The sequence below is a fragment of the Salmo salar genome, chromosome 29 (genome assembly GCF_965601325.2).
Source record: "Salmo salar chromosome 29, fSalSal1, whole genome shotgun sequence".
NCBI lineage: Eukaryota > Metazoa > Chordata > Actinopteri > Salmoniformes > Salmonidae > Salmo > Salmo salar.
Window position 1 is genome coordinate 16173430 of NC_138319.1, and position 144179 is coordinate 16317608.

At 42.2% G+C, this 144179-nt stretch overlaps 4 protein-coding genes and 1 long non-coding RNA gene across 8 annotated transcripts; 3 read left to right on the forward strand and 2 right to left on the reverse strand.

The window, feature by feature from the left end:
• Positions 1–1695: 1695 nt before the first annotated feature.
• LOC106590201 (F-box/LRR-repeat protein 7) lies at positions 1696–48280 on the reverse strand. The gene is made up of 4 exons (XM_014180957.3): positions 47836–48280; positions 43667–43756; positions 6484–7092; positions 1696–3066 (listed from the first exon to the last, which is right to left on the reverse strand). Exons 1-4 carry the CDS (start codon positions 47870–47872, stop codon positions 2330–2332), a joined length of 1473 nt encoding a protein of 490 aa, XP_014036432.2. The 5' UTR covers positions 47873–48280; the 3' UTR covers positions 1696–2329.
• A 4476-nt stretch (positions 48281–52756) lies between these two features.
• med1l (mediator complex subunit 1-like) lies at positions 52757–62173 on the reverse strand. 2 transcript variants are annotated; one of them, XM_014180958.3, is made up of 17 exons: positions 61987–62173; positions 61073–61164; positions 56568–56643; positions 56309–56363; positions 55911–56043; positions 55773–55801; positions 55561–55632; positions 55411–55485; positions 55181–55257; positions 54998–55060; positions 54801–54912; positions 54524–54648; positions 54212–54327; positions 53827–54025; positions 53615–53710; positions 53398–53500; positions 52757–53234 (listed from the first exon to the last, which is right to left on the reverse strand). In XM_014180958.3, the coding sequence occupies exons 1-17, from the start codon at positions 61991–61993 to the stop codon at positions 52844–52846; spliced, it is 1821 nt and encodes a 606-aa protein (XP_014036433.3). In that variant the 5' UTR covers positions 61994–62173; the 3' UTR covers positions 52757–52843. The 2 variants fall into 2 exon arrangements, with proteins under 2 accessions (XP_014036433.3, XP_014036434.3); XM_014180959.3 differs by lacking the exon at positions 61987–62173 and adding an exon at positions 61509–61648.
• Positions 62174–67697: 5524 nt separating this feature from the next.
• Positions 67698–89603, forward strand: ralaa (RAS like proto-oncogene Aa). 3 transcript variants are annotated; one of them, XR_001325017.3, is made up of 6 exons: positions 67698–67844; positions 69956–70212; positions 77450–77658; positions 77755–77929; positions 78081–78354; positions 86911–89603. XR_001325017.3 is itself a non-coding variant. In XM_014180964.3 (5 exons), the coding sequence occupies exons 2-5, from the start codon at positions 70099–70101 to the stop codon at positions 78201–78203; spliced, it is 621 nt and encodes a 206-aa protein (XP_014036439.1). In that variant the 5' UTR covers positions 67698–67844; positions 69956–70098; the 3' UTR covers positions 78204–89603. The 3 variants fall into 3 exon arrangements, 1 of the variants encoding a protein (XP_014036439.1); XR_006762728.2 differs by having other exon boundaries at positions 87520–89603; XM_014180964.3 differs by having other exon boundaries at positions 78081–89603.
• A 745-nt stretch (positions 89604–90348) lies between these two features.
• Positions 90349–100273, forward strand: cdk13 (cyclin dependent kinase 13). The gene is made up of 14 exons (XM_014180963.3): positions 90349–92310; positions 93303–93845; positions 93968–94135; positions 94273–94412; positions 94600–94770; positions 95621–95810; positions 96024–96080; positions 96257–96358; positions 96481–96558; positions 96714–96830; positions 96940–97071; positions 97206–97405; positions 97585–98055; positions 98295–100273. The coding sequence occupies exons 1-14, from the start codon at positions 91172–91174 to the stop codon at positions 98972–98974; spliced, it is 4188 nt and encodes a 1395-aa protein (XP_014036438.3). The 5' UTR covers positions 90349–91171; the 3' UTR covers positions 98975–100273.
• A 4371-nt stretch (positions 100274–104644) lies between these two features.
• LOC106590205 (uncharacterized) lies at positions 104645–108144 on the forward strand. The gene is made up of 3 exons (XR_001325019.3): positions 104645–104859; positions 105604–105731; positions 105854–108144. It is a non-coding gene; the product is annotated as an uncharacterized LOC106590205 (long non-coding RNA).
• The last annotated feature ends 36035 nt before the right edge of the window (positions 108145–144179 follow it).

Below are 144179 nucleotides of genomic sequence, written 5' to 3' on the forward strand. Positions count from 1 at the left end.
AGGGGTTCAAATACTTATTTCCCTCATTAAAATGCAAATCAATTTATAACATTTTTGACATGAGTTTTTCTGGATTTTTTTGTTGTTATTCTGTCTCTCACTCTTCAAATATAATTAATATTATTATTTAAAAATATTAAAACTTCCCTTGTGTCCTCCTCCCAGAGTGCTAAGAACCTTGGCGTGATCCTGGACAACACCCTGTCGTTCTCCACTAACATCAAGGCGGTGACCCGATCCTGTAGGTTCATGCTCTACAACATTCGCAGAGTACGACCCTGCCTCACACAGGAAGCGGCGCAGGTCCTAATCCAGGCACTTGTCATCTCCCGTCTGGATTACTGCAACTCGCTGTTGGCTGGGCTCCCTGCCTGTGCCATTAAACCCCTACAACTCATCCAGCACGCCGCAGCCCGTCTGGTGTTCAACCTTCCCAAGTTCTCTCACGTCACCCCGCTCCTCCGCTCTCTCCACTGGCTTCCAGTTGAAGCTCGCATCCACTACAAGACCATGGTGATTGCCTACGGAGCTGTGAAGGGAACGGCACCTCCATACCTTCAGGCTCTGATCAGGCCCTACACCCAAACAAGGGCACTGCGTTCATCCACCTCTGGCCTGCTGGCCCCCCTACCTCTGAGGAAGCACAGTTCCCGCTCAGCCTCAGTCAAAACTGTTCGCTGCTCTGGCACCCCAATGGTGGAACAAGCTCCCTCACGACGCCAGGACAGCGGAGTCAATCACCACCTTCCGGAGACACCTGAAACCCCACCTCTTTAAGGAATACCTAGGATAGGATAAAGTAATCCTTCTAACCCCCCCCCCCCCCTTAAAAGATTTAGATGCACTATTGTAAAGTGGTTGTTCCACTGGATATCATAAGGTGAATGCACCAATTTGTAAGTCGCTCTGGATAAGAGCGTCTGCTAAATGACTTAAATGTAAATGTAAATGTAAATAAACCTACCATTAAAATTATAGACTGATCATCTCTTTGTCAGTGGGCAAACAGACAAAATCAGCAGGGGATCAAACACTTTTTTCCCTCACTGTAACAGGAACACAACCCTAGAGGATGGTGGCCAAAGTTGCGGTGACACACAGTCCTTACCATATGAGGTAACATGGTACAGCAATGGAATGAATAAACAGGAAGCGTGTTGTGAAGTGCTGTGTCACACATGCGCAGACACACACAGAACAATGACCTTTGGTTAACAACTCAACGGATTATCTCTCGCACTCTCTCTGCGGCTCCCTCTGTCAGTTAAGTTACCGTATATAGTGTATGATGCCGTATATGGTAGCAAGCCACTTATGGTAGCACCCGTATTAATTAGATACTATGCTTTTTCAAGCACCTGAATGGCACAAAACTGCGAGTGCTACTACAAATGAACTTCATGCATACTCATGTCCACATGAGCTTTACGTCTCGTGGCTATTTTCACTTCATTCTGTGTGAAAAATATGTCCTGATGGTTGAAGAGTTGTTTATTACAAAGCTGTTTATTAGAATAATTGTAGCAGCAACATGTTCCTGGTCAAAAGAACACCAATCCTTTTGTTTTCTATTTGGTAGTAAAACGTAGTTGTACACTGAGTCTATACACAGAGTCTATACATTGAGTCTATACACTAATTCTATACACTGTACTTTGCAAGATAAAATAGTCAAGACGCATGACACCATTGAGCTCAATTGAAGTGATTGTCTGTTAGATTTGATAAAGTACATATGCACACAACATACAAAAAAAGAAACATTATAAGCACTTAAGACTGACAAAGATACACCTTTCTTCCTATTGGATTTGAACACAGGGTTAAGAAGTCACCAGATATGCTGGTTATTGGGTTAGCTGACTAGTGATACATTCATAGTGGTTTGGTGTGGAACAACTTCCTGCGCAAAAAGGAATGTGTACAATGTAATGGTGAATATCTGTCTCCTTAAAGTTGATGAAATGAAGCACAAAAGAGAGACAACGGTAAAGAGAAGGCATTCGAAATGAATCTGTACCCAGTGCTCAATGTTATTGCATAGCAAACGTTACATCCGAAATGTGACATGTGAGAGGAATACCAAACAAGGTCTAATACATTGAAACATTTGCCTCATCTTAATACAGATAAATATGTTAAATACATTCCATGTGAGTGTACGCAAAGAACAGCATTATTAACCATGCAAATAACCTTAAAAAAATACACGTGGATATTGCACACCATTTCCAACTAGTCCTGACAACTCAGCCCTCTTCTTGGTCAACCCCAGAGCAGGAATTTAAACATATCCATTTGTCAGAAGGTGAATCCAGTGATCCCTCTCTCAGAAGAACCCGGGGTTCGTGTGCTCTATGACGCAGCGTCTGCAGTGGCGCCTAACGAATCGCAGTGCCTCCGACGACACCTCGCAGTCCTGTACGTTGAGCAGCTGCAAGTCGCAGCAGTTTGCGGCTATGGCCCGTAGACCTCGACCCGTCACGCTCTCGCACGCCCTCAGGCTCAGCCTCCTCAGGCCCTGGCAATACAGTGCCAGCTGCTCCAACCCGCTGTCTGACACTAACGGGCACTTGCCTACATCCAGGGACTTGAGCTTGGGGCAGCTCCTGGCCAAGTGTCCCAGGCCGTGGTCCGTGAGGCCCTCGCAGCCCCGCGCGTTCAGGTAGCGGAGCCGCGGGCAGTAGCGAGCCACGTAGCGCACCCCCACGTCTGTGATGCGGCTGCAGTGGGCCACACTCAGGTAGCGCAGGCAGCCCTCCAGGCGGGCCACCTCGCGCAGGCCGAAGTCCCCCACCAGGCGGCAGTCGCTGAGGCTGAGCTCCCTGACGGAGGGGCAGTGCAGAGCCAGGTGGCGCAGGGCTTCGTCAGTGAGACGCGTACAGCGCCGCAGGTAGAGGTGTGTGAGGCGGGGGCAGTGGGAGGCAATGGTGCGGAGGCCCTGGTCCTCCAGGGAAAAACAGTCAGACATGTCCAGGTAGTGGATGGAGATCTGCTGGCCATGCAGCGGAGAGAGCTGGACTGAAGCCTCCTGGGTGAGGCTGATGCAGGTCACCTTGGAACAACCTGGAGGAAAATAAGGGTTATGGCTTATTACATAGACAGCAATGATTACCTCATGAATGACTACAAAAGCCATGTAATCATAACTAGTCTTGGTCTATAACTTCAAGCAATTTACATATTTTGTTGTCTGACCATTCTGTCTTAGTATACTAATACGCAATTTCCTTATAATTTGTACTAATGTTGCAGCTATGTGAGAAAAGACCACTTGAGGGTGCCAAAGTAGAACCTGCTATATTGCCTAACCATACTTCTTGAAAGACATGACCAAATTCAGAATACAAATAACACGTCAGGGAATCTTCATTTCATTATTCCTACAACCACGACCATTCAAGTCTATTTTCACAACAAAGGACTTTACTTCCTCATAGCACTGACTTTGCTTTGTCACCAAAGCCTAGTCAAGGTAAATGTTTTTTTTTTGTGCCACTTCCTTAATGAAAACACCAGACTAGCCCTCTTACTACTGTTAGGTAAAGGAGTCCTGCTTTCAAAGCTTAGTAGGTCTTTCCTCTCCCACTAGGGACCCAATGGCTGGAAGAGCTTCCATGCTCCTTTAATGTTTTTCCCAGCTTTGGGAGAAAACCAGGACTGAAATGAATTTCTCTTTAAGGAAAGTTCACAGATGTGTGTGATGCAGGGCCGGCCCGCACATTAGGCAAGATTAGGCAGCCGCCTAGGGCTGCAGATTGACAAGGGAGGCATTTTCCGAGCTAAACTGACCAAGATGCACCTCCAACAACACATAATACATCACACAATTCTGCTAAAAAAACAGTGATAATTTATCTCACCCAGTGGCGTATGGGCTATTTAGGTGAGCGTTGATGCAGCCCCATGATAAGCAGTGCCCACTTTGTAAAAAAAAAAAAAAAAAGGTCTAACATAAAGCTTGTATAACTACGGTACAAAGAGTATGTGGCATTTTCTGTAGCCTACAGTCTGGAAATTACATTTATGAAAATCTCATGAGACAGACACTTTTTACATCATGCACATTTCTCAGATCAAATAGCCAAGTGGTCACCAACCTTTTCTGAGACAAGATCCCTTTCGCAGTCAAAAAGCAAGCCGAGATCTACCGCTCCATACAAAAAAAAACATGACTTAAAAAAACGCAACATTAACCTAATAAAAACAGTTATGTAGGAATAAGGTTTGTGCAGTAGGCCTAATACATTATCACAGCATATTTGCTATATGCCTGGCCTGCCAATATTGTTCTTCTCAGACCATATTATATTTCAAACTCAAGCTTTGATAACAAAATAGATCAGTTGGTGTAGCACTTGCGAGGCACAGCTAAGCATTAATTGAAATAATAAATAAAAAAATGTTTTACTGGACTAATGCTACCTGCATCTGATGGTCATGGTGCTTTAAAGACAACTGGAAACTGAAAAAAAAATCTGAGGTCAAATCATGACATCAGTGATCTTCAGGTCGAAACGTTAGAGCTGTAGAAAGATGCCAGAGTTTCCAACTTGGAATTCTGAGTTGGATGACCGTTAACAATATTTTTCAGTGTCAGATCTAGTTTTTTTCAGAGTTCCCAGTTGTCTTGAATGCACTGAATTAGTCTCAGAGGAGGGAAGGAGAGAGCAGCAAAGGGTCCAACCTCTCATGGTCTCTGCTCTCTCCTTCCTTTCCTTTGGTAAGACTGACCAGAGAGAGGGTACACCGTCTTCCACCTGATGGCAAAACTTGGGTTGCACCGCATCAGCCTCGTGCAAAAATTAATGTTGTTCCTATGACCAGAGACAGTGAAATATTCCTCGATATTAAAATAGAGACAACGAAATGCTAATAATAATAAAAACACAGGGCTATCGATAGCCTACACTATCGATAGCTAGTCATTCATTGCAGCTGCAGCGCTGGCATGAACTCACTCAATACAGCAGCTCTTTACTGTATTCTTTGACAGTCTCTCTCTGGTCATTGTTTAAAAAGTTATTAAATCTTATATAGGCTAGTATCAAACTTTGCTGTGGCCGGGGTCATGGAAGCTCTAGGCACGGTGATGTGAGCTATTCGAATTGCCAGAGCAGTAAGCACATTCAATTTAGCCACAGATCTCCTGGTCCGTCCAGTAGGTGGAGTTTGTATTTTCAGACAAATTAAATGGTTCAAAATGGGAACACTGCCTACCCAGTGTGATCGCAATCGACCGGTTGGTGACCACTAAAACAGCTTAACCTGGTGCCCAATCAAATGAAAAATGTGCTTTGATTTGAATATGACATGTTAACAAACAATATATCCTAAAACAGGACAGTTCAAAGTAAAATGGACAATATGCAATGGAAAATTAAGCTACTCAGAACTGCTGCCCGGGAGTTTCACCCCGTGGGCTAAATTGTCATGATAACCAGTGGTATTTGTACATTTTTGACGAGCTGCGTCATAGCGAAAAACAAAATACTTCTGCATTTCTGCTGTGTAAACACATGGATTCTCATTGCAAATAGGCTTAGGATGACTCCTGATGAAGTTTGGTACCTGATGTAAAGCTTAATAAGCCAAATTGAACAGTCACAGGAATCAGGACTAATAAAGCAAAAAGCCTGTTTTATGGATGGGCATTCCTAAAATTCCATTGTGGGCCGACAATGACTTTACATTTTTTTAAATTGCATTATGATAACATTGTGACACCAGTAGGAGTAGTACATTTGGGGCAGCAGGTAGCCTAGTGGTTAGGTAACCTAGGGCAGATAACCTAAAGGTTGCTGGATCAAATCCCCGAGCTGTCAAGGAATCCCCGAGCTGACAAGGTAAAAATCTGTTGTTCTACCCCTGAACAAGGCAGTTAACCCACTATTCCCTGATAGGCTGTCACTGTAAATAAGAATTTGTTCTTAACTGACTTGCCTAGTTAAATAAAGACAAAAGAAGAAACACTAATGAGACATTTTAGATAAAATAGGATTTTCTGAAACGCAGGCCACATGTGTTCAAAACTAAGAAAATGAATTACAAAAGTGATATGGTTAATAATTTTGCTCACAATGTTATTTCCCTTCATTTAAATTGAGTAACACCAAGTGACATTGTGGAGCAATTTGCTTAACCTTAGTACTTTAAACAATGCATAAACAAAGTTTTTCAGTATAAAAGACTTGCATTATGTTTTATCATTCATAAACAGTTCAATTAAACAAAAACATGTATGATGTGTAACTATTTGTCATGTTAAAGTGTTTTTATGGTTGCAACGGCAAGGGACACAAATGCCAATGCAAATCAATAACGACCCGTATAATAACCGCAGGAAACTGGGCATTCCTCTGATATACGATGTGAAAAACAATAGGAATATGTGTGAAGCATTTGCATAAAAGTTGATTCTTCACTCATTCAGAGTCTCCAACCACTTCTGAACTGAACTGGTCCACAACCTCCCATGGTTACCTGAGACGTTGAGGTGCTCCAGGTTGGGGCAACAGGAAACCACCTCGAACACGGCCTCGTTGGAGATGTTGTAGCAGCCGGTCACCTCTAGGCGGCGCAGCTCCGGGCAACACTGAGCCACTGCATGCAGCCCCCGGTCAGTGAGCCTCCGGCAGCCGCTGGCCACTACTGTCTCCAGGGTCAGACACACGTTGGGGGTGTCCTGACACAGCCGGTGGGTCAGCACCCTCAGGGCACGGTCGGCATGGAGCAGCTCGCCTGTCAGACGCACGGTGCTCCACAGGCGCGGGTCCCACGCCAGGTTGTACCAGTGTCGGCACACCCGTGCACAGCAGCACAGCTGATTGGTGGGAAGGTGAGAGAAGATCTGCAGGAGGGCATGATCAGGGAGGAGGTCGATGGGGGTGTAGTGTTGGCCTTTAGATTGGCGGGAGCGGGTCTGGGTGCCTGGCTGGGGGTGCACCATGGCGACGGTCTCTGCAGAGCCAGAGGGGGAGGTGGACTCATGGCCATTGATGGATAGGGCTGGGGAGGAGAGGGAAGTGGACTTTGTGGGCAGGATGAGGCCAGGGCTGGGGGTGCTCAATGTCCGTGTGCTGCGGTCTGAGTCTGAGAGCAAGAGAGAGAGAGAGAGAGAGAGAGAGAGAAAGAGAGAGAGAGAGAGAGAGAGAGAGAGAGAGAGAGAGAGAGAGAGAAAGAGAGAGAGAAATAGAGAGAAAACAATCAGAAGCATAGTTCACGCTACCATAGAGATGTCACATCAGAGACATTTTGCAGCCTGAGAAATATAAAAAATATCCCACACGCAAGTCATTAGCCATTTTTCCTCTCTTCGCCATAATCTCATTGTCAAGAAACATATGTTCGTTGTTGTAGAACACTTTGTATTACCATATTTACACTTTGAAAATGGTGCAGTCCATTTGATATTGTTCAAAGCTCCAGCCATGAGAGAAAGGCATCAAATGTGGTACCTATCAACTGGCTTTTATTAAAGCTTTCGGCACAGATGGTGCCATGCAGTCTTCAATCATCAATGAATAACACAAACTATAGGGTTACCATGGATCTCATTATCTTGTTTTGGGATGTTTGTGTGAGAATGAAGTGTCAAGTTTATCTTGCATGCACTTGTACAATGGTCACAGGGCCTTTTCATCAGATAAACTTGCTCTGTTCAAAGGCAGCGGTTAGGGAGTTTGGTGCTGTGGTCGGCGTTGTATGGTTGGCCATATGTAAACACTGAGGCCCCTCCAGACTGCAGATGTGCGCTGAGTGCCGCCGTGTCGAGGGAAGGAGGGAGTCGTAAGAAGCTGCAAGCTGGATCCCATCATCGTGGCGTGAGAGAGGAGGATTCCCCCATCTCTTTTTTTGGCCCTGGAATTGGATCTGATTCCTGAGAGCGACCCATCACACTGGGACACGGAGTGCTCTCCTCCGATGCTATCACCATCTCCTCATAACCCCTCAAAGCGGCCCGTCCCTACTCAAAGGGTTTGTACAGAGTGATTGTAATCATTGAAAGAAGTCGCTAAGCATGATGTCACCTCGCCGTCCCGGTGTGGGAGAGTGGAATCATTATCAGCTAAAAACAGAAAGAATCTAAATTGCATACTTCTTGCATCCTCTCTCCTCACCTCCTCAAAAATCCAATGGAGGAGAAGGTCAGAGGGGAGGGACCTCTGGCTTTCTCATCCAGTGGGTTTTGAGAGGGAGACAAGTAGAGAGGAAAGATGAAGCGAGGAGTATGCAATTGAGATATTCCCTTAATATGAATCCTCTGACTGGGACACAGACACAATTGCGTGATAAGTGTGAGGAGGGGGAAATATGACAGTGTATAAATCTCATCTCCTACACAAATATAAAAACACCGGAGAGTGTGGGAAACATTTTCACCATTTGATACCCCATGATTATAAATGGTTTCCCGAAAGTCCAACAAATGATGAGTTTTGGATGATCCACCTATATGGGGCATATTGGGGTTATGGCTAGACTTTGGTTCTTTATGAGGGGGAACAACCCTGATAAAAAGCTGCAGCTCGTTGCACGATGTAGTGGGATGTCTAAAATCAAGCTTCCAGCCTACTGCATTCAAGAAAAGTCTCTACAGTGTAATATATCATGCAGGTATACAAATAGATTAAAGCATTGGGTATGTCCAAATGTGGAGGGGATTTAGAGAGAAAATGGGAACAGACAGATAGACTGATAATGTCTGTCAGTTATGTAGATTTATTTATGTAGATTTATAGATTTTCAGAGACAGAGCACACTGTTTCTACATAATGTATGTCTGTTGCTGCATGACAAACGAACATTGACCCCGCTAATGCCTGTTAGTTAGATTTATTTATGTAGATTTATAGATTTTCAGAGACAGAGCACACTGTTTCTACATAATGTATGTCTGTTGCTGCATGACAAACGAACATTGACCCCGCAAATGCCTGTTAGTTAGATTTGTGTGCGAGCAGAGCACAGACGGGCGGACAGACTGACAGACAGCGACCCTCCTAAAGTTTGTCACGTAGATTTGTATTCCAGACCTGACCTGAGATCAGACTCCTCCTGACCAGGTTGTGATGACATACCCAGACTCAGGCCCTCTGGGGAACATGATACAAGACTACAACACAAAGTGAAAAAATATGTTGACTCAACACTCACAGAGGCTTCAGAAAACAACTAAAAAACCATCATCTCTGCCATATAGAATGGCTTAGAGAAAATGTAAAAATGTGTATAGAAAATAACACTGCCTGGAGGACTAGGGAGAAGAACCCTAGTTGTGGAAATGATTATGAAAATCCTTAGTCTTATTCCTTTATTTCTTTTAGATTAGTATGAACACATCATGCATGCGGTCAAATTATGCAAAACACATCTCATTCAGTGTTGGAGCTTTCGGGTTGCGGGTCGGGGGTTCTCAAGAACTAGTGCTGGCCTTGGTCTGCATTTAAATGCTTTGCCCATTCTCATACTGGGTGGTCCATTCATAGTGGGTTCCACTTGATGCACTACATGACCAAAAGTATGTGGGCATTAATATCTTGGGTGTTAATATGGAGTTGGTCCCCTATTTGCTGCTATAACAGCCTCCCCTCTGCTGGGAAGGCTTTCCACAAGATATTGGAACATTGCAGCAGGGACTTGCTTCTATTCAACAACAAGAACATTAGTGAGGTCAGGCACTGATGTTGGGCGATTAGGCCTGGCTCGCAGTCGGCATTCCAATTCATCCCAAAGGTGTTCGATGGGGTTGAGGTCAGAGCTCTGTGCAGGCCAGTCAAGTTATTCCACACCGATCTCGACAAACCATTTTTGTATAGACCTCGCTTTCGGCACAGGGGCATTGTCATGCTGAAACAGCAAACCAAATCAAACTTTATTGGTCACATACACATGGTTAGCAGATTTTAATGTGAGTGTAGCGAAATGCTTGTGATTCTAGATCCAACAGTGCAGTAATATCTAACAAGTAATCTAACAATTCCCAAACAACTACCGAATACACACAAATCTAACAATTGCCCAACAACTACCTAATACACACAAATATAAAGGGGTGAATGAGAATATGTACATATAAGTACAGTTGAAGTCAGAAGTTTATATACACATTAGCCAAATACATTGAAACTCAGTTTTTCACAATTCCTGACATTTAATCCTAGTAAAATTTCCCTGTCTTAGGTCAGTTAAGATCACCACTTTATTTTAAGAATGTGAAATGTCAGAATAATAGTAGAGAGAATGATTTATTTCAGCTTTTATTTCTTTCATCACATTCCCAGTGGGTCAGAAGTTTACATACACTCAATTAGTACTACGTAGCATTGCCTTTAAATTGTTTAACTTGGGTCAAACGTTTCAGGTAGCCTTCCACAAGCTTCCCACAATAAGTTGGGTGAATTTTGGCCCATTACTCCTGACAGGGCTGTTTCATCCGACCAGTGGACATTTCTCCAAAAAGTACGATCTTTGTCCCGATGTGCAGTTGCAAACCGTAGTCTGGCTTTTTATGGCGGTTTTGGAGCAGTGGCTTCTTCCTTGCTGAGCGGCCTTTCAGGTTATGTCGATATAGGACTTGTTTTACTATGGATATAGACACTTTTGTACCCGTTTCCTCCAGCATCTTCGCAAGGTCCTTTGCTGTTGTTCTGGGATTGATTTGCACTTTTCGCACCAAAGTACGTTCATCTCTAGGAGACAGAAGGTGTCTCCTTCCTGAGTGGTATGACGGCTGCGTGGTCCCATGGTGTTTATACTTGCGTACTATTGTTTGTACAGATGAATGTGGTAGCTTCAGGCATTTGGAAATTGCTCCCAAGGATGAACCAGACTTGTGGAGGTCTACAATTTGTAGTCAAGCAAAGAGGCACTGAGTTTGAAGGTAGGCCTTGAAATACATCCACAGGTACACCTCCAATTGACTCAAATGATGTCAATTAGCCTATCAGAAGCTTCTAAAGCCATGACATAATTTTCTGGAATTTTCCAAGCTGTTTAAAGGCACAGTCAACTTAGTGTATGTAAACTTCTGACCCACTGGAATTGTGATACAGTGAATTATAAGTGAAATAATGTCTGTAAACAATTGTTAGAAAAATGACTTGTGTCATGCATCCTAACCGACTTGCCAAAACTATAGTTTGTGATCAAGAAATGTGTGGAGTGTTTGAAAAATGAATTTTAATGACTCCAACCTAAGTGTCTGTAAACATTCGACTTCAACTGTACATATGCCATTCATTTTGATGGATGAACAAGCCTTAGTTTCATCATCCAAATCCTAACTGATACTATGGATTTTGCATGCAGGAGACATGGCCAGCTGCCACTGGACAAGGAGCAACATCCAAATTCCGTAATTACATGTCACTCACTGATCATAAGAGCATTCCAAACCCAGAGAATCACAGTGCTCCTAATTAGGCTACATTTTCCCCATAGCTCCTATCCACACTTTCACGCAGCTGGTGGGAAAAGTTAAATGAAGACAGCTTTTCTTTTCTTTTGATTCACTCTATTTTGAGTCTGAGCACCTGGGTTTCTTTTGGAGGATACACAGCTAAGTCTCTTTGCTCTCTGTAAGAGACAAAAGGTATCAACTTAGGCTCATGCCAACTAGTTGATTGAGCCAACTGCAAGTACAGCGGTAGTTCAAATCTTTTCAAAACCGAACGGTTTTGAAACCCTCTCTACTTTTACTGTTTGCTGAAGAAACAAAAACTTCAGCCGTCTTGATCATTTTGTAACTTTAATTGAAAACAAGAGTTTTACGAGAAACTGTTGAGTCCAACCTCAGCATCAGTCAAGCCTCGGTAGCCAGAGCATGACTCATAAAAGTTTAACTTTCATCGGCGGTTCTATGCATCGGAAGGAATAGATCCTTGAAGTGTCTTCAAAGCCCTTCACTTCCATCCCAATGGTGAGACAAACACGTACTGCCATTAAAAAACATGCAGACACTGCTTTTGCCAGTCCAAGTTCAGTATTATTCTAATGGAAACCAGCATGCTGGGCTAATAAACCAAGTTAGATTTCAGACATACACAAATATGCAGACAAACATAACACATAAATCCAGTCAAAACAAATGACCTGAAATATAAAACACCCAAGTTCATCGGGTAAAAAAATGTAAAAGAAATAAACACAAACTTGAAAAGTATTGATTACTCTTTTGTGTGATGTGTGTGAAATGCTATTGGCTAAAGAACTATCCTTTGTCCCCTTTTGAATGAACTCCTTCCTACCATATGTTTTTATCAATCATGGTAGTTCAACACGACAGTGTAATCACATTTGATGTTTCTGTATTACTTGCAAACCTGTAATTAAAAGGACATATCTCACCCAGCTGATTACTCTAGACATGAATTTACAAGGGGTACAGATGGTGCAAGATTCCTTTAGTTTGAGACATCAGAGAGAAAGTAGTCAAACATCTGGTATTTAACATGCACAAACTATTTTAGGGGGAAAAATGAAAGAGAAACTGATGTATTTTAAGTGTGCAACCACAGCAAGGCATGTTGGGCTAAAATAATTCCCCACTGATACCCAAACCAATGATGATCCATATAAAATGACCCATATAGTCCTCAGCCATAATAATAAAGATGATCAGATAGTCGTTTTGTGCATCATAAACTCAACAGAAGTTGAAAAAAGGTAGAGTGAAGAATGAGAGGGAGAGGAGAGAAGACAACTATGAGGACAACAACAAGGAGAAGCAGGTGGCCATTTATTGGGATGACTCATGTACTGGAGGCAGCTCTGCAGGGTAGTCACTAGCTGGGACAGCCACAAAGTAATACAATCTGATTTTAAATCTAACCATAACCTTAACCCCACTGCTGTTCTTATGCCTAACCCTAATCTTAAATTAAGACCAAAAAGCACATTTTTGTTTTCTTGCATTTATATGATATATAGACAATTTTGACTTTGCAGCTGGCCCATCTAGTGGAAATCCCTCAGCTCTGTCTCCAGGTCAAGATTCATCCTAATAAACTAGATACAGGAATAAAAAAGAGAGAGGGCGAAAGATAAATTGGCAAAAGATGCCACAGACTTAACCGAAGCCTGAGAGAAGTGTTCAGGCTGGGTCAATCCAGACCTCAACGCAGTCCAGCAGTACACCAAAGAGCTCTTTTCAAGAACACTGCAAGAGCTTCCATGACTCTAGCTCTTGCCAGTGGGCTAATGCTACAGTGTCTGGCAAGACAGTCCAATTCATTACCTCAGTGCCATTACTCCTGTGACAAGTTCTTTCCCATCGGTCTTTTCCACTGTGGTTGTTTTGCCAAGAAAAGGGGGTGGGTTATGTGAGAAAGTCAATGACACTCATTTCTAAATCCTAACTGACAGTGAATAGGACATCGTCTAGTCCCTTTTCCAAATCAACCTAGGAAAAACTGTATCACAAAGAAACCAGCACATACAGTGCCTTCAGAAAGTATTCACACCCTTTGACCTTTTCCACATTTTGTTGTGTTACAGCCTGAATAAAAAATGTATTGAATTGAGATGTTGTGTCACTGGCCTACATACAATACACCATAATGACAAAGTGGAATTATGTTTTTAGACATTTTTATGAAAAACTGAAATGTCTTGAGCCAATAAGTATTCAACCCCTTTGTTATGGCAGGCCTAAATAAGTTCAGGAGTAAAATTGTGCTTAACAAGTCACATAATAAGTTGCATAGACTCACTCTGTGTGCAATAATAGTGTTTAACATGATTTTTGAATGACTACCTCATCTCTGTACCCCACACATACAACTATCTGTAAAGTCCCTCGGTCGTGCAGTGAATTTCAAACACAGATTCAAACAGAAAGAGCAGGAAATTTTTCCCTATTGATACATGGGTAAAAACTAAAAAGCAGACATGGAATATCCCTTTGAGCATGGTAAGGTTATTAATTATACTTTGGATGGTGTATCGATACACCTACTGTAGTCACTACAAAGATACAGGTGTCCTTTCTAACTCAGTTGTCGGAGAGGAAGGAAACCGCTCAGGGATTTCACCATGAGGCCAATGGTGATTTTAAAACCGTTACAGAGTTTAATGGCTTTGATAAGCGAAAACTGAGGATGGATCAACAACATTGTAGTGACTTCATAATACCAAACTAAATGACAGAGTGAAAAGAAGGAAACCTGTACAGAATAAAACATATTACAAAACATGCATCCTGTTTGCAATTTGGCACTAAATTAAAACTGCAAAAAATGTGGCAAAGAAATGTACGTTATATCCTGAATATAATGTGTTATGTTTGGGGCAAATCCAACACAATACATCAATGAGTACCACCTTTCATATTTTCAAGCATGGCTGCATCATCCTAACAACAGTCAGAGGTCACTAAGCGCAACATAGCTTCAGCGTGTAAATCAGCTAGAAAGATGTGTCGGCATCGAGTAATTGTCTCTGGCCCCCTCCCAGTTAGGGGGAGTGATGAGCTCTACAGCAGAATCTCACAACTCAATCGCTGGTTGAAAACTGTTTTCTGCCCCTCCCAAAAGATAGAATTTGTAGATAATTGGCCCTCTTTCTGGGACTCACCCACAAACAGGACCAAGCCTGGCTTGTTGAGGAGTGATGGACTCCATCCTAGCTGGAGGGGTGCTCTCATCTTATCTACGAACATAGACAGGGCTCTAACTCCCCTAACTCCACAATGAAATAGGGTGCAGGCCAGGCAGCAGGCTGTTAGCCAGCCTGCCAGCTTAGTGGAGTCTGCCACTAGCACAGTCAGTGTAGTCAGCTCAGCTATCCCCATTGAGACCGTGTCTGTGCCTTGACCTTGGTTGGGCAAAACTAAACATGGCGGTGTTCGCCCTAGCAATCTCACTAGAATAAAGACCTCCTCCATTCCTGACATTATTGAAAGAGATTGTGATACCTCACATCTCAAAATAGGGCTACTTAATGTTAGATCCCTCACTTCAAAGGCAGTTATAGTCAATGAACTAATCACTGATAATAATCTTGATGTGATTGGCCTAACTGAAACATGGCTTAGGCCTGATGAATTTACTGTGTTAAATGAGGCCTCACCTCCTGGTTACACTAGTGACCATATCCCCCGTGCATCCCGCAAAGGCGGAGGTGTTGCTAACATTTACGATAGCAAATTTCAATTTACTTTTGAGCTTCTAGTCATGAAATCTATGCAGCCTACTCAATCACTTTTTATAGCTACTGTTTACAGGCCTCCTGGGCAATATACAGCGTTCCTCACTGAGTTCCCTGAACTCCTATCAGACATTGTAGTCATACCAGATAATATTCTACGTTTTGGTGACTTTAATATTCACATGGAAAAGTCCACAGACCCACTCCAAAAGGCTTTCGGAGCCATCATCGTGTCACAGCTGTCGTGGAAGAGAGAATGGGACCAAAACGCAGCGGGTTGCATGCTCAACATATTTATTATAAAAAATGCGAACACCACAGAAAAACAATAAACAAACTAACGACAGGAACAGAGCAGCAGGCTCAACAAAAGCAGTGCTCTCAAACAACTACCCACAAGTGACAAACCAAAACACACACCTATTTATAGGACTCTCAAGAGGCAACTAGAAACACCTGCCTCCAATTGAGAGTCCAGCACCCAACCTTAACATAGAAAAACTACCCTACAATATACACATAGAAATACAAACATAGACCAGTGACCAAAAAACCCGTAATACATAAATAAACTACCCTCTGCCACGTCCTGACCAAACTACAATAACAAAATATTCTCTATACTGGTCAGGACGTGACACATCGACTCAGTGGATTTTGTCCAGCATGTCTCTGGACCTACTCACTGCCACAGTCATACACTGGACCTAGTTTTGTCCCATGGAATAAATGTTGTGGATCTTCATGTTTTTCCTCATAATCCTGGACTATCGGACCACCATTTTATTACATTTGCAATCGCAACAAATAATCTGCTCAGACCCCAACCAAGGAGCATCAAAAGTCATGCTATAAATTCTCAGATAACCCAAAGATTCCTTGATGCCCTTCCGGACTCCCTCTGCCTACCCAAGGACGTCAGAGGACAAAAATCAGTTAACCTCCCTGGGCAAGGTGGGACGTTTGGTTTTCGGCGAAAGCACATTTTGCAATATTCTGAGTACATAGCCATCACGGCTAGCTAATTTGACACCCACCAAGTTTGGCCCTCACCAAACTCAGATTTACTATAAGAAAAATTGGATTACCTTTGCTGTTCTTCGTCAGAATGCACTCCCAGGACTTCTAGTTCAACAACAAATGTTGTTTTGGTTCCAAATAATCCATAGTTATATTCAAATACCTCCGTTTTGTTCGTGCGTTCAGGTCAGTATCCGAAGGGTGAAGCGCGAGCGCATTTCGTGACAAAAAATGTCAAAATATTCCATTACCGTACTTCGAAGCATGTCAAACGCTGCTTAAAATAAATTTTTATGCTATTGTTCTCGTAAAATAGCAATAATATTCCAACCGGGCGACATTGTATTCATTCAAAGGCTGAAAGAAAAAAATGGAGAATTCACATGAACGCACATCTCCAGTGTCACTGTTCTCAGCCTGACCACTCACAAAATCTCCTGCTGTTTTTCGCCCAGAGACAGGAGAGACGTCATTCCACTTTCTGGCGCCTTCTGGGAGCCAATGGAAGCCTTAGAAAATGTCACGTTACAGCACAGATGCTGTATTTTCGATAGAGATGCCACAGAAGGAGAACAAATTGTCAGACAGGGCACTTCCTGTATGGAATCTTCTCAGGTTTTGGCCTGCCATATGAGTTCTGTTATACTCACAGACACCATTCAAACAGTTTTAGAAACTTTAGAGTGTTTTCTATCCAAATCTACCAATTATATGCATATTCTCGTTTCTGGGCAAGGGTAGTAACCAGTTTAAATCGGGTATGTTTTTTATCCGGCCATGCAAATACTGCCCCCTAGCCCCAACAGGTTAACCACCTAACTGAGGAACTCAATTTAACCTTGCGCAATACCCTAGATGTAGTTGCAGCCCTAAAAACTAAAAACATTTGTCATAAGAAACTAGCTCCCTGGTATACAGAAAATATACGAGCTCTGAAGCAGGCTTCCAGAAAATTGGAACGGAAATGGCGCCACACCAAACTGAAAGTCTTCCAACTTGCTTGGAAAGACAGTACCGTGCAGTATCGAAGAGCCCTCACTGCTGCTCGATCATCCTATTTTTCCAACTTAATTGAGGAAAATAAGAACAATCCGAAATTTATTTTTGATACTGTCGCAAAGCTAACTAAAAAGCAGCATTCCCCAAGAGAGGATGGCTTTCACTTCAGCAGTAATAAATTCATGAACTTCTTTGAGGAAAAGATCATGATCATTAGAAAGCAAATTACGGACTCCTCTTTAACCTGTTAGGGCTAGGGGGCAGTATTTACACGGCCGGATAAAAAACGTACCCGATTTAAATCTGCGTATTCCTCCAAAGCTCAGTTGTCCTGAGTCTGCACAACTCTGCCAGGACCTAGGATCAAGGGAGACACTCAAGTGTTTTAGTACTATATCTCTTGACACAATGATGAAAATAATCATGGCCTCTAAACCTTCAAGCTGCATACTGGACCCTATTCCAACTAAACTACTGAAAGAGCTGCTTCCTGTGCTTGGCCCTCCTATGTTGAACATAATAGACGGCTCTCTATCCACCGGATGTGTACCAAACTCACTAAAAGTGGCAGTAATAAAGCCTCTCTTGAAAAAGCCAAACCTTGACCCAGAAAATATAAAAAACTATCGGCCTATATCGAATCTTCCATTCCTCGCAACATTTTTAGAAAAAGCTGTTGCGCAGCAACTCACTGCCTTCCTCAAGACAAACAATATATACGAAATGCTTCAGTCTGGTTTTAGATGCCATCATAGCACTGAGACTGCACTTGTGAAGGTGGTAAATGACCTTTTAATGGCGTCAGACCAAGGATCTGCATCTGTCCTCGTGCTCCTAGACCTTACTGCTGCTTTTGATACCATCGATCACCACATTCTTTTGGAGAGATTGGAAACCCAAATGTCTACACGGACAAGTTCTGGCCTGGTTTAGATCTTATCTGTCGGAAAGATATCAGTTTGTCTCTGTGAATGGTTTGTCCTCTGACAAATCAACTGTAAATTTCGGTGTTCCTCAAGGTTCCGTTTTAGGACCACTATTGTTTTCACTATATATTTTACCTCTTGGGGATGTCATTCGAAAACATAATGTTAACTTTCACTGCTATGCGGATGACACACAGCTGTACATTTCAATGAAACATGGTGAAGCCCCAAAATTGCCCTCGCTAGAAGCCTGTGTTTCAGACATAAGGAAGTAGTTGGCTGCAAACGTTCTACTTTTAAACTCGGACAAAACAGAGATGCATGTTCTAGGTCCCAAGAAACAAAGAGATCTTCTGTTGAATCTGACAATTAATCTTGATGGTTGTACAGTCGTCTCAAATAAAACTGTGAAGGACCTCGGCGTTACTCTGGACCCTGATCTCTCTTTTGACGACCATATCAAGACTGTTTCAAGAACAGCTTTTTTCCATCTACGTAACATTGCAAAAATCAGAAACTTTCTGTCCAAAAATGATGCAGAAAAATGTATCCATGCTTTTGTTACTTCTAAGTTAGACTACTGCAATGCTCTACTTTACGGCTACCCGGATAAAGCACTAAATAAACTTCAGTTAGTGCTAAATACGGCTGCTAGAATCCTGACTAGAACCAAAAAATGTGATCATATAACTCCAGTGCTAGCCTCCCTACACTGGCTTCCTGTTAAGGCAAGGGCTGATTTCAAGGTTTTACTGCTAACCTACAAAGCATTACATGGGCTTGCTCCTACCTATCTTTCCGATATGGCCCTGCCGTACATACCTACACTTACGCTACGGTCACAAGACGCAGGCGTCCTAATTGTCCCTAGAATTTCTAAGCAAACAGCTGGAGGCATGGCTTTCTCCTATAGAGCTCAATTTTTATGGAATGGTCTGCCTACCCATGTGAGAGACGCAGACTCGGTCTCAACCTTTAAGTCTTTACTGAAGACTCATCTCTTCAGTAGGTCCTATGATTGAGTGTAGTCTGCCCCAGGAGTGTGAAGGTGAACGGAAAGGCTCTGGAGCAACGAACCACCCTTGCTGTCTCTGCCTGGCCGGATCCCCTCTCTCCACTGGGATTCTCTTTCTCTAACCCTATTACAGGGGCTGAGTCACTGGCTTACTGGTGCTCTTCCATGCCGTCCCTAGGAGCGGTGTGTCACTTGAGTGAGTTGAGTCACTGACGTGGTCTTCCTGTCTGGGTTGGCTCCCCCCTTGGGTTGTGCCGTGGCGGAGATCTTTGTGGGCTATACTCGTAAGTTGGTGGTTGAAGATATCCCTCTAGTGGTGTGGGGGCTGTGCTTTGGCAAAGTGGGTGGGGTTATATCCTGCCTGTTTGGCCCTGTCCGGGGTTATCATCGGATGGGGCCACAGTGTCTCCTGACCCCTCCTGTCTCAGCCTCCAGTATTTATGCTGCAGTAGTTTATGTGTCGAGGGGCTAGGGTCAGTCTGTTATATCTGGAGTATTTCTCCTGTCTTATCCGGTGTCCTGTGTGAATTTAAGTATGCTCTCTCTAATTCTCTCTTTATTTCTTTCTCTCTCTCGGGGAACCTGAGCCCTAGGACCATGCCTCAGGACTACCTGGCATGATGACTCCTTGCTGTCCTCAGTCCACCTGGCCGTGCTGCTGCTCCAGTTTCAACTGTTTTGCCTGCGGCTATGGAACCCTGACCTGTTCAACGGACGTGCTACCTGTCCCAGACCTGCTGTTTTCAACTCTCTAGAGACAGCAGGAGCGGCAGAGATACTCTCAATGATCAGCTATGAAAAGCCAACTGACATTTACTCTTGAGGTGCTGACTTGTTGCACCCCCGACAACTACTGTGATTATTATTATTTGACCATGCTGGTCATTTATGAACATTTGAACATCTTGGCCATGTTCTGTTATAATCTCCACCCGGCACAGCCAGAAGAGGACTGGCCACCCCTCATAGCCTGGTTCCTCTCTAGGTTTCTTCCTAGGTTTTGGCCTTCTACGGAGTTTTCCCTAGCCACCGTGCTTCTACACCTGCATTGCTTGCTGTTTGGGGTTTTAGGCTGTGTTTTTGTACAGCATTTTGAGATATCAGCTGATGTAATAAGGGCTATATAAATACATTTGATTTGATTTGATTTATGGGTATGGTTGTCATCTGCAAGTACAAGGGAGTTTTTTTTAGGATAAAAAGAAAAAGAATAGAGCTAAGCACTAAGCACTGGAAGATAATTTCACCTTTCAGAAGGACAATAACCTAAAACACAAGGCCAAATATACACGGGAGTTGATTAGCAAGTAATGCTGAGCAGTGGCATGTATCCATGGATGCCAAGGGAAGCCAGGCTTCCCCAAATATTTGACCAATAAAAAAATGAATGTATCTTTCATCTCTCTTTGTGTTTTCAAAATTTCCCATCAATTTGCAAGTGGCTGAATCTCACCAGAGAAATCATCAGAATAAGGGAAACAGTGTCCCCTCTGTCTCAGTATGTGTAGCCCATGTATCTGATGCTGTCTGGACCAAAAGAGAGTTTATTAGCCCATCCACCACTTCCTGTCATGCCCTCAACTGAGAGAGCCGTTTTCCTCTGTTTAGTTAGGTCAGGGTGTGATATGGGGTAGGCATGCTATGTATTGTATTTCTTTGGCCGAGTATGGTTCCTAATCAGAGGCAGTTGTATATTGTTGTCTCTGATTGGGAATCATACTTAGGCAGCCTTTTCCCACCTGTGTTTATGGGTAGTTGTTTTCCGTTTAGTTGTCTGTTGCCTGACGAAACTGTTTTGCTTTCGTTTTGTTTCTTGGTTTAAGTGTTTCGTTATATGAATAAATATGAGCACTTACCACGCTGCGTTTTGGTCCCCTCTTCTCATTACGACGAAAGCCATTACAGAACTACCCACCAAAAACGGACCAAGCAGCATGCCCAGGAGGAGCAGGGATCCTGGGCTCGGGAGAAGAGAGAATGGAGGACGTCCTGGACCTGGGAGGAGGTAATGGCAGGGGATAAGACCCTGCCATGGAAGCAGGTGGAGACGGCGCAAGCAGAATGGCGACATTACAAGGAGCTAGCCCAACGACGGAAGCCCGAGAGGCATCCCCCCCAAAAATGGGGGGGGGGGGCACAGGGGGTTTGGCAGAGTCAGGGTGGAGACCTGAGCCAACTCCCCGTGCTTACCATGGGGAGCAGGTGAACAGTCAGTCACCATGTTATGCTGTGCCTGCGCCCCACATTTGCCGGGCTAAACTGAGCGTTCAGCCAGGAAGGATTGTGCCGGCTCAGCGTTCCTGGTCTCCGGTGCATCTCTTCGGTCCAGGATATCCTGCACCAGCTCTACGCACTGTGTTGCCAGTGCGCCTGCACAGCCCAGTTCATCCTGTGCCCGCGCCCCGCACTTTCCGGGCTAAAGTAAGGATCCTGCCAGGACGGGTTGTGCCAGCCCTAGGCTCCAGACCTCCAGTGTGCCTCCACGGCCCAGTATACCCTGTCCCTGCTCTGCGCACCCAGTCTCCTGTGCGTCTCCCCAGTCCGGTGAGACCGGTTCCAGCTCCACGTAAGAAGCCTCCAGTGATGATCTATGGTCCGAAGCCTCCAGTGATGATCCATGGCACGAAGCCTCCAGTGATGATCCATGGCCCGGAGCCTGTAGGGATGATCCATGGCCCGAAGCTTCCAGTGAGGATCCATGGCCCGGAGCCTGTATGGATGATCCATGGCACGAAGCCTCCAGTGATAATCCATGGCCCGGAGCCTCCAGTGATAATCCATGGCACGAAGCCTCCAGTGATGATCCATGGCCCGGAGCCTCCAGTGATGATCCATGGCAAGAAGCCTCCAGTGACGATCCATGGCGCGGAGTCTTCAGCGACGGTCTGCAGTCCGGAGTCTTCAGCGACGGTCTGCAGTCCGGAGTCTTCAGCGACGGTCTGCAGCCCGGAGTCTTCAGCGACGGTCTGCAGCCCGGAGTCTTCAGCGACGGTCTGCAGCCCGGAGTCTTCAGCGACGGTCTTCAGCCCGGAGTCTTCAGCGACGGTCTGCAGCCCGGAGTATTCAGCGACGGTCTGCAGTCCGGAGTCTTCAGCGGCAGTCCGGAGTCTCCAGCGGCGGTCTGCAGTCCAGAATCTCCAGCGGCGGTCTGCAGTCCAGAGTCTCCAGCGGCGGTCTGCAGTCCAGAGTCTCCAGCGGCGGTCTGCAGTCCAGCGCCTCCGGCGCTGATCCACGGTCCGGTTCCTCCGACGACGATCCACGGTCCGGCAATACAAAAGCGGAGGGATCAGCGGGCGGAGTGGGGGCTACGTCCCGAACCGGAGCTGCCACCAAGGGTAGATGCCCACCCGGACCCTCCCCTATAGGTTCAGGTTTGCGGCCGGGAGTCATCACCTTTGGGGGGGGGGGGGGGGGGTACTGAGCCATAGAGCCGTTTTCCTCTGTTTAGTTAGGTCAGGGTGTGATATGGGGTGGGCATTCTATGTATTGTATTTCTTTGTTTTGGCCGAGTATGGTTCCTAATCAGAGGCAGCTGTCTATCGTTGTCTCTGATTGGGAATCATACTTAGGCAGCCTTTTCCCACCTGTGTTTGTGGGTAGTTGTTTTCCGTTTAGTTGTCTGTTGCCTGACGAAACTGTTTTGCTTTCGTTTTGTTTCTTTGTTTAAGTGTTTCGTTATTTGAATAAATATGAGCACTTACCACACTGCGTTTTGGTCCCCTTCTCATTACGACAAAAGCCATTACACTTCCCCCTCTTCCGAGGACACATATCCTTTTAGTTTTTTACAGTTTTTCTACTACATATACTTTTTACACATACATTTTACATAAACATTTAGCATACACATTTTACATACATGGTACTTTTATATAAAGCAGTCACATAACAATAATACATTACCAAACATAAGCTCTTTAATCCCAACCCCCAGCCACTCTCAGCCCATCCCACCTATCACCATAGACCACCCTCGTTTGGTTTCCATGTGCCATATATTTTTCAATTGTGTTGTGATGTTTTACATACATTTTGAACCTTTCTAATCGTATAGTATCCACAGGTTGTGAGCTTAAGATGAAAACCTTTCCTACTAGTATTATTATATTTTTTATTGTATAACCTGTTGCCGCTGTAGCATTTGACTGATTGATGCCAGCAAGCACTTTGCCTCCCTTCATAAAACAATTAAAAAATCATTAGCCAATCAGTGTTGAGCTGAGCTCAACTGTGAGTTGTCCTGGTGCAGCAAAACAAACCCCTCAAGGGAAGCCAGTTTGGATTTGGCTTCAGACCAATCAAATCACTTCCTAAGCAACATGTAACTTTCAGGAAAAACGTGTCTGTTTCTGGTCTGCTTGTGTTGATGTCCTTCAGTAGCTAGCTTGCTAAATCGGCCATTTCCAATGAATGGAGATGGGGATTTGGACTCTGTACAGGCCAATGATTATGGTCAAACCATAAATAAATATGTTGTGCCACTGGCCTGAGACCAATATATAGCCTAGTAGGCTCACGTTAACTAGCTAGCTAACTTAGTTGGTTCTGTTGTTCATTGTTGCCCATGCGAGGAAGTTTGGCTAGCAAGCATTTTAGCTAGGTAGCTTATGACAACAACTAAAAGTGTACTGTATGACAGAGCCATAGAACGTCTTGCCAACATGAAAGAGAGAGCGGACTGCCGCTGAAGACTCCGGACTGCAGACCGTCGCTGAATACTCCGGGCTGCAGACCGTCGCTGAAGACTCCGGTATTGGCATTCAACTAGTCTACAAGTAGGGTGAGTAAAAAAAAAAATGTTTTTTTACACATGCACGTACACACACAAACACAGACAGACAGAAATCAGTACCATGGTAAGCCACATGATATTTACAAACATTGATTGGGCTAAATTATTTTGGGAATCTTTAAGTTTGTTTTCAGTGTGTTAAAATAAGCATATATAGCCTTGTTGATTTGATTATGTTTAAATGTTTAAGTTGAAATGGTGCTGGAATAGCGGAGGAAGTACTCCTGTTGTCTTTGTGCTGACTTGCTGTAACTCTGTGGGACTAAATCGGTTGCAGTTTTCTAAACTGTTGAAAACATGAACTTACTTGACCACGTTGCAGGTGATATAACATGTTACATGCATGTTACATGCAATATTTTCTTTGTGGACTTCACCAGACAGATGTTGCTCTACAGTTTTGTGATGAAATAAACGTATGTGTAGTTTAATTTATTCCGCCACTATGTGACTATTGTCTTTTTGGTGTTACGGCCTTATTGTATATCACAGTGGTGTATGAACAAATGGGTTATAGAACAAACAAAGCAATTATCACAACATACGTTGTAATATGGCTTTTTTTACTGGCTTGGCTTGGCTTCCTCAGTGATTTTACCCATGCACCTCTATTGGTGCTAAACGATTAGTGCTCTTTGAGGTCGGTTCGGTTTCTGTCCGATGGTTAAAAAAAAAAATATTGATTTCGATTTTGATTCTTTTCTTAGACATTAAATGCACTATGCATTATGTGGGTTGAATGCTGTAACAACACAGAATAAAACAATTAATACAAGTAAAAAATATATATATATATTATCACTTATTAACCATCATTTATTCACATTACTATACTTTAAGAAAATATTGGTTTTATTTGATACCTTTATTATTTCATTCCAAGTCATCATCTCATCTCTATAGAGCTGCTGCCTATTCTGTCATTATTTTAGTAGTTCTTCAAAGTAAATAAGGCAAACTTTTATGATTGCTGAATACCAACTATCAATCACTTAGATCATGTATTTTCAGGTAGAGATACCTCGCAAAGCATCTGTTTTCGATCCCTCTCGATCGCTCATTCTCTCTTCTCTGTCTCCATTCCAAACCATTCTTATTATAGCTCAATGCTCCACACATACTGGACAAGCAGGCCGGCGCAATGGATTATGGGAATTAAAGTTAATTACTGTACTACGTTTTCTGTGCTAAACTATGTAGAATATTGGCCTGTTGGAAACTACAACATTGCACAGTTCAGGCTGGATCTGATTTACCTCTACAGAAACTGCGCATTGAGCTCACAGAAAATAAATGGAATGAAATGGAATTAAAATCAGTCAATTAGTTGTTTAAAAAACAAAATAATAACCAGACTTTCGCTTAACCGCTCAGCACTATTACCAAGACGACATTGAATGTTCCTGAGTGGACTAGTTGTAGTTTTGAATTAAATCGTCTTGAAAATCTATGGAATCAAGCACCAACTTGACAGAGCTTGAAGAATTCAAAAAATAATAATGTGCAAATATTGTACAATCCAAGTGTGCAAAGCGCTTAGACTCACAGCTGTAATTGCTATCAAAGGTGATTCAAACATGTATTGACTCAGGGGTGTGAATACTAACATAAATTTGATATTTCTGTATTTCATTTTCAATAAATTTGCAAACATTTCTAAAAACATGTTTTCACTTTGTCATTACTGGGTATTGCGTATAAATGGGTGAATTCAAGCTGTAACAAAACAACATGTGGAATAAGACAAGGGTATATGAGTACTTTCTGAAGGCACTGTAATAAGAAATGCTCTATGATTTCAGATGTCGAAACCAGCGGCCAGGCTTTTGTGTACTGTGTGTAGGGGCTCTAACGTAATTGATAAGGACAGCAAAACGACCCAAAATAGAGAGACAGAACCTGCTGTCAGCATCTAGGCCAGTATTGGGTTACAATGGCTCTATAAAACCATATGGCCTTTATATCTCATTTTTGGAAGACTGAGTCCTAATAAGGGCAGAGAAAGTTTAATGGGATTTGTGGGAGAATACTAAGTCTCTCCCATCTTGAGTTGAATAAGTGGACGCTGAGATTGCAGTGCAGTGCATCAGCTTGCCTGTCACCAAGGCCTTCACTACAGGAAGCAGCTACGTCACCATACAAGCCCGAGTACAATGGAACCTGGTGCTTCGCTTACAATGTGCATACTAGGGCAGGAAACTGTGGGAGTTTTAGAACGACTAGCATGACTTTTCTCTCCCAAACAGCCTGCTCCTCACTGAGCATGAGCAGCACCACGTGTCCTCTGGCCCTTCTGACACATACCCCCAAAACAACACTAATATCCTCAGGGCCTCGAGAAAAAAAAAGGCCTCCGTGTCTGCTCCAAGGACACACAATCCCTCCCCCTCGCCTCTCCTCACTTCGTAAATCTTCGCTGAGGAGGACTGCAGACCCTCAGACATCCAACAGCCAAACCCAGGCCTGATCTGCTCCAACTCTCTCAGCTCAGAGAGAGGCCATTGTGTGTCTATGTATCACAGCACTAATTTCTCTGAACGGAGATGACATTCTGAGGCTCCAAAAGCAATTTGGCGTCAGGGCAGAACTGATCCAGCCTCTTGCAAAGCGCTGACTGTAGAAACATTAGAAGCTGATGCAACATTTACAGGTTGCTAAAGCAGGATATCAAGAGGGAAAAGCAGGAAGTGCTTAATGTCTTCTAACCAACTGCTGCTCCTGGACATAGAGCGTGCTTGAGGTAGTGTACTATACATGTAGATTTAGCAATCTTTAGTTTAGTGACAGTGTGGACAGCAGGTGTGGAATGCTGGCCATGATACATAGATAGAGAGGACACGTTAGGGACAGATCTACATGTACTGGGGGGCGGTGGGCTGGTCCAACTGAAAGTGTCATAAAAAAAAATGACAGCCCTACCCAACATAAAAAATATTTTCACATGACCCTTCCCTTGTACTGTTAAATAAACGGAACACCCTCCCCGCTCATAGAATTAACTCAAAATAATGTTAACGACCATGTGTTTAAAATTGTGGAAATCGTCTTTGTCACTTCAGCATGCTTTGTGGCAGAGTCGATGCCACGCAGGGCTCCTGGCCAGATGATTGAGAGTGCGCTGACCACTCTCCCTGCCTATACAATGTTTTGCACCAGACAACATGACAGGAAAGATTTGAATTTAACCGACTTAAAAATAAAAAAATATTACGGACACCAACATGCATTCAGATGCAACCTGGTGCGATAAACGAGGGATGCTGGCCAAATGAGCCACATTTACAGTTGAAGTCGGAAGTTTACATACACTTAGGTTGGAGTCATTAAAACTCGTTTTTCAACCACTCCACAAATTTCTTGTTCACAAACTATAGTTTTGGCAAGTCGATTAGGACATCTACTTTCTGCATGACACAAGTCATTTTTCCAACAATTGTTCACAGACAGATTATTTCACTTATAATTCACTGTATCACAATTCCTATGGGTCAGAAGTTTACATACCCTAAGTTGACTGTGCCTTTAAACAACTTGAAAAATTCCAGAAAATGATGTCATGGCTTTAGAAGCCTCTGATAGGCTAATTGACATCATTTGAGTCAATTGGAGGTGTACCTGTGGATGTATTTCAAGGCCTACCTTCAAACTCAGTGCCTCTTTGCTTGAAATCATGGGAAAATCAAAAGAAATCAGCCAAGACCTCAGAAAGAAAAATTGTAGACCTCCACAAGTCTGGTTCATCCTTGGGAGCAATTTCCAAACGCCTGAAGGTACCACGTTCATCTGTACAAACAATAGTACGCAAGTATGAACACCATGGGACCACGCAGCCGTCATACCGCTCAGGAAGGAGACGCGTTCTGTCTCCTAGAGATGAATGTACTTTGGTGAGAAAAGTGCAAATCAATCCCAGAACAACAGCAAAGGACCGTGTGAAGATGCTAGAGGAAACAGGTACAAAAGTATCTATATCCACAGTAAAACGAGTCCTATATCGACATAACCTGAAAGGCCACTCAGCAAGGAAGAAGCCACTGCTCCAAAACCGTCATAAAAAGCCAGACTACGGTTTGCAACTGCACATGGGGACAAAGATCATACTTTTTGAAGAAATGTCCTCTGGTCTGATGAAACAAAAATATAACTGTTTGGCCATAATGACCATCGTTATGTTTGGAAGAAAATGGGGGAGGCTTGCAAGCCGAAGAACACCATCCCAACCATGAAGCACAGGGGTGGCAGCATCATGTTGTTGGGTGCTTTGCTGCAAGAAGGACTGGTGCACTTCACCAAATGAATGGCATCATGAGGGAGGACAATTATGTGGATATATTGAAGAAACATCTCAAGACATCAGTCAGGAAGTTAAAGCTTGGTCGCAAATGGGTCTTTCAAATGGACACAAGCATACTTCCAAAGTTGTGGCAAAATGGCTTAAGGACAACAAAGTTGTCATGCCCTGACCATAGAGAGCCTTTTATTCTCTATATTGGTTAGGTCGGGGTGTGACTAGGGTGGGTAATCTAGGTTATTCTATTCTATGTTGGCCTGGTATGGTTCCCAATCAGAGGCAGCTGTTTATCGTTGTCTCTGATTGGGGATCATATTTAGCTTCTCTAGGGTCGGTGGGACGAAATCGTCCCACCTACATAACAGCCAGTGGAATCCTGTGGCGCGTTATTCAAATACCTTAGAAATGCTATTACTTCAATTTCTCAAACATATGACTATTTTACACCATTTTAAAGACAAGACTCTCGTTAATCTAACCACACTGTCCGATTTCAAAAAGGCTTTACAACGAAAGCAAAACATTAGATTATGTCAGCAGAGTACCCAGCCAGAAATAATCAGACACCTATTTTTCAAGCTAGCATATAATGTCACATAAACCCAAACCACAGCTAAATGCAGCACTAACCTTTGATGATCTTCATCAGATGACACACCTAGGACATTATGTTATACAATACATGCATGTTTTGTTCAATCAAGTTCATATTTATATCAAAAACCAGCTTTTTACATTAGCATGTGACGTTCAGAACTAGCATACCCCCCGCAAACTTCCGGTGAATTTACTAAATTACTCACGATAAACGTTCACAAAAAACATAACAATTATTTTAAGAATTATAGATACAGAACTCCTCTATGCACTCGCTATGTCCGATTTTAAAATAGCTTTTCGGTGAAAGCACATTTTGCAATATTCTAAGTAGATAGCCCGGCATCACAGGGCTAGCTATTTAGACACCCACCAAGTTTAGCCCTCACCAAAGTCAGATTTACTATAAGAAAAATGTTATTACCTTTGCTGTTCTTCGTCAGAATGCACTCCCATGACTTCTATTTCAATAACAAATGTTGGTTTGGTTCAAAATAATCCATAGTTATGTTCAAATATCCTCTGTTTTGTTCGTGCGTTCAAGACACTATCCGAAGTGTAAAGAAGGGTGACGCGCACGACGCATTTCGTGACAAAAAAAATTCTAAATATTCCATTACCGTACTTCGAAGCATGTCAACCGCTGTTTAAAATCAATTTTTATGCCATTTTTCTCGTAAAAAAGCGATAATATTCCGAACGGGAATCTGTGTTTTAGTACAAAGAGAGAGAAAATAAAAACATGGGGTCGCCTCGTGCAAGCGCCTCAGTCTCATAGTACTCTGACCGACCACTATCCAAACGCGCTAATGTTTTTCAGCCAGGGGCTGCCTCGACATCATTCAGCTTTTTCCCGGGTTCTGAGAGCCTATGGGAGCCGTAGGAAGTGTCACGTTACAGCAAAGATCCTAAGTTTTCAATAAAAAGAGTCAAGAAGCTCAAGGAATGGTCAGAGAGGGCACTTCCTGTACATAATCTTCTCAGGTTTTTGCCTGCCATATGAGTTCTGTTATACTCACAGACACCATTCAAACAGTTTTAGAAACTTTAGGGTGTTTTCTATCCAAAGCCAATAATTATATGCATATTCTAGTTTCTGGGCAGTAGTAATAACCAGATTAAATCGGGTACGTTTTTTATCCGGCCGTGTAAATACTGCCCCCTAGCCCTAACAGGTTAGGCAGCCATTTCCCCACTCTGTTTTGTGGGATCTTGTTTTGTTTATGTGTAGTTGCCTGTGAGCACTCCATAGCTTCACGTGTTCGTTTATTCTTTATTGTTTTTTGAGAGTTTCATTTAACCTGTTGGGGCTAGGGGGCAGTATTTTCACGGCTGGATAAAAAAAACGTACCCGATTTAATCTGGTTACTAATCCTACCCAGTAACTAGAATATGCATATACTTATTATATATGGATAGAAAACACCCTAAAGTTTCTAAAACTGTTTGAATGGTGTCTGTGCGTATAACAGAACTCATTTGGCAGGCAAAACCCTGAGACATTTTCTGACAGGAAGTGGATACATGATGTGTTGAATTACCTTTAAGCCTATGCCATTGAAACACACAGGGGCTGATTAATGTTTTGGCACTTCCTATTGCTTCCACTAGATGTCACCAGCCTTTACAAAGTGTTTTGAATCTTCTACTATGAGATCTGACCGAACAAGAGCCTTGGAACGGTGATGGCCGATTAGACTCTGGCTCGCGAGGTCATGTTGGGTACCCTCGTTCCAATTCGTTTTAAAAGAGAATGCATTCGTCCACCTTGAATATTATTCATGTTCTGGTTAAAAAAGGCACTAATGATTTATGCTATACAACGTTTGACATGTTTGAACGAACGTAAATATATTTTTTCCCCTCGTTCATGAAGTGAAGTCCGGCGGGCTTAGATCCTGTGCTAACAACACGGAGCTTTTTGGACATAAATGATGAGCTTTTTTGAACAAAACTACATTCGTTATGGACCTGGGATTCCTGGAAGTGACATCTGATGAAGAGAATCAAAGGTAATGGATTATTTACATAGTATTTTCGATTTTAGATCTCTCCAACATGGCCGTTTGTCTGTATCGCAAAGCGTATTTTTCTGGGCGCAGTGCTCAGATTATTGCAAAGTGTGATTTCCCAGTAAGGTTATTTTTAAATCTGGCAAGTCGATTGCGTTCAAGAGATGTAAATCTATAATTCTTTAAATGACAATATAATATTTTACCAATGTTTTCTAATTTTAATTATTTAATTTGTGGTGCTGACTTGACTGCCGGTTATTGAAGGGAAACGATTTCCTGAACATCAACGCCATAGTAAAACGCTGTTTTTGGATATAAATATGAACTTGATAGAACTAAAAATGCATGCATTGTCTAACATAATGTCCTAGGAGTGTCATCTGATGGAGATTGTCAAAGGTTAGTGCATCATTTTAGCTGGTTTTATGGTTTTGGTGACGCCTGTCTTTGAATTGACAAAACATTACACACAGCTATTGTCAATGTACTCTCCTAACATAATCTAACTTTATGCTTTCGCCGTAAAACCTTTTTGAAATCGGACAACGTGGTTAGATTAAGGAGATGTTTATCTTTCAAAGGGTGTAAGATAGTTGTATGTTTGAAAAATTTGAATTTTGACATTTATTTGGTTTCAAATTTGCCGCTCTTGAAATGCACCTGCTGTTGATAGGGTGCACCACGGGTTGCACGCTAGCGTCCCACATAGCCCCAAGAGGTTAATATACATGTGGAACCCAGATCACGCTGCGCTTTGGTCCAAGTATGCTTCCAACGACGTTCGTGACAAAAGTCAAGGTATTGGAGTGGTGATCACAAAGCCCTTACCTCAATCCCATAGAAAATTTGTGGGCAGAACTGAGAAAGCGTGTGCGAGCAAGGAGGCCTACAAACCTGACTCAGTTACTCCAGCTCTGTCAGGAGGAATGGGCCAACATTCACCCAATTTATTGTGGGAAGCTTGTGGAAGGCTATCCGAAACGTTTGGCCCAAGTTAAACAATTTAAAGGCAATGCTACCAAATACTAATTGAGTGTATGTAAACTTCTGACCCACTTGGAATGTGATGAAAGAAATAAAAGCTGAAATAAATCATTCTCTATTATTCTGACATTTCACATTCTTAAAATAAAGTGGTGATCCTAACTGACCTAAGACAGGGAATTTTTACTAGGATTAAATGTCAGGAATTGTGAAAAATTAAGTTTAAATGTATTTGGCTAAGGTGTATGTAAACTTCCGACTTCAACTGTATATATTAGTCTGCATAATGGAAGAGAAGCTTAGGCCAAACCCCATAGATATATGCATTTCTTTATGTCAGATGGCTACTGCGTCTGCTGTACAGATATAGCCATACAGGAGGAGGGTAATTCATACATATATACAAATATTTTGTATAAAGATAAGCATGATATTGTTAGATTATAGGAGTAACTGAAACAGTCTTCCTCAAGTTAAACTGTCGGAGTCAGTTGGAGCGCCGGGGCGCACTGCCTTCATTTCATAGACCTCCAGTAGCTAAAGCTTAATAATAGCCACACCAAACCTTCACAAACATTTGTAAACTGTATTAAGGTAATATCAAAAGTAAGTCAAGATATTGTTTATAGGGAAAATACGATTAGAATAGAGAATGTAAACCAGGGAAAAAACACACAACCTTCCCCTGTGCTGGATTAAAAAAAACAGAACCCTCCCCAAAGCAAAAAAAATCAGTTTGACAACCCTCCCCTATTTTGGGCCATCCCTCCCCCCAGTAAATGTTGATCTGTTCCTTAGCCATTTGCAACAGATGCACAGTAGATCGCAGCCAATGAGGAAAGAATTCCCAAACCTATGTATTTCATTGTGTTATGATTGGGGGAAATGTAGAGAACATCCCAGATGCTTTGCTACATGTTTTCTGCTCTGGCTTTAAAACCCCTGGATATAGGGCTGTAATTTTCATCCATATCGCATGGTTGCTTCCACCACAGCTGTCACTTGCTCTACTGAGTAGTGACACAACCCACAGAGCGAAAGGAAGAGATAAACCAGAGCAAGGTAAAGCCCTATATCCACATCTGATGTCATATTGGCACACAGACTCACACAGATCCAGGTGTTGTACAGCCAAAACCTGACTAGCGGGACCACATGGCGTCTTTCCCAACTCCTGTCGAACATGCTCCAGTTATAATACTGAAAAGTGGGATTCAGAGTGAAAGAAACCAACACTGCAACTGCATTCAAACAAGTGGGACTATGTCCTGCCTTCCAGAGATAGATAATGAAAAGACTAAGCGGTAATCAGAGAATAATTATAAGATGAAAGACTGAGGCAAACTGTGCTCCCTTCCCCTCCTCCTTGAGGAAATTACTTTTACTTGTTGTTTTTCTTTTTCTCTTGCAATCTCAACAGTCCTTTTCTGTGCCTTACGCTCACATTTCCTCACTCTGGAAGCGAGGGAGAGAATGGGGGAGGGGCTGAGATAGTAGACAGAAAGGAGGTGCAATTACAACAAATATATCTCAGACTTACATACAAACCATCTCAAGACAACTATTTTTTTACGTTTTTTTGTGAAACATGAGCTTGATTTGCGGTAAATAGCATGTTGGAGGGACTAAAGTATCTAAATCAAACTAAAATAGGGCAACTATAGTTTATTAATCCATCTACCCTCCATATTACGATGATTTAACATTGGAACACTGTTTGGCCTACATTGACAGATCCTTGCTATTTCTTTACTGCAATGTGGGGTATTACGTATGTTATCCCTTGTAGAGGAGTTGTCATAACGTAGACCTACATGTAACTTCTTTCAAGCAGACCTCAAACACAGCTCTGCTTGGTCTGCCACTAGAAGTCAAACATGGGGTCAGGGTCTACAACGCTGGCAGTCTAGCACCTGCAAGACATTTCCATATAGAAACAGCTTCCTCCTCTAAACAAACCGCCATGCCTGTTTGAGCACCTTTCAACACAGCTGTCAGGCTGGAGGACAAATGCGGGGTAGACCGCCTCTCTCGGTGTGGCAAAAACATTCTGCTAATGCTCAGAAAACACAGCGCTGCCGCAAAAGTGTGAAGTTTGACAGGAGTCTGTGTTATTGTTTGGTTAGGGAACAACCCGCTCAATCACTAATAAATTAACTGTGTTATTTATGATCAGTGCACTGAAAACACAGAAGGTTTTGATGATAGCTGTTTATAAAAATAAAAATACTGTCTTGAGGAATCTTACTAGTACCCCCTGGTAAGGTTTTGTAGCTTATAGTGACACTATGGAATATCCAGTGTAGTGCTGTTCATCATAACAGACCAACATCTCCTCAGACCATTTCATATCTGACAATGAAAAATCCACATTAACATACATCATATATACACTATACTGTATATACAAAAGTATGTGGGCACCCCTTCAAATTAGTGGATTCAGCTATTTCAGCCACACCCGTTGCTGACAGGTGTATAAAATCGAGCACACAGCCATGTAATCTCCATAGACAAACTTTGGCAGTAGAACAGCCTTACTGAAGAGCTCAGGGACTTTCAACGTGGCACCGTTACAGGATGCCACCTTTCCAACAATTCAGTTCATCAAATTTCTGCCCCACTAGAGCTGCCCCAGTCAACTGTAAGTTCTGTTATTGTGAAGTGGAAACATCTAGGAGCAACAACGGCTCAGCCACGAAGTGATAGGCCACACAAGCTCACAGAATGGGACTGCTGAGAATCAACATCTGCACAGTCCTGTGTAGCTCAGTTGGTACAGCATGGTGCTTGCAACGCCACCTGGGCTGTGGGTTTGAGTCCCATGAGGGACCAGTATGAAAAAAAGTATGAAAATATAAGCACTCACCACTGTAAGTCACTCTGGATAAGAGTGTCTGCTAAATGACTAAAATGTAAATGTAGGCACCAGAACTGTTTGTTGAGAGCTTCATGAAATGGGTTTCCATGGCTGAGCGGCCGCATGATGCAAAGTGTTGGCTGGAGTGGTGTAAAGTTCCCTGCCATTGGAGTCTGGAGCAGTGAAAATGTGTTCTCTGGAGTGATGCAACTGTGCACAAAGCGAGGTCCATACAGAAATGGTTTGTCCAGATCGGTGTGGAAGAACTTAACTGGCCTGCCCTGACCTCAACCCCATCGAACACCTTCGGCATGAATTGGAACACCGACTGCGAGCCAGGCCTAATCGCCTGACCTCGCTAAGGCTCTTGTGGTTCAAGTCCCCGCAGCAATGTTCCAACAGCTAGTGGAAAGGCTTCCCAGAAGAGTGCAAACTCCATATTAATGCCCATGATTTTGGAATGAGATGTTCGATGAGCAGGTGTCCACATACTTTTGATCATGTAGTGTATTTACTTGAGCATACAAAATAAATGGATCATGAGTCTATGGGGCGAGTAGTTTACAAACAGCTGGAATTCAAGGGATTTATCGTCCTTTGGAGGATCAAAATGTTAACATTTTGGAGACAGCAGAGTTTTCTACTTTGCACTGTTTAGACTGCACTGCTGACCCTCGCTGACTTCAGAGTAGCCAAGTGGAAACACTTCAGACTGGCCAGAGGCTGATTATTGTATGGAGGACAATAAATGTGGATTATTGGATTTGAATATATGGCTCCATATCCTGTGTGGGTTGCTGAATGACTATGCCATTGCTAATTGAGAGGCTACTATGGATCTTGCAATAATCCAATAAGAAATGTATTAGGCTGGGGAAATTGGATTTGATATTGGGTATGAAATTAACTGAAAGAATAATTAGTTTGATTCCAATGGCCAACAGAGCCTGATTCCTTATCACACTTTTACATTAAAAATTCCACCTCATATTATTTTATCATGTTCACGAGTAGAAGAGTAATGGCTACTTTTCCCTACAAACTGTTTCACTTTTCTTTTGTTCCTGGTCAGACAGGAAGGAAGCAGGCATGTGTATTTTTCCCACCATTCACTGTTTCTAAGTTGCCTTCCTGGTGCCAGAACAAATTGCTGGTAGGTTTGGGGGGGATGACAACACAGAAGGTGCATGGCTTTGACATGGTCAACTTTCCAATGAATCACTCTCTTATCTGTGACTGAAGAAGCCTGATACTACTATACCAAGTGGGATTTTTCATATTATAATTTCTCACTCTCAACTACATATGCGGTATCTAAAACAGCCACAGTTGCTAAATACTATAGGTTCTGGGTGCTGAGATGACTAAATACTATAGGAGTTCTACACATCCTATTTCTATGGCTGAACCACATTCCACCCCAGAGTAGAACCGTGCCAAAGAAAACCCTCCAGGCAGGCCCAGACTGCAGGGCCATGGTTTAACCCATGCTGGGAGTCTTCAACCTCATCCATCCCAGAGGAGGAATGTACAGTCTGAAGCTAATAAGCAGGTCAGCTGTTTAAGCCCACAAGCTCTCCTCAATAGCCATAAAAAACACATATCACAGAATGATATTGGATGACTTCATCAAAAGGTATTTTCCACTTGCTTAGATCCGCTGTGATGGAGAAGAGGGGTATAACTCTTCATCTTCTTCATGTGGAAAAATGGCATGAAGAAGTATTGCTGAACCACAAGAAGGTTCTGGGAAAACACAAGGGAGCTAAATCCCAAAGAGTGACTTGATGCAGGTGCACGGCAAGCCAATGGAATGAACAAATTCCAAAACCCTCAAATAAACTCTGCAACAGTCTACTGCATGTTGGTAATATATGTCCTACAATGAAGCAAAAACAAGGTCCTATCTTTAAAACTTGTTTGGGATGGATAGGGGTTCGGCTAGCAGAACATTTCGACAACATCCGGTGAAACTACAGAGCGCGAAATTAAAAAAATAATATTAAAATATTTAACTTTCATACATTCACAAGTGCAATACACCAAATTAAAGCCAAACTTCTTGTTAATCTAGCCACCGTGTCAGATTTCAAAAAGGCTTTACGGCGAAAGCAAACCATGCTATTATCTGAGGACAGCACCCCATCAAACAAACACATGACAATCATAATTCAACCCGCCAGGCGCGACACAAAACTCTGAAATAACGATATAATTCATGCCTTATCTTTGAAGATCTTCTTCTGTTGGCACTCCAATATGTCCCATAAACATCATAAATGGTCCTTTTGTTCGATAAACTCCGTCGTTATATCTCCAAAATGTCCATTTATGTGGCGCGTTTATTCAGAAAAACACTGGTTCCAACTCGCGCAACATGACTACAAAATATCTAATAGGTTACCTGTAATCTTGATCCAAACATTTCAAACAACTTTCCTAATACAACTTTAGGTATTTTAAATAATTAAAACATTTTTTTTTATAATTGCTCAAATTTAATATAAACTGTGTTCAATACAGGACGAAAACAATGTGGAGCGAGCTTTCAGGTCGCGCGCCCCAACCACAACAGTACACTAGACTCGACCCTCGTTCTGAACAGCAATACTTCTTTATTACTCAAAAGAAAAACATCAACCAATTTCTAAAGACTGTTGACATCCAGTGGAAGCGATAGGAACTGCATGCAAGTGCCTTAGAAATCTAGATCCACATAGAAATCCCATTGAAAACACTGTCACCTCAACAGACATAATTTTAACAGTTTTAGAAACTTTAGAGTGTTTTCGATCCAAATCTACCAATTATATGCATATCCTAGCTTCTGGGCCTGAGTAGCAGGCAGTTTACTTTGGGTACACTTTTCATCCGGACGTGAAAATACCACCCCCTATCCCAAACAGGTTTTAACTTCTGTGCCCCAATGTGGACCAGTTGTATTGTGTAAAGTCTGGTTTCATCAAACACTTTAATCATGATATCACATCCAAATGTGCAGTGAGGGTTGACAACTTTCCAAGCCAAGACTGATGCAATATTATTGTTCTTCTTATGAAGGTACACAATTAAATGAGGCCACCCAGATGACTTCACATAATCCAAGTGATGCGTCATCATGAAATTAGCCGTGCTGCTACTGAATGCAAACCGTAGCTAGTTCCAATAGCCTAGAGAGGATCCTCTCCCAATCAGCAAGTTTGGCAAAGCCAGTTTGCTTTCGTGACTCCCAAGCTCCCAAGGCCAGGAAATGTGATGGACCATGCCTCCAGATCTGAGCTCTGAGCCAATGTGTGATTTTGTGCAGGAGCAGCCTGCATCCTGATTAGTTTAGAGGGCCGTGGGGCTGGGTGGAGTGTGTGTGTGTGTGTGTGTGTGTGGGGGGGGGGGGGCTTGGGAGTCACGAAAGCAAACTGGCTGTGGTTGTGGTGGTTCCAGACCATGTAATTACTCCCACTTAGCAGGAAGAAAAAAATAACAATTTCTGTCATAACACAGGAGCGGAATTATGGTTGGGCAGCCACCGACCGCGGCCCACTCTCCTGTACAGGTTGTTCTCCTAGCTAGCAGACACACAAGGCACAATTAGTAATTTCCCATAATACCCCAGTGAAGGTTCCAGCAGCTCCTCGATGGAGAGATACTGGTGAGTCAACGTTTCCCTCTGAGCCAAATGTAGTCTGGAGAGGAACAATACTCTGCCTTGTTTGAACCCAAGCTGAGAGTAGTAGACCAAAACTCCTTCTGAATTGACTTGTTACAGTTCACAAATGGTTAATTGGATTATTCATTAACATTAATGAACATTAATGTTTATTAATGTTAATTTTATTAGCCACTGAGTGGTCCATTACGGAACCAGTCATTGAAAGAACTTAAGACCAATACATGTGCACTAGTGATGAGTGGGTTGACTCATAACCCACAGTCCCGGCAATTATATCTACGGGGTTGGCAGGTTTAGGGTCATGAAAAAAGCTTTAGGGCCTAACTGTAGTGCGCCAAATACACGCCAAATGCTTTTGGGAACTTGGGAAGAAAAAGTTAACGTCGATCCACTGAGGCAAAAAGAATAACTCAATAACAGAAAATCTTCAAAATGGAGAGTTGAAAATAAATAGAAGGGAGGGCCAGAACAGTGGTCTAATGTTTGGGAAAGATTTGGTGAAGTGTTAAAAGAGGATGATAGCAGTGATGGCTATACGGCTATGTTATGTGTGATGATTCTGAGGCGGTATACAAATTCGACAGTCACAAGATTGGGACTTCAAGGGAATTGTACTGTTTCGATGGGTTAAATGGAATAGTATCCTAAATGAAATATGGACACTGACTGTAGGTCCATAACCTCTCACATAGCCTAATATAATATTTACTCCTGCAGAATTAAGCAGTTATTGCAGTAAAATGATACACCAAATGTAAATTTTGACTCAGGAACAGAAATATTATTTATTTATTTTAGCATCTTGAGAGAATGAATGTGCGGTTAGGGAACGTCTGTAAAGGTGCTATCTTTATCAACATCATAAAAGCTGATAGTATTTCAACCACATAAATATTAATTCAAGCTGTCTGAAATCTTATCAAAAACCTGTTGGGTCGTTTTAACAGATTTTAATTTCCTTAAAACCGGCCAAACTGATCTCATTTGGAAATTTTGCATGGAAAATCCTTCCTGTATTTTTGGAATTATTGTATTTTCTACCCGGTCCCTAAATGTCTTTGCTGATTGAGAGAAGTAGAGGTGGAAGAGGAAAGCAAAAACAAACTTTACCAATGTCAACTGCATTGAAGCATTCATTCTATCAATTTATGACATTATTCTGGTGAGCAACTGTTTATTTACTGTAGTCTTCTAGGGCAACAAGTAATGACAGAAGGGAAGCTGAATGTATCTAATTATAGACAAGTTGACAAATAGCCTACCTGTCACGTCCTGACCAGTATAAGGGTTATTTGTTATTGTAGTTTGGTCAGGACGTGGCAGAGGGTATTTGTTTTAAGTGGTTCGGGGTGGTGTTTTTGTAGAAGGGGATTTGATTAATGTATTCCGGGGTTTTTGGGCACTGTTCCTTGTTTATGTATTTCTATGTTTAGTCTAGTTGGTTGTATTTCTATGTTTAGGTTAATGGGGGGTTGGACTCTCAATTGGAGGCAGGTGCTTTCTCGTTGCCTCTGATTGAGAGTCCTATATATGGGTATGTGTTTGGTTTAGTGTTTGTGGGAGATTGTTGTTTTGCTGAGTGTGCCTGACAAGACTGTTTCGTTGTTCGTGAGTTCGTTTTGTTTTGTTGTTTTGGTGTTCTTGTTATTTAAATAAATATACAAGATGAGCATCCACATTCCTGCTGCGTTTTGGTCCTCCATTCCAGACGACAACCCTGACAGAATCTGCCACCACAAACGGACCAAGCAGCAGAGGAAGGAGCAACAGGTGGACTTTAAGGAGCAAAGGGATTTCGAGATGGACTGGGGCTGGACCTGGGCACCAGGCTGGGGAATACCGTCGCCCAAGGGAGGAAATAGAGGCAGCCAAGGCGGAGAGGCGGATGTACGAGGCCTTGTACGCGCAGAGGGAGAAGCACGAGAGACACCCCCAATATTTTTTTTTTGGGGGGGGGGCACACGGGTAGTTTGGCTGGGCCAAGGATGAGCCATAAGCCAGCTACCCGTGTTTATATGGAGGACCGTATGGAGTGGAGGGCGCCGTGTTTTGCGGAAGTGCGCACAATCTCACCCATACGCACGCACAGTCCAGTGCGAGTTATTCCAGCCCCTCGCAGATGCCGTGCTAGAGTGGGCATCCAGCCTGGTAGGAGGATGCCTGCGCAGCACGTCTGGTCACCGGTGCGCCTCCTAGGACCAGTCTACCCTACGCCCGCTCTACGCACGGCAACCATCAGGCCCCTGCACAGCCCAGTTCGCCCTGTACTAGCACCCCGCTCGTACAGGGCTACTAGTTCCATCCAGCCAGGATGGGTTGTGCAGGAGGTGAGATCAAGACCGCCTGTGCGCCTCCATGGCCCAGTGTTTCCAGTTCCTGTCTCTAGTGCGGACCCGAAAGTGCGAAATCCCAGTCTGGCACGTCCAGTACCAGCACCACGCACCAGGCTTCCAGTGCATCCGCCCAGTCCGACTCGTCCTGTTCCCGCTCCCCGCACTAGCCCGGAGGTGCGTGTTCCCAGGCTGACACCTACAGTACCAGTACCACGCATCAGGCATCTAGTGCGTCAGCCGCTCACCAGTCGGGAGTCGCCAGAGCTGCCCGCCAGTCGGGAGTCGCCAGAGCTGCCCGCCAGTCGGGAGTCGCCAGAGCTGCCCGCCAGTCGGGGAGTCGCCAGAGCTGCCCGCCAGTGCCGCCAGAGTGGCCCGTCTGCCCCGGATCCGCCAGAGTGGCCCGTCTGCCCCGGATCCGCCAGAGTGGCCCGTCTGCCCCGGATCCGCCAGAGTGGCCCGTCTGCCCCGGATCCGCCAGAGTGGCCCGTCTGCCCCGGATCCGCCAGAGTGGCCCGTCTGCCCCGGATCCGCCAGAGTGGCCCGTCTGCCCCGGATCCGCCAGAGTGGCCCGTCTGCCCGGATCCGCCAGAGTGGCCCGTCTGCCCCGGATCCGCCAGAGTGGCCCGGAACCGAAGGGGTCTGGCAGCGACCCGGAACTGAGTAAGTCTATTAATGATCCAGAACTAAATATAAGTAACTGTGTTTCAAATGAGTCTGCCGACAGTGTGGAATGGAAGAGGTCTGCCTACGATCCGGAACGAGGGGAGTCTGCCTACGGCCTGAAACGGATTAAGTCTGTCTGCATTCTGGAGGACAGTAGGCCGGAGCCTGAACCACCACCTGTATAGGTGGGTTGGGGAGGGGGGGTGGAGCACAAGTGCCGTCGGTGACGGCAGCCACCCTCCCTTCCCTCCCTGTAGTTTAGGGGGATTTTTTTGTTGTTGTTTTGGGTTTTGTTTATTTATGAGGTGCATCCGGGGTCTGCACCTTTTGGGGGGGGGGGGGGGGGGGGGTACTGTCACGCCCTGACCAGTATAAGGGTTATTTGTTATTGTAGTTTGGTCAGGATATTTGGCAGAGGGTATTTGTTTTATGCGGTTCGGGGTGGTGTTTTTGTAGAAGGGGATTTGATTTATGTATTCCGGGGTTTTTGGGCACTGTTCCTTGTTTATGTATTTCTATGTTTAGTCTAGTTGGTTGTATTTCTATGTTTAGGTTAATGGGGGGTTGGACTCTCAATTGGAGGCAGGTGCTTTCTCGTTGCCTCTGAGAGTCCTATATATGGGTATGTGTTTGGTTTAGTGTTTGTGGGAGATTGTTTCTTGTTTTGCTGAGTGTGCCTGACAAGACTGTTTCCTTGTTCATTTTCTTTTGGTGTTCTTGTTATTTAAATAAATATACAAGATGAGCATCCACATTCCTGCTGCGTTTTGGTCCTCCATTCCAGACGACAACCGTGACACTACCAAAATGATGGAAATTATAAGCAGAAACATAAGCCTATCTAAAAAATTATTCCGCCATCTCTAACCATACAGCGCATTTTCTCTGTATTTGCGGTTAGTGCGGGCATCACATTTCCACTTTATCACATATAGTCAAGGAAATGGCAGATGTATTAATAGCAATTGCAGGCGGGTGACAAACAGCTGACCCACACATCACTAATATGCACATATATGCCCATTTTTGTATGAAACAAAAATTGCATCTGATATAATATGAAGTTTCACAGCAAAATCGTCTTATTTATATTCTCTTCTCTCAGCAACACCTTGAAATGTATGACTGAGTGACAGCCAGAAGTACTGGGTAGCCCATGTGTTTGTTTTCTTGTGGGAAGCTCCACAAGAACACCTCATTCCTCTCTTTCAAAGCAAATATAAAAAGATTGGTGTCCATACAATGGAGTGTGTGTGTGTGTGTGTGTTTGTCTAAAGATGGTTTAGAAGCCTATGCCATTTTTTTCTCTTAAAGGGAAAACTGCCTGACCTTTGTCTATGATGGGTTTGAGGAGATTGAAGCTCAGCAGACGCTAAGTAGAGTTAAATGAAACACATTCTAAACTGCTGATAGAAAAGGAGACATTTAGGGTTTCATTCCATAAATGCAAGCAGTCAGTCAGCTCCTTTGATTGACAAACTGTCAAACAGATTGACATACCCTCAAGAAAGACATATGTTACACATATTGGAGAGTATTTTTCTACCAAAGCCAGAGCATTGCTTGGATATATGCAACCGTCTTCATATCCTGGAGATTTTATTTGATGATTTGACAACCACAAAATCGACAGGAGTTACAAACACACTAGCACAATGAAGAGCAGGACCCTGATGTAGCCAGGTTGGCACATTGCCTGGGCATACTCACTGGGAACTGGGGTTAGAGGAAGGAGAAGGAGAGCCACAGTGGAACAATGTCTGCTTGGAAGGAGAGGATCTATTTGTGAGAGGCACAGAGCTAACCACTACACCGATGATACAACCTAATGGATCAGCTAAATGGCCATGCATTCCAGACCAAACAAATAGCAGAAAATTGGCATCTTTTTAGCTATTCCTGCTATTGCTAGACAATGTAATACATCACAGTACTATATGTTCTCTTCAGCATTTCCCATTGGTCTTCTTTCTCTTTCTCTTTCCCTCTCTCTCTCCTTTTCTCTCTCTTTTTCGCACCGGCAGAGACACACACACACACACACACACACACACACACACACACACACACACACACACACACACACACACACACACACACACACACACGATCACTGACAACACTCAACCCTGATATTACCAGTTTGGACAAGCATTCTTCCTCTTTGAGGGGGCAGGAGATTTGAAACAAAGCATAAGAAAAGCCTCCGGCTCCTTAGCTCTGATGAGAGCCGTGAGTTTGTTTTCAATTTAGGGTTATCCCAGGAACACACAAGTTTCTCCAAAAATAGGCAGTATTACAGAAAAGGGGAGGGGGAGGGGAGGGGGGGGTTGAATAATGAGCACCAGATGCCTTACCTTCGGTGGTAGCCACATTCTTTGGAGCTTTGGTCGGTGTGTGATCTGTACTCGAACTAATGTCAGAGGAGATGCTGGAGCTACCTTTACCTGTGGACAAAGAAAACATACATAGATGTTACACTCATGAAAGAGTGTCTATTGATATTGATAGGGTGAGATATCTGAAAGGGTTTAACCAACAGAAGAATAGCATACTATGCAAACATGGAGAGCCATCTATGCTGTCCTTTAAGACTTTTGCCTCCCTCAGTTTCAGTTGGACATTTCACCTTGGCATGTGTTCAACATTTTTGTTGGTTGCTTCCTATGATAGTGTGTCCCCCATTCCATTTGGAATAGGAATCACGTTTCTCCTTTAACCCCTGCTTCCAAGAAAATGGAAAAGACAGAAGGGAAAGGCTGTCCTGTCAGAGAGGGAAATGAGTAATCACATATGATCTGCGATTGCAGCTTCATAGGTCCTCTTGGGCCATGCAGTGTAGTGGTCCCAGCTGTAAGCAGTATTCTGTATGTAAAATAACTAGATGTATGGTCCGTACTCAGTAGTACACAGCTTAACTATATGCTGTGAGTTTAGTCTAGATGGTTGGTTTCTAGCTGTTTTCTTCTCCATGAAAAGCTGCTGATGGCATGCTCTCCTCTCACTCCTCTCTGAGGGCCAAGAGGCTGTTAGTGGACATAATTTTTTTACTGCACCTCATTCCTCCGTCAGATCATAAATGCAGCTTTGTGGCTTCGCTGAGCTGAAGCGAGGTCAGTGCCTTCACCCAGCGTGAGAGCCTCCTAGGTCTTCCCAAACAGTTACACCCACACAACACACGCCTATGTACACATACTTATACGCACATCAAGGCCACTCATGGACATGGACTAGACAACGCTAGAGAAATGTGGTTAACATGCATGAACGCTGTGAGAGGAAAGTAAGAGCTCTGGAAGATGGCTAGTGCAAAAAAAAAGCTGCCCCCAGGACACAGTTCAGCTTAGCCGTTGAAAAAGGCAAAGAGGTCTTAACACCTCATTTGTAATGACTATACTAAAACCTACCTCACCAGACTAGTAATTTTCAAGTGCAACTTCCCCCTCCCACATAAAGCCTACACACACACACACACACACACACACACACACACACACACACACACACACACACACACACACTCTCTCTTTTAGAGGAAATATAATGCAACTAATATGTCTTTCACGTTCAAACTGCTGTATGATATCGGCAACATATTGTGGTGACATCATAGAGACAGCACATCTGCTATGGTTTCCATCAAATTGAGTCACATCATTATGATAGAGAACCATATAGATGTTAAAGTAACTCTCTAGTGTTTCCAGATTTCTATGAAATATGACCTATAATTAATTACAAAACGAGTGAAATAGTTTTCCTTACAATTTTTTATTTAATAAAGTATGTTAAAAATCATATTTTCTGTTTTGGAATGGTGTGGGCGTACCCAACAACAGAATGGTGAGGGCGTACACCAATCGTAAAAAATATTAATGTAAGTAGACAGCTGATTGGTCAGCTCAACCAATGAGCCAACATAACATCATGTTCTGTGATGTAGCAACCATGTTTGAGCAACCATGTTTGAGATACAAGTTTGAGGTGTTTTTTTTATCCTAACGCTTAACAGTTTTGAGATCTGCCACACCCCCTTTGAATCAGCTTTTGTTTGTCAAAGGAGAAAAACATGCAGATGTTTAAAACAATATTCTATGGATTGTTTTAACTATAAAACTAACTTAATTCGTTTTGAGCACTTTACACATTTGTTTTGGGATCCACCCCTGTAAACGTAATTTGCCTAATGACGCGCGAGGGGAGAAGGAACGTCTCATTTCAAGCAAGCGCATTTCCATCCATGTTCACTCTCCTCGTCAACTCTCCTCGATTAACTTTCACCTTTTTCAAAAGGAGGCAAGAGAGGACGGAGGAGAGAGGACACAGAAGGTGAGCAAATCTAATTGATAAAAGGCCCCAGTCTTTGCTGAGATATTACTGGAGAGAACATTAGTTTAACAGGACGAGAAGCAGATAAGAGTTTTACAAATTGTGCCGACCTCATGATTCCTGTCCTTGGAGGGAAATATCAGTACGTAGTTGACACATTCAGAGGAAGTGGACCTGTGAAAGGCACCTGAAAAATGCTTGTTGACATTTCTGGAAAAAAACGTCCTTTCCTGTCTTGTGCTTATATAATGTGTTGGGAGAGCTTTGCTCAGTTTTAGTTACTGAAGTGTGATTTATTGTGGGGGACACTTGGAAACAGATGTGTAAATGGACCGAAATACACTCTATAAAACACATGAATACAATTCTGTTTGACAACCTTAATATTAATATTAATGTTAATATTAACGCTTTACTGCAAAACTTGTTTGAAAGTTTTCATTGGAGCTGCATGCAACTTATTGTGCTACAGGCTACATCCCTTGGGTAAACATAGGCTAGTTCAGAGTCATCTCCTGTGGAGCAAAATGAACAGCTATGAATCCTAAGCCACCCAAGTAGTGTTTAAGCTGATTCTCTCTCCCAAATGATTTCTGTTGTAACAAAAAAATATGTATTTACATAAAGAGGGAACCCCAAATGGTCTAATAAACGGGTCTGTTAAAATCTGAGGGAGAAGCCTTGAGGTCTGAGGTGCTGAACTCGGCAAGAGTTGATGAGATATGCCAATCTAGAACACAGTAACAATTGAACACGTAATTAAGTACTGTAAATTAATATCCCAAATAGTCATACTTTGTAGATTTCTATATTTTGACCTTGGTAGAGGAATTATGGTATGTGTATGGTCAGTGATGGAAAAAGTACCCAAATTGTCATACTTGAGTGAAAGTAATGATACCTTAATAGAAAATGAGGTCACCCAGTAAAATACTACTTGAGTAAAAGTCTAAACTATTGGTTTTAAATATACTTATGTATCAAAAGTAAAAGTATAAATCATTTCAAATTCCTTATATTAAGCAAACCAGTTGGTACAATGTTCTTGTATTTTTTTAAATTTACAGATAGCCAGGGGCACAGTCCAACACTCAGACATAATTCACAAACAAAGCATTTGTTTAGTGAGTCCGCCAGATCAGAGGCAGTATGAATGACCAGGGATGTTCTCTTGATGACTGCGTGAATTGGACCATTTTCCTTGTTCTACTAAACATTCAAAATGTAATGAGTACTTTTGGGTATTAGGGAAAATGTATGGAGTAAAAAGTACATTATTTTCTCTAGGAATGTAGTGAAGTAAAAGTTGTCAAAAATATAAATAGTGAAGTACAGATACCCCAAAAACAACTTAAGTAGAACTTTAAAGTATTTTTACTTAAGTACTTTAAACCACTGTGTATGGTATATGTCTCAGTCAGAAATTAGGCTATTTGGATGTAAGTGTCATCTTTTATTTTACTAGACAAGTCAGTTAAGAACAAATTCTTATTTACAATGACGGCCTTCATCGGCCAAACCTAGACGATGCTCGGCCAATTGTGCGCCACCCTATGGGACTCCCAATCACAGCCAGCTCTGATACAGCCTGGATTTGAACCAGGATGTTCATAGTGACACCTCTAGCACTGAGATGCAGTTCCTTAAACCACTGTGCCACCCAGGAGCCCGTAGGTCCTTCCATGAAATTTGTATCTTGTAATTTTGCAAGACAACATAGGCTATTATCACAATTAACAATCCTTCTATCTCATATTTTTTACTTCCCATGATATAGGTTGTCACTATTATGCAATGAGGTCTGATGTTTACTTCCCATACAGTAAAGTCCCCTCACCTGGTACAGAAGGCCTATTGGGCTATAGGCTAGATGGAATGATCATGTGCATAAAATAATGTCTGCCATATAACTGGTTATAGCCTACCTCACTTTAAGAGTAAACACCCTGGCATGCCTTTTTGGTACAGGAAAGCTCTATTTTTGTATGCAACAAAATATTTGCTATTAAATGAGCAAGGATGGATAAAGGCCTTCTGAAATTTGACTAATTAATTCAGTTGTGGAACAGCACAGAAGATTCCATTATATTCTAATACAAAACCATCAAGGTTGAATTCATAAAAGATAAGTTCGTTCTCAGTAGCTTGTTGCCCTGGCGATTGTTTCCTTCAAAGTTTGGGCATTCTAAATACTCACCCTCACTTCCATACTGTTTCCCATTGTTCGCACCCATCCTAAAGAATGCATAATCTACATGCAGAACTCATTGGTATCCAAAAAAGCAAAAATCCAGGATAAGCGTCCACACACTATCATATATGAAAAAGGAAATGATCACATAGAGTTAAGGAAATTCAAAAATAATCTTTGTCATCGAATGGTTAATCCAGATGTTGACAGAATAACTGGGATAAAAGACGTTTCGATTTTTACGCAAACCAATCCAGACTAGAGTTTCCAAGACGGTACGGGAAGCGTAACTTCTCTATCCAACTAGTTTGTTTAACTCCATAACTTTGGGGCTGCATTGTCCGAATAAATCCGCATCAGAATAATATCAAATATACGTTATAAATTAAACCCCCTAAATGCAAGCAGCTGTTGCGGGTTGCGTGCAGTCATGGAGGCGTCCAGAACCATACCCAATAACTTTTAGCAGTGAAGGGAAAACGCACTCCGCTAGTCTAGATTTAAAGAGACAGTGCACCTTATTTAAAGGGAGATGATGAAATAAATCAGAGGGAACCCCTTCAGTATACAATAACCTAGGCAAAATTGTACATGAAGCAAATGATACAACATTGGCATTGCACAGCATGATAGGCAATGATGAGCACATATTAGCTTTTGGACATACAGTATGTGATTTGAAGGATGTGCTAAATATGTACATATCTATAACTGGTTGTGTCGGAATACCCATACTAGCTTCTAAATAGTTTGCAAAAAATAAACGTTTATAGTATGTGACATTTCGAAAATAGTACTCTGAATGCGTTATCTGAATGGTCAATTGCGTTGATTCCCGCCATACGTTCATTTTTGTACAGCCGGTCAATTTATCTTATCAGCTGTTGTCAAACACGTGAGTCGGAAAAGATTCGTGAATTTTAGTAGATCAAACCCTGAAATGAGTATGCAGTTTAAGTATGTAGACACGACCTCTGTCTACGTTTGTGACAATTTCCTACTCTAGTAGTACTACCACCAATTTCCCACATGAAACTCCCATGACCAGGCTCTTTTACTATAAGTGGACATGGACACTAATCAAGTGTCAGTATTTGGCCCTACTCTTTTAATGGGAATGACTTTCCTGAGCATTTAATAAGTGATACAACTCTATTATTGGAAACTTTCCAGTGTTAATAAGTTTAAACAGGAATAGGAAATATCAAGCTATGATATTTCTATCATCCAAAACGTTCATTTGAACTTCCTTTAGGTATCAAACCCTGTGGCCTTTGTGTTGTACTGACCCTGGGAAAAAGTTAAATTCTTGTTTTGCTAAATTGCACAATCCATGTTTATACACTTATCATGGAAATACTGAAGTGTGTGTCTGTTCTATTGTTCCCAAGACATAATTTAAAAGAAATAAGGAAACAAATTGGTAACACTTTACTTGATACCCAGCGTCATTACACGTTATGACACCGTCATAACCATGCCATAATATGGCTTAACAGCTGACATAACCTGTTATGATATGGTCATAACACTGTCATGACCAACATTTTTACAGCTGTTGTGACATATATTGCGTAATTTTATGGCTGGTTATGACGCCTGCATAAGAATAAAACCCGAACATGGTTTCAGCCTAGCTCAGTGCTTGCTGTGGTGGTGAGGCAGCCAGCGGAAAATATGGAGCGTAGTGGTTGGTAAAGTTTTCTAGTTGCGCCGTGATTGGCTCAGTGTTCTGTCACTCATGGGGACACTACATCATCGCAAAATGTACAGGTAGAGCTTGAAAATTCAAGCCCCTAGGTGCTGCAATAGAGTTACATTAGAAGTGCCCATCCAAGAAGACTCAAGGTCATTACCTTAGCTTTGATTGGACTGATCATGTCAACATCATACTTTCAAAATCGTAGCTAGCAAGCTAGTAGTCATCATCATGAATCAAGTCAACAATCTACTGGCAAATCCTTTACACTCCGTGTCATATGAAGAGAAATAATAGATAAAACGCATCAGTGCTCATGGGCCATTGAACATATATATTTTTGTACCTTTATTTAACTAGGCAAGTCAGTTAAGAACAAATTCTTCTTTTCAATGACGGCCTAGGAACAGTGGGTTATCTGCCTTGTTCAGGTGCAGAATGACAGCTTTTTACCTTGTCAGCTCAGGGATTCGATCTTGCAACCTTTCAGTTACAAGTCCAAAGTTCTAACCACTAGGCTACCTGCCGCCATTACACAACAAACATTACACAACAATTTGGAAATCGCAAATTCATCAGAGTGGTTTGGAAGGAATCAGTGGCTAACTGCAAGCATTGCAATCACTAGCCTGCTATTCAGTGGAGTGGGTGTGTTGTCCAAGTCCAGGTCTAAGGGTCTCTTTTCCGAACTTAAAAGGATAAACATTCAATGTGGGCCCTGCTGTCAATCCAGCATGACTTCTGCTGCGCTCAAAACAACTGGAAACTCGGACCTGGGAAATCTCAGACTTCAGTGAATTCAAGACAACTGGGGAAAAAGAGCTCCGACTGGGAAAAAAAGTTTTGAACGGTCATCCAACTCAGAATTGGAAGTCAGGAACTCGGGCCTCTTTCTAGAGCTCCGATCTGAAGATCCCTGACATCATCATGATTCAACCTTGTTTTTTCCCAGTTGTCTTGAAAGCACCATACATCCAGAGAATGCGAGACTTTGATGACAAAGTTCGATGACAAAAATTTGCTCACGAAGGACCGCCGCTCCACCTTCCTGCTAAAGTGAGCACAACACAAGGTGAGTTCAAAAATGTCTTGTATGCTGCTTCATAAATGATTTAATATGCAAGGGAGATATGTATACTGTAGCTAATATTAACTGTATGTTGTGTAGTAAGCTGTTAGTAGCCCATGTGCCTTTCCCTTTATAATTTAGCCTACTGTTCTCACTTTGTTTTGCACCTGTAGCATATAGCCTGTTTTAGAGAAATGTCATCAAATATTGTAAGTGCTTTAATTGTCTGCTTATATGCCCCCTTTATTTATCTTACGATTCTGACTTGGTGTACAGGTAGAATACTGTAAGAACGGCCCATGTTCTGAATTCTGTTGCTGTACATTTAAAAAGTGCTGAACAAATAGTTATATTGACTACATCCATCCTAGCTCGCTCATTGTCTTAATCAAAATTACGGATTGCCTCAACCGCTCGTCGTCCCATTATGCCATAGGTGTACATTTCAATCAAATTTGATTAAGCAAGTCAGCCATATCAGCTGTTTTTTAAAATGCAGTAAACTGTTTTGCTGCCAGACAAGGCTCCGCTGATAGCCAGGTGTAGCAGTGGTAAGGTGTTGGGACAGCTTTATGTAGGCCCTAACAGTTTGTGGCCAGCGTTTGTCACCATTATAGTGCAAGTAATGTATTGTTTAGTGTTGTGGCTTTGCTGTCATGCATAATAAATTTCACCCCACCAAGACTTACATGCTAAAATCGCCACAGGGTTATGGTATGGGCAGGCATAAACTACAGACAAACATCATTGCATTTTATTGATGGTTATTTGAATGCACAGAAATACCATGACGAGATCCTGAGGCCCGTTGTCAGGCCCATTCTTCTGGGCATGGATTCTACATGGTGCCAGAAATGTTCAATTGGTATCAAGAGACCTAACGTGTGCCAGGAAAACATTCCCCACACCAGTACACCGCCGCCATGTTGGTGATTGCGTGCCCACTGGAGGCGCTTCTTGTTTTTACCTGATAGTGGAACCCGGTGTGCTCATCTGTTGCAATAGGCCATCCAGTTGTAGGTTCCAAGATGACGTTCTGCACAATAGTGTACTGCGCCGTTATTTTTCTGTTTGTGGCCGGCCTGTTAGCGTTCACGATTCTTGCCCCTTTTCCGCCGATCTCTTTCATCAACGATCTGTTTTCGCCCACAGGAATGCCGCTGACTGGATGTTTTATTTGTTGCACCATTCTCGGTAAACCCTAGACACTATTGTGCACGGAAAAGCCCAGGATGGCGGCCGTTTCTGAGGTACTGGATCCGGCGCGCCTGGCAACAACGTTCATACCAAGCTCTAAATTGGCTTAGGTCACTCATTATTGCCCATTCAATCGAGCAGTAACTGAATGCCTCGATGCCTATCTGCCTGCTTTATATAGGAAGCCACCGCCACGTGACTCACATCTGTAGGCGCAATCTATTCTCATGAACGGGGTGGTGTACCTAATAAACTGTCTAGTAAGTTTGTGTATAGTAATGTATACATTCAAGTCTGTAATGTCTGTTACTAAATTAAGTATTTGTCTAATGTATTTTGTGTCGGGCCACAGGAAGATTAGCTATCACCATTGGCTAATGGGGATTTCTTTTTTAATCTACTTAATTTTTTCTGTCTCTGAAGGGGTCAAATGCCAAGCCCCCAAACCTTTTACAGCCAACCATTTCTGCCGCACCAGAACACACACACAATGTGTTCTACGTCCTTCATTTAACAGTGTTACTGACATGTGCATGTGAGAGTTAAATTAACAAATAAAAGGAAACGGCAGCCAATACCATAAAAACAGTTGTAACTAACCGGTCCTCTGGTCTGAAAATTGATACCAATTTGACCTCCGCACACAATGACTGGTAGAGTTAGAGGAGTTATTGGAAATACACACTATATTCGTGTTGTGGTTTAAAGCAATTACAAATACATGCAGTGCATGCCATGGTCTAAGGTTTACATGTCATAAATTAGAGTAATATGTGAAGTTTAACACGCTGACGTCTGAACCCCACTAACAAAGTAAAACAGAGTGCTAAGGGCTTTCCTATTTGCTAAAATATGTTTTCGGCAGGGACAGTTATAAGCAGTACAATTACTTTATATTAAAGTAATTATAGTTTAAAAGCCTATTATGCTGATGTGACAGCTACCTCAAAACAACTAATAGGTCAAAAGACTCAACTTTATTTTAGAACCATTCAATAAAATTATCACTTAAACATTTTAACCCCTTTGTGGGTCACACATTAAACTGACTAGATAAATTCTGGGAGATGGTTGTTGTGCATCCAATGTGAATACACACACACCGAGGCACTGGGGTAAGGGTTGACAGTAGGGTTTGTATTGACTTCAGTAACAGACAGACAGAAGGCAGACTCTGCCTCCATCGGGGTGGCATCCGGCCCCATTGCATCCTGGGAGAACATGGCAGCAGTAGAGGGGGTAGTAGGGATGCCAATGGACTCCAGGCCAGGGCAGTCTCTCTTCTGGCTGTCAGCCTCACAGGACATGGGGAGAGGAGGAGAAGCAGGGCTGCCATCTGCAGTGGATACGGTGGAGGAGCATGCAGGTAGAGGTTCTCCACAGGTCCTCTTGGACAGCCTCCGATTCAAGGCACGCATGGTCACAGGAATAGACATACATCTGAATCAGAAGAGCAAGACGATGAATATCGAAGACATGTAACCAACAACTCATTAAGTAAATACTCAGTGTAAGAATGTGGTCTCTGCCTAGAGACAAAATTAAGCAGTATGACTGAGAAATGGACCTAGTGGGTGAAGACAGGCTGAATGTAAAATCAAACCTCTTTAGGACTCTGGAGACGTATTCATCCATGGATTGATCCTCTGACCTCACTGCAAACAGACTGCAGGTGAGCTTCTGGGAGTCTGCCACATTCACCAGCACTGCAAGACAACAATACACCACACTAAACCCTGAGTAGAGAACATGGAGCGAAACATACTGTATTGTGATTCCGCTAAACCGACCCCTGCAGAGTAGAGATAACAAATACTCACAAACAGATAGAGAGTCACTGTCAGATAGGTGAAAGGTCACAGAGAGGCTGGAACCTGACTCAGGGAGGACCTCGCAGTATAGGTCACACACTGGACCTAGAAAAAGGGGTTTGGTTATAGCCAAGTCAATGTAATAATCCATGTAATAATTAAATGGTATTCTGTGACATTTGGGGATTAGAACCCTGATGTATGCTCAGTTGCTCACTTACCTGGGCTGGGCCTGTGAGAGGTAATGCAGCTGGCCAGTAGAGTGTTAATTGCACACTGGTGGCGGAGCAGCTCCAGTAGGGCAGGGACATGGGCGGGGTGGGTGAAGGGAATGGTACTCACCAGCGCCCCCCTCAGAGCAGCTTCTTCCCATGCAGCCCCTGGCAGCACATAGCTGTGCATTTCTCTACCTGGGAGTGGCTGGATGGAGAAGACAGGTGTGTCAAAATTAATACCTTTGATGGAATGCTGAGTAGAACAAAGTGGTGTAGGTCTTACTGTGCACAGCTGTCAATGAATAGTGCCAGTATGATATCCGTTGTAGAGCAAAATTATAAGTCCGTAAGCATTCAAAACCTGTTTTGGTTTAAGCATATATACACAAACCACTAGAAAGTGGGCATCTTGGCCATCCCATGTTTTGTCACCACCATTTTCCCTTAAGGTCATCATCAACTGGGGAAAAGGTGCCCACTGCAGGTCAGTATCAGCTATGGCAACATCTAGGAAACAGTAGCAATTTGATCACAAGAAAGAAGGAAAGGGAGACACCTAGTCAGTTGTACAACTGAATGCGTTCAATTGAAATGTGTCTGTATCATGCCAATGTGAATTACAGTGCAAGAAGACCCATTTATTCACAGATAAGACTATAAGCACAATTGAATCTTGCTAAAAGGACTATCAAAGCATACAAACCTGTAATTTGGCTGAGCTTCTCAACAAAGGAAGAGAGCATTGGTAGGGGTGGCTGCAGTTTGAGCTGGAAGCAGGCTGGCATCATTCCAGAGAGCACCTCACAGAGAGGACTGAACAATGGTAGACTGCAACAACAAAAAACACAAACTCTTTATTAACATGGCTGTCTTAATTTGGGATTTCATCCTAATATGGGGAATTCCATGTTTGCATTTAGAAAAAGCTCATATCAATGTATCATTTGAAAATAGTAATATCATGACATTGAGATAGTTACCCCTGGGCGTCAAGCTGAGGTGGCTGTGGGATGACAGATGCCATCTGGAGCTTGTGTGTACAGTCAGTTGGCCCCACTGTCACCAAGGCCAACTGGCCAACACTGCACCTCTCTGCAATCCCATAGCAGAACACAACAGTATTTTATTTTTTAAAGAAATAACATTCAAACGCAGTTGCAAATGTTCCAAAACATACCTGAATCGGACATCAACAGAATGTCAGAAGGGCTGATGTAGTATTGGATAGTCATTGGGATACCTGAATAGGACAACAAAAAAAGAAGCATATTTCTGTTAGTCATTGAGGGTGATCGAGCAGCTAAAGAAACGACTAGGGGCTTTCTGGCTAATGGTCTTGCTCCCTTTAGTAGTAACCTACCTTCGCTCCCTGCCAAAAGATATCCAATCCTGCCATTGAGAATCATGTCCACTTGAAGATTGTACTCCCTTAGTGCTCTGAAAGGAGAAAAACATTTGTGAATATTTCAACACAATGATATAGAATTTCATTCAAGACAACCTCTAGCTTATTTAATTCTCACAGCAAGATGCAGGAGTCACAATTCCTTCTCGATTCAACTTCGGCCATTCTAATTACATTTCACTAACCTTGGCAAATGGGATATCTTCTGTAGATCTTTCCCCAAGAACTGAAGGGCTGTGTAGACCTTGATCTTGGTCTCACTAAAAGATTGTCTGGTTAAGCGGCATAACAAGCGAATGACATTGAATATCAACTAGTGGTAAAAAAGGCAGTACTTGTCTCCAGGGATGTTGTACAGGGAGGAAAGGCCTTTCAGTTTCACTGAGAATTCTTCAAACTTCTTTGACCTGTGCAGTAATAAACAGATGGGAGTAATCTGAGTGCCAACAATGTATACTTTGGTAGAACTTGGTAAAATAAATGTCAGGTGACCTCAGTTTGTCAGTAGACAAATTGTATTAATCAGACCGTATGTATTACATCTTACTTTAGCAGTTGAAGAAGTGACTCGCTTGACTAACACACACAAAAAAAAATAAAAAAAATTATTGGCTTGAGTGACATGAGTAATTTGAAACATCAAAATGTTTTCCTATATGGGAATGAAACAATATCAGTCTAATACCACAGGGGCTTCTCCGTGTTGGGCCAACTTGACGTCCTCCACTTCTCCCCCAGGCAGCAGTAGGACCTCTAGGTAGAACATGTCGGCTGTGAGGTAACAGGTTGTCTCAGTGGGGCTCAGGTGGGACCCCATCCTGTACAAAACAGAGGTCAAGGCTCAATAATGAGAAATGCCATTGCAAACACCAAGAGTGCGATGGAGGTTAGTGTATATCAAATGAATTCCATACTGTACAGGCCTAAGAATCTATCGATCCAAAAATCAGGAAACTCAAGCGATGCTGCACTGACTCGGAGCATTCAAAATGGGTAGAGGTCCCTGGATTATCCAGTAGAGGGACACAAAGTCCAGGCATTATATTACCGAATGGAAACAGATTACAAAAATAATCATATTACCCTCTCTGTTTGGCTATTATCTCCAACCGTGAGGCCATGGCGCTCAAAGACAACACTGGAACAGAAAACGGTTTGGGAAATGTTTCATATAAAGTTATAATTTGAGTGAAGTGACCATACAACAAATGGCAGATACCATAATCATAATTCTGCATGATGACCTTCAACTGGAATGGAGTGCATTACAACTGATACTAGCCTATGCAGAAGATTGAACTTAGCTGGTGTTGTGAATACAAATAACTCATGTTTTATTTACCATTCAGTGATTCATGGAGTATTTTCAGACACCTAATCAGTGGTTCACAGGGTTTGGTGTCACCTCTCGATTTGTCCTATAAAATACAGATGAAGACATTTGAGCATCTCAAGTATCCTGAAAGAAAGCACTTACTACATACTATGACAGAGCTTGAGAAAGCACATCGAGAGTTTAGGAACTGAATGAACTTAGGGCTTAAGACTGAGCAGCATTGTTGAGGGCAGACATCTAAATGGCCCAGGACCAACTCCAGCTGCCTTATCCCCTCAGACCGCACATCACATCCCTGTCCGCCCAACAACCACTCTCAACTCCCCCTAACAGGCCCTGGAGACTGACTGCTGCCAAGCTGAACTTCTTTCCGAGGCCACACAACAATCATCCCCAGTCGTGGAGTGCAACTGGACAATGGCCATGGATGGATCAGGATAGATTCGTCACATCAGAGTCCAGAAAGCTGTGTCCAAATGACAACTCCAAAAACCTTCAGCCCATTCTAAAACGACAAACAAGAGCTTTAAAAATTGTACCCCCACTGACATTGAATCTAAACAATGGTAGATCTGGGTAATGTGTTGGGAAGGGGGTGGCACTTAATACTGGAAATTATTCCTGTTGGTGACAGATCATACCAGTTACTCAGTCAAAGAAGGGACCAGTTGTTTATGTAGAGTTATACTAATCTGGCTAAAATCATCTTGGAATGCCAACATCTGGAAGGCATTTCAAGTCTTGTGGCTGAACGGTCACGGATGTTTGTCCTCAAGACAAGTTTGGTGAAACATTAGCCCAAGATGTACTGTTAAGAAGTGAAGGCTAGCCTACTCCATTAACATCCAAGACCCTTCCTTATATGTAATGTCCAGAGGTAAACTGGCTCTGGCAGCCAACTACGCCATCTAAACGTGAAACGATTCTTAATCGCGATACATTTCTGGAAACATAAGGCCCTCTACTTTCAAATTAAAAAGAACTCCAATATATGATTGTTTTAACCCCTGCAGCAAAACGTGTCCGGGGGCATGCCCCCCCAGGATGTTTTTTTTGTAGAATGACTAAGGTCACAGACATTCTACTCCAAAATGTATGAAAATGTAATTATGTTGACAATATCAAAAATATAACAGAGCCACTGCACTGTAGGGAGAAGAGGAGCAAGTGGCGTCTGTGTGATCGTGGCTCTCATTCGCACCACTGCTCATTCTGTTTGCTACAAATAGCCTATACACTAACTTGTCATTGATCTTAAATGGATAGTACGTGGGTTTTTTTGGCAGTTAAGCCCTTTTTCTACTTACCGAGTCAGATTAACTCACGGATACCATTTGTCTATGTGTGCAGTTGGAAGGAAGTTGAAGGTACTTTTGCTAGCCATTTCTAACAAGCATTTCTACAGGAAGAGCTAGCATGCTAGCTGTTCCCATAGACGTAGTCATTGCGCCAACGCTAGTTAGTAACTTCCTTCAAACTGTGCGCAGAGAATTATGGTATCCATGAATTCATCTGACTCAGGGTAAGTAGAAAAGGCATAATTGCTCAAGTCTCACACTATCCCTTTATAAGAGCCTCTGCAGAGAGATATACACAACTCAGCAAAAAATAAATAAAACATCCCTTTTTCAGGACCCTGTCTTACAAAGATCATTCGTAAAAAATCCAAATAACTACTGACTCTGAAAAACACCAAAAGAAAGATGCCCAGGGTCCCTACGTGAATGTGCCTTAGGCATGCTGCAAGGAGGCATAAGGACTGCAGATGTGGCCAGGGCAATAAATTGCAATGTCTGTCCTGTGAGACGCCTAAGACAGCACTACAGGATCGTCCTCGCAGTGGCTGACCACGTGTAACACCTGCACAGGATCGGTACAGCCGAACATCACACCTGCAGGACAGGTACAGAATGGCAACAACAACTTCCCAAGTGACACCAGGAACGCACAATCCCTCCATTAGTGCTCAGACTGTCCGCAATAGGCTGAAAGGCTAATTGATCATTAGAAAGCCCTTTTGCAATTATGTTAACACAGCCAAAAACTGTTCTGATTAAAGAAGCAATAAAACTGGCCTTCTTTAGACTAGTTGAGTATCTGGAGCAAGTCCTCAACTGGCAGCTTCATTAAATAGTACCCGCAAAACAGTCTCAATGTCAACAATGAAGAGACTACTCTGGGATGTTGGCCTTCTAGGCAGTTGCAAAGAAAGTCATATCTCAGACTGGCCAATAAAAAGAAAATATTGCCAAAAGCAGACAGACAGAGGAACTCCGCCCAGAAGGCCAGCATCCCGGAGTCACCTCTTCACTGTTGACTTTGAGACTGGTGTTTTGCGGGTACTATTTAATGAAGCTGTCATTTGAGGACTTGTGAGGCATCTGTCTCTCAAACTAGACACTAATGTACTTGTCCTCTTGCTCAGTTGTGCACCGGGGCATCCCACTCTTTCTATTCTGGTTAGAGCCAATTTGCGCTGTTCTGTGAAGGAAGTAGTACATAGCGTTGTACGAGATCTTCAGTTTCTTGGCAATTTCTCACATGGAATAGCCTTCCATTTCTCAGAACAAGAATAGACTGACTAGTTTCAGAAGAAAGTTCTTTGTTTCTGGCCATTTTGAGCCTGTAATCAAACCCACAAATGTTGATGCTCCAAATACTGAACTAGCCTAAAGGCCAGTTTTATTGCTTCTTTAAAATCAGCACAGTTTTCAGCTGTGCTAACATAATTGCAAAAGGGTTTTATAATGATAAATTAGCCTTTTAAAATTGTAAAACTTGGATTAGCCAACAACTTGCCATTGGAACAAAGGAGTGATGGTTGCTGATAATGGGCCTCTGTACACCTACGTAGATATTCCACTTAAAATACATTTAAATAAGCCATTTCCAGCTACAATAGTCATTTACAACTTTAACAATGTCTACACTGTATTTCTGATCAATTTTAATGGACAAAAATTGCTTTTATTTAAAAAACAAGGACATTTCTAAGTGACCCCAAACTTTTGAACAGTAGTGTATATTGATTTACTTACCATACTTTTGGGAGTGGGGGAAATTTAAATGACTATAGGGTAAACAATCAAATGTATTTATAAAGCCCTTTTTACATCAGCCGAAGCGCTATACAGAAACCCAGCCTAAAACCCCAAACAGCAAGCAATACTGAAGCTCCAGGTCACACTGATTAACGTGTAGACAGAGCATGAGGACTGTTACACACATTGGCAGCTCCGTTATAAAAGCTTCAACTGAGAACCAAGAACTAGGTGAAGTATTAGTCCATGTTCTGGATCGAGTTTGTATCTCGGTCTAGCAGCAAAACACTAAACCAATGTTTAACTTATCGACCTGTTTGGCAACGCTTTTCCCATGTCGGAGGGTATATCCGTGGTCAGTGGTGCCCAGGAAATAATTAAATCCAATTATTAGATGTTAACACCTCACCTCCAAATCAAAACCAAACATGGATTCCATGTTGTGTTATTGCCTTGGGAGCACACCTTCAGGATTGGGTTGGCGGCTCGCATCCAACTTTAAGGTGCATACACCGCCACCTACTGTACTGGAGTGTCAGGTCAGTCATGGCCTACCTACATTCAATTCCGGTAATACAAAATTGGGATAAATGATAATTTCCCTGCCAGCTATTACCCCTCACAAAAAAAAAACCACCCCATTCCACTATTTAATTCCATCTAATCCTACTTCCCAACGGTCTGGGAGGACAGAACACTATCACTCAACCCCCCCCTGCAACTCTTTTGCAGTAAAAGCTCAAGTACTTCTTTGCAGCTGCCACCACAACCTCTTTTCTGTGACTTGCATTCCATTTCTGCAGTACAGTTGACAACAATGGCAATGAATGCTAAGAAACCCACATTATTCCCATTCCTCTCTGCATACTCAGAGGAATCCTCTCAGGATCCCTCCCTCTGTACCCATCTTCCTCTAACACGCTCTACATTGCTTCAGCATATGACACTTTCTGTACTACTCTGACCCTGGAAACCTCAACCAGCCTTTCACCGGAGACCTCTGATCTCCAGCCCCATGGGCACCCCCACAGCTTCCTCCACCGATACTACGCATCCCTTTGTCTCATGCCCTCCTGCACACATCTAGGAATCTCCCTCCTGCACAATGCTGCAACATAACTTAAGCTTGGCACCTAAAACCCTGGCACCTAAAACCCTAATATTTTCAGAACGAAAGCTCCCACAGGATAACTGACACATCCTAACTTGACCTTGTTAGGCAAAGATGTCTAACAATTGGATTCAATTATTTTCTACACGGGCACTGCTCAGCAAATGATGCATTACCAATTCACTGACATACCCTCTGTGGGAAAAGTGTTCCCAAAGAGGCACAGAAAAATGTTGGTAAATAAGTTGCATGGTAGGTTAGTGTTATACTGCTAGACTGAGAAACTCGGTCTTGAACCTGGGCTAGGTGAAACGTATGACATTGGAGGAACATTTCAGAAATATTTCACTAATACTTACCATACACCTGCGAACCAGTTTAAAGGTCTCATTCCATGTCTTTTCTGCATATTTTGAGTGCAGGTCAGAAATGAAGGACTTACTCCCAACCACTGATGGGCAGAAAATTAAGTGCTTAAGATACAAATACATTGGATGGTGACAAACAGAAGACGGCAGACTGGAAATAACAATTGCCATTGTGTGAATGGGGTCAAAAACCAGGCTGAGTCTCTATTGGTTATATATCTGCGTTCAATTGCTTCCCTCAATTACAACATTTTGAATATTTACCTCGGTATTGCCCTCTCTGAATTACATTAGTTCACCAAGCACGAGTCTGATTAAATCAGGCTGTAATGTACAATTAGTTGGTATACACCCGAAACTAATGACTGCAAAACTGAGATTGTTCTTTAAAAGCCAGAATGTTTAATAAATTTATATTTGAACTTACTCTAGCAGTTGGCTGTGCAGTTTGTCCTTCAGCCGCTCCCAATGAGACAAATCCGCAGGAAAGTATGGAATGCACTTTTTTTGTGCACATTGCTGAAGCTTACATTTCTAACACATGCGTAAAACCATGTAAATAACTGCTGATTTCAGTTAGTATGCATGCAACACGTACACACGTGTTTGTTCATGACCAAAGGCAGGTGCACAAGATGGAAGTAGCCTACATGCATGCATACTAACAGAAGTCTGCAGGTGTTTACGCATGTGCCAGATAATAGTAGACATTTCTACTTCAGTACCAGCGCTCTAAAAAGTTGGGTAAACAATAGTTTACTGTGGATATTTCGATCTGAAGGTCCAACACCACGGACAACCAGTAGAAAAAGTTCAAATGTAATTTGGCTTGTGAGGAACGTTCACACGATGCTACTGTCTTTAGTTTCAGGCTGTATCGATTAAAAGCCAAGCACATCTCTCACCTGCCATCTTCAATTATATCTTGAACCAGAAGTTGGTGCCCATGCGGTTTCAGAATGAAATAAACTGTTGTGTTTCCTCTAAAATGGGCCTACTCTGAAACAAGTCAACAACAAACAAAAAAAATGTATGTGATGATGCGCAAGTGGGATCAAGTGGGACATGACACTAATTATTTAAATACCCACAGTAGGTGACGGCCAGGAGGAGCTGTTTTGAAGCCACTGATCCTCCATCTTGGCACTCCCCCACCGTTGTGAAATATATTTTGGAAACTATAGAAATGCATTAATGTAAAAAAATAAAAAATACAATGTTCAGCAATTATTTTACAGACACCTTAATGTTTCAATTATATTTAATTTGAGCTTAACCAAAATGAAAAAAAGAAAACATTTAAGTACATTTTTTTTCTTCAAGATTTACAATGTTACTGTCCACAGTAAAACAAACAACAACAAAAAATACTTAAATACCCGGTATATGTCATTTTGTCTTTGAAACAATGAAATAATTAATTCAAACCTATGGAGAACTTCCTCATCTGTGGAGTACCAATATGGCCTACCGGTGGCTTCAGACTCTCATTGGCCATTATTACATCACCCCATCCCTTCTTTTAGCGCCAAACACAGACTGTTTGTTCATTTGTCTAACGATTTCAAGCACATTCCAATTGTAACACTATTTAGGCCAAGCTGTAGCTTAATCACTGTGGATTGTTTGTAGACTGGACTGATTTACTGCAGATTGCTCACATACTGGTCACACCCACATATTTATCCAGCAGGTGCAGGCACTTAATAATGTTCTACGTTTTTCTTTTCTTTTGGAATTTGATTGGCGGATTGCATCCAACTTTTAGGTGAGGTCAGTGTTAGGGTTGAACTGGCTATTTGTATGCATAACTTATATAATATACTGGGGAAGCTATGTTACAATGCTAAGTACATAAACTACGAGTAAATCAACTGTTGAAGACAAGAAGAACTACAACCGGCAACAGGAAGTGCGTCACGACGCTGGGATCAGCCTGCACGCTGACGACAGGAGGAGCAAGTTTAAACCACGCTCCTCCTCCCTCTGACAGGCCAGCATTGAGCGGGAACTATCTCTATCAGAGTATAAAAGAGAGAACAATAGAATGGGACGCGCTCTTCTCTGTTTTGCCCTGCGAGGTAAAACAGCGAGACCGTATATACGAACAACCCATTTACCACACACGTGTTTGCATTAATTAAAGTACAGCTAAATCAGAAGTTACTATGTGCTGACTATTTTGTTCTGATACCAGAAACGAACTGTCACAACTTTAACATCAGTCACGGCCTACCCACATTAAGATATCTTCATTAGGCTTGTTCTAAGTTGAGCGATGTGTTTCCTAGTATCTATATCCCGTAAAGATGCACTAGGTAGAAATCACTCTGCCTTTTCCTGGTTGCTAAAACTGTAATAGTTTCCCTAATTTCAATTTATGTGACAAAATAAGCAAGTATAGTTCAGCAAATCATTGTACCATCTAAACCGCAGTGAAATATATTTTTGATAACCAAAAATATAGTATTTTCAGCTGGTTGAAGCTGTTGTACAAAACTGAAAGTAAAACATGCAAATGAAACTTAAGAACGGGAAGCATAGAAATAATGCACATAGAACAGTTCTTTCGCTTCTTAAACTTGCTTTCAATGAGAATGACAGATCTACAACACAGATATCTATGTGTATTTAGTGGGTTGCCCAAAAAGTTACATAGTGCAGAATTAAATGTTTATGTGATATTATGTCCTGATATTGTGCAATGTAATAGCCTTTGCATTGACCATTGATACAATAACTATTGAGAAGTATTGATTATTTAGTGAAATATTAATGTTAAATGATGAAATTACGGTTTATGTGCATTTTGGATTATCACAGTGTTAGGCTTTAATACTTTGGAATTTTGGCAAAGATGTCCTTTATCTACTTCCCCAGAGTCAGACGAACTCATGGATACCATTTTTATGTCTCTGTGTCCAGTATGTTAGCGTTCACTCGCGAAACTACCTCTAACTTCCTTCGTGATGGACACAGAGACATAAAAATGTCATCCACTAGTTCATCTGACTCTGGGGAGGTAGAGAAAGGGCCTCAATGCCAAAATCCCGAAAGTATCCCTCTAGCCTGTTCTGGTCGATACTTGGGGTGCGTTCAGCAGGAAACAACGTAATGTCCAGATATAAATATGTTATATAAGCTAGAACAAACATGCCTCACCGACCATTTAGGCTGCATTGACACAGGCAGCCTAATTCTATTATTTATTTAGCTAATTTTAGCAAATTTTAGTGGCCTCCCTCTTGATGGTGGAGAGACATTTAGTTTTTAAAGTTAATTTCCTGCAATTCTAGGCATTTTGCCATGGGGCAGAGATAATTTTCACAATTTGAAATCTAATTTCCTGCAATTCTACAGATTTTGCCAGGATTTATGCCAATGTTAAAGATATATGAGTGAGCATGACCTATATGAGTGGACATGACCTCCGTGCCCGGTCAGTACTGTTAGACTAATTTACCAATCTAAAAATGGTTTGATGACATGGCTAATTGAGTGACTGTCAGTGACCGACATAACAATATAAAAATTGCTGATGCACAACCAAATGTCAAACGTGCATCTTGTGTATTCTACTACTCTAACTCTCAACAGTAAGTTGAGACCCGAAATGAGTTCCTAAGTAATGAGTTCCTAAGTTGAGACCCGAAATGAGGACCTAAGTAACCACTTTGTCACTTATTCCTGGAGCCGACCCTAATGTTGGCTCTATTCATGTCATTTGTATCTGTAACATTCGACAACGTTTGGCTACTGAACGTGGCCCTGGTTGCTCATTTTCAGGAGAGATTATGCTGGAGTGACATGTTGTGCCAAGGCTCTCTAAACTCAGTTGTGTTAGGAATTATTGACACTGTCCTTATAGGCGTGTAGTGAATTGGCTATTTAGATAATCTATTTGTTATTTTGACAGTGTTCGTCATCAACGTTCAAATACACCCAGGCGTCTAGTGTGTAGAGTCAATTCGAAAATGTCCCAAGCTCAAACTGGTGTAGTGAGTTTGGAGTTGAGATGGCGGAAGCAGAAGTGTTTTTTGAAGATGGAATTCGTTGAGTACAGTTAGTGAGAAAGATGAGTGGACAACAGCGAAGTCCAAGAATGGAACAAAAAGGGATAACATTGTTGTGGAAAATTAGTCTGATGAATCGTTGCTTGTTGGAGTATGTATTTTGGATAAGGCTGTTCATTTGGGAAACCCTTTTGAAGTCACAAGGATGGTGAAGAAGCCGTTGGGAAAAGTGGATGCAGTCAAAGTAACCAGGAGTGTTATGGTGTTGATATTGTGTGTATCTAAAGAGCAAAAGGAGCGTGTATTGTGGCTCGCAAAGTTATCGGTGCATGAAGTGGACAGCTTTGATTTTCGGAGCAGGGCACAGGTAAAATGTGTTATCTCTGGCGTCCCGTTGGACATTGATAATATCTTAGGCAAAGAATTCCAGGAGTAGTTAATGCATGTTGATTGAGCCGTATGGATAATACTAAAAAGGAGCAAAGTGTATCTCTATTATTGATGTTTGATGAAGAGTATCTACCATCCTATGTAAAGCTGGGATATATAAGATACGCCGTAAGAGCATTTGTGCAATACAAGAAACGTACAAAGTTTGGCCACGTGTCAAATGTTTGCAGGCGGAAGGAATATGTTATTGAACAGTCTGTGAATGTAAAATGTTGCAACTGTGGTGGGGATAATATTCCCGAATTCCCTGAGTGCCGTGAAAGACGTTGATGTGTCAAAGATCATGGCTGTAAAGCACATCTCCTATGTGGAGGCGGTGAAGAGAGTTGAAGGGGCAAGAGGCCACAGTTCTGAATAAGATATGGCGGTGGATGCACCGCAACCAGTTGCAAATGGTATACCTCAGTCAAGTTATCTGGATACATTTAGTGTGAAGAAGGTGGATTTTGTAGCATTTATAGCCTCAGTTATTAATTGTACTGCACAATTGTCCAAGAAGCCCAAGCAGCTGGACATCATTATAGCTGCAGCTGAGAGGTTTTTGGGCCTCCAAGACATCCCGGCAGAAGCACTGCAAGGACTACTGTCGCCAGAAAATGTCCCGCCCTCACAGGATCCTTCTGAGCCTGTGTATGGACCTGATTATAATAGAAAAGCAAGCAGATGGGATCTTTATTATCCACCTGTTCAGGAGGTGGCGGAATGCACATATAATTGTGGCGTACGCCATTATACCAAAGAAGAGGTGGTCGGATTGGTGAAGTGTGTAGAGTTGAACCATAGTTCGGGGAATGGGAAATGGTGTCGAGTAGTGTGGACGGAATGGAGAAAAAGTTGGTGAAGCAACAGCTGTACTGGAATGTGAACAATATGGGTGTCAATACGGATGGTAGAGGATGAGGGTCAAGGATGGAATGGTCGGTAGTGGAAAGACATAGGAAGAAGCGAGATCAAGATACAGAAAGCAGTTGAGCGTCTAGTTAAAAAAGCATAAAGAGGGCCAAGGTAGGAAGCAAGATTAGTGATGTGTCGGAGTGGAAAGTTGTCATGGTGTTTGATGAGACCACAGGGCCTCACACTCTGTCCATCTAACTAATGCCGTAGAGAAAGAGGTAGGTGAAGTGAAATTAGCTTGGTTCATTGGTAGCCAAGCTCAGCAAGAGAAGATTTTGGAAATGGAAACGCTTAATGGGAAGAAGTTTAAAAGCCATGTCCCTGGTGCCTTTGCTAGATTGAGGGGAGTCATCACTGCGGCAGAGTGATTGAGGCCAAAAGGTTGATCAGTAGGAAAGAGGGTCAAAGATGTGAAAGCTTATCAGTGATGCTGAGGTTTGAGAAAGTCTTAATGAGAAAAATACAGATGGGACTCCTTAGTTTCAATGTTAGAGAATTTGTCCCATATGCACTGCAGTGTTTTAAATGCATAAGAATGGGACATGTAGCTGCTCAATGTAAAGGAGAGAAAAGTGTGGAGGGGAACATGATTACGGTGAATGTGGCAATGTGAAGCAATGTGCAAGCAATGTGAAGGTTAAGTGCTGTAATTGTGGGGAGAACACAGTGCAGCATTTGGTGGATGCCAGGTACAGAGAGAGGCTCAGAAATATAAGATCAGTCATGATGTATCGCATGCAGAGGCCGTAAAACAGATTGGTAGAACTACAGTGCGGATTTATGGAGCTTACATGGGTGTACCTGTAGTAAGTGTACTGACTGTCGGGGCTGGTGCTTCTGATGGTCCTGGCATGGTTTCGAGGCTTGTTCAGAAATCGTGTGCTCATGAATGTGCAGTGTCAAAGGACATGTTTGATAATGAATAAAGTTGAGTTCATAGCTTTTATTGGTAAGGTTCTCAATATGACTTGGGTTGTGGAAAGCAGAAATTCCAGGTTGAAGGTTATTGCAGACACAGCAAAATAGATATTTGGGGTAACAGATGTTCCTGTTGAAATGGTTGTTGACATGCTGAACAATCCTAAGGGTGGTGTGTTTAATGGGAGGGGGGAGGGTGTGGTAGAAGTTAAGGATTTATTTGGTTTTTCATTTTATTTTCATGGTAGTACAGAATTGGGCAGCTCATGATTAATCGTACATTCCAGCACAGTAGGTGGCGGCATGACTTAAACGATTGTTTGCGGACCGCCATGATATCATAGAAGAAGAAGTAGATAACAAAGAAGAAGACTTGACTAGCTCTTGTCTTGTTGCCAGGATCGCGAGAAGAGGATAAGTAAACGATATTCTTCAAACCAGCTTGCAGCTGTCATTTTTGTAGCCTGTATCGCCGATAGTGTCCCCAGGTAAGGTTATTTCCAATGCATGCTAGCTAGCCCAACCTTCTACCGCACTTTGAAGAACAGGTTAGCTGACGTTATTCACCTGGCTTAAGTAGATAGCCAGCTAGCTTTAGTTTGTCGTTATGCACATAACGGTAGCTAGTTAGCTACAGTACACCTCGTTGTTTTAGTATGTGAAACTAGCTAGTTTTATGTAGCTAACTACAGTAACTAGCTTAGCTAGGTAACGCTAGCTTGCTTGGCGTCAGCAAAACTAGCTAACGTGAACTGGCTAGTTACGATGGCTTTCTAGTCAAAAACATCATACAGCACTTGACATTTCATTTACAATTCCTCTGTAGCCTAGCTAATACCTATATTTCCCTGACACATTGCCTCTCCCTCGCGTCCCTTACAGGGTCCTATTTCTTATTTTTAATGGACTGAATGCTAACCAATCCTTGTTTGGAATTAGGACATACAGTGAATTCGGGAAGTATTCAGACCTCTTGATTTACCACATTTTGATAAGTTACTGCCTTATTCTAAAATTGAGTAAATAGTACCCCCCCCCCCCCCCAAAAAAAAAAATCTACACACAATACCCCATATTGACAAAGCAAAAAAAGGTTTTTAGATCATTTTGAAGACATTTGAACCAACAATGTACGAAGTAGGGCATTTACATAAATATTCAGACCCTTTACTCAGTACTTTAAAGCACCTTTAGCAGAGATTACAGCCGCAAGTCGTCTTGGGTATGATGCTACAAGCTTGGCACACCTGTATTTGGGGAGTTTCTCCCATAATTCTCTGCAGATCCACTCAAGCTCAGGTTGGATGGGGAGCGTCGCTGCACAGCTATTTTCAGGTCTTCCCAGAGATGTTCGATCGGGTTCAAGTCCGGGCTCTGGCTGGGCCACTCAAGGACATTCGGAGACTTGTCCTGAAGCCACTCCTGCGTTGTCTTGGCTGTGTGCTTGAGTCGTTGTCCAGTTGGAAGGTGAACCTTCACCCCAGTCTGAGGTCCTGAGTGCTCTGGAGCAGGTTTTCATCAAGGATCTCTCTGTACTTGTCTCCGTTCATCTTTCCCTCCATCCGGACTAGTCTCCCAGTCCCTGAAAAACATCCCCACAGCATGATGCTGCCACAACCATGCTTCACCGTAGGGATGGTGCCGGGTTTCCTTCAGACGTGATGCTTGGCATTGAGGCCAATGAATTCAATCTTGGTTTCATCAGACCAGAGAATCTTGTTTCTCAAGGTCAGAGTCCTTTAGGTGCCTTTTGGCAAACTCCAAGTGGGCTGTCATGTGCCTTTTACTGAGGAGTGGCTAACGTCTGGCCACTCTACCATAAAGGCTTGATTGGTGCAGAGATGGTTGTCCTTCTGGAATGCTCTCTCACCTCCACATAGGAACTCATGAGGTCTGTCAGTGACCATCGGGTTCTTGGTCACCTCCCTGACCAAGGCCCTTCTCCCTCAATTGCTCAGTTTGGCTGGGCAGCCAGCTCTAGGAAGAGTCTTGGTGCTTCCAAACTTCCATTTAAGAATGATGGAGGCCACTGTGTTCTTTGGGACCTTCAATGCTGTAGAAATGTTTTGGTACACTTCCACAGATCTGTGCCTCGACACAATCCTGTCTCGGCGCTCTACACACAATTCCTTCAATTGAATTTACCACAGGTGGACTCCAATGAAGTTGTAGAAACATCTCAAGGATCATCAATGGAAACAGGATGCACCGTTGCTCAATTTCGAGTCTCATAGCAACGGGTCTGAATACTTATGTAAATAAGGTATTTGTTTCATTTTTAATAAATGAGCAAATAATAAAAACCTGTTTTTGCTTTGTTATTGTGTGTAGATTGAAGGAAAAAAAATATCTAATCCATTTTAGAAAGGCTGTAACGTAACAAAATGTGGAAAGTCAAGGGGTCTGAATACTTTCCGAATGCACTGTATTTCTCTTAAGACATTTCTAAATTCTCAGTTTCACTGATCCAGCGAAGTTGTCTTAACTGCTGTGAGAGTGCTTCCGTGTGGCGGTAGTATACAATGCAGCAGTGTGAATTATGTATTTGATGTACTGCAAATCATGTTATGTCTTGTTCTTATTTATATTTTCATTTTAGGGGACAAGCTCAATCTGCCTCACGTTGCAGTTGGAGTCTGCTGTCCAATCTCTGTCTTACCCTCAGATCCTCTCTCTTCCCCTGCTGGTTCCTTCCTGAACCTCTTGCTCTCCTTAAACCCTCTTTACTTGGAGTGAACCACTATGGCAGCAGCAAAGCCCAAAGGGCAGAACTCTCTGGCCCTCCACAAAGTGATCATGGTGGGCAGTGGTGGAGTGGGGAAGTCAGCCCTCACTCTGCAGTTCATGTATGACGAGGTAAGAAATATTATTTGTCAGGAGAGCATATTTTGTTGGCTGTTTTGGAAGGCCTACTTTTCTTCTGGATAACAGATGTTTATGGCCTAAATCCAACTTTTGAGGCCAGAAATATACATACACACACACACACACACTACCAGTCAAAAGTTTGGACACACCTTCTCATTCAAGGGTTTTTTATTTTTGCTATTTTCTACATTGTAGAATACTAGTGAAGACATCAAATCTATGAAATAACACGTATAGATTCATGTAGTAACCAAAAACGTGTTAAACAAATCAAAATATACTTTTCTTCAAAGTAGCCAGCCTTTGCATTGATGACATCTTTGTACATACTTGGCATTCTCTCAACCAGCTTCATGAGTTATTTACCTGGAATGCATTTCAATTAATAGGTGTGCCTAGTTAATTTGTGGATTTTCTTTCCTTAATGCATTTGAGCCAATCAGTTGTTGTGACAAGGTAGGGGGTGTATACAGAAGATAGCCCTATTTGGTAAAAGACCAATATGGCAAGAACGACTCAAATAAGCAAAGAGAAATGACAGTCCATCATTACTTTAAGACATGAAGGTCAGTCAATCTGGTAAATTTCAATCACTTTTAAAGTTTCTTCAAGTGCAGTCGCAAAAACATCAAGCGCTATGATGAAACTGGCTCTCATGAGGACTGCCACAGGAAAGGAAGACCCAGAGTTGCCTCTGCTGCAGAGGATAAGTTAATTTTAGGTAACTGCACCTCAGATTGCAGCCCAAATAAACGATTCACAGAGTTCAAGTAACAGATATCTCAACATCAACTGTTCAGAGGAGACTGTGTGAATTGGGCCTTAATGGTTGGATTTCTGCAAAGAAACCACTACTAAAGGACACCAATAAGAAGAGACTTGCTTGGGCCAAGAAACATGAGCAATGGACATTAGACCAGTGGAAATCTGGCCTTTTGGTCTGAGTACAAATTTGAGATTTGTGGTTCCAACTGCCGTGTCTTTGTGACGCAGAGTAGGTGAACGGATGATCTCCGCATGTGTGTTTTCCCTCCGTGAAACATGGAGGTGTGATAGTGTGGGGGTGCTTTTCTGGTGACACACTGATTTTATTTTGAATTCAAGGTAGACTTAACCAGCATGGCTACAACAGCATTCCATGAAGGCCTGATTCATGCAGTCTCCTCTGAACAGTTGTTTGTTACTTCAAATTGTATTAGTCACATACACATGGTTAGCAGATGTTATTGCGAGTGGAGTGAAATGCTTGTGCTTCTAGTTCCGACAGTACAGTAATATCTAACAATTCCACAACTACCTAATACACACATCTAAGTAAAGGGATGGAATAAGAATATATATGCATATGGATGCGTGATGACCGAGTGGTATAGGCAAGATGGTATAAAATACAGTATGTACACTACCGTTCAAAAGTTTGGGGTCACTTAGAAATTTCCTTGTTTTCCATGAAAATATAGATGAAATGAGTTGCAAAATGAATAGGAAATATAGTCAAGACGTTGACAAGGTTATAAATAATGTTTTTTTTTAAAATGTTTAATTGAAATAATTGTCCTTCAAACTTTGCTTTTGTCAAGAATCCTCCATTTGCAGCAATTACAGCCTTGCAGACCTTTGGCATTCTAGTTGTGAATTTGTTGAGGTATTCTGAAGCGATTTCACCCCATGCTTCCTGAATCACCTCCCACAAGTTGGATTGGCTTGATGGGCACTTCTTCCATACCATACGGTCAAGCTGCTCCCATAACAGCTCAATAGGGTTGAGATCAGGTGACTGTGCTGGCCTTTCCATTATAGACAGAATACCAGCTGACTGCTTTTTCCCTAAATAGTTCTTGCTTAGGTTGGAGCTGTGCTTTGGGCCATTGTCCTGTTGTAGTGGGAAATTGGCTCCAATTATGTGCTGTCCACAGTGTATGGCATGGCATTGCAAAATGGAGTGGTAGCCTTCCTTCTTCAAGATCCCTTTTACCTTGTACAAATCTCCCACTTTACCACCACCAAAGCACCCCCAGACCATCACATTGCCTCCACCGTGCTTGACAGATGGCGTCAAGCACTTCAGCATCTTTATTTTTTCTGCATCTCACAAATGTTCTTTGATCCGAACATCTCAAACTTAGATTAGTCTGTCCATAACGCTTTTTTCCAATCTTCCTCTGTCCAGTGTCTGTTCTTTTGCCCATCTTTGTCTTTTCTTTTTATTGGCCAGTCTGAGATATGGCTTTTTCTTTGCAACTCTGCCTAGAAGGCCAGCATCCCAGAGTAGTCTCTTCACTGTTGACCTTGAGACTGGGGTTTTGCGGGTACTATTTAATAAAGCTGTCAGTTGATTACTTGTGAGGTGTTTGTTTCTCAAACTAGACACGCTCATGTACTTGTCCTCTTGCTCAGTTGTGCACCGGGGCCTCCCACTCCTATTCTAGTTAAACAGTTTGCACTGTTCTGTGAAGGGAGTAGTGCACAGCGTTGTATGAGATCTTCAGTTTCTTGGCAATTTCTCACTTGGAATAGCCATAATTTCTCTGAACAAGAATAGACTGACGAGTTTCAGAAGAAAGGACTTTGTTTCTGGCCATTTTGAGCCTGTGATCGAATCCACAAATGTTGATGCTCCAAATACTGAACTAGTCTAAAGGCCAGTTTTATTGCTTCTTTAAATAGAACAGTTTTCAGCTGTGCTAACATAATTGCAAAAGGGTTTTCTAATGATCAATAAGCCTTTTAAAATGATACACTTGGATTAGCTAACACAACATGCCATTGGAACACAGGAGTGATGGTTGCTGATAATGGGCCTCGGTACGCATATGTAGATATTCCATAAAGAATCTGCCATTTCCAGCTACAATAGTCATTTACAACATTAGCAGTGTCTACACTGTATTTCTGATCAATGTTATTTTAATGGGCAAAAGTTTGGGGTCACTTAAATGTCCATGTTTTTTACAGAAAAGCATTTTTTTTTTATGGTAGTTTACATATTATATGAGTAATGCAAGATATGTAAACATTAAGGTGGCATTATTAAAGTGACTAGAAATCCATTTTTAGTAAAGTGGTGATGATTTCAAGTCTATGTAGGCAGCAGCCTCTCTCTGTTAGTGATGGCTGTTAGTCTCTCGGTCCCAGCTTTGATGCACCTGTACTGACCTTGCCTTCTGGATGGTAGTGGGGTGAACAGGCAGTGGCTTAGGTGGATGTTTTCCTTGATCTTTTTGGCCTTCCTTGTAATTGGGTGCTGTAGGTGTCATGGAGGGCAGGTAGTTTGCCCCCGGTGATGCGTTATGCAGACCGCACCACCCTCTGGAGAGCTTGGCGGTTGTGGGTGGTGCAGTTGCTGTGCCAGGCGGTGATACAGCCCGATAGGATGCTCTCAATTGTTCATCTGTAAAAGTTTGTGGGTTTTAGATGGCAAGCCAAATTTCTTCAGCCTCCGGAGGTTGAAGAGGCACCTTCACCACACTGTAGGGATGAAATGGTTACCGGTTTGAAATGGCATCATGTCCTTTGCAATGTAATATGAAAGGCCTCATTGCAGCCCTTTTCATATTACATTGCAAAGGACATGATGCCATTTGAAATTGTTGAGAGGCCTGGCTTTCTGAGGCTGAAGGTTGCCTTGTTTCACTTCTAGGTGAGTGATGCTAATTTTATTTGTTTATTTGATATCTTAAGGTTGTGTTCATTTAAACCTGCACTAGGGAAGCTTTTACCTTATGGCCACATGGTGACATCTTTAATGTTATTATTTTAAAGTTTATGCACTCAAAGTGCATAGTGCTGTTAATTTTATTTGTTTGTTGGTTTCCAATATTAATCTTGGTGAAATGATTTGTGTGTATCAGTACTTTCTGAACATTTCCAGCACATTTGAACAATACCGCGATAAAACTTCCTGTGGCGGACTGCCACGGGGGTGGCAGCAACATGTTGTGGGGGTGCTTTGCTGCAGGAGGGACTGGTGCACTTCACAAAATAGATGGCATCATGAGGTAGGAAAATTGTGGATGTATTGAAGCAACGTCTCAAGACATCAGTCAGGAAGTTAAAGCTTGGTCGCAAATGGGTCTTCCAAATGGACAATGACCCCAAGCATACTTCTAAAGTTGTTGCAAAATGGCTTAAGGACAAAGTCAAGGTATTGGAGTGGCCATCACAAAGCCCTGACCTCGATCCTATAGAACATTTGTCAGCAGAACTGAAAAAGCTTGTGTGAGCAAGGAGGCCTACAAACCTGACTCAGTTACACCAGCTCTGTGAGGAGGAATGGGCCAAAATTCACCCAACTTTTTGTGGGAAGCTTGTGGAAGGCTACCTGAAACGTTTGACCCAAGTTAAACAATTTATAGGCAATGCTACCAAGTACTAATTGAGTGTATGTAAACTTCTGACCCACTAGGAATGTGATGAAATAAATAAAAGCTGAAATAAATCATTCTCTTTAATCTTATTCTGACATTTCACGTTCTTAAAATAAAGTGGTGATCCTAAGACGGGGAATTTTTACTAGGATTGTCAGGAATTGTGAAACTTAGTTGAAATGTATTTGGCTAAGGTGCATGTAAACTTCCGACTTCAACTGTATATATTTAGATTTGTTTAACACTTTATTTAATAATTTTTATGTCTTCACTATTATTCTGAAGGAAATAGGAAACCACACACTGCTCTTGATAGTATCACTGATCTTTAATAAGCTTACATATCGGCCTCACGGCCTTCGTCAGAGCTTTATTCTACAATGTAGAAAATAGTAAAAAATAAAAACCTTAAAAAGAGTTGTCTAAACTTTTGACTTATATTGATCCATTGTAGAAATTATCATCTCTGAATTTAGATGTTTGCATTAGGGATGCACCGATGTGGAAGTTCTAGGCTGACACATATATATATATATATACTTACATTTTTCTTTTTATTGCCTTTTTAACTATTGTAGCACAAACTGCAGCCACATTTCTATGTTCTTATGGCTAATTAGAAAATGGCAAAGGTCTTGAATATGGTAATGCTGTAAATATTTGCACCGGTAAGTGAAATGTTTTGGGATGTTCAGGAAAATGTCAGGGAAGCTCATGAGGTAATTACTGTTTGTGTAGAAAAGGAGATCTGCATTGCTTTCAATTGCGGTTGGTTTTGGCTCATTGACTTCAAGCCTTACATCTCCTACACGACCGGTGAATGCTGTAGAGACCCCCCCCCCCCCCCCCAAAAAAAACCCATGCATGTTCCTGAGCATCACAACCATTCAAAAGTCAAAGCCAAATTTGTATGAAGAGAACAGAAACCGCTCTATTTGTACGAACCGCTTTGGTGGATATCAGAGGTTACTCATGTAACTGGTTCTATGAACTAAGCGGCACATTCGGTTGACAAAAAAATATATATACATTCCTGGAACCTTCTGGTGGTCTAAACTAGAGGTCGACCGATTAATCGGATTCGGTAACCAGTATTTTTGGCCGCTGATTTTATTTTTTAACTAGGCAAGTCAGATTAAGAACACATTCTTATTTTCAATGACAGCCTAGGAACGGGGGTTAACTGCCTTGTTCAGGGGGGATTCGGGGACTTGTTTTTGCAACCTTCCGGTTACTAGTCCAACGCTCTAACCACCTGCCTTACATTGCACTCCACGAGGAGCCTGCATGGCAGGCTGACTACCTGTTATGCGAGGGCAGCAAGAAGCCAAGGTAAGTTGCTAGCTAGCATTAAAATTATCTTATAAAAAAACGATCAATCTTAACAATCACTAGTTAACTACACATGTTTGATATTACTAGTTTATCTAACGTGTCCTGTGTTGCATATAGTCGATGCGGTGCCTGTTAATTTCTCATCGAATCACAGCCTACTTCGACAAACGGGTGATGATTTAACAAGCGCATTTGCGAAAAAAGCACTGTCGTTGCACCAATGTACCTAACCATAAACATCAATGCCTTTCTTTAACATCAATACACAAGTATATATTTTTAAACCTGCATATTTAGTTAATATTGCCTGCTAACATGAATTTGTGGACTGTGTGAAGTCCGTTTATTCCTAACAAAGGCTGTAATTTGCCAGAATTGTACATAATTATGACATAACATTGAAGGTTGTGCAATGTAACAGGAATATTTAGACTTAGGGATGCCACCCGTTAGATAAAATACGGAACGGTTCCGTATTTCACTGAAATAATAAACGTTTCGTTTTCGAAATGATAGTTTCCGGATTCGACCATATTAATGACCAAAGGCTCGTATTTGTAAGTCTGATTTGATAGAGCAGGCTGACTGAGCGATGGTAGGCAGCAGCAGGCTCGTAAGCATTCATTCAAACAGCACCTTCGTGCGTTTTGCCAGCAGCTCTTCGCAGTTCTTCAAGCATTGCGCTGTTTGACTTCAAGCCTATCAACTCCCAAGATTAGGCTGGTGTAACCGATGTGAAATGGCTAGCTAGTTAGCGGGTGCGCACTAATAGCGTTTCAAACGTCACTCGCTCTGAGACTTGGCGTAGTTGTTCCCCTTGCTCTACATGGGTAACGCTGCTTCGAGGGTGGCTGTTGTCGATGTGATCCTTGTTCGAGCCCAGGTAGGAGCGAGGAGAGGGACGGAAGCTATACTGTTACACTGGCAATACTAAAGTGCCTATAAGAACATCCAATAGTCAAAGGTATATGAAATACAAATCGTATAGAGAGAAATAGTCCTATAATTCCTATAATAACTACAACCTAAAACATCTTACCTGGGAATATTGAATATTGTTAAAAGGAACCACCAGCTTTCATATGTTCTCATGTTGTGAGCAAGGAACTTAAACGTTAGCTTTTTTACATGGCACATATTGCACTTTTACTTTCTTCTCCAACACTTTGTTTTTGCATTATTTAAACCAAATTGAACATGTTTCATTATTTATTTCAGGCTAAATTGATAGTATTTATGTATTATATTAAGTTAAAATAAGTGTTCATTGAGTATTGTTGTAATTGTCATTATTACAAATAAGTAAATTTTAAAACATCGGCCGATTTAATCTGTATCGGATGTTTTTGGTCCTCCAATAATCGGTATCGGCGTTGAAAAATCATAATTGGTCGACCTCTAGTCTAAACCAAACGTCAGTTTGGCCGGCCTTGATCTAGGCTGATTTCATTTCCCCAATTTTGCAGTTGTGTGCATAAACTCACTTTGTAGTAATTTAAAGTATGTTGATGCTACCCCCTTAGTTTGTTGAGGACTATGAACCAACCAAAGCGGACAGCTATAGGAAAAAGGTAGTTCTGGATGGGGAGGAGGTCCAGATAGACATCCTGGACACTGCGGGACAAGAGGACTATGCTGCCATCCGGGACAACTACTTCCGCAGTGGGGAGGGCTTCCTCTGTGTCTTCTCCATCACTGAGGCAGAGTCGTTTGCAGCTACAGCAGACTTCAGGTTGAGCAGCATAACAACTCCATGTAGTTACATATCATAGTCCCATAGTTGTTACATGTCATAGCTCCACTGTCATCTAATGACTCTGCTCTGCAGGGAGCAGATCTTGCGGGTGAAGGAGGATGAGAGTGCGCCCTTCCTCCTGGTGGGGAACAAGTCTGACTTGGAGGACCGGCGGCAGGTCAGCGCGGAAGAGGCCAAGGCGCGTGCTGAACAGTGGGGCGTGTGCTACGTGGAGACCTCTGCCAAAACCCGTGCCAATGTCGACAAGGTGAGCCAGATGGGTTGCATCTACCAACCAGGGCTCAGCATTCTGCTCCCAGCTCCTCTGCATTCACAAACTGCAGAGAAGGTTGTCTTGGATGTTACATAGTAACATGGTGCCATATCAGTAGACAGACTGTTTTATACTCGTCTTGCAGGTATTCTTTGACCTGATGAGAGAGATCCGAGCGAGAAAGATGGAGGACAGTAAAGAGAAAAACGGCAAGAAGAAAAGGAAAAGTTTGGCCAAGAGGATTCGAGAGAGATGCTGCATTTTATAGTGACAAGGGGGTCAGTGATGACTGCTTTGTGTATATAAATATTTCACCTATTTTTGCATTTTATTTGTGCCCATAGAAGCCCCTTACTCCTGGTTCTGGTACCCAGGGATTCTAGTCTTGGATCAGAAGTAACTGGTTGGTTGAACAAAAGGTGAGTGGCGCTGACTGTGGCAAGTGGTTCATGGACAGATTTGGCAGTCCCATAATCCTTGTGTTGCTCAATCGATCCTCTATGCTCTGACACTCCTCAAACCTGCAGCCTCTATAGTTTTTCTGGACCACATGTTAGAGATGGCACAGACTTAATGTGGTTAAAACATTGGGCTTGGCTCTTTGTAGGCTGATTTAAAAATAAGTGAATATAACTTAAATGTACGCATACCCAACAAGACCATGGTCATGTTATGACTGAGATCTTGGACAGCTCCAAACCCAGAACATTTTCCTATTTCTGAGGGACCATTTCCAATTAAAATGATTTAACACCAATTAACCTGATTGAATGAGAGGAAAAAAGCCTGCATGCCTCCAGGGTTGGGTTTCCCAAAAGCATGTTAAGGCTAAGTTCGTTAGAAATTTCATAGGATCATCGTTAAATCTCAGAGCTGTTTCACAAAACCATCATTACTAACTTCCATTTGAAAACACTTGTAATCTAACAACTGCTTCAGACCACAGCTAAAGTGTGTCAGATTATCTTTTGCCCTCCCGCATAACTTTACACACCATCTCAGATAAACACAATCAAAGTGTTTGTCTCTGATTGCTGTTAACTTCATAGTTGAATACAAATAGTCTACAAAGTTTGCAATGCTACAAACAAGCGACGCAATGACAAAACAGGTTTCAAATGAAAACTGAGATGACTATATTGTAAGATACATATTAGACTACATATTTCAGTCATATTGAAATTACTTTATTGTTTAATCAATTGAGTTATATTTTTCTAATTGTAGGCTACTGTAAGATGTGCCAAATTTGGTTTACTGTATTATTATAGGCTAAGCTGATCATACTTTCTGTAGGAGCATGTCCTTCATCACTATTGTATATTCTTTCTAGGCCCAGGACTAGTTAGGCACTGAATTATTTTAAAAATAAACCAAAAATCCAGGTTTACTATTGATGCATACACTCTTAAGTTTTCAAAACGTCAAAATTGTATACATAAGCACACTGACAAGCTTTGTTTCTCCTCTGTTGTGAGGGGAATCAGTTTCATTATTTACACTCCCTTTCATTCATTCTTGGAGAGAAGACCAATTCTTTGGGTTCTCGTTCATTATGGTAGAAGGGTGTGAAACTTGACAGTTTACCTGAACTTGTTTAGTAATTTACCTGGCCTTTACTTCATTTACCTTTTCCATTGGAAAAGTTAGGTCCTGTAATTAATGAGCATTACCAGAAATCACCAGATTTTCTTTCATGTTCTCTCTTGGTTTCTATAGCACCAAGTCCTTTCCATTACTGCTGCCTCAGACCCACTTGTTACAGACTGGGTCAACTGGATTATATCTAAACATGTCGTAGATCTTTGGTGTTAAAGGGCTACTGCACTTCCTAATTTTGCCTTGTTTTAGACTTGGTTCATTAAGAAATGCTAGTTTCCATGACTGAATTCAAACGGGAGTTGGTTTCGCGGTCTGGTTTGATGCAGGTGTCTCTTGTGTGTTCGCAGATGGGAAGAGTTAGCCAATTAGCTTCAGCCGGCTGGTGTGCTACCTTGGCAAAGTTGGTTTGACTTTGGATAGCCTATCTTTGGGAATAGTAGGGACCGTCCATAAGTTACACAATGTACATCATTTTAGTTGTCTCATTAAATGCTTTCGATATTTGTATATGAATTTCTACAATTTATAGTTGGGTTGAAGTTTTTAAATCATTGAAATTTAGTGATATTGTCCCATGTACACACCCTGTATCACATACGGTTGTGATTGGGAGTCCCATAGGGCGGCGCACATTTGGCCCAGTGTTGTCCGGGTTTGGCCGGGGTAGGCCGTCATTGTAAATAAGAATTTGTTCTTAACTGACTTGCATAGTTACAAAAAAAATATTAAATGTACATTGTAATTTACTGATGGTCCCTGACTAGCCCCATAGGCATTATGATCAGGTAGTGTGGAGCTGTGCTCCGAATTGATGATTACTTGGGTGCTGGCTTGTGGGCAGGATTAAAATAAACCCAACCCACAGAAAACTTATGTTAATCTTCATTCCGTAACATATAATTATTATTTTTTTATCGTCTCGCATATCAGTTTTGGACAAATACACTTAGTAGTACATTTTGACACTAGAATAAATGTTTGACTCATATCGATGCTACTTAGGCCATATTTTTTTTTTACCCCTCCCCTTTTTCTCCCCAATTCAGTCATATCCAATTGCGATCTTGTCTCATCGCTTCAACAGGCTTGGGGAAAGGCAAAGGTCGAGTCATGCGTCCTCCAAAACATGGCATGCCAAACCGCGCTCCTTTACACCTGCCCGCTTAACCCGGAAGCCAGCCGCACCAATGTGTCGGAGGAAACACTGGTCAACTGATGACCCAAGTCAGCCTGCAGGCGCCTGGCCTGCCACAAGAAGTTGCTAGAGCGCGATGAGCCAAGTAAAGCCTCCCCTAACACAGATGACGCTGGGCCAATTGTGTGCAGCCATATGGGACTCCCAGAAGAAGTTGTTTTTTACGGTCAGTCGCTCTTTAAGGTCCTCCATGAACTTTTTTCTTAAATAGTGCATGTTTTTTGGCGAGCTAGGTTGTTCAATTTTCTTTGAACATGACCCTGATTCATTTCACAACAGGGTGGTGACTTGTGGCTATGCACCAAAGATGACCATCTCCGCCACCATAGTTGGAGCACACCGTCTGCAACTACATTTTCCATAAAGACCGTTTACTCTGCAAGGCTTATCATGTAACTATTGAGTGACTTTAATGCAACCCAGGGGTTTTTATTTTCACCTTTATTTAACCAGGTAGGCTAGTTGAGAACAAGTTCTCATTTATATCTGCGACCTGGCCAAGATGAAGCAAAGTAGTGCGACACAAACAACAGAGTTACACATGGAATAAACATACAGTCAGTAACACAATAGAGGGAAAAAAGTGTATACCGTAATTTCCGGACTATTAAGCGCACCTGAATATAAGCCGCAGCCACTGAATTAAAAAAAAAAAAAACATTTTGAACATAAATAAGCCGCACATGTCTATGTCGCAGGTGCCTACCGGTACATTGAAACAAATTAACTTTACACAGGCTGTAACGAAACACGGCTTGTAACAAAAATAAATAGGCTTTAACGAAACACGGCTTGTAACAAAAAATAACAAATTTGCAGTAAGCTTTAGTTGTCTTTTTGCACTGAGTCAATTCCTCACGCTGCTGTTTCCAAAGTCTTATCATCGACTCATTAAGACCAAGCTCCCGTGCAGCAGCTCTATTTCCTTTTCCAACAGCCAGATCAATCGCCTTCAACTTGAAAGCTGCATCATATGCATTTCTCCATGTCTTTGCCATGAGGGTGACAAAATGACTACCGTAATCAGAATGATGGGAAGTTTGAGAGCGCTCGATTTAATCTAAACAGTAAACAAAAAAGTTGTTTGACGTAACCCGTTCGGCAATTTCATTTGTCTAATGAAAGCTTCATGCCGCCAAAAAACTGAGCACGTCACAGAATGTGTTTTTTTGGAGAAAAAAAAAATTGAAAGCGGGAAAAATCCATATATTAGCCACGTCATTGTTTTAAACCGCGAGGTTCAAAGCCTGGGAAAAAAGTTGCGGCTTATAGTCCGGAATTTACGGTATATACAGTGTGTGCAAGGGAGGTAAGGCAATAAATAGCCCATAGTGGTGAAATAATTACAATTTAGCAATTAAACACTGGAGTGATAGATGTGCAGAAGATGAATGTGCAAGTAGAGATACTGGGGTGCAAAGGAGCAAAAAATCTTAAAAATAACAGTATGGGGATGAGGTAGTTGGATGGGCTATGTACAGGTGCAGTGATCTGTTAGTGAGGGAGATATGGATCTCCAGTGTCAGTGATTTTTGCAATTCGTTTCAGTTATTGGCAGCAGAGAACTGGAAGGAAAGGCGGCCAAAGGAGGTGTTGGCTTTGGGGGTGACCAGTGAAATATACCTGCTGGAGCGCGTGCTCTGGGTGGGTGCTGCTATGGTGACCAGTGAGCTGAGAAGGTGGGGCTTTACCTAGTAAAGACTTATAGATGACCTGGAGCCAGTGGGTTTGGTGACGAGTTTGTAGCGAGCGCCAGCCAACAAGAGTGTACAGGTCGCAGTGGTGGGTGGTTTATGGGGCTTTGGTGACAAAACGGATGGCACTGTGATCGACTGCATCCAATTTGCTGAGTAGAGGGTTGGAGGCTATTTTGTAAATGACATCGCCGAAGTCAAGGATCGGTAGGATAGTCAGTTTTATGAGGGTATGTTTGGCAGCTTGAGTGAAGGAGGCTTTGTTGCGAAATAGGAAGCCAATTTTAATTTGGATTGGAGATGCTTAATGTGAGTCTGGAAGGAGAGCGTACAGTCTAACCAGACACCTAGGTATTTGTAGTTGTCCACATATTCTAAGTCAGAACCGTCCAGACTAGTGATGCTGGATGGGCGTGCAGGTGTGGGCAGCGATCGGTTGAGGAGCATACATTTAGTTTGACCTGCATTTAAGAGCAGTAGGAGGCCATGGAAGGAGAGTTGTATGGCATTGCAGGTTAGTTAAGTGTCTAAAGAAGGGCCAGAAGTATACAGAAGGGTGTCGTCTGCGATCAGAGAGTCACCAGCAGCAAGAGCGACATCATTGATGTATACAGGGAAAAGTCGGCCCGAGAATTGAACCCTGTGGCAGCCCCATAGACTGCCAGAGGTCTGAACAACAGGCCCTCCGATTTGACACACTGAATTCTGTCTGAGATGTAGTTGGTGAACCAGGTGAGGCAGTCATTTGAGAAACCAAGGCTGTTGAGTCTGCCGATAAGAATGTGGTGATTGAAAGTCGAAAGCCTTGGCCAGGTCGATGAATACAGCTGCACAGTATTGTCTCTTATCGATGGCGGTTATGATATCATTTAGGACCTTGAGCGTGGCTGAGGTGCACCCATGACCAGCTCGGAAACCAGATTGCATAGCGGAGAAGGTACGGTGGGATTCGAAATGGTCGGTGATCTGTTTATTAACTTGGCTTTCGAAGACCTTAGAAAGGCAGGGTAGGATATATAGATATAGGTCTGTAGCAGTTTAGGTCTAGAGAGTCTCCCCCTTTGAAGAGGGGGATGACCGCGGCAGCTTTCCAATCTTTGGGGATCTCAGACGATACGAAAGAGAGGTTAGGTTGAACAGGCTCGTAATAGGGGTTGCAACAATTTCGGTTGATCATTTTAGAAAGTGAGGGTCCAGATTGTCTAGCTCTGCTAATTTTTAGGGGTCCAAATTTTGCAGCTATCTGGATTTGGGTAAAGGAGTAATGGGGAGGCTTGGGCAAGTTGCCGTGGGGGGTGCAGGGCTATTGACCAGGGTAGGGGTGGCCAGATGGAAAGCATGGCCAGCTGTAGAAAAATGCTTATTGAATTCTCAATTGTTGATTTATCGGTGGTGAGTGTTTCCTAGCCTCAGTGCAGTGGGCAGCTGGGAGGAGGTGCTCTTATTCTCCATGGACTTTACAGTGTCCCGGAACTTTTTGGAGTTTGTGCTGCAGGATGCAAATTTCTGTTTGAAAAAGCTAGCCATTGCTTTCCTAACTGCCTGTGTATATTGGTTCCTAACTTCCCTGAAAGGTTGCATATCGCGGGGGCTATTTGATGCTAATGCCGTACGCCACAGGATGTTTTTGTGCTGGTCAAGGGCAGTCAGGTCTGGAGTGAACCAAGGGCTATATCTGTTCCTGGTTCTACATTTGTTTTGAATGGGGCATGCTTACTTAATATTGTGAGGAAAGCACTTTTTAAAGAATAACCAGGCATCTTCTACTGACAGAACACACCCCATCTTTTACATCTTCTACTGACGGGGTGTGTTCAATTTGTTTCAACTTTTGCTACGTTGCATGACGGTTTGTACTGAACGACACGTTTCCCAAAAACATTCTTGAACACAGGTACATTTGCTCCATTTGGTGGGTGTAGTTAATCAATGTTTCATGTATTCAATTTCTCAGATGCATTCAGATTCAGTTCTCTCAATTGATTCAAAAACAGGGACAACATCCTGGTTCTTTGCCCAGCCAGGAAAGTAGTAAACAGAAGGTTCTGGCAGATGGGCTTTCTGTTCCCCACTGATGCTCACACGCCACGTTAGAAGGGAAGGTCACAAAAAAATGTAATTTTGCCCCCTTAGGAATATAGTTCAATAGCCCTGTCGAGCCTTTCCACTCCCTATTTAATCTTGCTCTTGTGACTGGGTTCAAACCAGGTCTCCTGCATGTCAGAAGACTGTTAGACCACTTAGCTAAAGCCCATTGGCATGAATTCAGGAAGCTAACACAAGTCTCCAGCAAGGTTACTCATCAAAAGAGTATGGTTCATCAAACCACCTCTGTTGCATTTTATCCCCTTTAGACCTCGTACTCGGAGATTACGGCACCAATATAACTGTCTGGGTTTTAATTAAGGCGTACTGCACGACACTCTGTGGCAAACCGAAGCAGAACGATCTGGCCTATCAGAGCCCTTCTAAGGATAGCCTTTCCACTTCATAGCCCTAAGGACAGCCTTTCCACTCCTATGACATTGCTATTCAACTATATTCTTATGGGGGCCAAATTGTGTTTTTTGTGACATTCCCTTCTAACGCGGCTTGTGATCATCATAGAGGGGAATAATAATAGCTTATAGCCAAAGCGGTTCAAATGTTAGAGCCAAACTCGTGCGACAAATGTATTCAACATGCCACATTGGCTTCAGTAACCGCCAGAAGTTACTGTTTACAACAGTGAGCATTTGATTCGATCTCTTCTCCTCTACCTTCCCTGGTGGGCGAGGTGATGTGAGGTACTGTACATAATATATAATGAGGTACTGTACATAATGACAAGATGGTCTTGTCTGCGCCCCTAACAATGGTAGCCGTTGTCCCAAAAGTGGGAAGGCAGGCAGACTGCTTATCACTGTATTCCCACATGGAGAAATTGACGGGAGGTGACCCTCTCACTTCACCTCTTCCTCTCTAGTCATCACACTCAGTCATTAACATTGATGCCTTGATGTCCATTGTGAATGTGAACAAGTAGACCAGCGTTTCCAAAACTCGTTCTGCGGTACCCCAAGGGGTGCACGTTTTAGTTTTTGCACTAACACTACTTGTTCACATTTTGCTAGGGCAAAAGCCGAAACGTGTACCCCTTTGGGTCCCGAGGACAGCGTTTGGGAAAACCCTGGCGTAGACTATCCCCACAGTCATATGCAATGTTTGGAGTACCTCTTTTTTTTCTTTTCTTTTTGAGCCTTAAATGATATTTTCCTTTTGACTGAATTCCTTGTTTTGGAATTTCATCATAGACATTACATTTCAGACATTACATTTGACTACTTGAACTCTTTAACTCTTACCCGCCATGTCTAGACTTGACAGTTCATTCAGCTTTTGTATTTTGATCATGGAGCTCTGATCATGGAATTAAGAACACCTCATGCGTCTAAATCTACATTTAAATGTGTCCATATTGTGTCCGGTTTCCCTTTTCCCATGCTATATTCAAATGCCAGTATGCATTCAGCAAACGGTGGAACAGGATAAATCTGACACAACTTGATGGCTGTAGCCTACTAGCCAACTAACCTCTGTAACTAGCCAGCAAGCTGCAGGACACACCTACTCATTCCAGGGTCTTACTTTATTTTTCCCATTTTCTACATTGTAGAATAATAGTGAAGATATCTAAACTATAAAATAGCACATGTGGAATCATGTACTAACCAAAAAAGTGTTAAACAAATCAAAATATATTTGAGATTCTTCAAAGTAGCCACCCTTTGCATTGATGACAGCTTTGCACACTTGGCATTCTCTCAACCACCTTAATGAGGTAGTCACCTGGAATGAAGTTAATTTGTGGAATTTCATTCCTTCTTAATGTGTTTGAGCCAATCAGTTGTGTTGTGACAAGGTAGGGGTGGTATACAGAAGTCCATTTTATGGCAGAAACAGCACAAATAAGCAGAGAGAAACGACAGTCCATTACATTAAGACATGAAGGTCAGTCAATCTGGTAAATTTCAAGAACTTTGAAAGTTTCTTCAAGTGCAGTTGCAAAAACCATCACGTGCTATGATGAAACATCAACTGTTCAGAGAAGACTATGAATCAGGCCTTCATGGTCAAATTGCTGCAAAGAAACCACTACTTAAGGACACCAATAAGAAGAGACTTGCTTGGGCCAAGAAACACAAGCAATGAACATTAGACAGGTAGAAATCTTTCCTTTGGTCTGATGAGGCCAAATTTGCGGTTTTTGGTTCCAACCACCATGTCTTTGTGAGACGCAGAGTAGGTGAGCGGATGATCTCTGCATGTGTAGTTCCCACCGTGAAGCATGGAGGAGGAGATGTGGGGGTGCTTTGCTGGTGACAGTCAGTGATTTATTTAGAATTAAAGGTTCACTTAACCAGCATAGCTACCACAGTATTCTGCAGAGATACGCCATCCCATCTGGTTTGCACTTAGTTCCACTATCATTTGTTTTTCAACAGGACAATGACCCAACACACTTCCAGGCTGGAGAGTGATGGAGTGCTGACCTGGCCTCCATAATCACCCGACCTCAACCCAATTGAGATGGTTTGGGATGAGTTGGACCAGAGTGAAAGAAAAGCAGCCAATAAGTGCTCCGCATATGTGGGAACTCCTTCAAGACTGTTGAAAAAGCATTCCAGGTGAAGCTGGTTGAGAGAATGCCAAGAGTGTGCAAAGCTGTCATTAAGGTTAAGAGTGGCTACTTTGAAGAATCTCAAATATAAAATACATTTTGATTTAGCACTTTTTTGGATACTACATGATTCCACATGTTATTTAATAGTTTTGATGTCTTCACTATTATTATACAATGTAGAAAATAATAGTAAAAATAAAGAAAAAATATTGAATGAGTAGGTGTCCAAACGTTTGACTGGTACTGTAGCTAGCAATGCTAAAGGGATTTCTTACAGGTTAGCTTAACTCTAGCCAAACAAAACATTGTTTTTCTAATAAATGCTAGCCAACTAGCTAATTGAAGCCAGCAAACACGTTTCTCACATGCTAGGAATGTATTTCCTTCAACATTTAATAAAAAAAGGTGCTTCTCTCTCCCAAAACACAAGTTTTCTGAAAACTTGTGGGCAGAGTGCTGATGTGGCCCACTGCATGCACCTTCGGTAGCCTGATTGGGTCCAGAATGAGAAGAAATCCACACACATGCGTCTCTGACCACCTCTTGAAGTGGTTAGACAGATCCGACCACAGTGCGACTTTTGTGCATCTAGACCTGTCTTTTTCAATGTGATGTTCATATTCTGATAGGCGAAGTCGCATGTAAGTGTCAAGTGTAGACCGCCTTAGACAGTCAGTCCAATTCTGATTTGGCAAAAGAGCTTAATCTGATTGGTCAAATTAGTGGAAAAAGATCAGAATTGGGTTGCCTGTGTAAACACAGCCTTAAAGTAATTGTCCAGTGGATCTATTTTAAAAGTAAAAAATTCTGATAACTCATACCCGTATAATGTCGTGACTCATCCTATACTCGTATTTTTGGCCAAAGCATGAATTGGAGAAAAAAAAAACACTTCAAAACCACCACAAATGTGTATCTGACAGTTTTTACAAATATTTTTTCTTGTTTTTATTTTTTTGAATGCTTTTTATTTCCGCATAAAGGATGATGAGCTGGCCAATCAGCTGTCTACTCTCATGAATATTTTTTGTTGGTTTCCGCCCACACCATTCCAACTCAGAAAAGCAGTTTTTTTACATTTTTAAAAAAATTGGTAGAAAAACTTCACTCATATTGTAATTATCTGGAAACACTGGAATGCTACTTTAATATAAATCTGGAAATACTGGACAGTTACTTTGTTTTTGGGGAAACTCACCCCATGATAGTTTGACCTTTTCAGTCTTACATAACTTGATGTTAAAACCCCATAGAGTCTATTGGTGCACCGGTGTGTTATCTAAGTAACATAATTAAAAAAAGCCCATCAAAATCTGTCAGTTTGAGCTAGAGAGATCTAGCATGGGCTATGTCTCAATCCACTTCATCCGCCTATGTCGCCCTTCCGCATCAGCAGTGGAAAGTGGCGGAGCTACAGAGCTGTTTGTCAAACCAGGAGACATCCAGAAAATCGTAGACTCACGAACACGACGGTGTTCTCCGTGTTTTGCTTTGACGTTCACAAGTGTCGCTGGACCAGTCCTAAAGGTAACCCATACAAATGAATGGAAGTAGTTTTGTGCCAACAAAAATAAGGGGTTAAATGTTTAAAAAAATTATCCGGAGCTTTCTTATATCTCCTTGATATAGGACAGACACTTCAAAACCTTATTTCTTATGATTTATTTTTGTACTGTCTTGCCGTTTATGAATGTGTAATTCATTGTGTTTTTATATGGGCTATAGTAGGCCAAGTGTAATATTTTGTCATGCTTTATTTTATTTTTTTTAGGATACCTAAAAGGCCCCTAAAATTCCAAATCAAATAGCTAAATGATCCATGATATGACCTTCTTAAAACAATTCCATGACATCTTAGAACCCCCCCCCCCCCCCTTTGCTCTTGTAGCATTCTGTAGCATACCATTATCTACTTCCATGGTGCTACCTTGCTTTCTGACTGACCTATATCAAGTTGTGTGTGTGTGTGTGTGTGTACGCACGTGTGTGGGTCTAAGCCCCTTGGAAACTCTGTTGTCTCAAATGACATATGTTTTTATTAAGTTATTTTCCTATTGCTCGGCTTAATCACAATGGACTGGGCCAGGTCAAATTGAGCAAGGCCAGGTCTGGTTCGTGAGACTATGTAGGACTTTGTATTACATTTTGTTGCAGTAATGTGAATGCAGGTGAATTTTTCTCTACAGGAAACTGTTTCTTTTAATGTGAGTATTTCTTTTTTTTTTTTTTACTGTACACATGTATTGCCTTTTTGTTTTAATATCCTTTTACTTTCAATTTGTAATATTTATCTTTGATTTGCTTTATCAAACTGAAGATCAATCTCAATATGGATGTTGGCTATACCTGTATTGTGTAGTTATTATGTTGTCTGTTTACTCACATCCTTAACAGAAACACTAATGTATCTTACTGTTACTGGGTACAATAATTGAAATGCTGTGTACCTTTCAGTTCATGTTTTGTGAGCTATTGGATAGACAAATAAAGTGACTATAATTTTTTACAAACAAATCCACCCCTTTTTATTCTGAGATTTACATTGCAATAACAGAACAATCAGTGCAACACAGCTGTAAATAGACTATTTTTAATATTTTGTTTAAATGTAATATTCACAGTAGACATTGCAAACTAAAATGACCCATTAATGGGATACGTTCTCTTTCCACCATTTGTTTTGGCTGAATCAAATTGTATTAGGCACATGTGCCGAATACAACAGGTGTAGAACTTCTAGTGAAATGCTTACTTGCGAAGTCAACTCATGCAGTGTTTAGTTGCATAATCTTCACCAGTGAGGAATAGTAATTGTAGCCTGTCTAGTGCCTTGTGCCTAGCCCCCTGACACTCAAATGGTGACGCTGGGCGAAAATCGGAATACAAGCGTCAATGGATGAGTTATTAATATACCTATACTGAACAAAAATATAAACGCAACATGTAATGTGCTGGTTTCATGAGCTGAAATAAAAAATCCTAGAAATGTTCCAAACTCATTCTGATTGGCTGGACCTGGCTCCCAAATTGGTGAGCCTATGCCCACCCATAGCTGCACCCATGCCCAGTAATGTGAAATCCATAGATCTGGGCCTAATTATTTCAATTGACTGATTTCCTTATGAACTGTAACTCAGCAAAATCTTTTGTTGCATTTTGCATTTATTTTTGTTCAGTATAGTTTGATATGATGCTGTTTGTCCCATATGACATGTAGGCTATACCCCTCTCCCTCCAACCAAATCACACATTCAGTGTTATTGGCTCTCGCCCTGTGACCACTTCTTGGCGCATCCTAGGGGTTGTATATTTTGGCCTGGCTATAGGTAATGCAAAGTAACGCAGTATGGTATTTGGAATTAAAAATTACTTAAATATGTTAGATTGACTATTTTCATTCCCCATGTGGAGGAACTTAAATGTGTCAGGAGTTTTCCTTTGGTAATGACGTGAACACTGATCTGCACATCATTGGACGTAACAGCAGAATAGTAGGCCTTCAGTTTGAAAGCTACGGTTTGCGTGCTAGTTAGCTACCTACTTCCTTGTTAGTCCAAACTGGAGTGTAATGGCAAGCGTAAAGAAGTTTGTCCTAAAAAGCGAATGTTTTTTCCTTATTTTCAGCACTTTGGGAATATATTTTTAAAGCCGATGTGAGCTGCGATATTCCTCAAACATTTTCTTTCGAGCAGGAGACATTGGGCCTGCTACACTAAGCATGGAATGGAATGCAATTACGAGACACTGCCTAGCTAGCTACAGTTGCTAGCTAGTTAGCTACAGTTGCTAGCTAGTTAGCTCTGGCTAGCCAGCTAGCAAATCTTTGGAATTGCAGACCAGGATTCTAATGATTAGATTTTTTTTTCTCGTATTATCAGAAATTAATGTCGAGGTAAACATTGGATGGACTTGTTTGATGAATCCGATGGATTATCGTTTGGAATAGCTCACTACCAGTTATAGTGACTAGCTAGTTAGCTTTAGCTTGCTAGCTAATTTGTAGCAAATGTTTTGTGTGGCAAGGAACATAACACTAAAGACAACTAATATTACCAAAAGTATATATCACATCTTTTTGATAAATGCCTAACTCGGAGGTGTTTCGCGAGGGTCGGGGAAGAAGCCCATCGGCACAGAGAAGTGCCAGACAGGAGCGGCGCAGTAACGTTAAACCTGGAAGCGGGGCTACTCAACACCGAGAGAAACACCGGGAGAAGAGGCGGTCGTCATCTATCCGAAAGAAACACAGTCACGCTAGGGAGAAAGCACAATGGCATACGCCAGATGAACCAGACAGTGAACGGAGAGGCACTCTTGAAAGAGGTGAACTTCGGACTTTAGTGGAATATGACGATGTGAGTTCCCAATCAGAACGCTTTTCTGGGAGCCCTTCGCCGAAACCAGAACCGCATGCTACTATTTTAGTCGACCGACTTAGCGAAGTTGAATTCACAGGCATGAACGGACCGACATCACCAGTGAGAAGGTCTCGAAGAGACAGGGCTGTATTGCATCTCAGGAAGGATGAACAAATCAGTGGTTCATCCGAGAGGAATAGACAAGAGAAGGAACCGAAAAGAAAGGAACGCCAGAGCCGTGAGAGGGACACTTCGAAATCTCGTGGTAGTAGCCTGAGCGCCACCAAAAACAACCGAGACGGTGCGAGAAACATTGACAGTAACGGCAAGAAGACGTCTACAACCTTGGCCCCCATGTCTTTGGACAAAAAGGAGTCTAAACGGCACAAAAGTAAGACACGTTCTGAAAAGGAGCCCCCGTCTGCATACAGGGATGCACCACAATCATACCGAGATGACCGTGAAGAACTCGGGGCCTACAGAAGAAGTCCTGGTTTCAAGGCAGACAGCCCACATGGGAAATCGTATTCCTATGGATACCAGTCTCCCAGTGGTAGTTATAATAACCAGTTTATATCTAGAAGAAGTCCCAGTTATGGGAACAAAAGGCTGTCCCCTACTTCAACATACTACAGCCGAGATTCTGAGGTCTATGGTGCCTACAACATTTCAAAGTCGCCCAGTTCATACTCAAGCAACAAAAGAAAGCGGTCTCCAACGAGCCCATTCAACTGGCGCAGGTCTCCAAGTTATGGCCGACATAGTCCATTCGAACAGGGAGAACTTGCATCAAGTCCCTACGGTACCCGTCGGCGATCACGAAGTCCATACCGAAAGTCACTGAGCCCAAGTCCAGACGTAAGGTAAGCAATTGATCAGAGGTTACTGTACTGTCTGAAAGCGAATTATTAATAGTTGTTACCCTCCACATTATGAAATCTCCTGGGGAAAATAGTGGCATGAATGTATTTTTTTGTTGTTGAGAGAATTTAGTAGTACTGAGAGACATTGATGTAAATTTGAGGGCAGAATCTGGATCACCCAAGAGAGCAAAGCTTTGTGTAACTCATTTAGTACAACTGTTTTACTAGATTGTGATTCAGATTGTAATGATGCCTTCAATGCCACTGAAAGTGTTTATTTGTCATTCCAGCAGTCTGCTAATGTAACAGTGTATTAGACAATATGAACATTTTAAAGAGACAGCATACCAATTGGCACATGTTTTTCTGTTGCTTATTAGAAAAAATTGATTTAATTCTTGGTGTGTTTCCTGACTGACTCTGCATTTGGTTAATGATATTTGTCACCCATGAGACACTAGACGCGGAAGCCTATTTTACTTCCTTAAAATAACCATAATGAATCTGAGAACTTAAATCTGTAATTTTGTTGTTTTTGTCGGATGTTTGTTACGCAATTTTACATCTAAGGTGTTTGCAGTATTTCTCAAGTAAAGAAAATGTGTGACGTGTTATCTTATGTAAACAAAAGTCGGAGCTGCTGGGCAGGTCTGTCTCACTGTCTATGCTATTGGATAGAAAGCAATCACAGCAGCTATTCACCCCATGTTGGAGGAGAAATGGACATTGAACAATCTAAATCCAGCCTTCATATTACCTGTTATGATGCATGGATATTCCAAACTCTTTTATTTTTGTTGTTGAGGATACTGACTTTATGACCAAAATTATCCTACTTACACTTTAGTCAATTTCGACACTAGAATAACTGTTTCTGACTCTAATCGATGCCACACAGGCCGTTTTCAAAGGGATTTGTTGCTTTTTAAAGGCAGTCGCTCTTTAAAGGGAACTTTTCTCCTATGAAAGATTCATGTGTCTCCTTTCTCCAGGCGATCTGGCAAGTCTCGAAGCAGGAGTCCGTATTCCCCCTCGAGGCACTCACGCTCACGCAGCCGCCACCGCCACTCTCGCTCCCGCAGCCGGCCCTCCAGCCTCTCCCCCAGCACACTGACCTTCAAGAGCAGCCTGGCGGCCGAGCTCAGCAAGCAGAAGAAGGCCAAAGCTGCCGAGGCAGCTGCCCGGGCCAAGAGCTCCAGTAACACCTCAACTCCCACCAAGGTTCCCTCTGCAGGCTCCCACCAACCCAGCCCCAAGACCAACCACGCCACTAAGAAGGGCCCCAGGACCCCTGTGTCGAGCCAGCCCCAGTCCCCCGCAGACAGGACCTCCAAGAGGAGCACAGAGCCCCCCAAGCCCAGCAGGGATAGAGATGTGAAGGGAAAGGATGTCTCCTCGGTGCAACGAGACAAGAGGAAAGTACCAGCATCTGGACAGGGCAAAGAGAAGGAGCGAGTCACTGCCCCAACTGCCTCTACACTGACATCTCTACACCTGCCCCCGAACATCCTCGAGCACTTAGCTGGAGCAGACAGGTAATCAGAACATAATAAAGAGTTTTTATGATTAAGGGAAGTCGTACATTTTTTCACTCTCATACATGCGTCCCCCTCTTTCCATAGCCTAACTTCTCATCTTATTTTCCTCCCCTGTGCAGCTTGAAGGACGTCTTACCATCGCTATCAGGGAAGAATCCAGCAGAGCGTCAGAAGGCCCGCCACCTCCTGAGCGACCTGCCCCTTCCTCCCGAGCTACCCACAGGCGCCTCCTCCCCTCACAGCCCATATGACGAGAAGAAGACCACCACGCTTCGCCGCAGGCCCAAGTATGTCTGGGCCCCTTCACTTTCCATGTCTCACCCTACCACGTCAATGGCCTATGCTCCTCAATAAGCTCTACTGCCTGGGGTTGAGAACCACTGCTTGACCTAATCTCTTGTTGGTTTGTTTGTCATTCTCCCAGGATCTGCGGCCCACGCTTTGGGGAGATCAAGGAGACTGAGATCGATTGGGGGAAGCGGTGCGTGGACAAGTTTGAGATCATCGGCATCACAGGAGAAGGCACCTACGGCCAGGTGTACAAGGCAAAAGACAAAGATACAGGTGAGGACTACTAAATGCTTACAATGTATTATTTTACCATCAACATTTTAACCAAACAGAATAATCTGTTTGGCAAACTCAAACTCTTAAATAAAAATGTGAGTCTTTCTATGCCCAGGGTAACGATTATGTATGAAAAGGTATCTTCTAATATCCTCTGCCCTTTATCTCTATCCCCGTGGTGTAGCTGAAATGGTGGCCTTGAAGAAGGTGCGCCTGGACAACGAGAAGGAGGGCTTCCCTATCACCGCCATCAGGGAGATCAAGATCCTCCGCCAACTCAACCACAAGAGCATCATCAACATGAAGGAGATAGTCACTGACAAGGAGGACGCCCTGGACTTCAAGAACGACAAAGGTCCATATGACAAACCCACTGAATTATCATGCCGCATACTAAATGGCACTCCATTCCCTACATAGTGTACTACTTTTGACCAGAGCCCTATGGCAGAGGTTCTATAACTTTTTAGGGCCGGGGACCCCTTTTGTGATAGCAAATCAGATTAATCAGCTTTTTAACCTTTATTTAACTAGGCAAGTCAGTTAAGAACAAATTCTTATTTACAATGACGGCCTACTAAAAGGCAAAAGGCCTCCTGTTGGGATGGGGGTTGGGATTAAAAATTAAATAAAAATATAGGACAAAACGCACATCACGACGAGAGACGACACACCACTACATAAAGAGAGACCTAAGACAACAACATAGCATGGCAGCAACATGGCAGCAGCACGGCAGCAGCACAACATGGTAGCAGCACAAAACATGGTACAAACATTATTGGGCACAGACAACAGCACAAAGGGAGTGAGATAAAAATAGCATACAAGGAGTTTTATGTCTTTGGCAGTGCAATGGGAAATGAACCAAGTATCGAGTTGAACATTTTATAATTGGTCGACAAAAATTGAAAATATCCCTGTGAGCCTCCTAGGCCCATGTTGCCCAGGGTTAAGAACACATTGTAGATTAATAATATTAGATTGTATTACACCCCCTAAATTTATCCCATGGATCTCTTGGCCAAAATGTACAAAAATATATATTGATATATAATTGAATTGTTTTAATATTTTGAGATGCAGTACCCCACTTTGAGAATCCCTGGTCAAAAATAGTGCCCTATATAGGGAATAGGGTGCCATTTGGGATACAGACCCATGTGTCTACATTGTTTCTCCATGCATTTGTTCTCCTTTTACAGGTGCGTTCTACCTGGTGTTTGAATACATGGACCATGACCTGATGGGGCTGCTGGAGTCTGGCCTGGTCCACTTCAACGAGAGCCACATCAAGTCCTTCATGAGGCAGCTGCTGGAGGGCCTCGACTACTGCCACAAGAAGAACTTCCTGCACAGGGACATCAAGTGCTCCAACATCTTGCTTAACAACAAGTGAGTGCTCCTCAGGATAGCTAGCCTGCTGGTCCCAGATCTGTCGCTGCTGTCTTGTCAACTCCTATGGTCATTATCACGCCAAAGCACAAGCAGATCTGGGACCAGGATAGTCAAAGAATGAAAAACAATTTATATCCGCTGCGGAATCAGTTGCAATGTCTGACAGGAGTCGGATGTCACGTTAATGCGGTGTTCTGTTCTCTACGCCAGGGGTCAAATAAAGCTGGCAGATTTTGGACTGGCTCGACTTTATAACTCTGAGGAGAGGTAAGTGTCCCGATATGGCTTAGAGTTGATTGCTGCCAATAGTTATTGGCTTTTCAGATGTATTACTTTATCTATGACTGTTTTGCTTCATCAAGCATATTGGTCTCAACTGTGTTTTGTTGTGGATGATGAGGATATTTTTGATACTTATGTATTTTTCTGTCCCTGTCTTGTAGCCGACCGTACACCAACAAGGTGATCACCCTGTGGTACAGACCCCCAGAGCTTTTACTGGGGGAGGAGAGGTACACACCTGCCATTGATGTGTGGAGCTGCGGGTAAGAGACACACCTACGATTTGGTGTGGTGTTTCACTGGCTGAGATTCATGATTCTTGAACCGAGGACAGATGGTTCTATAAAGAGGATCATGCATTCACCCTGTTTTTGTCTTAAATCAGGTGCATTCTGGGGGAGCTGTTCACAAAAAAGCCCATTTTCCAAGCCAATCAGGAACTTGCCCAGTTAGAGCTGATCAGGTACGTTGTTGTCCGAGAAGGGTACTATAAATCCGTCAATTTCTTATCCTCAGTATCCCTTTTAACGGTCTGAAAGACCTTCAGCTATCTCGTTGGACAGTCTTCTTGTTAGGGCATGATATTGAACACTAGCCTTTGGCTTTTCTCCCTTCCAGTCGTATCTGTGGCAGCCCCTGCCCCGCTGTGTGGCCAGATGTCATCAAGCTGCCCTACTTCAACACCATGAAACCAAAGAAACAGTACCGGCGGCGGTTGCGAGAAGAGTTTGCTTTGTGAGTTGATCTGCTTGTTTTAATTCAGTAATTGGGGTCATCATTGGTATACGAGAAGAATGTTATTATCCTGTGTTTGACTAACCACTTCGTGTTTCTCTTTGGTCAGTATACCACCCTCTGCCCTGGACCTGTTTGACCACATGCTGGCGCTGGACCCCAGTAAGCGCTGTGCTGCCGAGGCGGCGCTAAGCAGTGAGTTCCTCAAAGACGTGGACCCAACCAAGATGCCCCCACCAGAGTATGTTTGGCCAAAGGCGTTTTACTTCATAGTCTGTGATTCATTACTGTAGAATATAATTTTTGTGATGACCCAGCCTTTGATCTCCTTATTTCCATTTTGTCTCCTGTCCTCTCCCCATCTCTCTCTTCCAGTCTCCCCCTGTGGCAGGACTGCCACGAGTTGTGGAGTAAGAAGCGGCGGAGGCAGAAGCAGATGCCAGAGGAGCTGTCAGCCCCCAAGGCTCCCCGTAAGGAGCTGGGGCTGGGAGATGACAGTCGCAGCAACACCCCCCAGGGCTTCCCTCCGCCTGGGGGGCTCAAAGTCCAGCCTGTGGCTGCCTCAGCCCTACTGGGTGAGTGAATGGGCCTTTAGTCTAGTACCGCAAAGCCACCCCTCCATACTGGCCTCACACCTTGTCAGTTACACACTCACTTTAATGGCTTATATTGCAACGACTAATAACAACTTGGAGTGAATTAAGAGGTACTTTTTAGTAAATTGCTTAAATATATTTTCTTTTGTCTCCCATAGACTCAAAAGCTCCCAACTCCCAGCTGACCCAGGAACAGCTGGCAGTCCTTCTCAACCTGCTTGGCCAGTCCAAGAGCGCTGTCAACCCGGCCCAGATTGCCAAGGTCAACCCCGAGACTCTACAGCAGCTCTCCAAGGTCCTGCCGCCAGAACACTCTGACTCCGACCGGCCTCCGGAGCCACACCCTCCACTCAAGCCCCACAAGCTCCCTCAGTCAGGTGGAGCACCCCGCACGCCCCCCATGCCCAAGCCCCCATCGCCGCATCCCTCGTCGGCATCGCAGGGTAAGCCTGATGGGGAGGCGTCGGCAGCCACCCAGACGGCAGTCACCATGCTGCTGGCCCAGCTCTTCCAGGCCCAGCAGAGGCAGGAAGCTGGCGATGCAGACGGCACAAATGCACCAGCAGGAGGACCTCCTCCGCCACCCTCTGAGCCCAAGCAGCCCCCAGAGCCTGTCCCTGTCTCGCCAGGTAACTACTCATATAGAGAATATTGTGACGTATCTTTAACCTCATTTTTTGCAAGCAGAAATTATGTGTATAGACTTGTATTCACTGCTGTGACTATCCATAAGGATTATTTGTCTCAAATTCTGTACACAATGGTTTTAATTTTGGATATCCCTATGGTAGAATACGAACTTGCAAAGTAGGCCGAGAACTATCCCTTTGCCTTGAACTAACATCATGTCTTGTGGTTTCCCCCGTAGTGTCCGAGGGGAGCGGCGTTTCCTCCAGACCCATCCTCCCCCCCGACCAGAGACCCCCTGAACCACCCGAGCCCCCTCCCCGCTGCGAGGACTTGGACTACAGGCAGAAGATGGCGCATAAGACGGGCCACCTGCCGCCTATGCCAACCTCAGGTGGAGCTGGTGAGGGAGGAAGGCTCCCGGAGCCAGACTACCCACCCCTCCCTGGCACAGAAGGACCCAGCTATGGCGGTGACTACAGCCGCCCACCCCCTCCACCCTTCCCTCCTGCAGGTTTTGGCGACTGCTACATGGGCCACATGTTGGGGGGTGGCCTGCCCCCCCACAACCTGAGGGAAGTGTTCAGCAGCAGCACTCAGCAGTCCTCGGCTACCGGGTCCCTGGCCACCTCACTCCAGGAGCCCTTCCCTTCAGGCAGAGGTGGAGGTGTTAGCAGCATGGTGTTCAGCGGTGACAAAGACCATCGCTTTGAGTACAATCACAGCCCCTCCTTGCCTGTGGAAGGGAAGCCCAACCCCACCAGCATCCACCTCTATAACCATGCTACCCCTCCCCCGCCCATCCCTCCTCCGGGCCAGTCCTGGAGCTCCCCTTCCCAGGCTGTGGCCCCACCTATGCCCCTTGGCTTCAACCCACATGTGAACTCTGCAGCCATGCGAGGACGACACCTCCCTTTCTGATTGGCTGTGGCATAGGGAATGGGCGGGGTATGATGGACACCTCAGACTTGTGGACTCAAAAGAAACTGAGCCCAAACCCTCTCAGGCTAGACCAGAGGGATCTGGAAATGCACACTTGATTTGTAATAATAAATACAAAAATCTGTGTAAAGCATTGTATTCCTCCTGTATCTGGAATGTGGGGTATGTTGCAGAAGGGGGGTTGTATAGAGGGGGCTTTTTTTTGCTCATACCGTTTCATATAGTTTTTTTGTTTATGTATTCTACTACTGTCTTTTAAATTAAGCTTTTACATTTTTGAGTGTACATTTACCAGGCTAGGTATTGCTTTTAAATATGTACCCAAGCCTTTCTTTTAATTGCTTCCGAGCAGACTGTTTTGCACTACTGACTAAAGTAGGCGATAACGATTTAGGTATGAAATGAAGTGCTATCTGCACAACTTTTAGAAAATTACCAATGTTTTTTTTATTTTGGGCCAAGCATATGTTGAAACCAGTAGGGCTCAGTTGATCGGGCTCCTGACCTTGAAGGTGGGGTTTGTTTTTGAAGAGGATTGGCGCCTGAAAGACTGGCGGCACATGGGTGTCTGCAGTAAAACTGATAGCTAGTGATTGACTTGATGGAGGAAGGCCATGTTCACTTTAATTTCCACAAGCCCTCTGCCAATAGCCATTGTAAAACAAAAGGAGACATGTAACCCAACTTCAAAAAATACTTTTGTACTAAAATGTTTTTTTTTTGGGGGGGGGGGGGGGTCATATGTTTATTAAAGAAATGCCAACAGTTTTTTTTTGTCTTACTTTGACTGTCGATCATCAAAGAATCATACCTGAACATGTAGAACACACTAACCACTGGAGGACAGTGCAAGTCAACCAACTACTGAACTGATATTTGGCTATTTTCTGATGTAAATTGATAGCATACTAGAGAAGTTCAACTAATGAACGACATAGATGGATGATTGCTTTGTCTTTATTTTTCTATGCAATACTATTTTTGGTTGGAAGGTTGGCTGCCAAAAGAAGACATGGATGACAAAGGCAGGAACCACCTGAAAGGAAGTCAAGAAAACCACCCAGAATAAGAATTTGCTGGAGATCTACCGTTAAGGCCCTTTGCTCCTCTCAGAGCTGAAAGGTGTAAGTCATTACTCTGGTAGAAATGTCTACAAATCCCAGGCTGATGGCTTGTGAGGTAGAGAAATAAGCATTAAACACAACTGACTTCAGCCATACTCCACTGTAAAGAAATCTACAACTACACATTTAAGCTGAATAAATGAATATGATGAAATGTATTTCTTCAGATGCTATTGATATTGCTGCATCTATTTCTGGGCAGTTACTATAGCATATGGGTAGATTATATTGATGTTGCTGCCTACACCCAAGAGTAATACTTGGTTGCACAGGCTTTGGCCAAGATATCTGCTGACAAATGCTTCTTGTAGCTGTCAATGAGCTTGCAGCACCTTTCTACTGGAAGTTTGGCCCGCTCTTCCCTGTTAGGGCATGTGTGAATGTTCTTGGGGCCTAACCTACCCCAAAAGTTTGAATACAATGGGAAACCCGTAGTAGACTGTGAGGTAGTTTTGTGCCTACAGGAACATTCATGTATGCTCTTTTACCCGATATCATGATAAGCTTTGGTCATATCGATATTGGTACCCACCACTAGTGAACATTGTTTTATGTGTCTCATTCCAAAACAATTTAGAAATTTTAACTTCAGATGCATGGGCTACTTCCATTTTCTCTTTGCCTTTTACAGAATAATGTTCTACTTTTGAGATCAAGGAGGAAGCAATAGAGCCTTTATTTTGTGATAATATAGAACATTTAGTTAACACCATTTAGTGGTGAAATGTGTGTTTTACACGCTGCTTTGTTTGAGCATTAGTCTAAGCTTATTTCAATTGAAAAGAGTCGAAGTAGACCTATCGGACTAAATTTAATTTGAAATAATATCTATGTAAAAACGGCCAGCTTCAGTCAGCTATGGTTGAGCTTCTTGTTTGGCAGCTCAGCATCCTATTCGAGAAATGGCTAACCGCATACGTGGAGTGTGTCTGAAAGTGGGCGTTGCGAAATAAGTGGGAGGATCTACATAAGTGGGTTATGGAAACCTAACAGCTAATTGGGCAGATTGGTTGTCACTCAAGACCGTTTTACGCGGCAGCTTGCTGTTCCTAGTATTTTTAGCTAATCCTAACGCTTTCCCTAACCTTAACCTCATTCTCCTAACATTCTAGGTTAGTTATCCTAACCTGCCTGGTGAATTATCCTAACCGGCTACGTTAATTCTCCCAACCGGATACGTTAATTATCCTAACCGGCTTAGCTAAAATGCTACAAGGAAGCAATAAGCGGTCATGCAAAATAGTCTTGAGTGACATCCAATCTGCCCAATTAGCTGCTATGTTTCCATACACCCACTTATGTTGATCTTTCAACTTATTTCGCAAAGCCCACTTTCAGACACACCACATATGCAGTTACGGATTGCTATCCGCGATCATTGGGAAGTCCCTACCCTAAACTTTAGCCTTGCCCATAACTCTTACCAAACCCTAACCTTTTTACCTTAACCATTTTAAATGCCAACTTCAATGGCGAATAGTAAGGACCATGCACTTACTCATACTTGTCCTTGTCCTATACTTGTTCACGAACGAGTCAGAATTTTTATATTTTTATATTTAAATTTTTTGACTTTTTCGTTTTTTTGTTTGTTTGTTTTTTGCAACTAGCACATGAACGCGGCTCTATTTACAAGACCCGAACTTTCCTTCAGTTCTTATTGGTCAAGGTTACGCCAGTCAATATTATGTCAGCACTCAATATTCCTGAGACGTCAGTGATTGTAGGACTCCAGCACGAGCAGGGCAGATGTCAGAAACGTGCTTTTATTGGTGAGGGACAGTCAGGGTCTTTTCACTGAGCCGCATCATTTGGCTCCTTCACGTAAAAGAGGAGCATAATTTTGCTCACAAACGGCTCTTCATTCAAAAACTTGAATATCGACCTAGAACCATAAAAAAAATGATAATCTCTAATGTAAAGCCCAAAAGGTAGGCAACCATTATGTCAGATCGTGATATGCACGTTCAAATGCAGTTATTAGATCGCCTGCAATTTTTTATTTTTTTATTCACGACTTAAAAATGAGCATGGACCAGAGTGATGTGCTCTCCCCACTATTTATGATATCTGCATTGAGGATTTACCATCTTCAGAAAATGATTTTGTAACGTATTTGCAGATAATGGTTGTTTTGAAGCTCAAAATGCAGTAGGCCTACTAGGCTAGCAGTGTGTAAATCAGGGTGTCAAACGAACGAACGTCTCTCACCGATATCATTCGGTTCCCAACGTTCACCAAAAGGAGCCGTTCAAAAAGACCAGTTTGTTCGCGGACGACTCATCAATAGCTTTCAGCAGAGAGGTCCTACAAAATCTTTCCATGAAAATAAGACCATGAAGTGAGGAGTTTTTAGATGGAGGTCAATGAGAGTGTCGAATTTGGTCAACAAAAAATGTAATTGCTCATTTGCTATGTGAGGCTTATTTGATCAAATAGAAGTTTCGTAATGGTAGGGTTGTTACGAATGCACTAGCAAACACAAAATATATATAAACGCAACATGTAAAGTGTTGGTTTCATGAGCTGAAATAAAATAAATAAAAGATCCCAGAAATGTTCCATACGCACAAAAAGCTTCTCAAATTTTGTGCACAAATTTGTTTACATCCTTGTTAGTGAGCATTTCTCCTTTGCCAAGATAATCCATCCACCTGACAGGTGTGGCATATCACGAAGCTGATTAAACAGCATGATCATTGGCATTTCGGTTACTTAAAAAAAAAAAAAAACATTATATATTGTTTCCACACGTATCTGCCCTGTCATTGGCTAGAATGGCCCCCCTGTCTAACCTCCTCTCGCTTGCCTTCCATCTTTGAGGACATTTATTTCCATTGTTAGAGCTGTCACTCGACATTCTCAACAATATAATAGATAGTCTTTGCTTTCAGTCAGAAAAGGGCTTTCACCACCCTGACCAATGACTGTATATGAATGGACAAAGCCGATCCGGCCCCATGCACGTGAAGAGCACTGAAGCCAAATTAAGTCAGTTAAGATGGCATCTCATGGAGACCTAACGTGCTGTTTGAGCTACTCCAGGAAGTGAAGTTGCAGGCTAGCTCAATGCTTCCCCCTCTCCATTGACCACGTGTCCATGCACACCAATATCCGTTATTATTCGGGATACTCAAGTATTCTATTTTTGAGTTGACGCATATAAACATCATATCCCGTTTACAATAACCTGATTAAGCTTGTAATCCTGCGTATGTGAAACCAGGATAAGATGCCTGGGATATGCATATCTTAGATGGGATACTGGGGCATGTAAACATCTTATCTTGTTTACTGTTGTTTTCTTGCGGCCTGCACAGGCTCAGTTGCACATATCATATGTGTTGTACAGTCTGTGGTGTTTTGTAATGATGTTTTCATCTGATTGTCAAACAAATCACTTCAAAAAGTAGGCTACCTGCGCAGTTCGATCTACCATAATAATTCAATAACAATTTATTTTGCTGATACTCCGTACTGAACCACATAACATAGTGGGTACTTTCACTCCTAATTTAGACACGTTTCTCCTTATAATTTCCAACATTTGGTAGGCCATATACTTTTGGACATTTGGTAGGCCATTTGTCAACTATAGTTAGAAACATGCAACTACTCTTCTGTCATAAATCGTTGACCTAGAAGACTAAATAAACTAGTGCTTACCAGAATAATGTCTTATATCGATAGTTAACACTGGTAAAGTTGTCTGTTTCGTTTGGAGACCGGGATAAAATGCAATAGCTCCAAAACAGTGGAAAGATTGGTCATGTGCAAAATGTCCAATGTCATCAGTTTGACCAGTGTTAAGGAAATTAAAAGCTGAGAAAACGATTAAACACGTTTATAAGACTTCAGTTCATCTTGGGCGCATATTTTATGTGGTTGAACTAGTCCGCTTGCATAACGGTGTCAAAGATAACACATTACACACGCCTTCGCGTTTTCTCAAGAGATGCTGAAAGAAAGAAATCATATTTCTCCACTCCTGTTCCCGAGACAAAATTAACATTTGTTGTATGATTTTACTCCAGGAAATGTATAATTCTGCAGGAGTTAATATTAAATTACATGTGAGAGGTTATAGGCCTACAGTGAATGTCCATATTTCAGTTACTATTCCATTTAACCCATATGAACTTCAACCAGGAATATTCTGTTTATTCATGGATACAGGGATACTCCTGAATGGGATATCAAAGGTGCATGTAAACAGCTTATCCCGAATAAGACCTTAAGTGGGATACAGCTGCCAACTCTCACGCATTGTCCGTGAGACACACGCATCCAGTTCTCACGCTCACACACCACACCTCTTATATCTCACGCATCTAAAAGCACTGGTTTTATTTTACTGATTAATCCAGTGTATATTCAGTGCGTTAACGTTTTATGTTCTCCAAATCATTTTGAAATCGAAGCATCTGCACCTAGGGGCGGAGCCAGAGGGGTGTCCGGGGTGGCACTGGACACCCCTGACATCTGATTGGCCACCCGGGTGCCACCCCAACATTTTATTCGCTACTGACAGTTTGATGCTGATTGCCATCCCATTTCACCTCTTGTTGAAAGAAGCACTTATTTTGACATTCGGCGGTGCATTTTTATAATCGAGGAAGAGAGAATATTCGTTGGTTGCGAGATACAGAAGAATAAGAAGAACATACAGAAGAAGAAGAGAGAATATTTCCACAGCTCCACGAGCTCTTTTCACGCTTGGCGAAAGCATGATATAGTGAAGTAAGTTTTAAGGTTTAGCATCGGGTTTAGGTTTCCTGAACAACTTTTACGAAAGTTGAGTTGCTGTGTAAGTTAACGTTAGACCTTTGGCTCCATTAACAGACAGTTAATCAGATAAGAGAGATCGGTTCCCAATTTAGCCTAACATTATGTTTAAATCTGTGCTAGTAATACACGCATATACAGTGCAGTGTCGTAAGTTACAGTATACGAATGTTTAGCTAATGTGGGGTAACCAGTAGGCTACAGCTGTCAGTGTTCAGCAATTTGAAATCCATTAACTCAGTTAGATTTTCGTACTGGAACTCAATACAAACAATTGTTATTATCAATCTGTTAACGTTACTCAAAATATTACCACAATTAAACATGAAAAGAAAGGGAGAGATATCAGACTTATTTTTAAAGAAGCATAAACAGGCAGATAAGGTGCAAACAGACCCCAGCCCTTGGATCACCACCGGACTCCAGAGCAGCTCCTTACATGAGGCTAGTCAGAGTCAGTGTGGTCAGACTTCACAAGGACCCAGTCTACCACCACCAGGTCAGAGCATCTACCAGGCAGTCAGTCACATGCCCAGTTCAGAATTTAAGTTTAGCTTCAGCTTGTAATAGATGATTTTGTCAGATTAAGCCTCACTTTAAAATGTTGGTTGTTGATTCATGTGTGTTCTTGTTTTGATGGCTGTGGCATTTTTATTGTGATTATACACTAATGGTTCTTGTGTTATTTTAATGTAATAGATGTATCAAGGGATGACACAGAGACCTCTGGTTCTGAGCAAGACAGTGAGCCAGAGCTGCCAGGAGATGTCATCGAGCCCCCCCAACTGCATCAAGCACCAGATATGCTGTTCCAAAAGGACCCAATGGTAGGCCAGGCCTATACTTTAAACTACACATTTTAGTTAGCAGCTGTTAGTATCTAATATTGTGCATCCCTTAATTATACATTTCCATAGAGAGATGACACATTATTTAATGTGTATTTCAGACATTTCAAGATCCAGAGAAGAAGGTCCTGTACAGCTGTGTTTGAAAATATTTCCCAGTACTCAGCTTGGTACTAGGAAAAGGGCTTTCAACAGCTCCTGGTATAAGGACAATTCATGACTTGAATATTCTGTAAATCAAGATTTGACTTATTGTTTGCCTGTAGGCATTTTTCTCTGCCCAATACACCTGAATCTGCCTTCACATCACAGTCAGGTTTTTGTAACTGGAAAAAAGGCGCTGTTTAAAGATTCTGGGTTTAAGCTCTATTCGAAGGCAGAGCATCATATCAATGCTATGTATGCTTGGAATCAGCATAAAAGGGCTATTGACAGCAACTCATCAATGTTAGATGTCATAAATGAGGACCGGAAAAGAAAGTGGAGGAAAACTGTACTTACATTAAAACAATTGCAGATGTGCTCCTATTAACTGCCACTGAAAATATAGCACAGAGGTCATCGAGAGTCTGATGACTCTCACAACAGGGGTCATTTTTGGACAATCTTAGAAGAAATAGCAAAGCATGACACTCTCATAGAGAAAAGGATGAATGCATGTGGAAATGCTAAGTACACAAGCCACCAAATCCAGAACGAAGTTCTTGAGGGCTTAGCTGAGATGGTACAAAGTGAAATAATAAGAGAAGTAAAAGAAAGTGAAGTTTTTCATGTAATTGCAGATGAAACCAAAGATTTAAAGAAAAAATAACAAAAGTCTTTAGTTGTGAGGTACTATGACAACGGGGCCATCCACAAAAGCTTTTTACACTTTCAGTCAGCTAAAAGCTTAGATGCAGCAGGTCTCACAAAAATTATAATTGATTGCCTTGAAAAACATGTTCTGGACTACAGAAATAATCTTGTGGGGCAAGGCTATGACGGTGCATCCGTCATGAGCGGAAAGCATTCTGGTGTGTCTGCATGGATTAAAAACAGTGCAAGATTTGCATTTTATGTGCACTGTAATGCACATTGTTTGAATTTGGTTCTTGTCGATGCTGTAAAATCAGTGCCTGAGGCAGTTCTGAGAGTGCTACAGGATATCACACTTGAAAATAGTGGTGATAGATCAGTTATATTTACATTTCATAGGGCTTTTGGTTACCTTTTGTAAAGTGCTTGGTGATACCAAATGTCTTTCGGACATGCTCCAGTCAAGCTCTCTTGACCTAGCAAGGGCTGTGGATCTAGTAGGTGCCCTTACAGACACATTACAGGACTTCAGAAGTGAGGGTTACTTTGGAGAACTATGGACAGAGGTTGAAAAGATTTCAGAGCACTGCAAAATAAGTGTACAAACAGTGTGTAAAAGACAGCCTAAAACAAGCTTAAGATTTCACGACTCATTGATGATGAGCACTGTAGGACAGAAAATTTGTGATCAAAGTGATGGTGAGAGCTTCCAAAGAGATATCTTTTATCAGGTGCTTGACAGTCTCACAGCTGAGCTGCAGAGGCGTTTTTCAAAGAAGAATTGTGTGATAATGCAAGGGGTCCAGTCTCTCAACCCAAAGAGTACAACATTCTTGAATGAGGAGCCTCTATTTGCCTTTGCTCAGACCTTTGAGTCAGATTTAGAGGACCTCAAACATGAGGTTCACCAAACCAAGTGGCTTCTTGATAGGCATCTTGATAGGAGAGAGAAAAGTGGAAGGGACAGACCGTCTACTCTACTTGAAAGAGGTCTTTCATGAGCTATTTCGACTTAAGATTTCTGTTGTTACACCAGTCAGTAGTGCTTCTTGCGAGAGAAGCTTCTCAGCTTTAAAACTGATTAAAACCCACCTCAGGACAACAATGGTTGATAACAGGTTAAATCACCTCGGAATTCTCAGTGTTGAGTCAAGGAGGGTACGCTCCCTCAACATGGATGAGTTTGTGAAACATTTTGCCAGTTCTCAACAGAACCGCAGAATTATGCTGTTTTAAATATACCTAGGAAAATTTGGTACTTAGGCAGTCCCTCTGGTCAGGATTAAAACCTGCACTGTGTATTAGCTAGTATACTGACATTCTAAAATGGTCAATCCAAGGCGTATCATGTCACACAGATTTAATTTGGTCTTGATTAGGCCAATTCCAAAACTTTTCTTTGTTATTAGTTAACATAGTATATATGTGCATAAATATGATACTGTACATTTGTAATATTGATGGGCAACAAAATGATTTTAATTTTTCAAGTCCATTTCTTGATACCTGGTATGTCAAATTGCAGTGTGTTTTTTTGTAAATTTACATTTTTGTAAATAAACTATGCAATTTATGTAACACACAAATGCTGTCTTATCTCCTTGGTGCTTGAGCTTTATTTTCGGAAAATATTTTGGATGTTCAACACTTATAGACCCAGATCATATATTCATGAAAACAGAGTGACCCAAGTCTCTCGTGTGTGTGTGTGTGTGTGTGTGTGTGTGTGTGTGTGTGTGTGTGTGTGTGTGTGTGTGTGTGTGTGTGTGTGTGTGTGTGTGTGTGTGTGTGTGTGTGTGTGTGTGTGTGTGTGTGTGTGTGTGTGTGTGTGTGTGTGTGTGTGTGTGAGAAATTGAGCTGCAGTTCCGAGGTAGAGACATTGACTATTCACAGTATGTTAAAGAATTCTAGTGAAGTTACCCTTTTGGACCACACTATCTGCCACATTGAAGAAGTAATCAGAAATCATAGGATTCATTCATGCTCCTTAGATGCAAGGTAAGGGTTACACACTCATTTTCTGTCATGGTCTATGGACCCTCTGAAGTAGCCTTGGCCACCCCATGTATAAAACTCTAGTTCCACCACTGTCTGCACCTGCAATTTAATAACCTTACGAGCGGAACCTCTAACATTATTGTCCTGTATTGCCACAGCACTGTGAACCGCAACGCATTGAATCATATAATTTGGTCTAGTTATGTAAGGGATCAAGGTGATTGGATGGGCATTTTAAAGAAAAGCCCCTCAAGATTAGAGTGGAGCTGAATGGAGAGAGAACGTTCTCCGCTAAGTTTGGTAAAAGAGCATCACTGTAGTCCTGTTTTATGTACAATGTTGTCAACACAATTATGTAGCTGTTACTCCCGTCCCTTTTGACAGCTTGTACTAAAGTCGATTTAATCCACACTTGCATTAGTCCCCTCGTTTGGTGATTGGCGTTTAGGCTGTGACAAGGAGAAGGCAGCAGACAGACCTACACTATGTTTTAGCAGGGAAGGTAGGGTGACCTGATTCTAGAGGGGAAATAAATATAAAAATAATTTGGTTAGGGTGTAGGGTCATCTTGTCTTCACAACATTTAATATCTATCTATTACCTGATCATTGGAACAATTCTCATTCTTAACAATGGGATAAAATCATATCAAATCAAATGTTATTGGTCACATACAGTACACATGGTTCGCAGATGTTATTGCGAGTGTAGTGAAATGCTTGTGCTTCTAGTTCCGACAGTGCAGCAATATCTAACATGTAATCTAACAATTATAGGGTAATTAGTGTACTTGTCAGCAAGAACACTACTATTATTCCCCACACTTATTTTATTATTCGGCTTCTTCACAATTTTGCCAGTGTAATCACATATTTGAAATCTGATATACCTACTTGTGTCTTTCAAAATTAATCATATGAGGCTATGTATTTTTGCTGTCATTCATGGACAGTTTTGAATAAGTCATACAAATAAGCATTGGATATTAAATGCTCCAGGCCTCACATATCATTTTTTACATTTTAGTATTGTGCACATACTAGGCAGAGATGGTAGAGGGGACTCACAAGTCATAAACACATCATATTTTGTCTATGCAGAGTAAGATGATGAAAAGGATCTTCAACTAGTAGGCATAAATACCACCTGATTCTTTTTCTTGAAGGTTGGGTGATTTTGATAAATTAATTGTTATAACAAGAACATTTTCAAACACCCAGCACTTGGGAAACATAGATCAGTATTTGCCAACCCTCCTATGGAGCAAGCAGGGTTTTCTTTCATCGCTATTTTGAAGAGAGTTCACCCAAATTACAAAATGTTTGTGTCCTTACCTTGAAAGCAGCCTATGGACAAGGAGACTGCAATCTATGATTTAGTTACCCACTGCCATCAACCATTAATATTAGTATTTCCTCTGCAGAGCCTTGGTGTAGTGGTAACACTCCCTGGCACATGTTGCATACAACTTTCCACCTGAGACCAGGGTTTAATCCCTGTTTCCAACCTTCCCACTGTTTCTCCCCATTTCCTTACTGTCTGAAAGAAAGTGTCAAACCACCCATGTTTTGACATTTGTAAAAATGATTACCATACTAAATTTCATCCCCCAAAAATCTCAAAGTAACAAAGTCGTCAAATTTTGAGTGTTCATTTAATATTCAAGGCATCCTGAATACACCTGAACTGTGGCATATACAAAAAAAATCTAACCTGCTCAAAGGCCTAAGCCATATTGAAATAGGTAGAATTTTGGGAAATAAGCTTTAAAACAGTAACATTTCCTGGGGGAGGACACCCAGACCCCCATCTAGGGGTTATGCCAGGAGGCAATATAATTCATATAGCAAATCTCACTCCAAGCTTTCTTCAAAAGTTGTCAGCCCTGAGGATATGAGCTATTTGGAATACTGTGTGCATGTAAACGTGGTCATTGAGTAACTCAAGTTGAAGCCGACCTGGATACTGCAGGCTGCCATTAACTCAATTATCCTTATAATTTCTTCTGCGTGTGATTTAAAAATAATCGGTTCAAGGCCATACATCTGATGTAATAGAAGCAATTATTGGTACCAGGATTGTCTTCAAAACGTTTTTATTTATTTACAGGAAGATTGCAATTTTTCACTATAATGGGGATCCTGTTTTTGCTAACAATGCCTGCAGTACCGCGGTCTGCCTTGAACTTCCGTGGCTTCAATGAGAGGCAGTCACTCTCCCTGATCCTGATGAGCATTTTATGTTTTCCCTCCTACTACTCTTCCTCTTGTAGTCACAATACATTTGCTGATGTGATGTTTTATTGTGTGTCCATCTAAAAGTAGGCCTAAGTGCCTTAAGATGTTGTCTTGTTGTATTCAGAGCTCAAGATTGCCTATTGTTGTAATCAGCATTCATGTTGAGCTTGTTAACTAGCTCGTGCTCCTGCTAGCATTAGCATTTTCATTTAGAATGCATTAGGAATTAGCATGCCTATTAGCGATTAGCCGTTTGTTAGCATTTCTGTTTTCTGGTGCTAGGCTATTTTTTGTTATCTTTCTATATCCAGTGCTTGACTTGGAATGGACTAGGTGCTGGTACTCATTTTGGGTGCCAGTACTGTTTATATTTAGGTGCAGGAGCTCCACAATACTTTTGAGCTAATATTCTATGAGACAGGGGTTCCCAAACTTATTTGGCCTGCGACCCCATTTTTATATTTAAAACAATCATGGATGTAGTCAACCTAAGGTGACAACATTTAAAATACCCAAATGTGGGACAATGGGATGATTTTGCGGGACATTGACAGGACAGTGTTGCCTACATGAATAGCTCACATATTTTTTTAAATCACCCACCCACTGCACTGAACAAGTTATTTGAAGCAAGCGTGCCTGTACGCTACTCTTTTGCACTGTGCAAAATTTAGTCATGCAGAAACGAGAGCCCAAATGTGTGGCTGTTTTATGAAAATCAGGTAATATTTCACAGATGTCATTGTTTTCAATGAGAGCATGACGGTAAATGCAGTTGAGGCATGGCGGCATTCAATGAGAGCATGACGGTAAATGCAGTTGAGGCATGGCGGTGAATGCCGTCAGCCACAATGGAAGACAGGACTTGCCACCAGAGTCAAATATTTGAACTTTTGCCATCTGCAACAACAACAAAAATAGTTATTGTTTATGGCCCTCTCATGATAAATAGGCTAAGACCTTTGGTGATTACATAGATTATATTTAGTTACATTTACCTGGTTAAATATATCATGAGGCCCACATATAGCCTAATCATAAGAGTTGCCTTCATTACATCTTCTTTCTTCAATATAATCATTCATACTCAGAAGGTTAAAACGAATACACACGCAGCGGGGGAGGTTTGATAATGTTGTGGGTTTGTTTTGCTGCCACTGGTAGCAAGGCATCATGAAATCAGCAGATGCAAGGCATCATGAAATCAGCAGATTATCAAGGTGTTTGAGTCCAATGTGCAACCCAGTGTCCAAAACTTGGTCTCTGTCAAAAGAAGCACCCAGGAATGATTTAACAAGAAATGTTAGACTGTTCTGGAGTGGCCAGCGTTGAGTCCAGATCTGAATGCCATCGAAAACGGCGATATCTGAAAACACCAGTTGGTAGAAGGTACCCCTCAATCATTGCAGAATTGGAGTGGTTTGTAGTTTAAGATTCGGCCAAACCTCCAGTAGAAAGGTGCATCAAGCTCATTGATGGCTAAGAATAATTTGTCAGCAGGCCAAAGGCTGTACAACCAAATATTACCTCTGGTATTTTGTTTTACTTTTCTAAATAAAATTTCTAAACTTACATTTCAAAAATCTAAATTGGTTCTGCAATGTTGAACATCCAATAATGTGTGGAGACCAAAAGTTTTTTTTCAATTTGAACTTATTTTGGAAGAAATAGGGAATTATTTAAGAAAAGTGCAAGGGTGCCGATATATTTGACCACAACGGTATATCATAATGGCAGATTCTATTGATGTTGCTGCCCTCGGGGCAGTAACCTGACCATAGTATAAGGTGAGATACCATACACAAAATGGTTCTTTGGGGTTCTATATAGAACATTTTGGTTCTTTTGACGAGATGAAAGAAACCTTTACTAAAAAAGGTTCTATATACAATGAGTGTACAAAACATTGACATAGAGTGACCAGGTGAATCCAAGTGAAAGCTATGATCCCTTATTGATGTCACCTGTTAAATTCCACTTCAATCAGTGTAGATGAAGGGAAGGATACAGTTTAAATATGGATTTTTAAGCCTTGAGACAATTGAGACATGGATTGTCTATGTGTGCCATTCAGAGGGTGAATGGGCAAGACAAAATATTTTAGTAAGTTTGAACGGAGTATTAGATTAGATACCAGGCGCACCGGTTTGAGTGTCAAGATCTGCACTGCTGCTGGGTTTTTCACGCTCAACAGTTTCCTGTGTGTATCAGGAATGGTCCACCAAAGGACATTCAGCCAATTTGACACAACTGTGGGAAGCATGAGTCAACATGGGCCATCATCCCTATTGAACGCTTTCAACACCTCATAGTCCATTCCCTGATGAATTGAGGCTGTTCTGAGGGCAAAAGGGGCTGCAACTCAATATTAGGAAGGTGTTTCTAATGTTTTGTGCCCCCAGTGTATTTACCCAGTGAAGGTAAAGAAGCATGAGGGTTCTATCCATTCCCCAGGGTGTAATGGGGATTTTAGAAAAACAAACGCTAACCCAGTCACATCAAACACAAAAGTGTTCCAGCTGTTTTGTATTGACATGTATGTCCATATTAATGATGCTGCTGCATGATTTTACCTGGTCAGAAAAATGGCTAGTTGACATCTGACATGTTAGCTCTCTATGGCAGGGCAAAGATCAAATTCAGATTTTGCAACATTGTTGCCTAGGTCTGAGTGGAAAACAGTAAGGTTCATACAAACCTGTGCTGTTGCAAACTAAATGCTAGCAAGAGGAAATAATGTGTTTAATAAACGCATACACTCTTAAAACTGCCATTCCAGCATTATGATGCAAGAGGATGGTGGTTGAACCAACTTGCAAGTAGCCTACAAATAAGCATGTTATTTTTCAATGTATTAAGGTAAACAAATAATATTTTTTTATTAAAATATATGACACCAAAGTCATATGATAAACTATAGGTTAGATAATTAAAGTTGGAACTAATTTGAGCACCTTTGTAAGCTAGCTAGGAAAACAGAAAAAGCTAGGGTACTTTAATTCACCACTTTACATGCTAGCCAGCTAACTCTTTCAAATTAACATTGTTTTGTATTATATGCCAAATAGAGCTACAGACCTAGCCTGACAGCTAATTGTTACTTTCATTTCAGTGTGGAGTCAATTGAGGAGACCATGTTCCATGAAGCTTGTTGTTGACTGAGAGGAGGCATGTATAAATGTTTTATTATACGTTATGTATGATAAGTCTTCGTGATTCAATATCCAGTTAATCATTACATGACTTGTAACAGACTATACAGTTGAAGTCAGAAGTTTACATACCACGTAGCCAAATACAGTAGTGACCAAAAGTTTTGAGAATGACACAAATATTAATTTTCACAAAGTTTGCTGCTTCAGTGTCTTTAGATATTTTTGTCAGATGTTACTATGCAATACTGAAGTATAATTACAAGCATTTCATAAGTGTCAAAGGCTTTTATTGACAATTACATGAAGTTGATGAAGAGTCAATATTTGCAGTGTTGACCCTTCTTTTTCAAGACCTCTGCAATCCGCCCTGGCATGCTGTCAATTAACTTCTGGGCCACATCCTGACTGATGGCAGCCCATTCTTGCATAATCAATGCTTGGAGTTTGTCAGAATTTGTGGGGTCTTGTTTGTCCATCCGCCTCTTGAGGATTGACCACAGGTTATCAATGGGATTAAGGTCTGGGGAGTTCCCCAAGCCACTTAGTTATCACTTTTGCCTCATGGCAAGGTGCTCCATCATGCTGGAAAAGGCATTGTTCGTCACCAAACTGTTCCTGAATGGTTGGGAGAAGTTGCTCTCGGAGGATGTGTTGGTACCATTCTTTATTCATGGCTGTGTTCTTAGGCAAAATTGTGAGTGAGCCCACTTCCTTGGCTGAGAAGCAACTCCACACATGAATGGTCTCAGGATGCTTTACTGTTGGCATGACACAGGACTGATGCTAGCGCTCACCTTGTCTTCTCCGGACAAGCTTTTTTCCGGATGCCCCAAACAATCGGAAAGGGGATTCATCAGAGAAAATGACTTTACCCCAGTCCTCAGCAGTCCAATCCCTGTACCTTTTGCAGAATATCAGTCTGTCTATGATGTTTTTCCTGGAGAGAAGTGGCTTCTTTGCTGCCCTTCTTGACACCAGGCCATCCTCAAAAAGTCTTCGCCTCACTATGCGTGCAGATGCACTCACACCTGCCTGCTGCCATTCCTGAGAAAGCTCTGTACTGGTGGTGCCCAGATCCCGCAGCTGAATCAACTTTAGGAGACGGTCCTGGCGCTTGCTGGCCTTTCTTGGGTGCCCTGAAGCCTTCTTCACAACAATTGAACCACTCCCTTGAAGTTCTTGATGTTCCGATAAATGGTTGATTTAGGTACAATCTTACTGGCAGCAATATCCTTGCCTGTGAAGCCCTTTTTGTGCAAAGCAATGATGACGGCACGTGTTTCCTTGCAGGTAACCGTGGTTGACAGAGGAAGAACAATGATTCCAAGCACCACCCTCCTTTTGAAGCTTCCAGTCTGTTATTCGAACTCAATCAGCATGACAGAGTGATCTCCAGCCTTGTCCTCGTCAACACTGACACCTGTGTTAACGAGAGAATCACTGACATGATGTCAGCTGGTCCTTTTGTGGCAGGGCTGAAATGCAGTGGAAATGTTTTTTGGGGATTCAGTTCATTTGCATGGCAAAGAGGGACTTTGCAATTAATTGCAATTCATCTGATCACTCTTCATAACATTCTGGAGTATATGCAAATTGCCATCATACAAACTGAGGCAGCAGACTGTGAAAATTAATATTTGTGTCATTCTCAAAACTTTTGGCCACGACTGTAGGTGTTCACATGTATATTCTGTATTATGTATATATTTCTTAGTTCTTAGTACTGCCTTAGTGGCTCTTACCGTCACATTCCAGTGGTTGTGTTCATTGTACTTGTACATCATTGGATCAATCTGAAATTTAAAAGAGCAAGGATACATTTGCTTGAGTTCAACATCTGTCAAATATAACATATAATATATGATATTATGAGAATAATCCAACCAACCTTAAGTTTTGATTTCTTGCTCCTCCAAATGCCAGTCATTTCAAAGGTGTCAATGTAGAATGCTTGCTCGGTTGACTGCCTATTAAAATTCCGCACCAGATGGAACATGATTGTCTGACAGAAAAAAAGAAAGACAATGAAGGTAAATCTGTTACTTGGAAAAACAACAATTTAGGTTTTATAAATACGCAGATTAATCACACACATACAGTGGGGCGAGACCACACTTTCCAGCTTTATATTTGGACCAGTTCTGTGGAGATCCTGATAAAAGATTTTATATGGTCCGATTTTAGACAACAGCACATATACATATTTTCCTCCCCAAGCCTCTGCAACACCTGGAAAAATGTACCTGCAAGTGTACTGAGATATATAAATGCATCAACCTAACAAGATTACATACATACATTTGTTTATATCAGTAGCAGCTGCTGCTACTGGTGTGTTGGCTGTGGAGGCTGCACCTGCTGGTGTGGTGGTTCTGGAGGCTGCTGAATTTATTTTATGAGGGATCCGACGAGTCGCCTCTATATGAGGCCTCAGGTGATCCACGCTTATTTTAGGGAAGATAACCCCCTTGTCATCTTCCAAGTCTGCACTTTTCCCTTCGAGACCTCGAATCATATATGGGCCTAGATAGTTGGGATCTAGTTTGCCCCCTTTCCTCTGCACTCATGTGACTTACATATTTGAACTTTATTTTTCGCTCAGAGTACAATTAATTTATTTTATTATTGTTATTATTATTACTACTACTGTGCCTACATTCTTAAAAACTAAAACAGAAAAAGTCAAATTTCGCCAGGCAAGAAAATAGCCTTGCCGAAAATGCCCCCCCCCCCCCTAAAGTCAAATACTTTCTGTGGCACACACTACTGGTTAACATGAGCTACCAAAATAATTATGAAGTGTGCCAGGCCTTGCAGTCCCAAGATAGAAGGGGGGGGGGAGAGATTTGGCAGGCAAGAAAATAGCCTTGCCGAACCCCCCCCCCCCCACCCCCCCCCCCCCCCCCCCCCATTCTAATTTCCTTAATTTTGTGGCTAGAGTCAAATACTTTCTGTGGCACACATCAGAGTCAAATACTTTCCATAGAACAAACTTCACATCAGGATAGGCAACCAAAATACATTTTTAATAGACTAATACACTTGAAACAAATAGCGAAACCGAAAACTGCAGATATTACTAGTGCCTCCCCGCGATCAAACCATCATATAAAATAACATGAAACGCAGCCTAACGTGATCAGAAATCCCAACTAGCAAGCAAGTCGCAGCAATGAAGAATTGAGTGCGTGCACGTTCACACGAGGGGGGGGGGATTGTGGCAGGGGGGAGCTTTTGGCACAACACCGGTTTGGAATAGTATACAGCTGTACCAAAGGCAATCGGTGTTTTTCCACTTCATAAATTAACTAACCTTATTTTCCTTTAAAAGTTTAAATTCTCTAGTTAGAAAATTCTGTAAAGCTTTCTCCCGCTAGAACGAATGATATGCATCTTCTTTCTAGTGATCTATAGATAGGACAGGTGCCTACAGTATCAATCACCAAGCAAGCAATGACAGGGAAACTGCTGTTTTGTCAGTCTGATGACTGTCCCGCCTCTCCGTAGGGTTATTTTTGTGCGCTGTGGTTGCCTGCAGTCAAATTTCTTTTCACGGAGGAGGGAGAGCATGACTCTTCTTCTTCATCGTCTCTTGTGAGTGAATTTACATGTGTATCTTGGGCTAGTTTGTGTTCAGAGATCTAACAATGTACACCATACTTGTGTTTTCATTTGTATTTATGTATTCATATGCCAAATAAAGACCTCAACTTATGCATGTGTCATCGCTGTAATTTGTCAAACTGGGGTTTCAAATACTTATGGGCAGTATTACTTGTGTATCAGTAGCTTGTGTTCACTTTTGTAGTTATTATTGTAATGATATGCACAACATGAACATGCTGTTACACATTGTCTCCATAGGTGTCAGCATTAGCTTTAGTATAACACAAGTCATGTAAACATCCACTTTATTCCTGTACCTCTGGGAGGTATTCACTAGAACCAAACAGCAGAAAACGGGCTGAAACTGGGAGGGGATTTATTGAACTTTTCTTATTTAACTTGTCCAATAAGAAACACTGTTTTTTGTTATAAAACATATCCCGGTTGGAAAACATTTGACTACTTATCACGTTGTATAAATGATTGGAGACAGGCGCAGGAATACATAATAGGGAGTTTTAATACAATATGCCATGCAGGCACGGGGACAAAGCTCAAAACAAGCACGTATACAAAAACACAAGGATGTAACCCAAACAAAAGAGCGAGGTTAAACCTCTAATAAATACATGGGACAAAACCCATAATAACAATACACGGGGCGAGACCTGTAGTAACGAGTATGCAATACACGCAGCGTGAAAGCCGACACAACAAAGCACAGGCACTCACAAGACCAACGAACATGGGAACAATAACATGACAATGGTGAACAGAGGGCACATATATACAATTCCTAATCAAGGGAATTGGAATCAGGTGTGCGCAATGGGACAGTTCAATGAAGCCTAGAGGCCGGTGACGTAGACCTCTGGAACTGGTGCATGGAATGAGCAGCAGTACCAGGGAATCCGTGACACTACTGTTTGCATGAATGATATCCCTGGCATCATAACATGAAGCTGATAGCAATAGCTCCCATACTTAAGCTGAATTTTTCCGTCTTTGTCACGCCCTGACCTTATAGAGACGTTTATTTTCCTCTAGTTTGGTTAGGTCAGGGTGTGATGTGGGGTGAGCAATCTAGTTTTTCTATTTCTTTGTGTTGAGCCGAGTATGGTTCCTAATCAGAGGCAGCTGTCTACCGTTGTCTCTGATTAGGAATCATACTTAGGCAGCCCTTTTTTTTTTCCATCTTTAGTTGTGGGATTCTGTTTTTGTGTTGCTGCCTTTGAGCAGCCCCAGAACGTCACGGTTTCCTCCTGTTTGTTGTTTTGGTGAGTTTCATTTTCATTTAAAAGATGTGGAATTCCATGCACGCTGCGCCTTGGTTTATTTATGATCGGGAGTTCGAAGATAGCGATCGTGACAGAAGATCCCACCACAAGAAAGCCAAGCAGCGTGCGCTTACTGGGAAGACGAGCTGGACCGGGGAGAACCAACATCGACGGAAGCACGAGAGGCAGCGGGGGGCACACGGGGAGATTGGCGGAGTCAGGGTGGAGATCTGAGCCAACTCCCCGTGCTTACCGTGGGGAGCATGTGACCAGTCGGGCACCGTGGTATGCGGTGATGCGCACTGTATCTCCAGTGCGCATTCACAGATTAGTGCGTCCTGTGCCAGCGCCCCACATGTGCAGGGTGAAAGTAAGCATCCAGCCAGGATGGGTTGTGCCAGCTCTATGCTCGAGACCTCCGGTGCGCCTTCACGGCCCAGTATATCCTGTGCCTGCTCCTCGCACTCGCCCTGAGGTGCGTCTTACCAGTCTGGCGCCACCTGTGCTTGCCCCACGCATCAGGCCTCCAGTGCGCCTGCCTAGTCCGGTGTGTCCTGTTCCTGCTCTCTGCACTCGCCCTGAGGTGCGTGTTACCAGTCTGGCGCCACCTGTGCCAGCCCCACGCATCAGGCCTCCAGTGCGCCTTCCCAGTCCAGATCTTCCGGCGACAGTTCCCAGTTCAGAGCTTCCGCCAACAGTTCCCAGTCCGGAACCTCCGACGACAGTTCCCCAGTCCGGAACCTCCGACGACAGTTCCCCAGTCCGGAACCTCCAGCGACAGTTCCCCCAGTCCGGAACCTCCAGCGACAGTTCCCCAGTCCGGAACCTCCAGTGACAGTTCCCCAGTCCGGAACCTCCAGCGACGTTCCCCAGTCCGGAACCTCCAGCGGCGGCCCGCAGTCTGGAGTCTTCAGCGGCGGTCGGCATTTCGGAGCCTCCGGCGATGATCCACGGTCTGGTTCCTCCGGCGACACAAAAGCGGGGGGGGGGGATCAGCGGGCGGAGTAGGGGCTACGACCCGAACCAGAGCCGCCGCCAAGAATAGATGCCCACCCGGACCCTCCCCTATAGGTTCAGGTTTGCGGCCGGGAGTCCGCACTTTTGGGGGGGGGGGGGGGGGGGGGGGGTACTGTCAAGCCCTGACCTTAGAGAGACATTTATTTTCCTCTAGTTTGGTTAGGTCAGGGTGTGATGTGCGGTGGGCAATCTAGTTTTTCTATTTCTTTGTGTTGAGTTGAGCTGGTTCCTTATCAGAGGCAGCTGTCTATCATTGTCTCTGATTAGGGATCATACTTAGGCAGCCCTTTTTTCCACCTTTAGTTGTGGGATCTTGTTTTTGTGTAGCTGCCTTTGAGCAGCCCCAGAACGTCAAGTTTTTGTTTTCCTCCTGTTGTTTTGGTGAGTTTCATTAAAAAGATGTGGAATTCCATGCACGCTGCGCCTTGGTTTATTTATGATCGGGAGTTCGAAGATAGCGATCGTGACAGTCTTTTACTGTCAGTTTTGTACACCAGCTTCAAACATCTGAAAATACAATATTTTTGGTTATGGAAAATATATTTCACAACAGTTTAGATGGTACAATGATTCTCTACACTATACTTCCTTGTTTTGTCACACAAACTGAAATTAGGTGAACAATTAGAATTTTAAGAACCAGGAAATGGTGGCGCAATTTCTGCATAGTGCATCTTTAAAGCTGCAATATGTACTGTAACTTTTTGGGTGACCTGACCAAATTCACATAGAAATGTGTCTTTTATAGATCTGTCATTCTCATTGATAGCAAGTCTAAGAACAGCTCTACTGTGCCACTTTTATGTGTGCTTTTCTATGCTTCCTGTTCAAAAGTTTAGTTTTTGCACCATTTACCTTCGGTTTGGTACACCAGCTACAAACAGCTGAAAATACAATATTTTGGTTATGGAAAATATATTTCACAGCACTTTAGATGGTACAATGATTCTCTACACTATATTTGCTTGGTTTGTCACCAAAACAGAAACTAGGCGAACTATTAGAATTTTAGCAACCAGGAAATGGCAGAGCGATTTTTGCATAGTGCATCTTTAACATAGTAAACGTAAATCTGTAACACTCAAATTAGTGTCATATGTTACGTTTGATATGGTTGCATAAGACAGAAAGGTACTTAAGGCAAAAAATGAAAGTAGGGTGGTTGGTCAGGCTGGATGGGTAGGCGTATAACGCGAATATCTAGCAACCCAAAGTGTTTGACTCTCATCACGGACAACTTTAGCCAATTACTAACTTTGCAAGTACTTACTACATTTTAGCTACTTTGCAACTACTTAGCATGTTAGCTAACCATTCCCCTTGCCTTAACCCTTTAACCTAACTCTTACCTTAACCATAACTTAACCCCTAGCCTAACTAACATTTGCCAACTGGTGTTAGCTACCTAGCTAACATTAGCCACAACAAGTTAGAATTCGTAATACAGTACCAGTCAAAGGTTTGGACACACCTACTCCTTCAAAGGATTTTCTATTTTTTTTTACTATTTTCTACATTGTAGAATAATAGTGAAGACATCAAAATTATGAAATAATACATGTGGAATCATGAAGTAACCAAAAAGGTGTTAAACAAATCAAAATAGATTATAGAATTGAGATTCTTCAAAGTAGCCACCCTTTGCCTTGACAGCTTTGCACACTCTTGGCATTCTCTCAACCAGCATCACCTAGAATGCTTTTTCAACTGTCCTGAAGGAGTCCCACATATGCTGAGCACTTGTTGGCTGCTTTTCCTTCACTCGAAGACTAAGGGCTCATAGACTAAGACAAAGGGCTCTGTTCAGTCAGATCCGCTTTAACCTACATCTGCATAGCAATTGTTTTTTAGTGGTGTCAGAGGTGGAACTGTGTTAGAGCTGTCAAATCCACAAGCGACTCCTGGCATTATACCTAAAGCGGATATTTCCATTGGCTGCACGGCGTCTCATTAAGAGAAATCCCATGCAGCCGTTTTTACAAGTTCGAACACTGGAATGTAATCTACACTGCGATTAAGCTGATAGAAATCCTCATTATTTATTTGAATGATTTACATTTGAGCCTAATTATTTCTATATAGCCTACACTTTCTCATTCTGAACTTCTCATGGGAGTGAGATAGGTGTGGCTTCATGACAATAATCAAGCTCATCTTCTACCCGATTTGACAGATCCAATGCATTTATACGTACGACATTGCCAAAACATCAGCAATGCGGGTGTCGGCTATCATTGGTTAATGCTTGATCTGATTGATAGACATGCGTATTAATACACCCTCGAACATGTGTGAAATAGGAAAAATAGAAGCACCCACCAAATTATTGCTATTCAAAATATTGGGCACAGAAATGTACCATTATTCTAGATTATCTGCATGAACAGTACCATGTTTGTACCCCAGGGAACAATACTGTATCCTAACTGTACCCTTTTCTCTGAGAGTGTAAGGGTAGATTCTATTGTAGTTGCTGCCCTTGGGGCAGTGACCTGACCATAGTATAAGGATATAAGGACAGATAATATTGCTGTTGCTGACCTTGGGGCAGGTAATATATCATAAGAGCAGATTCTATTCTATCTATTCTTGCTGCCCCCGGGGCAAGTGCTTTTGATGTTGCTGTATCTGGGGTGGTTACTAAAGTAGAAGGGCAGATTCTATTAATGTTGCTACCCCTGGGGCAGTTACTATATCATAAAAACAGATTCTAATGATTTTCTTTCCTTGGGGCTGATACTACTGATGAACTCAAACTGTCTTGTAATTGTTTGACCTTGTTACAGTGACTGATTTGTACGTACTATTATTATTTCTGCCATTTATGCAGTTATTGCCATTGCCAACAATCACCTTGAGAGTTATGTATGTACGCTATCTACAAACATAACAATTATCGAAATCATGTCCAAATTATTTAGACCGATAAGGTCACTTTCTCAATTGAACCCCTATTCACATACTAGGGAACTGTCTAAACAAACAGTCCTCCCTGTATTTCTTCCGTCTTCTCCTTCTCTTCTCCTCTCTCTTCCTTCCTCTGGTTCCTGTCATGGGCGTCAGAGTGCAAAGCATCACATTAAGAAATATTCAAATGTTGTCGATTGCTATTCAGACAGGCATTAGAAGCTGACTAATCTAATATGCCTCAGACGCTATCACTCTCACAGTCACTCATCCAGCCAGCAGAGATAATTCAAACCACACAGGCCAGCGGGGTTAGAGAAACCTGCCCCACGCAACATAATGTCTCCTCAAAATAATGGAGCTTCAAATGGCAGCCGCAGCGCCCGTGGAATTATATTTAGACTGAGAGAGAGATAAAAAAGCATACATTTCAGGCTTATTTCACACTGTATTGCAGAAATAAATCGTCTTCACGCACCCTCTCGTATTTTATCCATCCCACTAGAATATGCATTTATCACCCAATATGGGCTAGTAATGAACATGATATTATCTCCTATTGGTCAGAGCTGCTGCTCAGCGTAATGGCAGCCAGTCTCAAATTAATACAGCATGGATGATGGATGGGGGTGGCTAGAGCTTCACTTGGATTGGCAGCTTCATATTTCTCAATAAAGGAGTTTGGATGGGATTCAAACTGAGTACATAATAGTGTGTGGAGGAGAATGGGAAATGGTACTCAAGTAAGATGCCTTGAATTAGGATGTTCAAGACAGAAAGGAATAGAGTGATAAAGAGGAATCTTTCGTCACATTATACCCTGGTGATCAGTAAGTTGAATTATCTCTCTCTCTCTCTCTCTCTCTCTCTCTCTCTCTCTCTCTCTTTCTCATATATGAGTGATATTATATGAGTTCAGTTCGAAATGTGAAGCTGTGGGTAATCAGAAGTTGAAGAATACGATTATCAGAAAGAGGGTGATAAACATGCTAAAGGTAAAAGCAACACTGTTATTGATGTAGTAGCATAATCAGCCACATTGTGGCGCCCAAAGACCAGCAAGGCAGGGGAATAGACAATCACTTTGCTACCAAACTCGAAGGCATGCCTATCAGTCTGGCTAGACTACATGCCTGGAATTTGTTCTGCTTTCTCAGTACAGAAACTCAGCCATGTTCATCCATTAAAAAGTACATTTATGTTCTAAAAGTTCCACTCATCTTCTACCATGAATATGAGATACATAAAAACAGGTAGGGAAGAGTGGGGTAAGTTAAGCAATTTTTGTTTTACATTCACATCACTCCATCAAGGGAAATATAGAATTCTTTCTAACAAAGATATCTACATATATTTCAGGATGTTGTGTATCCCTCGAAATAATCAGAATTAATTTAAACATTACAGTATGGGAAACATAACTCTTGGCACAACTTACCCTGGGTATGAGGTACAGTGCCTTGCAAAAGTATTCCTTGGCGTTTTTTCTATTTTGTTGCATTACAACCTGTAATTTAAATAGATTTTTATTTGGATTTCATGTAATGGACAGACACAAAATAGTAAAAATTGGTGAAGTGAAATTAAAAAAAAATACTTAAATTTAAAAATGTAAATAAAAAAACGGAAAAGTGGTGCATGCATATGTATTCACTCCCTTTGCTATGAAGCCCCTAAATAAGATCTGGTGCAACCAATTACCTTCAGAAGTAACATAATTAGTTAGATTGCACACAGGTGGACTTTATTTAAGTGTCACATGATCTGTCACATGATCTCAGTATATATACACCTGTTCAGAAAGGCCCCGGAGTCTGCAACACCATTAAGCAAGGGGCACCACCAAGAAAGCGGCACCATGAAGACCAAGGAGCTCTCCAAACAGGTCAGGGACAAAGTTGTGGAGAAGTACAGATCAGGGTTGGGTTATAAAAAAATATCTGAAACTTTGAACATCCCACAGAGCACCATTAAATCCATTATTAAAAAATGGATAGAATATGGTACCACAACAAACCTGCCAAGAGAGGGCTGCCCACCAAAACTCACGGACCAGGCAAGGAGGGCATTAATCAGAGAGGCAACAAAGAGACAAAAGATAACCCTGAAGGAGCTGCAAAGCTCCACAGCGGAGATTGGAGTATCTGTCCATAGGACCACTTTAAGCCGTACACTCCACAGAGCTGGGCTTTACGGAAGAGTGGCCAGAAAAAAGTCATTGCTTAAAGACAAAAATAAGCAAACATGTTTGGTGTTCGCCAAAAGGCATGTGGGAGACTCCCCAAACATATGGAAGAAGGTACTCTGGTCAGATGAGACTAAAATGTAGCTTTTTGGCCATCAAGGAAAACGCTATGTCTGGCACAAACCCAACACCGCTCATCACCCCGAGAACACCATCCCCACAGTGAAACATGGTGGTGGCAGCATCATGCTTTGGGGATGTTTTTCATTGGCAGGAACTGGGAAACTGGTCACAATTGAAGGAATGATGGATGGCACTAAATACAGGGAAATTCTTGAGGGAAACCTGTTTCAGTGTTCCAGAGATTTGAGACTGGGATGGAGGTTCACCTTCCAGCAGGACAATGACCCTAAGCATACTGCTAAACCAACACTCAAGTGGTTTAAGGGGAAACAATTAAATGTCTTGGAACGGCCTAATAAAATCCCATACCTCAATCCAATTGAGAATCTGTGGGCTGATTTAAAGATTGCTGTACACCAGCGAAACCCATCCGACTCGGAGCTGGATCAGTTTTGCCTTGAAGAATGGGCAAAAATCTCAGTGGCTAGATGTGCCAAGCTTATAGACACATACCCCAAAAGACTTGCAGCTGTAATTGCTGCAAAAGGTGGCTCTACAAAGTTTTGACTTTGGGGGGAGATAGTTATGCTCGCTCAAGTTTTCAGTTTTTTGTGTTATTTCTTGTTTGTTTCACAATAAAATATATTTTGCACCTTCAAAGTGGTAGGCATATTGTGTTTATCAAATGGTACAACCCCCCCCAAAATACATTTTAATTCCAGGTTGTAAGGCAACATAATAGGAAAAATGCCAATGGGGGTGAATAATTTCGCAAGCCACTGTACTTTGAGCCGCCTATACATTTCTGTTCTGAATTAAATATTACCACTACCTTTTTAAAACCATGTCTATCTTTATTTCCCACTCACAATTCAACACATTCACAATCACTTTTTTGTCTTTTAATAATTTGAAGCATCTTTTAACACAGGCTTAACACCTAACGAACGCTTTGTACTTTAAAAAAATCTTTTAACATAGGTCAGGCCCTGTTGTTACCTCATATCCCAGCGATAATGCCTTGCATTACATCTGGAAAGAACACTTTCAGTTTACTCAACTTGCCATTGGCTCAACCATTGGCTCAACATACCCCAAGGCAAACATTTTGATTATATTAGCCCACACAGCTACAAATATGCACTTTCATGCTAGGTTTAGGACCTCCATATTGAAGGTTATAGAGACCCCAACTGATGCATAGAACAATCTTTAGATCATCTATTTTGGTTTAGATACAAGCATCATCAAACCTCTACCTCAATAGATTCATTTGACTTGGTGAAAATCTGTTTTGGGACATAAATTGCTTACCACTTTTTCCATGTGGTTTCTTCCTTCACAGACTCCATGAAATGATGGCCTCTTTCTAAATATTTGGTGAAATTATTAATTTTGTGTATGGTTTCCTAGAAACAAGAGTAGCTCAATTGACCCCACTCTCCCTTACAGGCCATGAATAATGCTGTCACACAGGTAGGCCCAGGAGAGATGACACACTTAAGAGGACTTTAGAGGACTCACATGCAGTACACTCAGTGGGCTCACGGGACTGTGTCTGTTCTAGGTGTGTGCTCTCTCTTTAAAGCCACACTGTAAGATGTGAATACCATCAAAGTTACAGACATAAACAAGAACATCCCATGACATTATCACATGTAAAAAATAGCTTGTAGTGCTCAAGGAATGACATTCAAGGACAGCTGTGTTCACCAAAAAAATGTGTCCACTGATAAACTTTACAGTAAGAATGAAACATGCGAGTGGTGATATTAAGTGTTTGAGATGGAGTGTTAAGTGAAGTATGGTTGATGTGACCTTTTGTGGATCTGCGGTGTTACTTCAATATGTGAGTCAGCATTCAAGGCCAGCAACAACTAATGGCTTAACCACAAATTGTTTGGTTGTGTGCTCATGCTCACCTACTTGTGCATCGAGGGGTGCTTTAAGTGACAATTTTTGGATGATCTTTTGTTTACCATTTTTTTTCTTTCAGAGCACTTTTTTCATTAAATTCTGTTAAAATAGGTAATGTACAGCAATTCCACAGTATATAAGCAGAAATAATACCTACATGGGTTGATTGACTATTTGATAATTTAACACAAAGCCCCACGTGAATACACCACATATGTAAAGGACATCAGGCTGTTTGCTTAGCAAGTACAGCTTTCCCATGATCCAGCTCATACCAAGGCTCAAACTCAGGACCTCTGCCTATCAAACACATTTAATCGCCCTCCCGAAGCGTTTCAACCCATTCAACCCATTGCACTACCATTCTTTAATGGTGCAAGGGGCGACACTTCAGACTGAAGAGAGAGTTTCACAGATCGCCATCTACTACCCATAGTCATGGTAATAGTAGAAATCATGAGTCATTAGCTTTGTAACCCAAAAGGTTCCATGGTTCTTTGAGATGTGTATAGGCTGTGGGCTCTACCCCGGTCACTCCCTAGCCCACGGCTCTCCAACCCTGTTCCTGGAGAGCTACCGTCCTGTAGGTAATTAGCTGGTGGATAACCTGAATCAGATTAGTTACAACGGGTTGGATTGAAAACCTATACGAGGGTAGCTGTCCAGGAACAGGGTTGGATAGCCCTGCACTAGCCACACTCGGGGTACAGTGCATTCGAAAAGTATTCTTGACTTTTTCAAGGGGTCAAATAAAATAAAATGTTATTTTTCACATGTGCCGAATACAACAAGTGTAGACTTTACCGTGAAATGCTTACTTACAAGCCATTAACCAACAGTGCAGTTCAAGAAGAAGAAAATATTTACCAAGTAGACTAAAATAAAAAGTAAGACTAAAAGTAACACAATAAGAATAACAATAAGGAGGCTATATACAGGGGGCACCGGTACCGAGTCAGTGTGCGGGGGTACAGGCTAAAAATCTAATTTAATCAATTTTAGAAAATGCTGTAACGTAACAAAATGTGGAAAAAGTCAATGGGTCTGAATACTTTCCGAATGCACTGTATGTCCCAATTACTTTTCCTTTCTCCCGAAGTGTGCACTTGTTCACTTCCCTTTATGGATTTGAAAGGAAATTACTCATATATGGAAACTCCCTCTAGCCCATGCCAACACCAATCCAATGCTATTAAAGAGATTGAACAGGATCTTAGGCACTTACAAATTTGTAATATCGTGTACAATTTTGAATTGCAGGATTTTTTCTATTTCTATTTTATTCTTTCAGGACGTAACATCATACGAAAGGGAGGACGATTGCTTCTAACAACCTAAGCCCTACTTATATATTTGGGGGTTTTCTTCTGTGGACTACTTTCCTTTGGATTATTACACAGACTAACAACTGAACTGGTCAGAATCTCAGTTTAATGAGCTCCCAGGTACAACCAGTCAATGATTATGGCATGAATAAGGAGCCAGGCATGGCATACCTATCAATCCTGATGGATCAACTTTTTAATTCCAGGTGTCCATGTCAGGCCCTTAAAGGTCTGTCTGTTCTGCTGTAAAGGGCCACTCTGTTTAAAGGTCATGCAGCACCGGTGTCTGCTTCCCAGTTGTAACACACACACACACACAAGCACACACACACATCTCTACTAGCCTTAACCATGAAGACAGACCATGGTCATCCAATCCATTACATTACATAATGTACTCTTAGAAGTCTTGATCAAATACAGTGTCCAGGGACCTGTTCCAGCCTGTTCCAAGAGTCTCTAGTATGTTTACATTACATTACATTTAAGTCATTTAGCAGACGCTCTTATCCAGAGCGACTTACAAAATGGTGCATTCACCTTATGATATCCAGTGGAACAACCACTTTACAATAGTGCATCTAAATCTTTTAAGGGGGGGGGGGGGGGTTAGAAGGATTACTTTATCCTATCCTAGGTATTCCTTAAAGAGGTGGGGTTTCAGGTGTCTCCGGAAGGTGGTGATTGACTCCGCTGTCCTGGCGTCGTGAGGGAGCTTGTTCCACCATTGGGGTGGCAGAGCAGCGAACAGTTTTGACTGGGCTGAGCGGGAACTGTGCTTCCTCAGAGGTAGGGGGGCCAGCAGGCCAGTGGTGGATGAACGCAGTGCCCTTATTTGGGTGTAGGGCCTGATCAGAGCCTGAAGGTATGGATCTCAAACAACTTTGTGAAAACACACATCTTGATCTAGAGCCTCTGTGAGCGTCAACCCTGTCTTCAGCCTTGTACTGTAGATGTGGTAAACTATGGTTGTAAAATTCTGGTAACTTTCCTAAAATTCCCAGATTCTCTACGAATCCAGGTTGGAAGATTTCTGGATCAGGATCGAATAAACAAATAAACAAGAATATTCCAACCAGTATTTCTGGAAAACCTGGGAATTTTGGGAAAGCTACTGGAATTCAACACTTTTTTAACTCCTGGCCTTTTGAACTAGGGCACATTTGATCAAACTTACACAGCCCCAAAAAACTGCACTGCTGACCTTATTTGACCTGATAAAACTCCAACTCAGCACGTCTGCAGTCTTTCACAGCACCCACTCCATTGTGCCAATGTTGGCATTGGAGAGCAGAGCTGTTTGTGTTCTACAATGCAGCCCGGGGAGAATTGTAATGAGTGTCCCTGGAAGAGAGCATTGCTTGTTGGGCTATCAGCTGATCCTTCGTGTCACACTCTCCCAGTCAGTTTTAGAGTGGACAGATATTCTGTGTGCTGTTTACTGCATAATGTAACGCTAAGGGCTCTATTCTCGGCTGGCGCTAAGGCGGTCGGAAGTGTCAAACACATGTTAGTCGGCATGTAAAAACTGGTGCTCTGGCATTTTCCACCCTATGGATATATGGTTTGGCTTGTGAGACCGCTTTGAAATAAATCTTAGTCACCAAAGCTTTATTAAAAGATCAAGTTTGGGAGCAGCAAAACAGTGAGCGGACATCCCCTTTTTATGTATGTATTGTAGGCTACATTATTTTATCCAGCTCCCGTTATTATTTTGGATGTGCGCAAAAGCCCTTCCATGTACATGTGTCCATATGCCCATCATGAAGTTATTTTTCTGTAACAATTGCTTGTTTTCCATTTCAATCTATTAAAAACCAAGCTCTCAATAGGCTACCCTTACCCTTGCCCTTATCATGACTTTGCCGTCATGCTTTTTCATGATTCATAATTCACATAGGCCTTCCTTCATATGAATTTCGCTTGTACGCATCCCCATTTCCAGAGTGTCTCTCACCCGGTTACCAAAGAGAAGCTCCTCCAAACTTATTTAAAGTTCTAATACCGTCATTTTTGTCTCAATATCAAATAATTTCTGGGTTGTAATTAAGTACCATATTGGCCAGTAAGTGGTTGATTGGCCAGTAAGGGGACACACCTAAAACCTAAAACCCAGCCCTTTCACGCCACCGCTAGCTTTTGCACCCATAATTCTTGCTGTGAAAATAGCAGAAATATTTCTGACACATCCTGGAATTATAGCACTACCACCAGCACAAAGATTTACTATTGCATTAGGTTTGTTAAAATAGAGCCCTAAAGGGAATAACTTTAACCTCAGCCGTCCTGGGTGGCTTGTAAAGACCAGTCAGTTGAAAGATACACCACAAGAGAACATGTTGAGAGCATGTTGTGAAAAGTAGATATACAAATACTGTAAAAACAAAAAGCTGAAAAAAAGAGAAAATAAGCTTGAAGGGTTTTGCAAAACAAGAGCAGCTATCGGAGTATGATTATGTTGTGATATGGATACTGTTGACAGCCTTAGTGTGATCTTAGTTACTAATTGCAATTAATATGTCAAATTGAGTATATGGTGTGGGTTGTAGCCTCTGTTTTTATTGGACAATGCATGAAAATTACACTCAAGTCGAAAGATTAGTTAGATGTGCCACAAGACCAATAACAACTTGCACAATGGTGTTTTAATATAAATGTATTGTGTCTAACTACACATTGTAACTGTTTTTAGCCATAACAAAACAATCTTCAGGGCCATTAAAGTTGATTGCGAAAAAAAAAACAACAACAAAAAAACATAAGCGTATCTATAAATGTAGATAGGAATACGAAATCAACCGTGAAATGTACGAATTGCATTCAAGAGACTCACTGCGAAATACTGTGTAATGATATGGGGGAAAAGGAAGCAGATTGCTGTGTAGATCTACATTGTGTGTGTGTGTGTGTGTGTGTGTGTGTGTGTGTGTGTGTGTGTGTTATTGTATCTATATTTACTGAGAAAACCCACACATCTGTGTGTTCATTTTTTTAACAAGGGATTAATTGAATTTCCTTAAAAGGCAACACCTGTTGTTGACAGATAACCAGACCTTTTGTGTCTGTTCAAAATTATTTTCATTTAACTGAAATGAAAGCTCTGAATGCTGTTGAAATTTAAACTCTCACATTCCACTTGTGCTCTTTATTCCATATTACACTTTGTGTATTATATTTACAGTAATGGTACACAACCCTTATGGAAAACCCACATGATTTCATGTAACATTTCCACATTTTTCGCACCATGTGTTTTTGGAACACTTTAAATGTGATGATGTGAATTTTCACATGTGAAATCATGTGTTTTTCGAACACTTCACATGTCGACCGTATTACCTCCCAAGAGAATTCTCTTCGGTATAGTCACAGCCGTGTATATTCCCCCTCAAGTCGATACCACGACAGCCCTCAAAGAACTTCACTGGACTTTATGCAAACCGGAAACCACATATCCTGAGGCTGCATTTATTGTAGCTGGGGATTTTTAACAAAGGAAATTTGAGGAAAACGCTACCGAAGTTCTATCAACACATTGAATGTAGTATTCGCGCTGCTAAAACATTCGTCCACTGCTACACTGCTCTACTCCTACAAGGCCCTCCCCCGCCCTCACTTCGGCAAATCTGATCATGACTCCATTTTGCTCCTCCCTTTCTATAGGCAGAAACTCAAACAGGAAGTACCTAAGGATGATTCAATGCTGGTCTGACCAATCGGAATCCACGCTTCAAGATAGTTTTGATCATGTGGACTGGGATATGTTCTGGGTGGCCTCTGAGAATAACATAGACGAATACACGGATACGGTGACTGAGTGTATCAGGAAGTGTATAGGAGATGTTTTACCCACTGTGACTATTAAAACCTACCCTAACCAGAAACCGTGGATAGATGGCAGCATTCGTGCAAAAATCTGTAAGCGCAAACCACCGCATTTAACCATGGCACAGTGACTGGGAATATGGCCAAATACAAACAGTCTTGTTATTCCCTCCTTAAGGCAATCAAACAGGCAAAACGTCAGTATAGAGACAAAGTGGAGTCGCAATTCAATGACTCAGACACGAGACGTATGTGGCAGGGTCTATAGACAATCACGGTCTACTAAGGGAAAACCAGCCACGTCCCGGACACCGACGTCTTGCTTCCGGACAAGCTAAACAACTTCTTCGCTCGCTTTGAGGATGACACAGTACCACTGATGTGGACTGTTACCAAGGACTGTGGGCTTTCCTTCTCCGTGGCCAACGTGAGTAAAACATTAAGCGTGTTAACCCTCGTAAGGCTGCCAGCCCAGACAGCAATCCTAGCCGCATCCTCAGAGTATGCACCGACCAGCTGGCTGGAGTGTTTACAGACATATTCAATCTCTCCCTATCCCAGTCTGCTGTCCCTACTTGCTTCAAGATAGCACCATTGTTCCTGTACCCAAGAAAGCAAAGGTAACTGAACTAAATGACTATCGCCCCGTAGCACTCACTTATGTCATTGTGAAGTGGTTTGAGAGGCTAGTTAAGGATCATATCACCTCTACCTTACCTGACACCCTAGACCCACTTCAATTTGCTTACCTCCCCAATAGATCCATAGACGATGCAATCACCATCATACTGCACACTGCAATATCCCATCTGGACAAGAGGAATACCTATGTAAGAATGCTGTTCATTGACTATAGCTCAGCATTCAACACCATAGTATCCTCCAAGTTCATCATTAAGCTCGGGGCCCTGGGTCTGAACCCTGCCCTGTGCAACTGTGTCCTGGACTTCTTAAAGGGCCGCCCACAGGTGGTGAAGGTAGGAAACAACACCTCCACTTCGTGATCCTCAACACTGGAGCCCCACAAGGGTGCATGCTCCGCTTCCTCCTGTACTCCCTGTTCACCCATGACTGCTTGGCCAGTCACGCCTCCAACTCAATCAAAGTTTGTTAACAACACAACAGTAGTAGGCCTGATTACCAACAAGGTCGAGACAGCCTACAGAGAGGAGGTGAGGGCCCTGGGATTGTGGTGCCAGGAAAATAACCTCTCACTCAATGTCGACAAAACAAAGGAGCTGATTGTGGACTTCAGGAAACAGGAAAGCAGAGGGAGCACACCCCTATCCACATTGACAGCACCGCAGTGGCGCAGGTGGAAAGCTTCAAGTTCCTCGGCGTACACATCACTGACGACCTGAAATGGTCCACCCACACAGACAGGCTGTATCACCGCTTAGTAAGACAACTGCACCACCCGCAACCGCAGGGCTCTCCAGAAGTTGGTGCGGTCTGCCCAACGCATCACCGGGGGCAAACTACCTGCCCTCCAGGACACCTACAGCACCCGATGTCACATGAAGGTCAAAAAGATCATCAAGGACAACAACCACCCGAGCCACTGCCTGTTCACCCCGCTATCATCCAGAAGGCGAGGTCAGTACAGGTGCATCAAAGCTGGGACCGAGAGACTGAAAAACAGTTTTTACAGTATCTCAAGGCCATCAGAATGTTAAATAGCCATCACTAGGAGGCTTCCACCCGGTTACTGCACCTTAGAGGCTGCTGCCCCAAATACATAGACTTGAAATCACTGGCCACTTTAATAATGGAACACTAGTCACTTTAGTAATGTTTACATATTTTTGCTTTACTCATTTCATATGTATATACTGTCGTCTATTCTACTTTATATTTAGTCTATGCCTCTCTGACATTGCTCATCCTAATATTTATATATTCCTTAATTCCATGATTTTACTTTTAGGTTGTGTGTATTGTGTGTATTGTTGTGAATTGTTAGATATTACTGTACTGTTGGAGCTAGAAACACAAGCATTTCGCATCTGCTAAACATGTGTATGTGATAAATTACATTTTATTTTATTTTACATGAAGTTTCACATGTGGATTTTCACTTGTGATCACATAACCTTTCACATGTGGATTCAAGATAATGACCTGCAAACAAAAATGTGTTGTTATGATACACACACACAGTGCTTTTAACATAGTGTTTTCAACTCAACCTCTTGGCTCACAGCATTCCGATCATTCTGCAATCCCACCATGTCTGCGTCAGTAATTGATTTTACCTATATTTCTAAACTTTGGACTTCAAAGTAAATCTCAGCCTTGTTAAAAATACAATTATATTTATCATAGTGATTCAGGAGTAACATTAAAACAGCATAATATGGCACACCAACAGACAACTATACAGAAAATTGCTGAAATACGTCAATTAAATCAATGATGAAAGAATAGTCAGAATAACTGATAACTAAAATAGCAGTGCAGATGGCACTCTTTTGCTAAGTGCAGAGATGTATTATAGGTAATGAATGTTCAAAAAATGCTACAGACTTTGTGGTGCAGCAGAAACATTAGCGTACCTCAAATTCCGAGATTGCGAGTTCAAATCCCATGTGAGGTCATATTTAAGCTGAACAGTGATTTATACATGGAATTGCACATTTGAAAACATGATCATGTGAAGTGTTTCACATGTGAGATAATGTGATTTTCCACGTGAAAACATGTGATGATATGAAACTACACTGTTAACTATTGCTGATAAATGTTAGTAATTTTTTGGTACATTCTACATTAATGAGAATGTGTTCTCAGTCAACATACCTAGTAAAATAAGGGTTAAATAAAATACAGTAAAATAGTGTTTTGCTTTGTATTTACTGTCAGTCGCAATGCACTTGGGTACATTTTGGCCCGTCCTGCAAATTAACTTGGCTTGCCTCACTTGCAATTGCATTTACATTTCGAGGATATTTTTTATAGGATATTTATAGGATACTTTAGATCAAAATCAAATCAAAGCTAATTGTATTGGTCACATACACATGTTATAGTGAGTGTAGTGAAATGCTTATGCTTCTAGATCCGACAGTGCAGCAGTATCTAACAGGTAATATCTAACAATTCTACAACAAAACCTAATATCTAACAGATTTCCCAACAAAACCTAATACACACAATCTAGTAAAGGAATTGGATGAGAATATATAAGTATAAAATATATGGATGAGCAGTGACAGAGCGGCTAAGATGCAATAGATAGTAAAGAATAGATAGTGAGGGATACAGTATACAGTATATACATATGAGATGAGTAATGCGAGATATGTAAACATTCTTAAAGTGGCATTATTAAAGTGACTAGAGTTCTATTTATTAAAGTGGCTAATGATATCAAGTCTGTAGGTAGGCAGCCACCTCTCTGTGCTAGTGGTGGCTGTTTAACAATCTGATGGCCTTGAGATATAAGCTGTTTCTCAATCTCTCTGTCCCAGCTGTTTTTCAATCTCTCTGATGTACCTGTACTGACCTCGCCTTCTGGTTGGAAGCGGGGTGAGCAGGTAGTGGTTCAGGTGGTTATTGTAGGGCTCTCCACCCTCTGAAGAGCCCTGCGGTTGTGGGCGGTGCAGTTGTCATACCAGGCGGTGATACAGCCCAACAGGATGCTCTCATTTGTGCTCCTGTAAAAGTTAGTGAGGGTTTTCGGTGACAAGCCACATTTTTTTCATCTTCCTGAGGTTGAAGAGGCGCTGTTGCGCCTTCTTCACCACGCTGTGTGTGTGGACCATTTCAGTTTGTCGGTGATATGTACAGTGGGGGAAAAAAATATTTGATCCCCTGCTGATTTTGTACGTTTGCCCACTTACAAAGAAATGATCAGTCTATAATTTTAATAGTAGGTTTATTTGAACAGTGAGAGACAGAATAACAACAAAAACATCCAGAAAAACGCATATCAAAAATGTTATAAAATTATTTGCATTTTAATGTGGGAACTAAGTATTTGACCCCTCTGCAAAACATGACTTAGGACTTGGCGGCAAAACCCTTGTTGGCAATCACAGAGGTCAGACGTTTCTTGTAGTTGGCCACCAGGTTTGCACACATCTCAGGAGGGATTTTGTCCCACTCCTCTTTGCAGATCTTCTCCAAGTCATTAAGGTTTTGAGGCTGACGTTTGCCAACTCAAACCTTCAGCTCCCTCCACAGATCTTCTATGGGATTAAGGTCTGGAGACTGGCTAGGACACTCCAGGACCTTAACGTGCTTCTTCTTGAGCCACTCCCTTGTTGCCTTGGCTGTGTGTTCTGGGTCATTGTCATGCTGGAATACCCATCCACGACCCATTTTCAATGCCCTGGCTGAGAGAAGGAGGTTCTCATTTGACGGTACATGGCCCCGTCCATTGTCCCTTTGATGCGGTGAAGTTGTCCAGTCCCCTTAGCAGAAAAACACCCCCAAAGTATAATGTTTCAACCTTCATGTTTGACGGTGGAGATGGTGTTCTAGGCAGCATTCCTCCTCCTCCAAACACGGCGAGTTGAGTTGATGTCAAAGAGCTCCATTTTGGTCTCATCTGACCACAACACTTTCACCAGTTGTCCTCTGAGTCATTCAGATGTTCTTGGCAAACTTCAGACGTGCATGTATTCTTGAGCAGGGGGACCTTGCGGGCGCTGCAGGATTTCAGTCCTTCACGGCATAGTGTGTTACCAATTGTTTTTGTTGGTGACTATGGTCCCAGCTGCCTTGAGATCATTGACAAGGTCCTCCCGTGTAGTTCTGGGCTGATTCCTCACCGTTCTCATGATCATTGCAACTCCACGAGGTGAGATCTTGCATGGAGCCCCAGGCTGAGGGATATTGACAGTTCGTTTGTGTTTCTTCCATTTGCGAATAATCGCACCAAATGTTGTCACCTTCTCACCAAGCTGCTTGGCGATGGTCTTGTAGCCCATTCCAGCCTTGTGTAGGTCTACGATCTTGTCCCTGACATCCTTGGAGTGCTCTTTGGTCTTGGCCATGGTGGAGAGTTTGGAATCTGATTGATTGATTGCTTCTGTGGACAGGTGTCTTTTTTACAGGTAACAAGCTGCGGTTAGGAGCACTCCTTTTAAGAGTGTGCTCCTAATCTCAGCTCGTTACCTGTATAAAAGACACCTGGGAGCCAGAAATCTTTCTGATTGAGAGGGGGTCAAATACTTATTTCTCTCACTGTATAAAGAGGTTATGAGTTCAAATCCCTTTTCAGGCTAAGTCACAATTGTGGCCACTGTGCAAGATTATACAGGAATTAAAATCAGAATACCGCAGCCTACTGTCATTTTATAGAAATAACACCTTTAAGTTGTTGTATACAGTTGAAGTCGGAATTTACATACACCTTTGCCAAATACATTCAAACTCAGTTTTTCACAATTCCTGACATTTAATCCTAGCAAAAACTCCCTGTTTTAGGTCAGTTAGGATCACCACTTTATTTTAAGAATGTGAAATGTCAGATTAATAGTAGAGAGAATAATTTATTTCAGCTTTAATTTATTTAATCAAATTCCCAGTGGGTCAGAAGTTTACATACACTCAATTAGTATTTGGTAGCTTTGCCTTGTTTAACTTGGGTCAAACGTTTCGGGTAGCCTTCCACAAGCTTCCCACAATAAGTTGGGTGGATTTTGGCCCATTCCTCCTGACAGAGCTGGTGTAACTGAGTCAGGTTTGTAGGCCTCCTTGCTCGCACACGCTTTTTCAGTTCTGCCCACAAATCTTCTATGGGATTGAGGTCAGGGCTTTGTGATGGCCACTCCAATACCTTGACATTGTTGTCCTTAAGCCATTTTGCCACAACTTTGGAAGTATGCTTGGGGTCATTGTCCATTTGGAAGACCCATTTGCGGCCAAGCTTTAACTTCCTGACTGATGTCTTGAGACGTTTCTTCAATATATCCACATCATTTTCCTCCCGTATGAAGCCATGTATTTTGTGAAGTGCACCAGTCCCTCCAGCAGCAAAGCACCCCCACATGATGCTGTCACCCCCGTGCTTCACGGTTGGGATGGTGTTCTTTGGCTTGCAAGCCTCCCCCTTTTTCCTCCAAATATAAGGATGGTCATTCTGGTCAAACATTTCTATTTTTGTTTCATCAGACCAGAGGACATTTCTCCAAAACGTACGATCTTTGTCCCCATGTGCAGTTGCAAACCGTAGTCTGTTTTTTTATGGCGGTTCTGGAGTAGTGGCTTCATCCTTGCTGAGCGGCCTTTCATGTTATGTTGATATAGGACTCGTTTTACTGTGGATATAGATACTTTTGTACCTGTTTCCTCCAGCATCTTCACAAGGTCCTTTGCTGCTGTTCTGAGATTGATTTGCACTTTTCGCACCAAAGTACGTTCATCTCTAGGAGACAGAAGGCGTTTCCTTCCTGAGCGGTATGACGGCTGCATGGTCCCATGGTGTTTATATTTGCGTACTATTGTTTGTACAGATGAATGTGGTACCTTCAGGCATTTGGAAATTCCTCCCAAGGATGAACCAGGCTGATTTTTGATTTCTTTCATGATGTCAAGCAAAGAGGCACTGAGTTTGAAGGTTGGCCTTGGAATACATCCACAGGTACACCTCCAGTTGACTCAAATGATGTCAATTAGCCTATCAGAAGCTTCTAAAGCCATGACTTCATTTTCTGGAATCTTCCAAGCTGTTCAAAGGCACAGTCAACTTAGTGTATGTAAACTTCTGACGCACTGGAATTGTGATACAGTGAATTTAAATAGTGAAATAATCTGTCTGTAAACAATTGTTGGAAAATTACTTGTTTCATGCACAAGTAAATGTCCTAACCGATTTGCCAAAACTATAGTTTGTTAACAAGAAATTTGTGGAGTGGTTGAAAAACGAGTTTTAATGACTTTATGTAAACTTCCGACTTCAACTGTATATTTACTTTATTATTACCGCAACTTTAGGCTAAGTACATAAATGTATTCTTGCGAATATCCATTAGGCTATGTCCACAGACCTAGTGGCGCAGCAGGAACTTCAGGCAGCTAGCAACTTTGAGGTAGTGAGGTTGAGTTCCAAATAATCAGCATACTGTCCTTTAACACCTGCATGTAGCTGTAAAAATATAGTAACTAGTTGTAGATTTATCATATTTTCACTGCAACTAGACAAAAACCTCCAGGGGACCACAAAACAGAATGTCCGAAAAACATCCTTGGGGATGTCCCTGGAACAAACCGCGAACTAGAAAAAACCTGCAGTGGACCATTACTGATTTAATTTAATTAATGCCGATTATGCCTTTCAAAGTAAAATATTCTAAATGACATTTGACACCTGTGTTTTCACATATGCTCAAATGTTGCCACATGTGTAGTGTCATGGTATCTCATGTTGAAATTTTGAATACCTATGTTGTCACATTTATTTCACATGAGATTGTGTTTTCACGTGCTCATGTCACGTGGTTTCATGTTATCGCGTTTACATTTTGCATCCCCATGTTGTCACATTTATTTCACATTAATTGAACATGAGATCATGTTCTCACATTTTCTCATGTGTAGTGTTATATTATCACATGTTGCTTCACATGTTTTCACATCATCACATTAACTTAACATTAAATCACGTATTCACGTGAAATTCATGTGGTTTTTCCCTAAGGGAATACTTAGATTTCCGAGAAATTGTGTTATCACACCCAAACATACTATGCTCCAATGTTATGTTCATTTGTGTTGGGTGTCAGGTCATCGCATCATCCAGATAAAGGTACTGCTTTCTAGATATACTAATTGTCCTCTGGTCTAAAAAGGGCTTCCCTATACAAATTCACTTCAGGTCAATGATCAACATTTATCTGAGGTCTAGGGACAAAATAACTCAAAGGTGTCAAAAGGTCAATAAGTCAATAAGACACCTTGTTAATGATCCATACCTTGTGCTCTAGCTTTATCATCCTCTTTAGAGTCTGTGGTCAGCACTTCTGCCTGTCATAAATCACCAAAGTTATGCCACACTAATGCTGTGCTCTTCTAGTCAGCAAGGTGTTGTGTTGTCTCTCTGTGCTCTTTCCAAACAACATCTGCTGGGCACAAATATGTCTTGTTTGAGGTATTGCCTGGATTCAAATTGGTCAACAAAGTAAATCCTGCAATGAAATATGCGTGTGCATGTGTTTGTTTTGAGGTGTTTGTGCGTGACTATGTATTTACAACTGATCAAAGTAAAGCTTGCACACATTGCCTGGAGAGACATATTTTATTAATGAGCCTGCAATGGAGTAAGAAAACATCTGAAAAGATATTGTTCTGCATTTCAAATTATTACCAACTTTATAAATAGGTAGTCTTCTGATGAGGACATATTCAGGCTACAGCCTACTTATTTGCTGGTGTTTGTGTTTGTGTTTGTGTGTGCGTGTGCGCACGAATGTGTGAGTGAGGGAAATTGTTGTAAATCCTGATTAATATCAAATCACTCAAAAGCCTCATGTTAGCTTAAGCTTTTTCTTCTTCAACAGAATAGTTGTCATGTTTAGAACATGTGAGACTTTCCCAAAGTTGTAATAGTGAAATTTAGGTCTGTGACGATGCCATAATCACAATATATAAATGAAAACACGTAGCAGACCAAACTCTTTGGTCCTTTATAAACCTGCTGTATGTAAAATATTGTGCTATAGCTTGGAAAATAAAGAAATGTGACAGGATGACAACATAATGATTTTTGTTTCCAACATTACAGCTATTTTCCTAAAGAAGTTAAATCCGCTTCGTGTTTTATTTCCTTGCTACGATACTAACGAGTATCGTGATACTAGTATTGTCCTGGCCCTAGTGAAATTGGGAAGATGGATTCCCTGCCTTTTTGTACATTAATGCTGTGACCTTTCCTTTGTGCTCTAAAGTAATAATGTTGCACAGGCTGGTGGGAGAGCGGGATGGAGAGCATAAGGGAGGGATTGTCAGTAAGAAAAATAAACGGGAGGGAGAGATATGAGAAAGAAAAGAAGGAAAGACAGAGAGAGAACAAGAGAGCTGAAGAGTACATTTTTTCTTGTTTCTCCCTCTCTCCCTCTGTTCTCATTGGTTCTTTTCTGTTTGTACTTTCTATGCCATATGTTGTCCCAAAATTACGATTAATTGCACAGTCACTGCCACTGTAATCCGCTTAGGATCATCTAAATTACTTTGTTATTCCCCCGACTGCCATTTTGAGACACAGTGATAAGTGATCCATCTCTCATCCTTCACATTGGTCATTAATTTATGTAATGTTTTGGAAGTACTTTCTATTACAGAGTCCAGGTGGAATGACTACAAGGTTCCTGTGTGTTCTCTGACTTTGAGTTATACAATCTTAGGCATTTTTTGCTATCTAGAACATAAAGGATTCCCATTGAAGAAAGAGAGAACCCATTGAAGAATGCTTTTTGGTTCCAGAACCCTTTGCACAGAGGGTTCTACATGGAACCGAAAAAGGTTCTATCTAGAACTTAAAAGGGTTATCCAATGCGGAAATCTGAAGAATCATTTTTAAATAATCTTTTCTAAGAGTGTATGTAATAAATGTGACTTCCTGTTGCTTTGTATGGCAATATATATAACAGGAGATGCAGGATGTCACTATTTGAGACATACAATTATCTCACCCTTCCAGTAGGGGAAAATAGGGGGAGAGCATGGGACAGAGAGGGAGATACACTATATATACAAAAGTATGTGGACACCAATTCAAATGAGTGGATTTGGTTATTTCAGCTACACCCGTTGCTGACAGGTGTATAAAATCGAGCACACACCGCCATGCAATCTCCATAGACAAACATTGGTAGTAGAATGACCTTACTGAAGAGCTCAGTGACTTTCAACGTTTCACCGTCGTAGGATGCCACCTTTCCAACAGGTCAGTTACACGGAACCCAAACTGGCTGTGCGCGTGCGCCATCGTGCATAAATGTATTTTGTCCCCCCACACCAAGAGCGATCACGACACGCAGGTTAAAATATCAAAACAAACATTTATGGCAATTTAGCTAGCTATCTTGCACTTGCTAGCTAATTTGTCCTATTTAGCTAGCTTGCTGTTGCTAGCTAATTTGTCCTGGGATATAAACATTTAGTTATTATTTTACCTGAAACGCACAAGGTCCTCTACTCAACCAATTAATCCACACATAAAACGGTCAACCGGATCGATTCTAGTCATCTCTCATCCTTCCAGGCTTTTTCTTCTTGCGATTGGCAACTTTCATAAATTAGGTGCATTACTGCCACTGACCTCGTTCGTCTTCAGTCACCCACGTGGGTATAACTAATGAGGAGATGGCATGTGGGTACCTGCTTCTATAAACCAATGAGGAGATGGGAGAGGCAGCGCGATCTGCGTCAGAAATAGAACTGACTTCTATTTTAGCCCTTGGCAACGCACATGCTCGTTGGTGCGCGCGAGCAGTGTGGGTGCAATAATTGAATAATATAGATTTCTACATTTATTTTGCAATGCTCGCGCACACGACACGAGCGGTATAGTCAGCCTGTTATTGTGAAGTGGAAAAGTCTTGGATCAACATGGGCTCAGTCGCAAAGTGGTAGGCCACACAAGCTCTCAGAACAGGACCGCCGAGTGCTGTAGCGCATAAAGTCCGTCTGTCCTTGGTTGCAAAACTCACTACAGAGTTCCAAACTGCCTCTGTAAGCAACGTCAGCACAATAACTGTTCGTTGGGAGTTTCATGAAATTGATTTCCATGACCGAGCAGCCGGACACAAGCCTAACATCACCATACGCAATGCCAAGTGTTGGCTGGAGTAGTGTAAAGCTCGCCACCATTGTACTCTGGAGCAGTGGAAATGCATTCTCTCTCAAGCAATGAATAATACTTCACCATCTGGCAGTACGACCGTCAAATCTGGGTTTGGCGGAAGCCAGGGTAACTCTACCTGCCACAATGCATAGTGCCAACTGTAAAGTTTGGTGGAGGAGGAATAAAGGTCTGGGGCTGTTTTTCATGGTTTGGGCTAGGCCCCTTAGTTCTAGTGAAGGGAAATCTTAACGCTACAGCATACAATTACATTTTAAATGATTCTGTGCTTCCAACTTTGTGGCAACAGTTTGGGGAAGGCCCTTTCCTGATTCAGCATGACAATTCCCCCATGAGATCGGTGTGGAATAACTTGACTGGCCTGCACATAGCCCTGACCTCAACCCCATCAAACACCTTTGGGATGAATTGGAACGCCGACTGCGAGACAGGCCTAATCGTCCAACATCAGCGCCCGACCTCACTAATGTTCTTGTGGCTGCAATGTTCGCTGCAATGTTCGAACATCTAGTGGAAAGCCTTCCCAGAAGAGTGGAGGCTGATATAGCAGCAAAGGAGGGACCAACTCAATATTAATGCCCATGATTTTGGGATGAGATCTTTGACGAGCAGGTGTCCACATACTTTTGGTTATGCAGTGTGTGTTGTAGTCCAGAGGGAAACACCAGCCAAATTCACCTAGTCAGCAACCGGAGCAATGTCATGCAAAATTAAACAGACTCACACAGTTCTCATTTCACATTTGCCTGACAATGTGTTTATTACGATGCATTTTGCATTGGACCAGCATAGGGAATACAGTACACACACCCAGTTGGAGGTCTGCGCTAATCCAACAGTGTAGTGTGGCTGTGGCTCAGAAAACAACACTAGGTAAACAAACCCAGATAATAAACTGAGAATCCTACTGGTCGATTCATGGATGTATTTATGGAGAAAGAAAAACACAAGACCAAAAATACTCATATATTGCAACAACTTGCAAATTATGCAAACTCCATAGATATACAAAATGAGGGCTTTGATCAAGGTTTGATGAATAATACATGTGTACGCTTCCTCCATTTTTTTTCGTTCAGTTGGTAGAATGAGTCCTTAGTATGTCAATGCATTAGAATTTCTAGATTGGGGTTGGATGACTTGGATAGGTGAAACATAGTGTGCTGTGCTCCTCCCCAGGAGACTCCTGGAGTTCCTCTCGTTGTGCATTGGACACTGCGCTGGGCCAACACACGGAGATGTGCAGTGTATGC

Excerpts from the sequence above, each read along its gene's own strand:
- LOC106590201 (XM_014180957.3), bottom strand. The coding sequence starts at position 47,872 with ATGGGTGCGAACAATGGGAAACAGTATGGAAGTGAGG. Across the intron at positions 43,757-47,835 it reads GAAACAGTATGGAAGTGAGG|GTAAAGGTAGCTCCAGCATC; the intron begins GTGAGTATTTAG and ends CTTTGTCCACAG. Across the intron at positions 3,067-6,483 it reads GGAGCACCTCAACGTCTCAG|GTTGTTCCAAGGTGACCTGC; the intron begins GTAACCATGGGA and ends ATTTTCCTCCAG.
- med1l (XM_014180958.3), bottom strand. Across the intron at positions 54,649-54,800 it reads CCTCAGCTTGACGCCCAGGG|TCTACCATTGTTCAGTCCTC; the intron begins GTAACTATCTCA and ends TTGTTGTTGCAG. Across the intron at positions 53,501-53,614 it reads CAGTGACTCTCTATCTGTTT|TGCTGGTGAATGTGGCAGAC; the intron begins GTGAGTATTTGT and ends GTTGTCTTGCAG.
- ralaa (XM_014180964.3), top strand. The coding sequence starts at position 70,099 with ATGGCAGCAGCAAAGCCCAAAGGGCAGAACTCTCTGGCCCTCCACAAA. Across the intron at positions 70,213-77,449 it reads TGCAGTTCATGTATGACGAG|TTTGTTGAGGACTATGAACC; the intron begins GTAAGAAATATT and ends CTACCCCCTTAG. Across the intron at positions 77,930-78,080 it reads CCCGTGCCAATGTCGACAAG|GTATTCTTTGACCTGATGAG; the intron begins GTGAGCCAGATG and ends CTCGTCTTGCAG.
- cdk13 (XM_014180963.3), top strand. The coding sequence starts at position 91,172 with ATGCCTAACTCGGAGGTGTTTCGCGAGGGTCGGGGAAGAAGCCCATCG. Across the intron at positions 93,846-93,967 it reads CACTTAGCTGGAGCAGACAG|CTTGAAGGACGTCTTACCAT; the intron begins GTAATCAGAACA and ends TCCCCTGTGCAG. Across the intron at positions 95,811-96,023 it reads AACATCTTGCTTAACAACAA|GGGTCAAATAAAGCTGGCAG; the intron begins GTGAGTGCTCCT and ends TCTCTACGCCAG.